A 144,179-nucleotide genomic window follows, 5' to 3' on the forward strand; every position below is an offset into this window, starting at 1 on the left:
GGTTCTTACTTTACTCCTGCATGCTTGGTATGACATGTATGGATCGAGTGTGCGCATTGAAATTCCGGTAAGTCCGTTAATACTAACATATGTCTTTTATTTCATGATGAAATAATGTAATAAACTTTCAAAAAACATAATTGATATTTCACTCGAGGGCGGAAGTACTTTCTCATGCCGAACTACTTTCAGTGTGCTGACAATGACATGATTGTTTTCAGAGTAAGATCGTGAAGATCAGTGACTCTGTTTCAATCATTAAGAATATCAATATTGGATATCAGGTGAGTAAGTGAGAAAGTATAGTTTTACGCCGCTTTAAGCAATATTCCACCAATATCACGTTAGGGAACGCCAGGAATGGGCTTCACACGGTGTACTTCAGTGGGAAATCGAACCAGGGTCTTCGGCGTGACGAAAGAACGCTTTAACCACTAGGCAACCCCACTGCCTAATTTTGATTTGTCACTCAATGAAATAGACATGTTATTTGAGAAGGATTGCAACTAGCATATAATTTTGTCAGATATAACCATATACAGTGAAAATCCGTTAGTCTGAAAGCCTTCTTGTCAGACGATTACTGTTAGGAACGTCTTCATGTATATAAAAAAGGTTACTCAGTTACATTTAACAACAGTGTTTCAGTGCATCTAAATAGAAGACGTCAAGGCCAGGGAATAACCCTTGATTATTCGCCGAAACAGATTCCATTTGGCGGACGGCAAAATAGCGGTGAAAATTACATGAATGGATCAGTGCATGTAAGGACGTACTTTTAAATGATTGGTTTCGAACTGTGTTAACTACAGTAAATATATAACGTCAATGCTACAGAATAATCAGTCTGGGTTATCTGCCGAAACAGATTCCATTGGGCATAAAAGACAAAACAAATGGCACAAATTATTTAACATGTTTAAAGGCTCACTTAAAGTCCCTGATGACACCTGGTGTCCGCCAAAAAGATAAGCCCTCCTGCTCAAACGGTATGTCCTAATTTAGGCATTCTAATACATTTTGGTATCATTGCCAAACATCGGGTTACGTGTGTGTCAGTATGGGCTCTTATCAACACGGGATTACCGTTAAATGAGTCTCATAATGGCACTTCTGGTCGACATATGCTTAGTGACGTAACATAACGCTGCATGATGTAACGTTAATCCTGTCTGTAAACATGGGGACAATATAGGTTTTATACCACGTCCATATGCATTGACTCGTGCACACGTTGAGGTGTCATCAATGTAATGAAGACTGTATTGTAAGCAAGTCGGCTGTGTGCAGTGTTGACTTTATAGCTAGGGCAAACGTATTCAATGGCGGCCATTTTGCCGTTGGGTATTTTCATCATACCCCACAAAGAAGAAATCCATACGTATACCACTGAATTAGAATAGGGATGAAAAATGAGTACCGGTAACCAAAATGATCCTAAAAGATAATCGGAGTTTGAAAAATAATTAAACCACACAGAATCTTTGCATTCAGTTTTCAACTTTACTTTTGAATACATGCATAGTTGAACGCATATATTCTAATACTATCGTTTAGTTTTAATCAACTACTGTTGAACAGTATGAAAGTAAGTTTTTTATGTAATCTAGGTAATGTAATGCGAAAAATACTTTCAGATCAAAGTGCAATTGTTTTTACTCTTTAAAATGAGATCTAATCAACAGAGAATTTAACTTGAAATTTCCAGAATTGTTCCTGGTTATAAAACGCTTCATCTAGTTTAATTCCGAAAATAAAATATGGTCTAGCATAACAAGAGTCCACTTCCAATGGTATTTGCGAGGAAGTGTAAATGTCAACGAAATATGAAGACAATCCATTGTGATTAAAGTTTCTCACTCATAACAATAACTGGCTAATAAAAGATAACAGGCGATTAGTGGTACCTAAACTTTTGGTCATTTGTTTTGATTAGATTGGCGATTGGCGCGCGATTGAAAATCGATGGCGATATTGCTGTCTTTTTACTGTCTGCTATATAAAAAATACAAAAATGAAATAAGATAAATTAAATATAGTATTTATACTATAGGAAATTTCAAATATGATTAAGACTATGTATAATCAAAGCTAACTTCAAGAAAATATGTTTGGTAGATGAAAGATTCGATTATAATGTTTTAACTTCTTGTGGTAATTACAACTGCTCAATGGTTGTAGTTTGCCTGTCATCGTACACCGACGGCCTGGATTGCTGTTCATAATATCAATCACTGGACTAAACTCGATTATTTACAGGCCGCAGTCATATGGCTAGAATATTGCTGAATGTGTTGTTAAAAAAGAAACACAGAAAAATATAGTTATATTTAATAATTATCATGAAGTTTAAGGTCGGTTATGGCCTGACGACGTACAATACAGCTGGAAAATAATTTTATAATTTTTATGATTTTGATATAATTTCAACTATTTTATTCGTGGATAATGGGTGGATAAATCTACCAAGGGCACCCGTATTTACGTAAAACCGTCGACGACAGAGAATAGCTGTCGATTATCCGTCGAAACAAATTCCAATTGGCGAAAAGGCAAACTAGCGGTAAAAATGATATGAATGGATCACTGAAAATCAGTGATGACACCAGGTGTTCGCAGAATGTAATCCAGAATCCGCCCTGATTAAAATCCCTTATTTGTCAGCACCAGCTCATGAGTTTCACCAAAGTGGTAAATATCCAAGACATGTATCACGTTGGTCTTTCCTCCCACATGACGCCGACCAACCCATACTTGCCGTGAAAGGCGACTAACGGGATCGGGTGGTCAGGCTTGTTGACTTGGTTAATGCATGTCATCGATCCCAATTGCGTGGATCGATGCTCAAGATATCAATCACTGGACTGTCTGGTCAAAACTCGATTATTTACAGACCGCCGTCATATAGCTGGAATATTGCTGAGTGCGGCGTAAAACAACCAACCAACCAACCAAACAAAATCAAGCTGACCATCTGTGATATAACTGAAATACTATAGCTCAACTAACTTAATCATTCACTACTTAACCAGACACACTCGAAACCAAGCGTTTTATGATTAAAAGACAGTGGATAGGTTATTATTGCACTAACAGTACCTTTTTACTTATAACTATCCGTCCAAAGATTTAGATCTTAATGTTCAAACCATTATATTTATTGCCACTATAACTATTGTTTCCACAAGCAGTTTAGTAATTATTAATGTCAGCAATTGATTGTGATTATTGGTAAACCTTTGTGTATGGTTATTTCATATTTAGTTTGACAAAAAACGTGATTGATTTAAATCACCAATTAACCTTAAAAATTCGAGTGAAATTTATCAACATTCGAAAACTCATGAATGTTAGATAACTTTGCTTGTAAAAAGACGGTTTTGTGTATGCGACAAGTTGGTTACCGTGTGGGGATTCCGGGTTAAAATTGGTCGCCAGGAAGCTAAGAGGCAGTTCAGTGAATGGGATGGTCAGCGACTAGGCATATGACGTGTCATCGTAGCCAGACGGAGTGGGAGGATGCTCATAATATCAATCACTGTATTGGCTTATCAAGATTCGCTTATTCATAGGCCGTCGTCATAAAGCTCGAGTATTGCTGAGCGCAGCGTTGAACAACAAACAATTCTTCGTGTAACGATGCCTGTATCCTCCCTGTAAAATTGTCGGAAGTAAACAATTTCGGTTTAACGGTTATTTATCCGTTCCCAAAGTTGGGTGGGTTTCTGGACCAACGATATTTCAGTACATAGTGGTCACCAATACTATTGAGTACCCAGTTGTCTGAGGCGGTAAAGGGGGCACGGGTAGCCCAGTCGTCTAAGGCGCCGCGATTCACTGTGCAGAGTTGCGTCCCTTGGGCATGCCAGAAACCTATGACTGTGGGTTCGAATCCTGGTCCGACCCGATTATGTTTCTAGGTTTATCAGCACCATACCCGTGCTTGTGGGTTTCACCGAAGAGGTACACGTCTGAGATCTGCATCACTTCGGGCTTTCCTCCCACATTAAGCTGACACGCCTTGATATAACTGGAATACGGATAAAAGCGGCGTTAAACCCAACTCACTCACTAAGGCGGTACAATTAGCTGTGCAGAGTTGTGTTATTTGGGGCGTGCCAGAGATCTAAGATCTTAGATTTAAATCTAGGTTCGCCATGAATATGTTTCTAGCTTTGTTAGCTCCATAACCGGGCTTGTGAGTTTCACCAAAATGTTAACGTCCAATGCATGCATTACTTCGGGCTTTGGCCCCACACCAACCACACCAAGCTGACACTACGTGATAAATATAACAATTTCCAAAGCGGCGTTATTCCCAACTCCGTCGCTCCTATTGGGGAGGTCGGGTAGTCTTCACTACCTCCTCTTGCACGACGCTGACTAATTCAAATCTGTCCATCGCATAACACTGCCACTCCCTAATCACTGACAATCAATCCTTATTCATTAAGCCGACTTACCTGCAATTGACACTAGTCCGTATGCTACCAACAGTGCCAGCAACTGACGTATCTATGCAATTGACAACCTGACCTTGTACATATTAGTAGAACAGGTAGGTATTACAAGAGGGTATTACGATATACAGTGAGGTCATATGTTCATGGTATCGTTTATAGGTAGAAATGAGGTAATTATTAATATCGAAACAGAGTAATGACTAATATATTACTCCGGCTTTAGTAATGTTGCAGCAATAAGACTTAATATAAGGATCCAAAATGTGTCCACATATAGACCTGGATTAATAAACATATTAGAGAAACGTTCATTGTTGTGTATGGGTAACACGTGTTACACACTGATGTTAAATAAAGTAAAATACATTTATCAACTTTAAAGCTTTACTCATGTGAGGGTCACAATTAACGCCCAGTATACCTCATGTCTGGCATAAATGCCAAATTGGCATCGGGTGGTCTGGTAACTTGCCTGGCTGTGCGTTATTGTGTCCCGATCGCGTTCATCTTTGCTCATGTCATCAGTCTCAGATGTGTCTTGTCAAGACTCGATTATTTACAGGCAGACCTGATGTTGCTGGACTATTGTGAATATATATATTTTGTTTGTTTGTTTATTTGTTTCCGCACTCAATTATATTTCAGCTATATGACGGCGGTCTGTAAAAATCGATTCTTGACCAGACACTCCAGAATAGGTTTCTGGCGTGCCCAAGGGACGCAACTCTGCACAGCGAATCGCGGCGCCTTAGACGATTGGGCCACCCGTGCCACCCGATACGAAGGAACAAAATGGATTGTATGGTCAGGCTCGGTAACGCTCTTTAATGCTTATAATCGTAATATATATACTATCAGTCATTGATTTGTCTGGTCAAAACTCGATTACTTACAGGCCGCAGTCATTTGGTTCGAATGTTGCTATCTGCAAAGTTAAACAACAAACATACATCAGTGTGGCCATGACCGAAGCATTCCTCGTTTCTTGTCCATGCTGTAATTAACTGCCGGGTTAAAGATGGTATATACCCATGTTTGATGTGTCTAAAAATGAAACAAACAAGAAAAGTTTATTCGATAGTGATGTATTTGATACGGGTATCATAGTATTGTTTCAGTGTTTCGGCGACTGTTTTCAGCCTAGTAACGTTTTGAGAACGTTTTTGGTCATATCCAATTTTCAAGTTTATACTTTCTTTTGTCCTGCAGTTTAGTATACATGCATCGAGATGGGGTATGAGTTTTACATACTTCTACCCAACTAAGAATGAAGAATCGAACTGGTATTGTAAGCGAACTCTTTAAGAAGAAGGCTAACTTCTTAGAAGGCGGCATGGGCTGCCCAGTCGACTGAGGCGCCGCATTATGTTGTGCAGAGTTGCGTCCCTTAGGCGTGCCAGAAACCTATTATAGTGGGTGTGAAGTTACGATTCAGCCTGATTATGTTTGCCAGTTTGTCAGCAGCATACTCAATGATTGTTGGTTTCCCCAACGTGGTAAACGTCTAACTCTGCATCCTTCCAAATACAGTTGGGGCGGTGGGGTAGCCTTGTGGTTAAAGTGTTCGCTCGTCACGCCGAAAACCCGGGTTCGATGCCCCACATGGGTACAATGTGTGAAGCCCATTTCTGGTGTCCCCCTGCATGATATTGGTGGAATATTGCTAAGAGCGGCGTATAACAATACTCACTCATCCAATACCAAGTTGAAGGGTCATGATGCAACTGAAATACTGTAACCCTACAAGCTCAATATTTTACATGAATATTATTTTTTTGTTTGTGGAACAAGTTATCTCAATTTGGTACTTGAACTTAGATGTGAATTTATGAATCTTTCGTAAATCCATCTGTTCCTGCAATTACAAAATGTGTTTCGTAAGTCCGTACAAAGACAATAGTACAGATCCGAGTGAGTGAGTGAGTGAGATTGGTTTAACGCCGCTTTGAACAGTATTTCAGCTATGTCACAGGGTTTTGGCTGTATGTGGGATCAAACTTTGAAGTGATACAAGTCTTGGCACATGGGAATGATCACAGAAAAAACAAAGAACAGAACCTGAGCGAATGTTGGATTCGAACCCACCATCATAGGCTTCTGCCATGCCTAAGGGATGCAACTCTACACGGAAAATTAATTACTGCTCCTTAGACGAGCGTGTCACCCGTGCTCCATATGGATCTTAAGCGGTACGTTTAATGCAGAAAAATGGTAAATATTGCATATATCTTTCACAGTGCATGGGATTTAGTTAGTTCTAACACATCTCGTATATAGCTTGAATATTGAGTGGGGCGCTAAACAACAAAAAACAAAGAAACTTCACGGCTTCTTCCTTCGTAGAAGTGAGTCCTTTTCGCAATATTTGTTATGAATTGAGAGAAATAACAAACTGTATTCATTGGACACTTTAATATAGTTTTGCAAGTTATATTATATTTCAGACCACAAATGGGCTTGATCATTTTTTTAAACAGTCCCAACCCCTACCCCACCTGAAAATTAATGGTTGCGCTCTGAACAAATTAAAAAACAATAAATTACCATCGAAATTTGTTTTATATCTTTCATCAGGATATACACGGAATCAAACGGCGTGGATACGATTTCCTATCTGAACAAACAAACGTTTGGGATATTATGAATTGATCAGAAATGCATTTTGTGTTATGACAAAAAGCGCTTATCATCATTTCATCAAGTTTGTCTCACTATCACTTCAAACGCGATCACCAGAGATCACCAGAATAGGACAAGCACATGTCAATGAAAATCTTCAAAGCTAATTGGCTTATGCCAACGTGTGTAAACTTTCTGGCATAAAGACTCTGATAATATAAGCGGTGTAATTTGGGCTGATAAAGCCTTGAATTTGCGGAAACTTGTCAGAAAAGTTAGGATTTGTACCCACACGCCATGTTGTGATGACAAGATAGACCGAGAGAACTCGTCCGATAAACGCAGGTTACAACGTGGATAATGGTGTGCTGCACGTGCATCACGAGAGACATAGGGTGCGATTTGGGCGTCAAAGCCGACGTTGCTGTGCTGCCACGTGCGCTCCGCGTGACACTGCGAGAATCGCTCTGAAATCACGCGAGATGTAAATCGTGCTTGGGAATTAAAAGCAGGAGGCTTGCAAGCATTCAATTTCCAAGTCAGCTGGATTGGCACAGTATTAGCTCAAATTTTAAGAAGTTAATTTCAGCAGTAGATTGGCTCTTGATGACGAAGTTTACCGCCGATGGACGCTGAGCCTTGTTCGCCATTATTGTGGCGTTAAGTATATGAGGATAACGACGCCTTGATTTTCAACATGGCTGACTACGTGTGCACGTCTGTGCCCTCTTCTTTCTAGTCAAGGTGCGTGTTCCTTTGTGGATCTTCCTCAACTTCTCCAACTTTCATTAACCAGGATCAGTTTGTGGCTGACTCACGCTCAAAAAGTTGACCTACGACCCGTTTGGTGCGAGTGAGAGAGCAATGCGCCACCAGCGCCCTTAGCCAACTCTTAATCCCGACCAGTTTCGTCTTAAGGAGGCGAAATCATTTCTTCCGCGCGGATGAATACTTTGTTTGCGTTGGACGGCCATTCCGCGACAGATCTTCCGTAAACGCGCTTATGTGAAACGGATTTTGTCCTTTCACCGTTTCTTAGCAGGAAGTTTGAATTAAAATGGCGATGTTTTTCAGCAAAATGGGTAAGATTTGGAGGCAAGTCATTAGTTACGCTTGGACTATTCTTAAATCAGGTCTTCCGTCCAAAATGATGGACGGCGGTTTCAATAAACAGAACCTAAACCTGATTGTTTCATGTAACACTATCTGCTTGTTTCATTTCATTAAACACCATCATCAGGATGAAATAGTCCACATATTTACACGGTAACATAATATTTTCCCGAACTATCAACACGGTATATTTGGAATTACTGCTAGATTATACATGTGGCTTCATTGTGCATATATAAATAGTTAGTAATTCCTGAGTACTTGAAATATCCGAGAGACAATTTAAACAGTAGTAGATGTTTTTCTGTGTTGCCCCTGACCGTGACTGATGGGTGTTACACACATGGAGCACATTCCAATCTGCTTGGCCCCATCATTATAATTTTACAGTGGTTCGTGAGTGAATACTTTCATCGTGATGTTTGTTTGTTATTGCAAAAGCCCTAAGGCTATGACGTCATTACAGTTTGCCAAAATCATACGTTTACTTTTATAAAGAAATATTTAATTAACATTACTTACTCCATATTAAGTTAACGGATTAAATGAAAGAAAATATTAGTTCTGGAGAATATAGGACATTATAGGAACATTTGAATTATTTAGTCATTATTACTGAGTATTCAATAATATGGTTTATTATTTAAAATACAGATGATACCAATTTGATGAGGATAATTGTCGATAATCAACAATATCATATCACACCAATACGGGTCTCTAAATGATTAATAAATTGTACCTCATTGTTTGTTATAAAAAAGATATATGACAACGAAAGCACATCCGCTTTAATGAAACACAAAAATGTCATGTTTATGAACACGTACTTTGCAGCGGGGTAGAATTTGCCGAATAACATTTGATTATCACATCCATCTTGCGGTACAAGTACTGTAACAGAAACACTTCATGCTTGCGATAATCTTGAAACAGGTGGCCGACAAGGAGATCCGTTTTAATTAGGCGACAAAAGCAGAAAGAAAAATTACAAAAATAAATAATCTTTGGGCCTGTTTCCTGTTGGTGGCGATCCTAAACAACAACATGGCCACGTGGCTAACCGGCACACGTGTGGCGGGTAAAATAGCGATTTATACGGGGTATTGACATAGTGTACTCTGTTTGCAGAGGGATGGTATCAGTGTAAAGAGTAGTCACTTAACAGAAGGGTTGTAAGCCTCCCGCAAACTTGTTTTAGGGATTACATGAGCAATTTCCTATCTGAACATGCTTGTTAAGGGGAACTACGATCAACTGGTCTTTGTGTTTTTCTTGGGGATTGAGATCATATACTATTGATTTGTCCTTTGCTTTTGAGGTTCTCGAGTACAGTTATATACTCATATACACTCTTCAGCTCTCGCATATGGCAACGCTTTGTCGTGTTGGTGTTTTTGCATTTCGTTGTTGCAAATCGTAACATCAAAGATGAGTCACGAGAACACAAAAGCGATTGGGGCTAACTGTGGCTGTAGGTGTTCAAATCTTGTAAATGCAAAATGGACATTACGAAATCTGGAAACTTAAATTAAGTCTCGTAGACAGCTCGTTGTAATTGAATCCTCCTCTTCGATTGTATTTATTTTCTTTGAAATCGAGAATTTTAATGAAGGAACTTCAAGCTTTGAATTGTTTCCCCGAAAAGTTCACAGGGGTGAAAATATTCATCATCACTATGCCCTGAAGCCACACCGTTGCGGAAATATCGTTGAGTGCGAGATATTTGAAAATGATAAGGCAAAACTATGCAGGGCATTCACGTAAAGAGAAACATTTGTTTATTGTGAACAGTGAGCATTGTCTCAGGCCCATTTCCACGAACAATGTAAACCAACTGGGGTTTTAACCTCATGAACAAACAACAGTAGTCAGGCTTCAAAACAACACACAATTTTCCCCAATTTGGCAGAACAATCATAAAACGAAACCGGTTTATTTGAAAATTAAGTCTTGTAGCCTTTCGTAAACCGTGTCGCTTACAATGTCATTATCCGTAGGTTTTAACATAGGTGAAGTAATAAAATTCATACGAAATACATTGCAATAATGAGACACCACGCATAAACGTAATGCAGATATAATTACCAACGATAAATGTTATGACGTTATACCATGCGATGAAGATCTAGCATTGTTGACGTCCTGATCAAAGCGCATACTTCGCAACAATATATATATGTAGAGTGAGTAAGACCATACGCTGCTTTCACCAACATTAAAGCAATATCATCGGGTGCGTGCGTGCGTGCGTGCGTGTGTGTGGAAACAGAAACGTGCTTCGCACATTGTGCCCATGTAGGGAGTCGGACTCGTGCCTTCTGCGTAAACCGCTTTATTCACTTGGCTACTCCACCCTCACAACTTAAAAACATAAGTTACGTCTTCCTTACAACAAATAATCCTAGAATGTGAACGTGGTTGTATACCTTTTTACGTCTGATTTAGCAAGTGTCAAGGCGGGGGACACAAAATGGGTTTCCCAAATTGTACCCATAAGTGGAATCAAAAATGGGACCTCGGCGTGACTATCGAATGCCTAAAACAGCATGCTACACACCCAACTAATAAAACACACACAATCGTATAATCCTTATTTTAAGTGTCCTACACATAAAGGATAGATAGTTTCTTACAAATACATGCAGCACTATAGGATATGCAGGATAGAAAGTCCTCCAAAACCATATGTTCAAGGCGATTTTGCTGTGCTTCAACCTTATATCCAACCATGAAATAGGAAACCATTTGACATTAAATGCCTCAATAATAAATATTCTAAATCAATAATCTGTTTTCTCGTTTTAAGGATAAACATGAAAAGCAAATCGCAAATTGAACCTGAAAGAATCCAGGCTGTTTACGACTTGATCTCATATTATCTCAGACAATCAAGATATATAATCGGAACGAATCAGGTATATTTTACCCATGCGACTGAAAATGTGATCGTTGTTAGATGAGAAGGTTGTTAGTAATCAGAAGAGGGCTAGAAGACAGAACTGGAAAAAAATAAGAAATGATCAAATAACGAATACTTTCAAAATAGAGAATGATGATATCTGCTGCTTTAATTATTTAGCATCGTTATTCGTAACAATGGTGTTCGATATATAGTTTACAGTATAGATAACAGAATCCAATGCAATTTCTAATATTGTAATTCAAAATCATAACGTTACCCCTCTTAAAGCTGTTGTGTACACTCATGATGATATATGTTGTATTTCAAGTTAAGGCCGCAGTCCCGTAGGACATGGTATTACATAAATGCATTGTTCATGGAAAACAAGAAGTGGCCTAAGCAGTTTCATTAACTGAAATATATTTTTAGAGAGCTGAAAAGTTCTGAAATTGCAAAGTATAAGATTTCTAAAGGATTTGATGCTGACAATGTATTTGTTTGGGAATGTTTTGCAAGCAAGGAGGAAACTGGAAGTATATAACACGTTCAATATAATTTAATACAGTAACCACACAAGCGACTTTCACAATTTACGTTTAATAAGTATGTATTCCGGTCTGCTCACCCTATGTCAAATAAACTCCCATTCCACTAAAATAAACTCGCAAAGGAGACGGACCTACGACAGATTTCGCCAGTAATACAAAATATCCGGCTATAAATATTAGTTTTCACAAAAGAGTTGGGATCAATTCTCAAACACTAATTATCTTCTGGTCGCTGCATTAATTGTTGATCAAAGGTACAAAACGCGGAGTCCAATATGATTTATCAGTTTCAGCCGCAACCCTGAGGGAGATCTACTGAACTAAGTTCAGTTTGCATATAGGCCGACCATCATGCAAGCCGGAGGCTGAACCAATACGATCACAACCCTACATCAAAGCAAACGATGTCATGAGCGTCCCAACTTGAAATGAATCATCCAGAAAGAAGCGAGCGGGTCTTTGAGTTCCTCAGAGTGCGCGAAACTCTTGGCACTATGAAACGCATCTCTGGTTTGGTAAGACCTAAACCCTGTTGTTTATTACCCACAATGCCACACACATGCTAAACAAAGAGGGATGTGGTAACTAGGTCGTTAATAAAACGTATATAATCTAATTATTCCCATAATGAACGTCTTCGCAAGATTTCCATTTTTTCCATTGACAGAAAAACCTCATCTTGTCTCCATACCTCCAGGCTTCCAGCTTCATCCAAATCTCAGCCATTTCTCGACCTATACTAACCTTATTCCACCGGCAAATAATTTCTTCTGCGGTTATCCGATTTCATCAGATTTGGCAAATTAAATTTGGTAAATTATCAATTAGAAGCAGATATTTCAATATGTTATCCTAATATTGAGTTTCAATGAAGGAAGCTCCGGAAGTCCTCCCCAATTGGATATACGTAACTTTTTGGCACTGGGGGTTTGCTGTCATCCACGGGAGTTTCCTCACAAGATAGAACGTTATTTGACATACATGCCACATCTTCAATTCCATGAGTGTATTTGAATCAAGTTGCAAATCATGGCAAGTTGGGGATCATTACTAAAAAGGACACTTTTGAGAAAATATGATTCGTTTCGTCGTGGCATTGCCATGCAAGCTCATCTTGCGTAATTTTACAGATTTTAAGGGGATCCATTCGGCTGTATAACTGATGAAATTCTATTCACATGCATTTAATGTCATTCTGTGTAACTACAAACAATTATAATGATTAGACACATTATGTGATTGAATGTTGTTTCCGCCGTAGTTAGTAATTTTGTAGCTATTGCACAGAGGTGAACATTAACCGTCTTGTTTTGAGTAAGTTTAACAGTTAGGGACCTGACCATCGTCTAGTGAGCGATGCTTATTGCGATGCAAGATGAGTATTTATGTATTTGTATCTACGATAACCTCTGATGTCTGGCAAGTGTTTGATAAAAGATACCAAATATGCTAAAAGCTGTTTATTTTAGGTATTTTTTGTATGTGAGGAGGCACAATACAACCAGAAATGCTACACCAGAAAAAACAAAGTAGGACTTATATTAATTTTCGGCATATCAGGGATTCAATTTAAATGCGTCTTTCTGTGAAAAAAGGGAACATATACACAAGGTTTTACGAAGGTTTTTTTGCAATACTGCAACAGTATCATCAATTGGTTTGACACAGTGTACGTACAAACCGGGTCTTTATAGTTACTAGCAATTTTGTTTTGGGATTCTTTGTATAATGCCGCACTCACCAATAGTCCAGTCATATGACGAGGGTCTGGAATAGATAATCCAGTAACAGGGGTAATGAGCATCATCCACGCAAATGGGGTACGGTGACATGCAATCATCCACGTCAGCAGGAGCCTGTCCACCCGATCCATCTGATCACCTCTTACGACAAAAAGAGGTTGCTCAGGACCTGTGTTCATACCAGGAACCCTCACGGTCTGACGAGAAAACACTTTAACCATTGGGTTGCACCACCGACATTGATGTCGCAACTTAACACTTTCACGCCAACGATTATTTATATAACCTGGTATATGTTAGCAACTATTTTACATTGAATACACCACATGTAAAATTGAACTGGGACCTCGGAGTGACCATCGAACCACCAATCTACCCCAAGGCTTCATTGGGAGAGAGGTTCCCACGACAGAATTCAACTATCCCATGAATTGATTAAGGCTTGAACTAAACTGTAGACTGAATGGCAGTATTCAAGGAAGAGGACACACGTTTCGCTTTTAACATGAACCGGAATAAGACAAAGAGGAATCAGAAATATTGTGAACATTAACTGGACCTTGGCGACACAGAGCAGGAGAACCTTCTTGCCTATTGTACAGCTACATATGTTACCTTCATACCTACCATTAAGCATTTCAAGCTTGTTTATTCATTTGGAATACAAAAGACTAAATGACTGAATTTAGGTCAGATCAAAATGATACAATATTACATATTTTAGGATTACGAAAAATGGCCGCATATAAATCCTATCTCTTGCATTGATTAATATATTGGAGAAAAAAATATCAAAGACGTTAATGCATTTAATCAAGGATCGCGTTCATATTTCCAAAACTTAAAGTGGAATTTCAGAATTACCATTTTAAAAAGAAAAAAAATCAACCAGTTTATTGCAATGCAATATAGACGTGACCGCAAGGCTTATTTGAAAATAATCGAAGCTTATTAAAATCAAAGTAAAAAGTGACTTTGGATAAGATGTAAAATAATATTCTTGTGAGATTAGATAAGATGTAAAATAATATTCTTGTAAGAAGCTACACTAAACATTTAACAGACATACACATATTTCTTACGTACTTTGTATTTGCAAAGCCTGTTAATGGCAAAATATGTGTGGTTTTGTTTGTTAAAACATTTCCACATTTTACGCCAAGAGATTGTGTTAATCAAATAAAGCGACAAAACCCTTTCCATATTAAATATAATCTCTGCATCAAGCATAGTCGATTGTACGAAATAAATAAATGTCTTAGCCGTAATTGGACTTACAGAAATGTGTATCGTAATTGTTAAACAAAATTGCTTAATGCTCGCTGTCAATCAAAAGAAAAACCAGGTTCTTCTCAGCGCACTTTACTCAAATAGGTTTTAATTTTATCATAATATATCCTTTCAATTATTATCGGCACATACTTGTCGAGAGAATGTTATTTTATGTCACAGTCGATAATCCAACTACACAACGACTACCTGTAGATATTCGAGTCTTGAAGCGGCCAAAGAAGTAGTTGCTAGCATGAACGAGGATCTAACCACCAGTTATAATCTGAACCTTATGCAAGTTGGCTCTGGTGACAAGAACGGCGACTGGAGACATACCATACCCCGAAATCCACACGAGAAACTCACTACACTTTGAGTAAACGATGGACCAGTATCACGGAGCTATTGAGAGAATGGGTTGTTATGTTTTTTGTTTAACGTCGCATTCGGCAATATTCCAGCTATATGACGGCGGTCTGTAAATAATCGAGTCTAGACCAGACAGTCCAGTGATTGACATCATAAACATCGATCTACGCAATTGGGATACAATGACATGCTTCAATCAAGTAAGTGAGCCTGACCACCTGATCCCGTTAGTCGTCTCTTACGACAAGCATAGTCACCTCTTACGACAAGCATGGGTTCTTGAAGACCAATTCTAACGCGGATCTTCACAGGTCTCGAGGGAATTGGAGATGTTGTACTTCTTCGTTATAAGCCTTTCCACAATCATACAAAAACTCCGCTGAGATTGTGCTGTACGTCTCTTCTTGTATCATGAGCTTGTGTCTATGAATTACTACCAATTAGTGATGATACCATGGGTTCGATTGGCGTATCCTGTCCTAGCGGTGGCATCCGTCATAAACACATGCAAAGGTAAGTCAAGTGTTCACCTGAACAAACGAATTAAATCGGACATCATTTAGGGTCCTCGGACATCGATATGTATTGGTTAGATAAAGTTTAAAGTAGAAGTGTTGGTGTTATTGTAACGTATACTTATGTATACAGTATAAAAACAATAATTATGTTCTCAAGGGTCCATTCCATCATATTATTATTTTTCAATGACACATATAGACACTGCCTATATTCATACTGACCGAACAATTTCCTTATCAACGAGTAATTGAAGATGCAAGTTAACACATGACCATAAAAGAATTGGAAATATTGTTGAATGAATTTAGTTTCATAAAACAGTTTTTTTACCCAAAAATATATTGCATGTAGCTGAAGCGCAGAAGTCCAATTTAAACTCATTACAATAAATGAATCAGTATGCGTATTACGGTCGTATTTACCCAAAGGCCATATATTTGATGTTTCTTAGAACCATTGAAGCATTAAAAATCACTGGCCAGAAGCATATCATGATACGGCTCTTAAGGAGTCGTGATATTTTAGAGTACATATTCAAAAATACTTTGATTCGTCATAGAAAAATTATGTATATACAAAATCGTATAAAATATACTAGTATGTAAAACGTCAATGCCAGAGAATACTCAGTCTCGATTATCTACCGAAAAAGATTCCAATTGGCGTAAAAGGTAGTGATCATTCTCAATTTCTACTTTAATGAACAAGATATTACGTGTTAATAATTTACCTAAAATTACATATATCCTAAACATGTTTGTCACAATGGCAAATCAGAAATCCTTGAGGGAATTATTTTGAAGCGGATATAAACGTGCAAGGTAGAAAAGAGAACGAATGAAATACAAAGAAGATTAACACAAAATATCTATTGATTCATGTCACAACTGTACGTGTTGTGTAGTAAAACAATAAAACAGAAAAAAATACAAGTTTCAGATAACAAGCAAGCATTGCCATTACATATATGTTGTGAGTAATATCATTGCACAGTTTTTAAGTTGACCCTCTGCGTTTGTCACAACATATGCACCAGAGAATAGTTTTGAGAAATAATGTTATGTTATATGCATTTTATAACTGTCAGAAGAATACTTCAACTGGGTAACTAAAATGTATTCTTTTTATCAAAAGGGTTTCCTTGATTCAGATATAAATTCCCAAAGCAAAGATTCCACACGCCAGTTTATTCAGATAATACGAATCTGATTTAAATGTTGTGTGTTTTGACATTCTAGCCATGTTTTTAAATTTTTTTTAGTGAATTGTAACATTATCATAAAGGTATTCCTTTAAAAGTTTTAATTCAAGATTTTTAAATGACATGAACAAATTCCAATAAAAGCATGATATTGTCTCATGCTCATTCTCATGATATTGTCGGAATCGTACAGTCGACATGGAAAGGGTTTTGTCGCTTTTATTCATTGCAACGAGTGAGTGAGTTACTTGTGTCTAACGCAGCTTTAAATATTATTTCAGTAAAGTGTCAGCGTTCCACTGTAGTGTAGCTACTTGTAGTGTTAGACAGATTGTGAAAAACAACATATCACAGAATAATATCAATATTAATTTTAACAATTCACACACAGAAATTGAGAACCCTGGCCAGCGAATCAATCTATTACTGTTCTGATAATAATTATAATATTTAATATAGCGACAAAAACATTTCTATAATCATACTAAATCTCTACTAAATGCTATCTACTAAAGTCCATTGTTTGATTCCTACTGTGTCATAATCATGTGTTTAAGAAGTACTGTCAAATAGTGATGACACCAGGTGTTCGCGAAAAGGTGATATAAAAGCAAAATGCCATGCAACATAACTGATCACATTTCTTACTTGTTCAGAAAACAAATATCATGAAAAGGTTATATGTTTATAAAATGTCTTGTATAGGATTCAAAGACCATCTCTACCCCAGATAGCTCCCTGGTGAATGTCAGTTGGTGTTTGTTAAAACCACAAGGTCTACCTTGCCAAAAGCCAATCTCCTCCCCAGAGCTATAAATTTTAATTAAGGTCCTATATAAGCCCTTGCAAAGTTGTGCAAATTTGTCAAGTATTATTCCACAAACGTCATAGCACCACTTGGATGCGACAAGCAGTAATTCGGCACATAATGCCATACTAATAGTCTTTCATCGTGCACCAGGATAAATTGATTTTCCCTCACGCCTGTTCTCATCAGAGGTATTTTTATTATTGCTGCAGGGGGGCACAATAATTACGTGCATACAAAGACGAACATAATCTGACAGTGGAAATATTAATTTGATGTTGCTGTTCATCTCTAGACCAAATTCAAATTTTGAGTATGACTATTTGATCTAGATACAGGATCTCCACAAATGTTGTCTTCGACACAATATTGTTATATATTATCATTTACTTTATCAAATATACATCAAACATTCATAGGAATGTTAAGATGCATGCTTGCTTGAACGAAAACACTGCCATGGTTAAGCTTCTCGGAGAATCTCCACATGCGAACGAAAAAGGAAGTTTGACCAAATCGTCAGACGCGTAATATAGATTAGCTAAAAGGTTCATCTGAGCAAATAAGGTAAAATCTTATGCATAAATACAGTACATCATTGGTTGTCGCAAACTGGTTATATGCAAGTAACATCAGACATGTGTTGTTCCAAGCACAGATGTTACTGGAAACTGTCCATTGCGTATATACATTCATTGACAATATCAAAACGAATTTTTTGGAACACGACAGTCATATACACCATGTCGTGTCGCTAAAATATCTTAAGGCATATTATGCATTTTCTTTTAGTAGTGTTTAATACACAGTTCTAAACATTTTGCTTTTCTAACCAGTTGATATCGCATCATCATGCTTTAAAAAAGGAAATGCATTCTTGTGACACATTTTTACGGCTAATCATTGCAAGACAATTGTAAAAAGTTGTTTTTCACGAAAAATTAGAAGTATCAATATTTACTTCTAATGGGAATAATTTAACGACAATCAACTGTTCTTTCATGGAACACGTTTGGACAAAAAGAACAAAGGATTACAATTTGGGTAAATTTTAAAGACACAAAGAATTAATTTCCTCAAGTGATTGATGATCCGCCATGGTCAATAAGAAGATACGAAGGAGATGGTTACATGACATCTCTTTACTGTGAAACAATATCGACGTAATGTTCACTGCCTCAGTGGGGTATTGGTGTAATTTTGTTAGTGCAACCAAATGAATATAAATGTACACTTTGTATGCTAAAATGATGCCTGTTGACTACCATTAATTACTTGAAATGGAAGCAGGTGTCATATTTGCTATTTAAATTTGTTAGATTATGAAGAATAGGCAAAAGAATTGGTTTCATATTTTGTGCCAAAAGCTGGTCTGCATGTGCTGTCATTTTTGCCGTATTTCATAATCCACTCGACAACAACAACAAATAACAGGGTTAGTTAATACGTTAACAAAATATTTGATATGACAAAATAACAGACATATCTAGTATATGGATTTAGGGCATTGTAATCAAACTAATAACTATTTATTAATGTCATTGTTTAGATGCAACGAGAAGCAGGGACTGTTCATTTGAGAGTATGAATCAACTTGCTAGCTTTAATAAATGCCGTATGAATAGTTTTACAATATATGTATCCCAGGAATAACGCAAATGTGAGTCGAAATGAAGAATGGATATCAATAAAATATATTATTTATAAAATAATATAAAATCATAACATTTTGACTGTATCTTAATATATTAATTCTGTATATTGCATAACGAAATATGACTTTCTTAATTCAGGAGGATAACAAAAGAAAAGGAATAGCAAAAGAAGCGATACATAAAGATTAACATTGAGGACCGCTTTTTTGGTAATCACTGCGTACAGGGAGAAACAATTTAAGAAGATTGATTTGTTCAGTGATTGTAGAGTGAGTTATAATAATGATAAACTAGTAAAATATGAGTGTTGTGAAGGCAATAAACATTGACAGATTTTAAAGTTTACTGTTACACATGAAAACTAATGGTTCCATTTTAAGACTAACAAGCGGCTCCTGCGCGTGGAACTAGCGGGTATGCTAGCATTTTCTTTGTTTGAAATAAGACACTGGCATTCTTGTTTTGCCTACGGCGGAAGGTTTTGATATGCTAGCGCTTTTTATTTTCATTAACAAGACCAGAAAACAGCGTAGCCATCGTCTTCTTCCCTAGACAGACTATCAAATTTAGGATTTGTTTCAAATTAAAATATATCTCTTAAATGACTTTTCATGAAACAAGACCCCAAGCAAATTATTGCTCGCAAGATTCTTGTTCTAATGAATAGATGGCTTGGGCCCCGGGCTTCAGTGCTTAAAACCTTTAGACAGGAATCGATTTGTAACAAATATTGATTGTAATTCATACACGTTATATTGACAAGATTATTGAGGTTATGAAATCATAGTTTAGACAGTCTACAGACTGAAAATACGAAAGTTGAAACTTTTCCACACAATGCCAGCTCTTTTGTGACAAAGACTACAGTGCCGAAGTGCATAACCTAAGGTAACAGATGAATATATTATAGACCTTGTATAACATTGTTTGTTTTGATTACATATTGGTCTAACCATTGTGATATTAATAAAATATATAACTAAGATCTGTTTGAATTAATATTTGAACTTGAATTAATTCTTTTAAGATTATAACCGAACAGTAACTTAACAAACAAATAGATATAAATTAAGATGACACGTGAAATTGAAAATATAACTTGAAACAATGCTAGGAATATTGAGATATCGTGTAATCGTATTAAAAAAAAAAGTGCCTCCCTTGCATCATGGATATGAACAAGTGGCAGAAATACAAGCTGTCCATTCCATGACAATACCAGGAACCGTTGAATCGGTCGGTAGATTATTAATTGATTTAAAAGTTAAAAAGCAATGCAATATACATACTTTCTGTTCCCCGAAGATGAAAATCACAATTGGCAACCGTGTTTACGTAAGGATCTCTCTTGACCCGTGTATAACATAGACTTAAAGCACCACTATCATGTCCAATGTCCACACACTCCATTACATCCAGGAACCATCCACTGTGTTCTAAATACAGCATGCATTTACGTCGTGAGAACATGTAATACAAACCCTCTTCCTTCTGACTTAACTCTGAGGGATTTTCTACCTAAATTTTAAAGTCACAAAATACAAAAATCAGAAATAGGACTTTCTATACGCTACTAAAGCTGAGGGCAATGTTTTTTTTGTCGGCTTTAACATTGAGGTACTCATTTCAGATAGTTTCTGTCCTCTAGCGCAGATTGTAGAACTCTTCATGGGAGATATTAAAGGGTATAGCCAGAAGCTCCCGGTTTTGTAATTAGTTGCCCAATTATTTTGAATTATAGAATTACTATATTGGAAATGGCGAAATGAAAAATATTGAATTCATCCCTTCCAGCCATCAGAAGATGGACACTGTCGATATCATAACTGGTCGGCATATTCTCACACAATTCTGGGCCTTCTGTAGAACTTGTTGAATAATAGATGTTTTCACAAAATTCAGTGATTGAACATGGTGTTTGGACATGGGTTCAGCGCAGAGTGGTTTATTGGAGTTCTTTCATGTTTGCATGTGCCATAAGAATGAATGCCATTTTTGATGAAAGGGTAGAAACATCGTTCAAATGCTTGGATTGGATGCACTTTGGGGATTATATCATTTAAAACATTATTTAAGATTATACTACAATTCATAAAGGCACATGGCTGTCTGTGTCGATTGGTATTGACTATGACCACAAATTTGGTGTATCCATTTTACATCAATGAATTATATATTAAATCTATCTGCATACACCTATCAAAAAGGATAATATTGTTATATTTTCTGTATCATTATCCTCATCGGAATATATTGTTACTAGAAATATTGACTAAATATTCATGTATAATACCTTATGGTACTTATCATTTAGTAAACTGTAAACTAATATTTCGTTTTTGATTTGAGAATAATTGTTCCAGAATCTTCACTGCTTACAAAATCCATTTTTTGCAATGGAAATATACTATCGCGATTGAACATTTGTTCAAATTACAATTATTATAACAATTATTGCATAACATTAACCATGAAATATACGTATTTATTTTGTATAACAAAATTTGGAAAATGGCTTCTTACACTGATAAAAATATAACAGAATGTAGAAACAAAAGATATATTCAACTTCTTCGTTAATCACGTTTCGATTCTATTCCTTGACACTTCCTTGATCTACAAATAGTTTGTGTCTTTATGAATCACCATATTCTAACTGCCTATCAAAGACCAGATTTTTATGCGTTCATGCATATGTTAGACCACGGACCTAATTATTTAGGTCCGTGGTTAGAGATAGGTCTACATATAGGAATTTAGCCCATTCGAAAAATGTAATGGTTTCCCAAGTGACTTCGAGAATCTTTGTCTCTCGACAGCCCTTGTTATTTGTGTATCTTGCGAGGCACCCCATTTGGATGTTTAGCTTTGACATCCAATCATTTTGACCGGGGAGAAAGGTCAAGTCACTTCGAAAACTCTAGAGATGAATTTGTGAGAAGGGTTTCCTTTCCCTCCTACATTTCCGCTACTAAGACAATACCTGTCTAGGAAGGTCTCCGATGTCCTTAAAACATCATGAACATCCCTATGATGATCATATCAACGTGCACAGTGTTTACGCAGACACCTGTCGTAATGCAAAGTCTCAATCTTCACCGGAAGATGAACATGCGCATGTCTTTGATGTGTTCCTACCTTCCTAACAGGATAATTCTATGCACTTACCGGATTCACAGCTCGGGGGGAAAATAAGGCAAAGTTAGAGTTCAGTCTTGTTTAAACTTTGGAATTGTCAGATAAACTTTCTGTGCAAGTTTTGATAAATTCCTGACAAGCTGTCTACCCAGTGCTGTGAGGAACCACGCGTGTTTACACTACCGCGTTTACGTTGCTCTCACGGTCAAACTAAACGTAATATTACGAAACCGGCTTTTAATTTCTTCTCCGATTTCCCATACTAATTGACCGTGCAGCCATCTATAGTTCACCATCTCGAGTATATCACTCTCATCTGTGCCCCGAGCTATTGGAATCTGTTATATACGGTACCTGGTGTAAACCCTATCTGTATAATTAAGCACAACATTAGATACTGAATGTCCCCTCCTTTTCCGTTGCCTCTGGACTCGTGTGGCCTTTTTTGTTTCATATTTCGGATTAGTATTCATGCCTATCAGTCTGCGTACCATAGCATACCAATAAAATGAAATGTACCTTGGAACTGTTTGAAATCTTTTGATGTGTCATTGTGATCAAAGAGTATTTCTTTGTGTGTGTCACGCTGTAATATTGACATAAACAAGGTAATTTACATCCCGAATCATTCCTGAATAATGAATAAACATGAGTGCTGAAATAGCCTCTACATGGGTAGCACATCCGCCATTCCTTGTCCATGCCTCTTGTTGCTTAACATTGTTAACAATTTAGCATTACGCTGACATATCATCGCCATCTTTTTGAAGAAAATGCTCAAACGAAATGATGAGTTACAGGCTTTGCATTGCCTCAGTAACATATTTTTCATGACAACAAAGCCATGTAATGATGGTACAACTTTCCAACTTCCTAATGTCTCAATTAAAACAGTACACAGCGACCCATCTTTTGAAGATCGTTCAGTTATGTTTATCTCAGGCCTGACTTAATAACCCCAAACTCTTCTTGTCGCCATTCTATCCGGCAATCCTGGTATACCAACTTCCTGTTCCCGCTACGAAACGGCGGCTAGAGGCTGGCTTTGCCAACAGTGCCCTCTGGCGGTATCCGAAGTTACGTATCTCGTTACCAAATATGCTTTTATGTCGGTTGCGAACCCGAGCTCACACTTATACTCGCGTAGACGATAGAGTTTCCAAGGACGACCACCCATTCCGGGACGACTGAACGTCGCGACGCCGCTAGAATCTCTTCCGAACGTACACAATCCCCACCCTTTGGAGGACAGCATTGGCGGCCCCCAGGGCATCGTGGTCAAACTATTACCCCTCTCCAAAAACTGGTCGAGTTGCGGAGTTTCACAGGCACCAGCTCCTATGATACAAACCAGTTGTTTTCTGAGTAAATTGTCCGCTGTGCAGTTGGTTTTCTTGGCTACATTAAAGTCTAATATGACCGTTATATGGCGTCGACCGGCAGAAGACGTGCTCCCTTCAAAGACATTTTTTCAGACTGGCTCCTCTCCAGCCAGACTACACTAATATCCATAGGGCGGTAAACATTTCGAATTGGAATTAATAATTACCTACCCGAAGGACAATACAGAAGGAAATTTGAGAAAAGAACTGAACGTGGCTGGTAATAGTTGAATGGTCTCTGGGCTATTTAAGAGATGGAAGTATAGGGTAATGATTGCAAGAGTCACCTGCCTCGGGTTGTGTCTTTATCACAACATGTTTGTTTTTGGCCAATCTTCTGGTTTACTTAACCTCAGTGATAAGAATGGATGATCGTTGTAAACATCCAATTGCTACTTTATTTAGAAGGAAGTAAAGAATGTACACAACGCATATAACCCCATAAGGGGTATGGTTAGACATTGACTAAATGTGTAAGTTTGGTGTAATGGACATTTATAATTTGTATGTTGATAGAAAATGTCAATAGGAACATGTACAGAAGGTTAGCTGTTCTTTGAAGCTTGATATGGTGTTTTTTCGCAGAACATTTCTTCTATGTCTATGAAATAATGCTGTTATGTTGGCTGAAGGTTCAGCCTTAATATTACCAAAAATACGAATAAGTTGTTTGTTATCGGTAGGTTTAACACTGACCCATGAACCTCCACTGTTAGGGTTTCAGAAACAGCGAAGCTGAATTCAATAAATAAATGTCATATCAATCATCAACTGTTTTTGGATAGCAAAAGGCAAAATAATTTCCTTATCGAAGGATCAATATATATTTAGATCTTTAAAACCTAGTAGTAGCTTATTACACTATAGATACCCACACGGGGTGACACGGGGTGTCAGGAAAAATGGCACTCTCTGTTCCCAGTATTGGCGTAAACTTACTGAAGATATTATTCTCCTTCAAATGGATAAAGAAATGAAGAATTGGGATTGCAAATTGTTCCAGCTACTTTATCAACGATTCATTCAACTGGTTTGGCATCTTGAAAGACATATTTGCTTAAATAGTTTAGGTCTAGGTATATTAAAAATTGAATACTAATTAATCATTCCACTTCTTCACTTTTGTACACCTCCTCCTCACTCACATAATGGCACCCCTATTTAAATCAATTCGGTCATTTGTATAATTGTTATATATATCATTCACTTCATAGTGATTCGAGAAATTCTGCCACTCAAAAGATGAACAAAACGCAAATGTCCATAACATTTATTACTATTTTCAACAGATATATTATACAATACGTGCTGAATGTTCATGTAAGTTGAACAGATGCAGTATGTAATACTCATACGTTACCAGGTGCACAATCTGCATTTTCAGTGCCTTGCCAGGTACTTAGAGCCATCCGTGTATAAACAGTTGTGCAATATCAACTGTCCCTGCGTAGCCATGTGCACAATCTGTAAAGATCATGCATTCCCGGGTAAAAATCTGAGATAGCCACGCCTTCCAAGGTGTACAATCCGAAATAGTCATGCCTTCACAGGTACTTAGAGTCATTCGTGTATAAACAATTTACTATATCACTGCGTGGCTAGGAGCACAATGGGGAACACTGATGCGTTTTCGGGTGCATATTCTGACATATCCATGTGTTACCAGATGGATAACCTGACATATTCAAACGTTACTATGTGCTTAGTCTGCGTTACCAAGTGCAAAATCTCACATATACAAGCGTTCCAAGTGCATAGTCTGACATATCAATGCGTTACCAAGTGCAAAATCTCACATATACAAGCGTTCCAAGTGCATACCCTGCCATATCCATGCATTACGAAGTGCAAAATCTCACATATACATGCGTTCCAAGTGCATACTCTGCCATATCCATGCGTTACCAAGTGCAAAATCTCACATATACAAGCGTTCCAAGTGCATAGTCTGACATATCAATGCGGGCGTTACCGGGGACATAGTTTGACATATCCATGCGTTAGCGGGTCATAGTCTTCAATATTCATTCGGTACCGGATAAACAGTCTGACATATTCATGCGCTACCTGGCGTTCAGATTAAAATAACCTTACGTTACCGGGTGCTTACTATAGTCTGAAGATTCATTGTCTGGGAGGTACATAGTTTGAAGCAAATCTAGCGTCATCACGTGCATAGTCTGAAATAGTCAATCGTTAAGCCGTGCGTATGTCCACGTGTATCATTAAGTCAAACGTAGTTACACGAGTAATTGAAGTAACAAAGGCAACAAATATAAAAGTCAACACCAGAGAATAATCAGTCTCCATTATCTGCCGAAACAGATTCCAGTGGGCTTTCACCAGCGGTGAACTGTATATGAACGGATCACTGAATATCCATATGTCATTTGGTCTTAAAGGTCTTTTCAAATTTCGAGGCACTCCATTATGTGAGGGTATTTTGAATTTCTGAAAATGCATTCAGTCATCATATCATTCTGTACACGAAATTATAAATAAAATCAACTCCTTAATCGTTTGCAGATCGTACTCAGGCTGTTGAGATCCGTGAGTAATGTTCTATAATTATGTGCTTCTTTAAAGAACTAAAAACGCCAACTATACAATGATATACATAATTTAATTTGAAATGCGAAAGCCCAGTATCTATTGGCAAACATATTAGATTTTCTCTAATGCCTTGCAAAATAAATACAACCTTGATGCGGTGAATTAAATTTTCTTCAAATGGAATATTGAGATGCATTTGAATTCCCATCGCATAAGACCCAAATTGAAAATATTGTAATACGGAAATTGAATGTTAAAAGCACTCCTTATTAAATTGTTGCCAAATGAAACAATCATCGAATGTAAAATGTGTTTAATTTCCTTAATACGTGCAACCAATTACGTTTTTATCTGTTCCTGACGCGCTGGCAAACCCTTATTGAATACGACAAACTGTGGTAAGGCATATCTTTTCTTACTGCGTGACAGCACAAGCGTCGATGACAGTCTCCCTGGGCAGTTGCAACATGATGATCATGTCAATGACGTACTAATCAGCTGATTTGTGTCAAACATGCTGAGGGGGACAGACAAGCGGATACTGACACCAACTCGTGGGCTTGAATCTGCAGGTGCCACCCAGCCAACCATTTAGTTATTAGTTGATTAGCGAGATAGTCAGGGATCCCACCCTGAAGCCATGGAGTGCTGGGTGTTTGGGTGTCAGAAGGGGAGGGGCGGGGCTTAACCCTCGTGACCCCTACCCCTAACAACCTAGTGTCAGGGTGTCAAGCATGGTATTAGCGGTCGGGGGATAATCGTTATTAGAGATGACCCACACCGTCTCGTTAGTTGAGTGTCAACTGTGAACATGCTGGGATAACCTACGGGTTATGCGATGAAGAAGTAACGGCCAAGCTTTGATAGAAGAATGTACAGAGGATGTATCGTGCAAGGCATGCATCATATCGATCCTGGAGCATGTGAAGATACACGTGGACGATGTGATAATCAAGCTGTTGAACAGAATAGTCCATGTGTTCCTTGTTGTGTGGACATACGTCCTCATGTGGGCGGTACATGGGTTATGGGTCAGGAAAATACGTGAACACACACAAACGTACAATAATGTATAATCAAGTGTTCATTATACGTCCATTGTATAATTAGTTCACTACCGAAAAAATCAACCGGCGAAAAAAATGAGGAGGACATCAAAATAATGAATAAATACCGACACAACCCTGATGCGAAATCTCTGCTCAAAGACAGCGTCCATTGTATGATTAGGACTAGCATATTCAAATCTACCAGAAATCTCCGACCAACTTCTCCTGTCTGTACCCAAATACAGACTTAAGTCCTTCGGTGCTCGATCCTTCTCTCATGCTGGTGCCTCTCTATGGAACTCCCTTCCTTTCAGTCTCAAAAGTGCACCTAATATCACTGTGTTTCAGTCTGAACTCAAAACATACCTTTTCGAACGATACAACTGAATGTGCATATTCTTTTACTACCTTTCTTATTATTTATGAATCACTATCAAATCGTGACGACGCGAAAAGATGAGCTATCCTGCTCCACCGGTGGCTCCCGTCACAACCACACGCAAAAACATGTCAAGTTTTCATCTGAACAAACATGAAGCATAATCACGTACAGATTATGTTTTCCAAAACATATTATCCGAAACATCAAATGGTCACAGAGCCATAGCATCTTATTATTTTAATGATAGGTAAACACAAATATTGTAAAATACGTTCACGTACAGAAGCGAAAAATACTGATATTACTGCCTGACATGTGCGACTCAAATGATATGACACGTATTGGCAAATGTTTAAGCTTGACAAGAGTTCATCCGGATAGATATCAGCATGCTTCTGGCGACATCCTGACCGATCACCCTGATGGTTTTACCTGTATCAGGTACAGCCCTGCAACGCCTCGCCGATGTCGATGTGTGTCCAGGCGTTAACGCGTACCATGCCTCACGTCCCACGTACAGATAACAGAGATTAATCAGTGAAATGGTTTAACTGACTGATAGGGAGTAATTGCTTATTTCCCCACCTTACACCTTGAACAGAACAAATATAATTGGATTTTAGAAAGTGCATTATGTCAATGTCATGATTGACGCTAGGAGTTGGGTCATGACGTATCGTTTTATGCAATTACAGAAAAAAACAGACACTAAAACGTTTTAGGAGAACGGAAATTTCTGATCATCATAAGGCTTGAACTATTTGTGAGTGAGTATGATTTTAGGCTGCCTTTTGTAATGTTCCAACAATGTCACGACGGGGCACGCCGATAATGGGCGTCCCCCATTGAACACGTGGAGAATCGAATCTGGGTCCATGGCATGAGTAGCGAACGATTTAACCGTTTTACTTAAATTATTGTAACTTATGAAATATTACGAACACTTTTTAAGGTGGCAACCACTTAGGGGATCTTACAGTCGTAGAAAGGCACTGGGACCTATCAACGCGAAAAACAGGATTGTAGCGCCGCACAATAATGACATATGGGTATGCCTGAAGTGGAAAATTCAATGAATTAAACATCAAACACACTTTGAAGTTACGTTACGCATCACGACAATTTTATATGCCATTTTGTAATAAAGTACACAACGATAGTGACAATAATATGTATAAATAGAAATATCGAGTTTATGTTTACATTGCTGCTAACATATTCTTTGATAACTAAATTACAAACATAATTGAATTCTGTAGCCTAAAACAATACGCCTAATAGGACAAAATGCAGTGATGAGAATCAAGATGTACAACTCTAATCTGACGGCACAGAGACGTACAGGAATAAATGATATTTGAAATTCAGAGCTTAAGTAGTTGTCATTCGTGTATACATTAAAGTGTATTCCCCATAAGCTTTAAATATGTCACTATAGATAATATACATGTAATGTCAAAATATCTTATAAAAACAATATTTTATTCACGAGAACGGAGCACATATGTTTTTTTTTCTTTGGTGGTTTTGAAAGCAATTTATATTAATTTACACAAAGCGTGTCAGTTCTGCAATAAAAACGCAATTCTCCGGTATCTCATTCAGTAATCTATCAAAGCATTTTTCATAACATTTTATAGCTTTAAGGTCGACCTTTAAGCTTCGCTTTTATCCAGGAGATGTTTAACAACTGTGGCTGCATGCCTAGACAACTCTGAACAAAGAGAATTGGCCAAAGGTGACAGCCTTGTCGCATCCCAGTCTGCTGTTAAATTGGTTTTATTGGATTCAGGTTTATCATGCAGCTCAATGTACCACCAAGGGATAGTAGGCAATGCCGAACATATACAAATTTGTCGCCAGACAGAATAATAACTTAGAACTGAAAGAATATTAGTTATTATTTGTCAGTAATGGCATATTTCCTTTGATTCGTTCACAGAATATTAAAGTCAAGAATGCGGATTTTGCTCAATGAATCCATGATAGATACAAGGATAAACAGAACATTTAAATACTTTCAAGATCTTATTAAAATGAAATATAATGGTTTCGTTGTTAAATATTTCCAGATCCAGTTCCCGCCTTTACCTGTTCAATGACTGAACTGATCCGCCTGATAATCATTGCATTATCATAGTTTTGAAGCATCAAACGTCTGCATTCATAAACTGAATCTGTATTCTAGATGAAAAATACCTTTCTTTGCATAGCAAAATGTGTACACTGTGTAGTAAAATCACTTCGGGGAATTGAATAATACCGTTCGTGAGATCATTTGTGCTAAAGTACTTATGACAGACATTCCACGTACTGATTCAACACATTTTAGTGACACCGGGGGATGTAGTATCGAAACATTTGTCAATTAAATATTAAAAAGTATTAAATTTGTTTTTACAGTTTTGCACAGGAAATTGCGGCGCCTTCGACGACTGGGCCACCCAAGTGTTGTTAAGAGTAATAGTGGCAGTAGTTGTTGCAGATGCAGGGCGCAGTACTAAGGACATAATATAAAAGTTATTATTTGCTTTTTAATTTGAAGTGACAAAATAAAATTGTTTTCGAGGGATGAAAGATAAGGTTATATTTCTCTTGGGAGAGGTTAATTTGTGTTTAATCTGGTTGAATATCAATGATTCAATGTTGTTGACTGATGTTAGGCTTTCTAACAATAGAACGGATTGAATTTTGTGAGACACACTTTGCCAATAATAATCATACCCTTCGAAAAGGTGAGCGTATCCTGCCTCACCGGTGGCACCGATATAAACACATGCAAAGGTAAGGCAATGGTTTACCTGAATAAAGACAGAAACATATGGTCAAAATAGGGAATAGCATCGGACATCCGTTTTGTTACTAATGCATCAAATTTGGAAATGTCCTCCACATGTCTACCAGAAAACCTTTTGAAAGATTTACTGATTTCATTATTTTGTAAATAGGTATGTAAGTAATCCTCTATTTTGTTCAACTGAATGTGGATGGGGGTATTTGGTGGTCAGAAAATTATTAAATAAATTATAATCCTATATAAAGTAGTAAAGTGTCAAACTTTAAAGTAGGCACTATAGTTTTACATGTATTGTTATTCTGATTGTTTTATTGACATGGTGTCAAATTGGTTCTGTTTTTGGTAGTTTTAAGTGCACCGTATCACCTGTATAGCATCGGACATCCTTTTTGTTACTAATGCATCAAATTTGGAAATGTCCTCCACATGTCTACCAGAAAACCTTTTGAAAGATTTACTTGAATGTTGTTACTCCAATCAAACGACTGTTGGGCATGCTTCGTATGACGCTCTTTTTATTTGTAGTAGAAAATGCATGCTCGATTGTGCCTCAAACGTTGTTAAAAGTTGGAACGTAGACACCAATGTCTGGAGCTGCTAGAATATTGCTCGACATAAAGGGAAAGTTGGCAATTGGAAAGTTGAAATCATCTCTTTTGTCATACAGTCACGTGGAGACGTTTTTGTCACTGTTAATCTTTATGCATAGGCCTGAATATAAAACAGACGAGGTTATTTTACTGATCTCGTTTAGTTCTAGTTCAGGTTGGTAAATCAGTGGAAGTGAATTGGCTATTTGACCGTTATTGAACGATATGAGATCATCGATATACCTGAAGAATACGACGATCTTCTTGGCCAAATTCCCTTGTTTTGATTTTGCCAATCCGAGCAGAAATTCCTACTCATCTGCATAAAGTAACAGATCAGCTGGGAGTGGAGCACAGTTGGTGACCTTTGGGATGCGTGCTTCTTGCCTAAATGTCTTATCCCCAAACTTTACGAGATGTTACCGATGAGAAAGACCAGCATTTCACATACTGTTTTCATTTTTGACAAATAGTCCTGAATCTCTGAAGACAGATATGTATGGTCACCACGCTTAGTAACAAATACCCAATGGATCAAGGAATGAAGGGTTTTTCTAAAGTTTGTCGTTTTGGATAGCGGTGTACCAGATTGAAAACTCAAATGTTTTGACAGATTGGTTACAGATGGAATTGACGGAATGTTGATATACTCTGCAAAAGAAGAAACGCAAAATTAGTAAAATCGTAAATCTCCAACAGACTGTTGCCGTCAATTCATACAAAATTAATACCAAAAATGAATTGGTCATTTCTGTATGGAATAGGATAGATTTGACTGAGATGTCTGAGGTACTGCAGACATTTGGTGAAAAGATAGGACAATCGCAAGAAAAAACACAACGCGAGAGCCTGGCGCCGAAACACACCAATATAACATGCACGTGCAACATCACATGTTGGGCTAATAAAACGTTAGGTTTTCATTTGTATGCCATAACAATCATCAAAGTAAATGAAAAGCGAAAACATGCCACGACTGACGGAATCCCAACGCAACAACCCCATCGGCCGACTGCAAACAGGAGAAGCATCTTCAGCTGTAGCCAGGTTTTTCGACGTAGCACCAAGCGCCATGACAAGACTGTGGAACCGTTATAAGATACACGGGACAACGCGGGACCTGCCCAGATCCGATAGACCACTTATCACTACTAGAGCAAGTGGACAGATTCATACGGCTACGTCACTTATGAGACAACCAGTGCGAGGTGCCATTTCTTATAGTGACAATGTCAGAGAGCATGACCACAACTGCGATTGAGACAAGGCGAGGCACGTTTTATGCTTCGCCATGGAGATGGTAGACATCGCGTGTACAGGCGCGGTGGGGAACGTTATGCATGAAACTGCATACAGAAAGTGGACAGATTTGGTGGTGGTAGTGTGAAGATGTCAACAGCCATCTCTTATACTGGTAGAACAGACTTGATGCAAGTTCGGGGGAATATAACGCCACAACGTTACACGGATGGGATTCTTCGGCCACATGTCCTTCCCTTTATGCAACAAGAGAACGTCATTTTCCAACAAGACAACGCCCGACCTCACGCAACAAGACTGACAACATCCTTTTACAGGAATAAAAATATCTAGGTCCTGCCATGGCCCTCCAAGTCTCCAGATTAAAGCCCTATCGAACATTTATGGGATGCACTGGATCAGCAACTGCTAGCACGTCAGCAACAACCACAGAACCTCCCACAGTTGGCACAAGCACTGCAGGCAGAGTGGGTGAACATTCCCAAGGCCTCAATTCGGGATTTGATTGCTTCCATGGGACGATGATATCAGTCAGTTTTGGACTCTAACATTGGCCAAACAAGATATTGTGAACAGATAGCCTCACCTTCTAAATCTACTTTTCCATGTGTGCCATATGAAACCTGGGTCAATGACAATGATGTGTACAAATTTTGAACAATCGATTACCATCTGTTGATTATTTATATGATATTTAAACTATACATCTAAAATCACTTTTGAGTTTCTTTTTTGCATAGTACATTATAATAACTATTATTTGGTGTATAAGTAACGGTGAGTGAGGATTTATTTGGATACTGATTAATAATAATAATAATAATTATAATACTTGTATTAACAGTAAGCAATATCGTCAGCAGGGCATGCCAATAGTATGAGGATAGTAATAGTCCCTGTTAACCAGTTGTAGTTATAATTGTTATGAAATTATTTGAAAAAGTGGAAACACTATTAATACCCGCTTAATCAGACGTGATTAGTAGAAGCGTACAGTGATAATTGAATGTCTTCTGTCATTTCACACTACACATGTACATGTCTGAAGCATCAGTCTGGAGTCGCCTCCCTTGGCACGTGCTGTCGCCGTGGGGAAGGGATGCATCATCGGAGGAGAAGTGTGAATGAGAAAGGAGAGATGTCCACACATTCATTCACACTTTTGTAGTAGCCCCCGGGTAGAAACAGTGCGAAACATATATCTTCTTGAGAAAAATCACAGGGATTATCCATCTGCTTGAGTAATTATTCTTCATTATGTAGCAGAGAACACCACGTCAAGCACACCTTACGTTCAAGCGTTACAATGGCGGTATTTACAATGCCCTTTCTACCTCAATGTATCGTACACATAAGATCGCCCTTCTGAATTCATCAACGTGAGCGTTCGTATAGGCAAGAGTAAGGCAAAGTCATGCAAGGTTAGCATACAGTGCTTTATGGAAAAGGTTTTGTCGTTTCTGTTATTAATAACGTAATTTTCCTGCTTCTTTGGTGACGTTATTTACTGATTTCATTATTTTGTAAATAGGTATGTAAGTAATCCTCTACTTTGTTCAACTGAATGTGGATTGGGGTATTTGGTGGTCAGAAAATTATTAAATAAATTATAATCCTATATAAAGTAGTAAAGTGTCAAACTTTAAAGTAGGCACTATAGTTTTACATGTATTGTTATTCTGATTGTTTTATTGACATGGTGTCAAATTGGTTCTGTTTTTGGTAGTTTTAAGTGCACCGTATCACCTGTGATATTTGTTTGGTTATATGAGAAACTCGGTGACATGTAGTCATGTGTGTTGTTGAATGATGACATAATACAATACAAACATATGTATCACATTAAAACACAGTGCACTTTGTTATGTTATCTATACACATGAATTGGATATATCTATGCAAAACAGACTGTAATACCCACAATGACTAGTTATTTGCACACACACACACACAGACTAGTTATTTACACACACACACACACACACACACACACACACACACACACACACACACACACACACACACACACACACACACACACACACACACACAGCTACACAAGAAAATATATATTTGATCGCCATGTTTGCCAAGACGATTTGTCTGGAAAGGTTTTCACTCGACCGACACTAAATGTAACATGTTTTGATATTACCACACTGTTCATCTAATATCCAGCTAAATACGCACTGCCACACATCAGTTCATTCTTAAGAAAATATTTCAATATTATATTGAAGTACTCAAATGGAGACAGTCTCCCAATGGTATTAAATATGACCAATTAAGACCTATTTATAGTCTTCCGTTTCAGGACTGGTCCAACAGATGACGGATCCACGTCGTTGCGACAGGGAGCTTTGTTTATCACTGGTAAAAACTACAGGTGGAACAAAGGAAAACAACATCAAACAGTGACTGTCGTCCCTTTAAAATCTACCCGGAGGCGTTAGACTTTTTGCATACCTGGGGTCAACAGGTGCATTTATATGTTTTCAAATTGCTTTCATTTCATATGATCTTGAGATAATATCTTTCTTTGATATGAAACAGAAATCATATTAAACCTGGCCAAGTATTAGATGAATATGAATTATGCCAAATGTAAACTAAGGGATGAATGGTAAAACGACCCCTTAATGGAATATATATATATATATGATGGAATACGTCACTGCTGGTGTATATTACTATGATAAGTATGTGCTTGAGAACAAATTTGCTTGACAGAAGGAGATTGTTTATTCATGTGTCCCACGGTGTATATTTTCAAGATCATATCGTTCTATGGACGCTTTCTATGACATCAGTTCGTATATATATAGAAAGGATCCATAGAACGATATGATCTTGAAAATATACACCGTTGGACACATGAATAAACTATCTTCTTCTGTCAAGCAACACACACACACACACACACACACACACACACACACACACAGAGGTGCATTAACTAAACACTGTTATAATCAGTAGGATGTTAGAAGTATATTTAAAATATGGTTATTAAAAGATATTTACGTAACACGCATGTTTCTTGAGACAAGGTTGATACTTATGAACTTGTCATATTGTGACAATGGTCAGCATCAGAAGCAAAATTCCCCTGTCGTGACCTGATACATGAATAATTGATGCAACTGATACGGAAAGGAAATCATCATCTGCATTTTGAACATTACAACACTTCATACACCAAATATGGGTGTGCACAAGAGGACATTTAAAATGCCATTTGAGATGCTCCCTAAGGACGTCAGCTTTATGGGATATGCCAGGTGATGTATGCAACTCTGGTGAGAGTTTTTTGTGTGGTTTAGCTGACGTGGAGAGTATGTCACTTTGACAAAGCGTGTGAAAATGTGTGGGGGAAAATCTGTTTGATGCGTCATAAATGTTTGAGCCACTTGGAGTGAAAGGTCTCACGTTAGATCTGAAATGTGTGAACGTGGTAAGTTTCCGCATAGTTCGGGTGTGTTTTCCGTGATTGACATCACTTCGTGGTACGACATTCATATGCTTTGCTGACCATGGCGATGTTCTTGATTTCTCAAACAAATGGAGCCTTTGTTAGTGAGGGTGTTATTTTAATAGCTTAAGAGAAACGTACTAACACTGAATATGATTACCATAGATAATGAGCATTGGCTTAAAATATAAAAACTCATAACTCGCATGCATTATATTTGACAATATTTATATTTTTTAAATGACGTCAGTTTTTTCACGTATACATATATTCTAATATTGAGGTATTAAATAAAAAAAGTACTCTATAATAATATTATTATAAATGTAAAACAATCTTTTTTGTGATAAGCATTATTTCAGTTCATAAATACTATGAAATGTCCGTGAATATTTCTTTGTGGTGCAAAGCTTCCTTGGAGAGAGATCCCAGAGACTCCCCACCACAGTTATGCTAAATAGCTCTATAGAGGCGGTGCACAGGAAATGTCCCCAAAAGGAACTATTAGCTCGTAAAACTACCATCTGTCGGCTCGTATTGATCACCTTGAAGCTATAACCGACGTCATACGGAGATCGATGTAAGACCGGCTTTGATTGGCTGGTAACTCCGCCTACGTGCTTTTAAGGTTAAATCGGCAATTCCCGGAAGACCGGAGTTAACCGAAGGAAGGCGGAAGCCTTTTCGTCAATATTAATTTCATTAAAGGGGCGGAGATATCCCTCTTGGGCGACTTTTAATGAAATTAATGCTTCATGCTTAGGGCTTAGGCTTGGAAGCTTGACAGTGTGTAATAATGGAAAACAAAATAGATGAATTACACTTACCTGGGGGTGCAATAAAGAAAACACAATTTTATCCTGCAGACCTAGAATTACACATCCGATCTGTTAAAGCAACTGTATTCGTTGTCATCCTCGATTAGGTGGCTCTAGGTTCTGAGACCCATTTATACTAATCGTTTGTGATCAGCGTGGCTTACGGGCGATACTTGACTAATTTATGCACTTTGTTACGTTTTCACATTTTTCGTTACATTGTTGATTCTTGAGACAGTGTTTGCGGAAGGACATTTAATGGGTTAAGCATATGTACATATGCACGGTGTGAAAAAATAGTCTCTCTTTATGTTTATATCATGTTTTGGCACTTATAAAATCTAAGTATGATATAGGTGAATAAATGTTACATACCATTGGTAAGGGAATTATGATTGCGATTTATAGTTTACCTGGCTTATGTTTGCTTAAAAATTCATGTATGTATCCTATTTTTATGTGTTTTTAAATTGTACATGAGAGCGTTAGCTGTGTATCAAATAATATGGAATATGACTGTTTGAGTGTCATTCTAGAAGTTGGTGAGTGAGAAAGAAAACGTACTACTTGATGGATAACAACTTCTGTTTTATTGCATAAAGAGATGATTCTAACACCGTCATCAAGCTGGCCCAAGCTGGCTTGATGACAGCCAAGTGATGAGAAGTAAATATGCATGATATGTTGTGATAAGCAGCAGATCAACGGAGATCAAGGCTATTGCATCTCGTATGCCTATGAAGATTTAATCAAACAATAGACTATTTTAATTAGGATCCAATCAGCTTGTCACAACTGTTTAATCCTTTTAATCCTTATCCTTACTGTACATCTGGCTTCATTACCTGTGTGCCATTTGTTATTCTTACCCTACATTTGGCTTCATCCAATTAGCTGTATGCTACTTGTTATTCTTACTGTACATTTGGCTTCATCCAATTAGATGTATGCTACTTGTTATTCTTACTGTACATTTGGCTTCATCCAATTAGATGTATGCTACTTGTTATTCTTACTGTACATTTGGCTTCATCCAATTAGATGTATGCTACTTGTTATTCTTACTGTACATTTGGCTTCATCCAATTAGATGTATGCTACTTGTTATTCTTACTGTACATTTGGCTTCATCCAATTAGATGTATGCTACTTGTTATTCTTACTGTACATTTGGCTTCATCCAATTAGATGTATGCTACTTGTTATTCTTACTGTACATTTGGCTTCATCCAATTAGATGTATGCTACTTGTTATTCTTACTGTACATTTGGCTTCATCCAATTAGATGTATGCTACTTGTTATTCTTACTGTACATTTTACGCTTCATCCAATTAGATGTATGCTACTTGTTATCTATTACCTGTTGTGTCAATGTTAATCTGCTACTTATCACAGCATATCATGCATATATACCTCTCATCACTTGGCTGTTGTCACCCCAGCTTGATAACGGCGTAAGAATCTACATCGAAACGTCCTGAAGGCAACAAACCAGATATGGAATATGGTTACAATGATGTGGGGCCAAAAACATGACACATTTAGTTATCCATGTCCTAATGAAGCATAAAACGAACGAAATCATTTGTTGTCTTGAATACACTGAAACCAACTCTGGTTAGCTCTCCGTCGTTGATGATTGTTCAACAAAGACGCGTGCACTAGAGGGAAAGAAAAAAACACTTTGTTGTCTGACACCTTCTTTAGTGCAAGTCAGTTCAACCTACACAGGCACATGCCCTGTCATGCATAAATGCCTTGTGGATGCGAGATGTGGGTGGATGCTGTGGTTGGTTGTGTGTGTGTGTGTGTGTGTGTGTGTGTGTGTGTGTGTGTGTGTGTGTGTGTGTGTGTGTGTGTGTGTGTGTGTGTGTGTGTGTGTGTGTGTTTTATGAATGCATGTGTTCTCCCTGGATGAGAGTACCAACCTAGTTTACCCTCAACAACGTACGTATTAGGTAAATGACTGCAAAGTTGCCAAGTCACCCCACCCCCCTACACTCTTCCATATCAAACACAGGTCGGTTCCCTTCCCCAAATCCCTAGATGTTAGTAATGTTAAACTGTCGGGCAAAAGGAAGTATACACTCATGTGTCACATATTCGATGGTGATGTATCTGATGAGGGTATCATAGATGTGTTTTGGACCTTAGGTTTGCAGTGTTTTGCCACTGCTTACAACCTGGTAACGTTTTGTTAACGTTTTTGGTCAAATCCAATATTAGTGTATTCTTTCTTTTGCCCGGCAGTTCATGATATGCCATTGTGTACATATACTGTACATGCTTTATACAGGAACCTGTCGCCCTTGTACCTACACAACGTATCCATGTACGAATATCAAGTTTACATAGCACACATATTCTGTCGGGGATGATTCATGGGTGTAACATGTATATGTACCTGTTTGACAGCTGATAAAGACTTTATCGCCTTTGTTTTAGTATTCAAGGCAGATGTGATATGTACATCGATCCGTCAATCTTGACAATGTTATACACTTTGATGACAGTAACACCTGCAGGAAGATAGCCCGGTCTCATAGATCCATCATTTATCTCATTTCAATATGAACAATTCATTTGATGATAGTTATAGAAAAATATATGAAATTTGATAACTAATTATCTGCAGTAGAAATAATGCGTTAATCCGGAAACCTACCTTAACAGATAACAGTCAGGAGTGTCTACATACGTACAAATGACATTACTCAGTAAAACTGATTCGTTGATCCGGAAATTTGTTGTATATCTCAGTCATCAAGAAACCATCCAGATTAAAGACTTTCACATTTATGGAGCAATAAACATAGCTACTTTTTCAATATCACCAGGGCCCCGTTCCTCAAAACGATCTTAGCGCTAAGATGATCGTAACTCCCATACTTTAACATAGGCTTGCGACAATCATAGCACTAAGATCGCTTTGTGGAACAGGCCCCAGAGCTATTAATTTATACAGCACGTAACAGGTAGAACATAAGTGTTTAAAAGAGATAGTAAAATGCTTCATTAACAACTTCCTATTATTTTGATAATACACGTACATATTTGTATTTAATTAATCTGGAACAGTGAACAATCCAAGAAGGCTTATGTAATTACATCTCCGGTACAAGTTATATTCAAGAAAGCATACAAAAATAATACCTGATGATAAACTAAATACTTTTAACAAAAGCAAGTGTCCATGAACAACAGTTTGGTGTTATGAGTAGTAGAAGATTAATTTACATAGGCGGGATTTATGGTCTTACATCAATATAAATAGGACAGAAAAAGAAATAGAGTGATAGATTTCATGTATATGTCCACAAGAACAAAGTGCATTACCAGAAATGTGTCTTTCATATCATGAGGCGAGCATTTACAATCTGACAAAATCTACTTCCAAAATTTTAGTCATATTGAAGCCTACCTAGCTAATATACACAGTGCACCTTGAGTATATGTTTTAATTATTTATGGTTAATATTATACCCTAATTTCTCATTTAGCGAACGAGGATGAACAACTCGTTCATCTTTTTAAGTTCGTTGCCCCCAGATAAAAACCTTGATGAAGTTAGGTTCACTTGGCTTATTAGAATCGTTGGATGTTTACTCGAGTTTATATTCAATATATTGTTATGAATGATATATAATATGATGGGTCACGTTTAATGTATCCATTTACAACTAGGAGAAATGTCTTAATGAAACAGCGCATTAGTTTACTGCAGTGATCAAATGTGATACATTTCAAATCCTCACAGAGAGCCTGTAGGCAATGGATTTAAAATCATAGTATTGTGCCAAGTGGTTTATTTCCTATTGCATTTTTTCAAAGTGAGGATAATTATTTCAATCTAAATTCAAATTATATTTAATTAGTTTTCTACTTCGTGGAGTTTGATGACTCTGTAGAGATATCCCATTTCCGATGTTTCCTTCTTTGAAGTAACTTCGGAAGAGAATGCGATTTTAATGGCAAATTTATTTCACAGGTTAAGTGGGTCTTTATTTAAAGCAACTTTTCTTAAACGACAGCGTGTTAACGATTTCATGCTCCATTCATTCAATTAGTGATTCTAAAAATTTTAATCCACAAATATTTGTCAAACTAACACCGTGTCTGTCTTTGAAATCAACAACAGGTGTGTTTAGCACAGGTGTTGACAGCATCTAAGAAAACTAACAAAATCGCTGCTTGTGATCGTGTTTTCATTGTTTAAATCAGACACCGCACTCCAAGATTTAATGGTTAGAGAATTTCTCAAACGTTTTCTCAGCTCAATTTTCCTATAACGAACAATATCAATTAGCATGGCCGGTTGGTTTCTTTGGGTCGGATTTGAGAAAGGAAGGGAACATTTGAAAGCGTTTTAGACACCATTTCAAAAGTAAAATGTTTTTCTTCTGCTTGAAGGATTTCACAGTGAATGAATTCGCAGTTGAACAAAATTGACATTGTCCGAGGTTTCCGTATGAATGGGCAAGGCAAACGAACGCTCGGCCGTCTCGCGTTCCAAGACCGTGGTCCCTGCTTGGGTCTCTCCGGATTTTATGGTCAACTAAACTCGGAGTGTTCAACCGGGTTATTGGATTATGCTCGGGCTCAAAACCATTGTTAAAGTCCGTTCGTGCATTTTATTTAGAGGGATTCATTAAGGCCGTGAAATGGAGCAATATTATCGTCCTTGGACCAAACACTTGAGGGAAGCCCGGGTACGTCCCGAGTTTAGAGAGACGATATTGTTAGCAACGACAGGAAAGGGATGTGTTTGAAATCTGACTCAAACTACGGGTATCAGTTTCATGTTGAACAACATACGGGACTGATGTCACATTGGGCATGCACGGGGCGGGCAAGTCAGGGAGGGGGTAGGTTCTGAGAGTTAGGGATGGACTGGCTTGGTTGGAGGGGTGGGAAATGGACAAAGTAACACTGATAGACCAAAGCCATGTGCCGCGTGAAACAAAGCATTGAGTTACAAGAAAACTCATGGATTAATTATGAAAATTAAGAAAGAAGTGTTGAAACCAGAAACCACGTTGTCAATGCCAATTGTAAAAAAATGTCTGTATATCCAATGTCTACTCCAATTATATAGTATGAGGTTAATAAAGAGGGGTTATATTAAATTCATATTTCGGGGCTTAACTCTTTCTGTATAATTACTCAACACAAACAATGTAACCAACTTGGTGTCAAAACATGTGCCTTCTTTAACGAAAACAAAAGAAAAAGTGTCAATAAATTATAGGAGAAATATCAGTAAGTGATGTTTTGTTGGTTGTTTAAACTTGAAATATCAATATTACCTAAATAAACGCTGATATTTTTTGAACATTTTGCTTTGATTTGTTTGGAATGGACAGTGTTACTTGTGCAATAATACACATGCTACTCTTCATATTATTGAGGAACTACTGACACATACTTTGTGAGTTTCCAGCCATTGTTTGGTACAAACATGTGGTTGCACGTGATTAATTCTTTGCAGATGAAGCATATATTTTACATATATACATTTAGTTAAAATTAATTAGAATAATTAATCAGAGTAACACCGACACAAATAAATACGACCATGCATTGGAGACTCAGTCGTATTGTTTATCTGAGTGAGTGAGTTGTTTGCTGTTTAACGCCGCCTTCAGCAATCTTCCAGCTATATGACGGCGGTCTGTAAATAATCGAGACCAGACAATCCAGTGATTGACATCACGTTAATCGCCTCTTACGACAAGCATAGTCGCCATATACGACAAGCATGGGTTGCTGAAGACCTATTCTAACCCGGATCTTCACGGGTCGAGTGACTGAGTGGTTAAGTGGGTGGCTGGGTGTTTTAGTGGATTGATGGGTGTGTGAGCGAGTGAGCATTACAGTAACTGTTACATACCGCTTAAAGTTAGGGTGATTCTAGTCAGGGACCTTTACCACTAACCCACGAATCGGATCCTGGCACGACTAAAAGATGTAACTCTGCGTGGCAAATTGTGGCGGCTTAGACCACTGCGTTCCCCTTGCCCACTTTCAGAAATATCAAACTATCAACGCTAGATAATAACTAGTCTCCATAATCCGCCGACAGAATAACCATTGGACGTGTAAGGCAAAATACCGTCGTGTTGTATTACTCACGCCTTCGTTAGCGTACTACGTGTGTATATGAGCTTACACTTTTCGAAATAATTATTATAATAATCCAGAACTATTCCAAAAGGCAATCTGATTGACATCGTTTTGATTGATATAAGTTATGAATTATATTTGTTTAAGTGCCTGCTGCAGTGAACAAAGGTGAATTAACAAGACGGTATTTGAGACGCCAAGTAGAGTAATCAATCCCATAAGTCCATAATTAATCATGGAATATGATTTCGGTTCCCCATTTTTCATAATGATTAGTGGCGTCATTATTGTTATGATTCTTCTGAGTATGATACATTCCGTTTCGCCAGTAGGGTCAACTGTCGCATGGTTTAAATGAACACTATATTAAAGTGACAGTGCCCTTCTATACATAAACAAGCTGGGGTTTTTTTGTTATGAAATTGCTCAGGGTTTCTCCATATCATTATCCCAGATTAGATCTTCAAATAAGTAGAGGGCTTCAGCATCGTGGCTTGTACATGGTTGAGTCTGGGCCAGGAATGCCAGTGGTTGACAGCATGAGCATCGATCGACGAGTTTGGGTCCGTTGATAAACAAACAACAACATCACATATTGTTACCAGGCCCGTGAAGATCCGGGGTGCAATAGGCCTTCAGCAATCCATGCTTGCCGTAAAAGGCGACTGTGCTTGCCGTAAGAGGCGACTAACGGGATCGGGTGGTCAGGCTCGCGGACTGTGTTGAGGCATGTCATCGTATCTCACTTGCGTTGATCGATGCTCATGATGTCAAACACTGGATTGTCTGGTCCAGATTCGATTATTTACAGACCGCCGTCTTACAGCTTGAATATTCTTGAGTGCGGCGTTAAACAACAAACAAATAAACAAACAAACATATTGTTACCACCCGAAACTTGCGTGTCCCATATGCCTCGGTGGTCAAGTGGTGAAGCGGAGAAGTGTGGCTCACGTAAACCCAAAATGGTTGGTTCGATCGGTAAAATCATTGTCATTTAACACGCTTCAACTGAAATGTATTAATGACCATAGAAATGGATTACTATTGATAGAAAAAGGAGATAGCTTACATTTTTTAATCTTTAGCTTCAAAGTATTTTATGAACACCTACCTGGACAACCCGTGAAGTGTCATCGTATCCCAATTACGGAGATCGATGCTCATTATGTCAATCACTAGATTATCTGGCTAGACTATTCAGAGACCGCCGTCATATAGCTGTAATAGTGCTGAGTGCGAAGTAAAACAAAGAAAGAAAGAAACATGGATAGGTGAAAGAGTTCGATTCGGGAATAATAAGCATGAATCACAATCTGATATCATTTCTAGCCTCGATGGCCAAGTGGTGAGGCGTTGCTCTCGTAGACCAAGATACCTGGTTCAATCTCTAGTCAGAGAGCTCTCGTGGTGTACGAGGAGTGGCTGAAACGTTTGGAGTCTAACTGTTATGGGCTGCGTTGATAGAGTGCCTGGATCCCACTGGTGGAGGTTTCTTCCTGGTGGCGTAAAAAGCAGAAATGAGTCGACCATGGCAACAACAGACATGTGCACAGGTGCATTGTCCTGGTGGAACAACACACCTTCAGTAATTTTCAACCACGTTTAGCCTTAGTTAAAATGCCCATGCAGATAAGCATACTTATGGCATTTAAAGGCTGACCTTTCGGGAGGTAGGCCACCAGTTGGATTCCTTTGGAATCTCAGAAATACAAAGCCATCACTTTGTCAGCTTCGGGGAGAAGACGTTAGACGTTTCCACTACTTTGACTGTTTTTTGTGTGATGATTTTATTTCTTTTTGGAGTACACAAATAATAAGTTTACAGAATATAGTTCACATGCAATCTTCAATACATACAAGTTACAAAGTATATCTATAGATAATAACAAACAAAAACTATTCCAGTGTCATATTGTTGGATTGTGCAAGTTCGTGGGTTTAATCGAATTGGTGGTGACAGAGAGACCAAAATATCATGAACTGTGTGTATTTTCATTGTTAATATAATATATTTCTGTCGATGTAATATGAATCGGTTATTTCTTGTTTGATGTGTGGGAAATGGTACGGAGTCGGAAAAGTTCGATTTGAATATGTTTTGCTTTGTTACGGTTATAATATGATTTAATACATCATTTCGTTTTTGTTGATATCCTAATAAAATTTTCAATTTGACTGTGTTTCAGTCTCTGGCTGATAGTGGTGAACCCAAGACTTATCCATGACCATGATAGTTACAAATTGCTCAACCTGGGTCTGTTTCGAAAGGACGATGGTGTACCTGGAGCGTTAAACATTGGAACCCAGCGTGTTAAAACCTTTGTCATGTCAGAAGGTTCTCAAAACTCTCACGAGACATACCTACTATATTGGCTTTGTAACACGTGGTGAGTCGTCCATCATCCATAATCATATAGTGTATTTTATCAACAGTTTCCGTTGAAGGCCGTTTTGGCCGTTGAGGGTCTTCCTGATCTTGGATCCTCTCCAAGGCTCCCTCTTCCCCTCTGTTAACAGTGGCAAAGGAAGGGGCACCATCCCCTAACGTTGACGCCATGTCCGCACGGATGGCTGTTTCAGTTGGAGGTTTGATGACAGCGCGGTCCATTTTCATCAACAGAGAATACCTAATCACTTTGAAGCCTGCATAAACATGCTGCCTGGTTGCGCATTTAGTTCAAATGCAGCCTTTATCATGGAAAGTATTGTCCTTATAACATCCAAGCCCCCCTGGACCCCTCCTTTGGATTCGCCAATATAACAAATACTAATATCAACGATTCAAAACAGTGTAATCTAATTGCCACCTACGCTGAAAGCGTTTAATGGTTCATTTACCCACACGATATTCATATACACAAATCACGTGGCTTGCACTCAACACTCAGTTCGATTCGCATGCGGCTATAAACATGCATGTCTAACAAACTTACCCAGTTTTATTCTATCCGCCTCAGTGGCCAAGTGGTCTCGTAAACTGAAGATCCTGCCTTCAATCCCCAGTGGGGGATCATTTTAGTGAAACAGGTATGTTATGCATTGAGCTGAATGCACTGGTGTTGTTGTTCATATGTTATATAAGTAACATTATAAAATTTGTTTGTGTAATTAATACGGAAGTATGGGTTTCTTAATAAGCTGTTGCTACCACCATACTGTATGAATAGAATATATTTGAATTAAACATCGAGTAAACATTTTCCTTCATATACCGTATTCGACGTAATAAGCGCACAGGGCACTCTCTACATTAGAAATAGGGGGCTTTTATTAGAATATTATTTGGGTGAAACAAACAGAGTTAAAGGATAAAATTCGTGGTTTATATGAAATGTTTATATACGACATATATATGTTTCCGGAACTTAATTGCCTATAATTAAGGGTGCATTTAACACACGAGTGCGTATTATACGCGAATAAATAAGTATTGTGTACATTGATCAATCGGAAGGGGTGCTAAATGGGATTGTTCACTAGTCAATATATTAGCAAATATCGCCATGGGCGCTTATTACGTCGAATACGGTATATATTAACTCGTATCAATATTTTAACAAATATTAAAAATAGTGATTCGAAAAAAGGTGGTGTCTGTTTCCTAAGTTTTACTGAAGGCGGTTCACAGTACATCTGCCTCCCGACATTCAATGATCATAAATAACGTGACTTGCGCTCCACTTCCAGTGACATATGTCGGAGTTCCATTCACATTCTGCAGTGCGCATGCCTCACAAACTGACCAGATATAACTGTCTGCCTCGATGGCCGAATGGAAAGGCGTCGTGCATATTCGAATCACGTGACCTACAGGTCACTGTTAACTTATCTGTGGTTTAAATATAGCGTCGACCAAATGATTGTGATGTTGTTCAAGCTTTGTCAGCCTCGGTGGCCAAGTGGTAAGGCGTCGGTCTCGTAAACCGAAGATCCTGGGTTCAATCTCCAGTCGGGGCTCATTTTGTTAAAACACGGATTTGTGATGATGGGGAAATTCTGAAATTGAGGCTTCCAGACAATCATTCAAAGGTTCTGGGCACATTCAACGTCACCGTGTGAAGTTTAAGCTAAATGCATCATATGTAACAACAGACAAGTTTACCTCGTGCAGATAATCGATAAATTTCTACATATGACGCTACACAAATATAACGACAGACAATTGTACTATATATTTCAGTTCAGAAATGAAGTTTGCTCTACCCCCATGTGTAGCGTAATAAAGTATAGTTTTGCCTGAACTATTATAGTTAAAGCAGGAGGATCTGTGCCCGTAGGTTTCACCAAAGAGGTAAACGTCCGGCCTTTCCTACCACACTATGCCGAACCCTTGATATAACTTGAATATTGTTCAAAGCGGCGTTACACTCATCTCACACATTAATCCAGAACTGCCATACAGGCCCTGAAACAAATATATCCAATACAGCCAATGCAAGTCTATCATATTTGGCAAGTCTAGATAACTGCAGTATCTGGAAAATGAAGAAAGTATCTGGGCTCCTTTTTAATTATATTTTATAACTGTTACTTTACCATTGTCTTTTCTGTAAAATAGTTCATATGAGAGACAAGATGTTAGTCTATCATTAATCAACAACCATGTGTGAACTATCGTTCGTCAAACAGATGCAGTGAATCCCCGTTACGCCGCAGGTACCTAAGTGAAAACGTCCGGAAAGTTATAACTTTTCGGTGTGAACAAATCAGGTGTTATTCCCCCTTGATTCAATATAAACGTCCTAAATAGTAATCTTCCCGATTGCGAGATATCCAGATAAACGGCGTCTGGACTAACGAGGTTTAAATGTAATACATATACATACTTAGATTCATACACTCAAGTCTGGACAAGTCTTCAGCAACCCCTGCTTGCCGTAAGAGGCGACCGCCGTCATATAGCTGGAATATTGCTGAGTGCGGCGTTACACAAACAAACAAACCAACGTAAGAGGCGACTGTGCTTGTTGTTCGAGGCGACTAACGGGATCGGGTGGTAAGGTTCGCTGACTTGGTTGATGCATGTCATCGTATCCCAACTGCGTAGATCAATGCTCATGATATCATACAATGGATTGTCAGATCCAGACTCGATTATTTTCAGACCGCTGTCATATACCTGGGATATTACAAAGCAAGGCGTTACACAAACAAACAAATAGATAAATGTTCCCATTCCCTTAGAACAAGCCTGTCATGAATGTGTCTACCGCGTATAAAAGAAACCACACTCAGCAAACAATGATACGGGCAGTGAAATACAACCTCATTTACACTTGAAATGTTTTATTAGAGCTTTAAGTGCCTTTACAGGTAAAAGAAGTGTAGACCCTATCCCCCGACGCTCAATCTGTGCCACGCTGCATTCATCGTTACACATATACGTTGACTTGTATACATAATGGATTTCTCGTCGCGGCTCAGCGCTCGTCGATGTTACCTGTATCTGGTGACCTACATTGAACCAGGTGTCACTCATCGGGCTAGATATGCCAGTACATAGCGACTAAACGACCGTATGAGGTGTGTCAGCCTCGGTGGCCAAGTGGTAAGGCGTCGGTCTCGTAAACCGAAGATCCTGGGTTCAATCCCCAGTCGGGGCTCATTTTGTTACAAATGAAACCTGTCGCCAGAGTGCCGTGAACCAACGAACAGTGTTAATACATAACAAATAAACGCGTCTGCTAATGTAACCCTCTGCGGATAATTTACACAAAATGTGACATTGTTGTATATTTGCTCACTCAACATTCCTCTTCATCCATGGAGTTGCTGGCGCAAACGTGTAAAAAAAGTGAATGTCGTAGCGCTATGATCATTTCGTGAAACTGGTCAAGAATTTGTGTGGTAGGAAAACCATTGAGAGGTACGATAATGACATAATACACTGAAAAATGTATGCCGTAAGTATTTTATCGGGTGTATTTATAAAAGCTCATTTTAAGAGCAAGTTTAATTAAGTTTGACATAAAAATATACATCATATATTCGACTTGTTTGTCATGCAAGTTCAAAGCTCTTCGTGCATATCCGAATCACGTGACCTACGTTTGACAGGTGTCACTTGTTTTGGTTTAATATAACGTCCACCAATTGACTGAGCGGCTGTTGAATGTGTGTCAGCCTCGGTGGCCAAGTGGTAAGGCGTCGGTCTCGTAAACCGAAGATCCTGGGTTCAAATCCCAGTCGGGGCTCATTTTGTAGAAATATATATATATTTGTTGATGTTTTATATGAAGACGGTTGAAAAGGTAAATCCCGATATCAGTTGCAGTCCAGGTTTATTTTTCTTCACATAATTGATTGCAATAAATAACTCACATTCATTGTAACAAAATATGAATGATAGTTGTTGAAAACAGTGAAGCCAAATTGCTAATTTATGCTAAAGGCGACTCATACTTTCAGTACAGTTACCCACTCAATATACATCAACGTATATCACGTGGTTTTCGCTGCACTTCAAGTGAAAAAAGGCGAACTTCGATGTCACATTCGTAAGGAACATGTATCATGTGCAGTCAAACAAACTTTAACTAAACTGATGTGTCAGCCTCGATGGCCAAGTGGTAAGGCGTCGGTCTCGTAAACCGAAGATACTGGGTTCAATCCCCAGTCGGGGCTCATTTTGTTACAAATGAAACCTGTCGCCAGAGTGCCGTGAACCAACGAACAGTGTTATACATAACAAATAAACGCGTCTGCTCATGTAACCCTCTGCGTATAACCGAAAATGTAAGGCATAAAGGTAATATGCAAAACACAGCAACGATATCATTACAGGTGGAACAAATAAATACATGTTTACATATATATGAATGATAGTTGTTGAAAACAGTGAAGCCTAATTCCTAATTTATGCTAAAGGCTACTTATACTTTCAGTACACTTGTCCACTCCATATTCATTAGCGTATATCACGTGGTTTTCGCTGCACTTCAAGTGAGAAATGACATTCGTAAGGAACATGTTTGTCTATCAGACTTACACAAAACTCGTAAAGCGAAGATCCTGGGTTCAATCCCCAGTCGGGGCTTACTTTTGCAAATAGATATATAATAAGTTCATTAATAATGCGCCAAATTCAACTCATAGCGAATGTTCACGGCATATCATTATGATAATCCCGGCCATCGGATCAGTGTTTACTCTATTGTCATTCTCATCTCCCTGGGGAGAATACAACCCAAGCTTCTCGCGAGGCGCTAGAAGGTTAATAGTCACATTGCCATTTCATCTTACTCGTGCTTTGCGTTTTTGAGGCACGTGTCAAAGAAAGTGAATGTCGTAGCGCTGATATTGTTTGGAGAAGCGGTTGAAGAAGTTGAGTTTCGGGAAAGCCAATAAAAGTTGGGAAATAGAGACATCAAATTGAAAAGATGTATGCTGAAAGTATTTCCTGAGGTGCACATTTGGTGCGTGGGCCCTATCTCTAAGAAGTCAATTTATATAAGTGCAAGCTTTATTAAGTTTGACATAGAATATGCGTAATATATTCGGTGTATTTGTTACGCAGGTTCCAAGGTTTTCGTGCTCTCCGAATCAATTAACTCGTGGGTGACAGGGGTCACTTGTTTTGGTTTAAATATAGCGTCCAACAATTGACTGAGCGGGTGAGGAATGTGTGTCAGCCTCGGTGACCAAGTGGTAAGGCGTCGGTCTCGTAAACCGAATATCCTGGGTTCAAATCCCAGTCGGGGCTCATTTTGTAGAAATATATATATTTGTTGATGTTTTATATGAAGGCGGTTGAAACGAAAAATCCCGATATCAGTTGCAGTCCAGGTTTATTTTACTTCCACATAGGGGATTGCAATAGATAACTCACATTCATTGTAACAAAATATGAATGATAGTGGTTGAAAACAGTGATGCCTAATTGCTAATTTATGCTAAAGGCGACTCATACTTTCAGTACAGTTGCCCACTCAATATACATCAACATATATCACGTGGTTTTCGCTGCACTTCAAGTGAAAAAAGGCGAACTTCGATGTCACATGCGTAGATACATGTATCAGTTGCCGTCAAACAAACTGGCGTCCTGGGTTCAATCCCCAGTCGGGGCTCATTTTGTTACAAATGTAACCTGTCGCCAGAGTGCCGTGAACCAACGAACAGTGTTAATACATAACAAATAAACGCGTCTGCTCATGTAACCCTCTGCGTATAACCGAAAATGTAAGGCATAAACGCAATGTGCAAAACACAGTAATGATATCATTACAGGTGGAACAAATAAATACATGTTTACATATACTAGTATATGAATGATAGTTGTTGAAAACAGTGAAGCCTAATTCCTAATTTATGCTAAAGGCTACTTATACTTTCAGTACACTTGTCCACTCCATATTCATTAGCGTATATCACGTGGTTTTCGCTGCACTTCAAGTGAGAAATGACATTCGTAAGGAACATGTATGTCTATCAGACTTAAACAAAACTCGTAAAGCGAAGATCCTGGGTTCAATCCCCAGTCGGGGCTTACTTTTGCAAATAGATATATAATAAGTTCATTAATAATGCGCCAAATTCAACTCATAGCGAATGTTCACGGCATATCATTATGATAATCCCGGCCATCGGATCAGTGTTTACTCTATTGTCATTCTCATCTCTCTGGGGAGAATACAACCCAAGCTTCTCGCGAGGCGCTAGAAGGTTAATAGTCACATTGCCATTTCATCTTACTCGTGCTTTGCGTTTTTGAGGCACGTGTCAAAGAAAGTGAATGTCGTAGCGCTGATATTGTTTGGAGAAGCGGTTGAAGAATTTGTGTTTTGGGAAAGCCAATAAGAGTTGCGAAAAAGAGACATCAAATTGAAAAAATGTTACGCAGGTTCCAAGGTTTTCGTGCTCTCCGAATCAATTAACTCGTGGGTGACAGGGGTCACTTGTTTTGGTTTAAATATAGCGTCCAACAATTGACTGAGCGGGTGAGAAATGTGTGTCAGCCTCGGTGGCCAAGTGGTAAGGCGTCGGTCTCGTAAACCGAAGATCCTGGGTTCAAATCCCAGTCGGGGCTCATTTTGTAGAAATATATATATATTTGTTGATGTTTTATATGAAGACGGTTGAAAAGGTAAATCCCGATATCAGTTGCAGTCCAGGTTTATTTTTCTTCACATAATTGATTGCAATAAATAACTCACATTCATTGTAACAAAATATGAATGATAGTTGTTGAAAACAGTGAAGCCTAATTGCTAATTTATGCTAAAGGCGACTCATACTTTCAGTACAGTTGCCCACTTAATATACATCAACGTATATCACGTGGTTTTCGCTGCACTTCAAGTGAAAAAAGGCGAACTTCGATGTCACATTCGTAAGGAACATGTATCAGTTGCAGTCAAACAAACTTTAACTAAACTGATGTGTCAGCCTCGATGGCCAAGTGGTAAGGCGTCGGTCTCGTAAACCGAAGATCCTGGGTTCAATCCCCAGTCGGGGCTCATTTTGTTATGATATCATTACAGGTGTAACAAATAAATACATGTTTACATATACTAGTATATGAATGATAGTTGTTGAAAACAGTGAAGCCTAATTCCTAATTTATGGTAAAGGCTACTTATACTTTCAGTGCACTTGTCCACTCCATATTCATTAGCGTATATCACGTGGTTTTTGCTGCACTTCAAGTGAGAAATGACATTCGTAAGGAACATGTATGTCTATCAGACTTAAACAAAACTCGTAAAGCGAAGATCCTGGGTTCAATCCCCAGTCGGGGCTTACTTTTGCAAATAGATATATAATAAGTTCATTAATAATGCGCCAAATTCAACTCATAGCGAATGTTCACGGCATATCATTATGATAATCCCGGCCATCGGATCAGTGTTTACTCTATTGTCATTCTCATCTCCCTGGGGAGAATACAACCCAAGCTTCTCGCGAGGCGCTAGAAGGTTAATAGTCACATTGCCATTTCATCTTACTCGTGCTTTGCGTTTCTGAGGCACGTGTCAAAGAAAGTGAATGTCGTAGCGCTGATATTGTTTGGAGAAGCGGTTGAAGAATTTGTGTTTTGGGAAAGCCAATAAGAGTTGCGAAAAAGAGACATCAAATTGAAAAAATGTATGCTGAAAGTATTTCCTGAGGTGCACATTTGGTGCGTGGGCCCTATCTCTAAGAAGTCAATTTATATAAGTGCAAGCTTTATTAAGTTTGACATAGAATATGCGTAATATATTCGGTGTATTTGTTACGCAGGTTCCAAGGTTTTCGTGCTCTCCGAATCAACTAACCCGTGGGTGACAGGTGTCACTTGTTTTGGTTTAAATATAGCGTCCACCAATTGACTGAGCGGCTGTTGAATATGTGTCAGCCTCGGTGGCCAAGTGGTAAGGCGTCGGTCTCGTAAACCGAAGATCCTGGATTCAAATCCCAGTCGGGGCTCATTTTGTAGAAATATATATATATTTGTTGATGTTTTATATGAAGACGGTTGAAAAGGTAAATCCCGATATCAGTTGCAGTCCAGGTTTATTTTTCTTCACATAATTGATTGCAATAAATAACTCACATTCATTGTAACAAAATATGAATGATAGTTGTTGAAAACAGTGAAGCCTAATTGCTAATTTATGCTAAAGGCGACTCATACTTTCAGTACAGTTGCCCACTCAATATACATCAACGTATATCACGTGGTTTTCGCTGCACTTCAAGTGAAAAAAGGCGAATTTCGATGTCACATTCGTAAGGAACATGTATCAGTTGCAGTCAAACAAACTTTAACTAAACTGATGTGTCAGCCTCGATGGCCAAGTGGTAAGGCGTCGGTCTCGTAAACCGAAGATCCTGGGTTCAATCCCCAGTCGGGGCTCATTTTGTTACAAATGAAACCTGTCGCCAGAGTGCCGTGAACCAACGAATAGTGTTAATACATAACAAATAAACGCGTCTGCTCATGTAACCCTCTGCGTATAACCGAAAATGTAAGGCAAAAACGCACCAACGATATCATTTCAGGTGGAACAAATAAATACATGTTTACATATATATGAATGATAGTTGTTGAAAACAGTGAAGCCTAATTCCTAATTTATGCTAAAGGTTACTTATACTTTCAGTACACTTGTCCACTCCATATTCATTAGCGTATATCACGTGGTTTTCGCTGCACTTCAAGTGAGAAATGACATTCGTAAGGAACATGTATGTCTATCAGACTTAAACAAAACTCGTAAAGCGAAGATCCTGGGTTCAATCCCCAGTCGGGGCTTACTTTTGCAAATAGATATATAATAAGTTCATTAATAATGCGCCAAATTCAACTCATAGCGAATGTTCACGGCATATCATTATGATAATCCCGGCCATCGGATCAGTGTTTACTCTATTGTCATTCTCATCTCCCTGGGGAGAATACATCCCAAGCTTCTCGCGAGGCGCTAGAAGGTTAACAGTCACATTGCCATTTCATCTTACTCGTGCTTTGCGTTTTTGAGGCACGTGTCAAAGAAAGTGAATGTCGTAGCGCTGATATTGTTTGGAGAAGCGGTTGAAGAATTTGTGTTTTGGGAAAGCCAATAAGAGTTGCGAAAAAGAGACATCAAATTGAAAAAATGTATGCTGAAAGTATTTCCTGAGGTGCACATTTGGTGCGTGGGCCCTATCTCTAAGAAGTCAATTTATATAAGTGCAAGCTTTATTAAGTTTGACATAGAATATGCGTAATATATTCGGCGTATTTGTTACGCAGGTTCCAAGGTTTTCGTGCTCTCCGAATCAACTTACCCGTGGGTGACAGGGGTCACTTGTTTTGGTTTAAATATAGCGTCCACCAATTGACTGAGCGGCTGTTGAATATGTGTCAGCCTCGGTGGCCAAGTGGTAAGGCGTCGGTCTCGTAAACCGAAGATCCTGGATTCAAATCCCAGTCGGGGCTCATTTTGTAGAAATATATATATATTTGTTGATGTTTTATATGAAGACGGTTGAAAAGGTAAATCCCGATATCAGTTGCAGTCCAGGTTTATTTTTCTTCACATAATTGATTGCAATAAATAACTCACATTCATTGTAACAAAATATGAATGATAGTTGTTGAAAACAGTGAAGCCAAATTGCTAATTTATGCTAAAGGCGACTCATACTTTCAGTACAGTTACCCACTCAATATACATCAACGTATATCACGTGGTTTTCGCTGCACTTCAAGTGAAAAAAGGCGAACTTCGATGTCACATTCGTAAGGAACATGTATCATGTGCAGTCAAACAAACTTTAACTAAACTGATGTGTCAGCCTCGATGGCCAAGTGGTAAGGCGTCGGTCTCGTAAACCGAAGATACTGGGTTCAATCCCCAGTCGGGGCTCATTTTGTTACAAATGAAACCTGTCGCCAGAGTGCCGTGAACCAACGAACAGTGTTATACATAACAAATAAACGCGTCTGCTCATGTAACCCTCTGCGTATAACCGAAAATGTAAGGCATAAAGGTAATATGCAAAACACAGCAACGATATCATTACAGGTGGAACAAATAAATACATGTTTACATATATATGAATGATAGTTGTTGAAAACAGTGAAGCCTAATTCCTAATTTATGCTAAAGGCTACTTATACTTTCAGTACACTTGTCCACTCCATATTCATTAGCGTATATCACGTGGTTTTCGCTGCACTTCAAGTGAGAAATGACATTCGTAAGGAACATGTTTGTCTATCAGACTTACACAAAACTCGTAAAGCGAAGATCCTGGGTTCAATCCCCAGTCGGGGCTTACTTTTGCAAATAGATATATAATAAGTTCATTAATAATGCGCCAAATTCAACTCATAGCGAATGTTCACGGCATATCATTATGATAATCCCGGCCATCGGATCAGTGTTTACTCTATTGTCATTCTCATCTCCCTGGGGAGAATACAACCCAAGCTTCTCGCGAGGCGCTAGAAGGTTAATAGTCACATTGCCATTTCATCTTACTCGTGCTTTGCGTTTTTGAGGCACGTGTCAAAGAAAGTGAATGTCGTAGCGCTGATATTGTTTGGAGAAGCGGTTGAAGAAGTTGAGTTTCGGGAAAGCCAATAAAAGTTGGGAAATAGAGACATCAAATTGAAAAGATGTATGCTGAAAGTATTTCCTGAGGTGCACATTTGGTGCGTGGGCCCTATCTCTAAGAAGTCAATTTATATAAGTGCAAGCTTTATTAAGTTTGACATAGAATATGCGTAATATATTCGGTGTATTTGTTACGCAGGTTCCAAGGTTTTCGTGCTCTCCGAATCAATTAACTCGTGGGTGACAGGGGTCACTTGTTTTGGTTTAAATATAGCGTCCAACAATTGACTGAGCGGGTGAGGAATGTGTGTCAGCCTCGGTGACCAAGTGGTAAGGCGTCGGTCTCGTAAACCGAATATCCTGGGTTCAAATCCCAGTCGGGGCTCATTTTGTAGAAATATATATATTTGTTGATGTTTTATATGAAGGCGGTTGAAACGAAAAATCCCGATATCAGTTGCAGTCCAGGTTTATTTTACTTCCACATAGGGGATTGCAATAGATAACTCACATTCATTGTAACAAAATATGAATGATAGTGGTTGAAAACAGTGATGCCTAATTGCTAATTTATGCTAAAGGCGACTCATACTTTCAGTACAGTTGCCCACTCAATATACATCAACATATATCACGTGGTTTTCGCTGCACTTCAAGTGAAAAAAGGCGAACTTCGATGTCACATGCGTAGATACATGTATCAGTTGCCGTCAAACAAACTGGCGTCCTGGGTTCAATCCCCAGTCGGGGCTCATTTTGTTACAAATGTAACCTGTCGCCAGAGTGCCGTGAACCAACGAACAGTGTTAATACATAACAAATAAACGCGTCTGCTCATGTAACCCTCTGCGTATAACCGAAAATGTAAGGCATAAACGCAATGTGCAAAACACAGTAATGATATCATTACAGGTGGAACAAATAAATACATGTTTACATATACTAGTATATGAATGATAGTTGTTGAAAACAGTGAAGCCTAATTCCTAATTTATGCTAAAGGCTACTTATACTTTCAGTACACTTGTCCACTCCATATTCATTAGCGTATATCACGTGGTTTTCGCTGCACTTCAAGTGAGAAATGACATTCGTAAGGAACATGTATGTCTATCAGACTTAAACAAAACTCGTAAAGCGAAGATCCTGGGTTCAATCCCCAGTCGGGGCTTACTTTTGCAAATAGATATATAATAAGTTCATTAATAATGCGCCAAATTCAACTCATAGCGAATGTTCACGGCATATCATTATGATAATCCCGGCCATCGGATCAGTGTTTACTCTATTGTCATTCTCATCTCTCTGGGGAGAATACAACCCAAGCTTCTCGCGAGGCGCTAGAAGGTTAATAGTCACATTGCCATTTCATCTTACTCGTGCTTTGCGTTTTTGAGGCACGTGTCAAAGAAAGTGAATGTCGTAGCGCTGATATTGTTTGGAGAAGCGGTTGAAGAATTTGTGTTTTGGGAAAGCCAATAAGAGTTGCGAAAAAGAGACATCAAATTGAAAAAATGTTACGCAGGTTCCAAGGTTTTCGTGCTCTCCGAATCAATTAACTCGTGGGTGACAGGGGTCACTTGTTTTGGTTTAAATATAGCGTCCAACAATTGACTGAGCGGGTGAGAAATGTGTGTCAGCCTCGGTGGCCAAGTGGTAAGGCGTCGGTCTCGTAAACCGAAGATCCTGGGTTCAAATCCCAGTCGGGGCTCATTTTGTAGAAATATATATATATTTGTTGATGTTTTATATGAAGACGGTTGAAAAGGTAAATCCCGATATCAGTTGCAGTCCAGGTTTATTTTTCTTCACATAATTGATTGCAATAAATAACTCACATTCATTGTAACAAAATATGAATGATAGTTGTTGAAAACAGTGAAGCCTAATTGCTAATTTATGCTAAAGGCGACTCATACTTTCAGTACAGTTGCCCACTTAATATACATCAACGTATATCACGTGGTTTTCGCTGCACTTCAAGTGAAAAAAGGCGAACTTCGATGTCACATTCGTAAGGAACATGTATCAGTTGCAGTCAAACAAACTTTAACTAAACTGATGTGTCAGCCTCGATGGCCAAGTGGTAAGGCGTCGGTCTCGTAAACCGAAGATCCTGGGTTCAATCCCCAGTCGGGGCTCATTTTGTTATGATATCATTACAGGTGTAACAAATAAATACATGTTTACATATACTAGTATATGAATGATAGTTGTTGAAAACAGTGAAGCCTAATTCCTAATTTATGGTAAAGGCTACTTATACTTTCAGTGCACTTGTCCACTCCATATTCATTAGCGTATATCACGTGGTTTTTGCTGCACTTCAAGTGAGAAATGACATTCGTAAGGAACATGTATGTCTATCAGACTTAAACAAAACTCGTAAAGCGAAGATCCTGGGTTCAATCCCCAGTCGGGGCTTACTTTTGCAAATAGATATATAATAAGTTCATTAATAATGCGCCAAATTCAACTCATAGCGAATGTTCACGGCATATCATTATGATAATCCCGGCCATCGGATCAGTGTTTACTCTATTGTCATTCTCATCTCCCTGGGGAGAATACAACCCAAGCTTCTAGCGAGGCGCTAGAAGGTTAATAGTCACATTGCCATTTCATCTTACTCGTGCTTTGCGTTTCTGAGGCACGTGTCAAAGAAAGTGAATGTCGTAGCGCTGATATTGTTTGGAGAAGCGGTTGAAGAATTTGTGTTTTGGGAAAGCCAATAAGAGTTGCGAAAAAGAGACATCAAATTGAAAAAATGTATGCTGAAAGTATTTCCTGAGGTGCACATTTGGTGCGTGGGCCCTATCTCTAAGAAGTCAATTTATATAAGTGCAAGCTTTATTAAGTTTGACATAGAATATGCGTAATATATTCGGTGTATTTGTTACGCAGGTTCCAAGGTTTTCGTGCTCTCCGAATCAACTAACCCGTGGGTGACAGGTGTCACTTGTTTTGGTTTAAATATAGCGTCCACCAATTGACTGAGCGGCTGTTGAATATGTGTCAGCCTCGGTGGCCAAGTGGTAAGGCGTCGGTCTCGTAAACCGAAGATCCTGGATTCAAATCCCAGTCGGGGCTCATTTTGTAGAAATATATATATATTTGTTGATGTTTTATATGAAGACGGTTGAAAAGGTAAATCCCGATATCAGTTGCAGTCCAGGTTTATTTTTCTTCACATAATTGATTGCAATAAATAACTCACATTCATTGTAACAAATATGAATGATAGTTGTTGAAAACAGTGAAGCCTAATTGCTAATTTATGCTAAAGGCGACTCATACTTTCAGTACAGTTGCCCACTCAATATACATCAACGTATATCACGTGGTTTTCGCTGCACTTCAAGTGAAAAAAGGCGAATTTCGATGTCACATTCGTAAGGAACATGTATCAGTTGCAGTCAAACAAACTTTAACTAAACTGATGTGTCAGCCTCGATGGCCAAGTGGTAAGGCGTCGGTCTCGTAAACCGAAGATCCTGGGTTCAATCCCCAGTCGGGGCTCATTTTGTTACAAATGAAACCTGTCGCCAGAGTGCCGTGAACCAACGAATAGTGTTAATACATAACAAATAAACGCGTCTGCTCATGTAACCCTCTGCGTATAACCGAAAATGTAAGGCAAAAACGCACCAACGATATCATTTCAGGTGGAACAAATAAATACATGTTTACATATATATGAATGATAGTTGTTGAAAACAGTGAAGCCTAATTCCTAATTTATGCTAAAGGTTACTTATACTTTCAGTACACTTGTCCACTCCATATTCATTAGCGTATATCACGTGGTTTTCGCTGCACTTCAAGTGAGAAATGACATTCGTAAGGAACATGTATGTCTATCAGACTTAAACAAAACTCGTAAAGCGAAGATCCTGGGTTCAATCCCCAGTCGGGGCTTACTTTTGCAAATAGATATATAATAAGTTCATTAATAATGCGCCAAATTCAACTCATAGCGAATGTTCACGGCATATCATTATGATAATCCCGGCCATCGGATCAGTGTTTACTCTATTGTCATTCTCATCTCCCTGGGGAGAATACATCCCAAGCTTCTCGCGAGGCGCTAGAAGGTTAACAGTCACATTGCCATTTCATCTTACTCGTGCTTTGCGTTTTTGAGGCACGTGTCAAAGAAAGTGAATGTCGTAGCGCTGATATTGTTTGGAGAAGCGGTTGAAGAATTTGTGTTTTGGGAAAGCCAATAAGAGTTGCGAAAAAGAGACATCAAATTGAAAAAATGTATGCTGAAAGTATTTCCTGAGGTGCACATTTGGTGCGTGGGCCCTATCTCTAAGAAGTCAATTTATATAAGTGCAAGCTTTATTAAGTTTGACATAGAATATGCGTAATATATTCGGCGTATTTGTTACGCAGGTTCCAAGGTTTTCGTGCTCTCCGAATCAACTTACCCGTGGGTGACAGGGGTCACTTGTTTTGGTTTAAATATAGCGTCCACCAATTGACTGAGCGGCTGTTGAATATGTGTCAGCCTCGGTGGCCAAGTGGTAAGGCGTCGGTCTCGTAAACCGAAGATCCTGGATTCAAATCCCAGTCGGGGCTCATTTTGTAGAAATATATATATATTTGTTGATGTTTTATATGAAGACGGTTGAAAAGGTAAATCCCGATATCAGTTGCAGTCCAGGTTTATTTTTCTTCACATAATTGATTGCAATAAATAACTCACATTCATTGTAACAAAATATGAATGATAGTTGTTGAAAACAGTGAAGCCTAATTGCTAATTTATGCTAAAGGCGACTCATACTTTCAGTACAGTTGCCCACTCAATATACATCAACGTATATCACGTGGTTTTCGCTGCACTTCAAGTGAAAAAAGGCGAACTTCGATGTCACATTCGTAAGGAACATGTATCAGTTGCAGTCAAACAAACTTTAACTAAACTGATGTGTCAGCCTCGATGGCCAAGTGGTAAGGCGTCGGTCTCGTAAACCGAAGATCCTGGGTTCAATCCCCAGTCGGGGCTCATTTTGTTACAAATGAAACCTGTCGCCAGAGTGCCGTGAACCAACGAATAGTGTTAATACATAACAAATAAACGCGTCTGCTCATGTAACCCTCTGCGTATAACCGAAAATGTAAGGCAAAAACGCACCAACGATATCATTTCAGGTGGAACAAATAAATACATGTTTACATATATATGAATGATAGTTGTTGAAAACAGTGAAGCCTAATTCCTAATTTATGCTAAAGGTTACTTATACTTTCAGTACACTTGTCCACTCCATATTCATTAGCGTATATCACGTGGTTTTCGCTGCACTTCAAGTGAGAAATGACATTCGTAAGGAACATGTATGTCTATCAGACTTAAACAAAACTCGTAAAGCGAAGATCCTGGGTTCAATCCCCAGTCGGGGCTTACTTTTGCAAATAGATATATAATAAGTTCATTAATAATGCGCCAAATTCAACTCATAGCGAATGTTCACGGCATATCATTATGATAATCCCGGCCATCGGATCAGTGTTTACTCTATTGTCATTCTCATCTCCCTGGGGAGAATACAACCCAAGCTTCTCGCGAGGCGCTAGAAGGTTAACAGTCACATTGCCATTTCATCTTACTCGTGCTTTGCGTTTTTGAGGCACGTGTCAAAGAAAGTGAATGTCGTAGCGCTGATATTGTTTGGAGAAGCGGTTGAAGAATTTGTGTTTTGGGAAAGCCAATAAGAGTTGCGAAAAAGAGACATCAAATTGAAAAAATGTATGCTGAAAGTATTTCCTGAGGTGCACATTTGGTGCGTGGGCCCTATCTCTAAGAAGTCAATTTATATAAGTGCAAGCTTTATTAAGTTTGACATAGAATATGCGTAATATATTCGGCGTATTTGTTACGCAGGTTCCAAGGTTTTCGTGCTCTCCGAATCAACTTACCCGTGGGTGACAGGGGTCACTTGTTTTGGTTTAAATATAGCGTCCACCAATTGACTGAGCGGCTGTTGAATATGTGTCAGCCTCGGTGGCCAAGTGGTAAGGCGTCGGTCTCGTAAACAGAAGATCCTGGGTTCAAATCCCAGTCGGGGCTCATTTTGTAGAAATATATATATATTTGTTGATGTTTTATATGAAGACGGTTGAAAAGGTAAATCCCGATATCAGTTGCAGTCCAGGTTTATTTTTCTTCACATAATTGATTGCAATAAATAACTCACATTCATTGTAACACAATATGAATGATAGTTGTTGAAAACAGTGAAGCCTAATTGCTAATTTATGCTAAAGGCGACTCATACTTTCAGTACAGTTGCCCACTCAATATACATCAACGTATATCACGTGGTTTTCGCTGCACTTCAAGTGAAAAAAGGCGAACTTCGATGTCACATAGGTAAGGAACATGTATCATGTGCAGTCAAACAAACTTTAACTAAACTGATGTGTCAGCCTCGATGGCCAAGTGGTAAGGCGTCGGTCTCGTAAACCGAAGATCCTGGGTTCAATCCCCAGTCGGGGCTCATTTTGTTACAAATGTAACCTGTCGCCAGAGTGCCGTGAACCAACGAATAGTGTTAAAACATAACAAATAAACGCGTCTGCTCATGTAACCTTCTGCGTATAACCGAAAATGTAAGGCATAAACGCAATGTGCAAAACACAGTAATGATATCATTACAGGTGGAACAAATAAATACATGTTTACATATACTAGTATATGAATGATAGTTGTTGAAAACAGTGAAGCCTAATTCCTAATTTATGCTAAAGGCTACTTATACTTTCAGTGCACTTGTCCACTCCATATTCATTAGCGTATATCACGTGGTTTTTGCTGCACTTCAAGTGAGAAATGACATTCGTAAGGAACATGTATGTCTATCAGACTTAAACAAAACTCGTAAAGCGAAGATCCTGGGTTCAATCCCCAGTCGGGGCTTACTTTTGCAAATAGATATATAATAAGTTCATTAATAATGCGCCAAATTCAACTCATAGCGAATGTTCACGGCATATCATTATGATAATCCCGGCCATCGGATCAGTGTTTACTCTATTGTCATTCTCATCTCCCTGGGGAGAATACAACCCAAGCTTCTCGCGAGGCGCTAGAAGGTTAACAGTCACATTGCCATTTCATCTTACTCGTGCTTTGCGTTTTTGAGGCACGTGTCAAAGAAAGTGAATGTCGTAGCGCTGATATTGTTTGGAGAAGCGGTTGAAGAATTTGTGTTTTGGGAAAGCCAATAAGAGTTGCGAAAAAGAGACATCAAATTGAAAAAATGTATGCTGAAAGTATTTCCTGAGGTGCACATTTGGTGCGTGGGCCCTATCTCTAAGAAGTCAATTTATATAAGTGCAAGCTTTATTAAGTTTGACATAGAATATGCGTAATATATTCGGTGTATTTGTTACTCAGGTTCCAAGGTTTTCGTGCTCTCCGAATCAACTAACCCGTGGGTGACAGGTGTCACTTGTTTTGGTTTAAATATAGCGTCCACCAATTGACTGAGCGGCTGTTGAATATGTGTCAGCCTCGGTGGCCAAGTGGTAAGGCGTCGGTCTCGTAAACCGAAGATCCTGGGTTCAAATCCCAGTCGGGGCTCATTTTGTAGAAATATATATATTTGTTGATGTTTTATATGAAGACGGTTGAAAAGGTAAATCCCGATATCAGTTGCAGTCCAGGTTTATTTTTCTTCACATAATTGATTGCAATAAATAACTCACATTCATTGTAACAAAATATGAATGATAGTTGTTGAAAACAGTGAAGCCTAATTGCTAATTTATGCTAAAGGCGACTCATACTTTCAGTACAGTTGCCCACTCAATATACATCAACGTATATCACGTGGTTTTCGCTGCACTTCAAGTGAAAAAAGGCGAACTTCGATGTCACATTCGTAAGGAACATGTATCATGTGCAGTCAAACAAACTTTAACTAAACTGATGTGTCAGCCTCGATGGCCAAGTGGTAAGGCGTCGGTCTCGTAAACCGAAGATCCTGGGTTCAATCCCCAGTCGGGGCTCATTTTGTTACAAATGTAACCTGTCGCCAGAGTGCCGTGAACCAACGAACAGTGTTAATACATAACAAATAAACGCGTCTGCTCATGTAACCCTCTGCGTATAACCGAAAATGTAAGGCATAAACGCAATGTGCAAAACACAGTAATGATATCATTACAGGTGGAACAAATAAATACATGTTTACATATACTAGTATATGAATGATAGTTGTTGAAAACAGTGAAGCCTAATTCCTAATTTATGCTAAAGGCTACTTATACTTTCAGTACACTTGTCCACTCCATATTCATTAGCGTATATCACGTGGTTTTCGCTGCACTTCAAGTGAGAAATGACATTCGTAAGGAACATGTATGTCTATCAGACTTAAACAAAACTCGTAAAGCGAAGATCCTGGTTTAATCCCCAGTCGGGGCTTACTTTTGCAAATAGATATATAATAAGTTCATTAATAATGCGCCAAATTCAACTCATAGCGAATGTTCACGGCATATCATTATGATAATCCCGGCCATCGGATCAGTGTTTACTCTATTGTCATTCTCATCTCCCTGGGGAGAATACAACCCAAGCTTCTCGCGAGGCGCTAGAAGGTTAATAGTCACATTGCCATTTCATCTTACTCGTGCTTTGCGTTTTTGAGGCACGTGTCAAAGAAAGTGAATGTCGTAGCGCTGATATTGTTTGGAGAAGCGGTTGAAGAAGTTGAGTTTCGGGAAAGCTAATAAAAGTTGGGAAATAGAGACATCAAATTGAAAAAATGTATGCTGAAAGTATTTCCTGAGGTGCACATTTGGTGCGTGGGCCCTATCTCTAAGAAGTCAATTTATATAAGTGCAAGCTTTATTAAGTTTGACATAGAATATGCGTAATATATTCGGCGTATTTGTTACGCAGGTTCCAAGGTTTTCGTGCTCTCCGAATCAATTAACTCGTGGGTGACAGGTGTCACTTGTTTTGGTTTAAATATAGCGTCCAACAATTGACTGAGCGGGTGAGGAATGTGTGTCAGCCTCGGTGACCAAGTGGTAAGGCGTCGGTCTCGTAAACCGAATATCCTGGGTTCAAATCCCAGTCGGGGCTCATTTTGTAGAAATATATATATTTGTTGATGTTTTATATGAAGGCGGTTGAAACGAAAAATCCCGATATCAGTTGCAGTCCAGGTTTATTTTACTTCCACATAGGGGATTGCAATAGATAACTCACATTCATTGTAACAAAATATGAATGATAGTGGTTGAAAACAGTGATGCCTAATTGCTAATTTATGCTAAAGGCGACTCATACTTTCAGTACAGTTGCCCACTCAATATACATCAACATATATCACGTGGTTTTCGCTGCACTTCAAGTGAAAAAAGGCGAACTTCGATGTCACATTCGTAAGGAACATGTATCAGTTGCCGTCAAACAAACTGGCGTCCTGGGTTCAATCCCCAGTCGGGGCTCATTTTGTTACAAATGTAACCTGTCGCCAGAGTGCCGTGAACCAACGAACAGTGTTAATACATAACAAATAAACGCGTCTGCTCATGTAACCCTCTGCGTATAACCGAAAATGTAAGGCATAAACGCAATGTGCAAAACACAGTAATGATATCATTACAGGTGGAACAAATAAATACATGTTTACATATACTAGTATATGAATGATAGTTGTTGAAAACAGTGAAGCCTAATTCCTAATTTATGCTAAAGGCTACTTATACTTTCAGTACACTTGTCCACTCCATATTCATTAGCGTATATCACGTGGTTTTCGCTGCACTTCAAGTGAGAAATGACATTCGTAAGGAACATGTATGTCTATCAGACTTAAACAAAACTCGTAAAGCGAAGATCCTGGGTTCAATCCCCAGTCGGGGCTTACTTTTGCAAATAGATATATAATAAGTTCATTAATAATGCGCCAAATTCAACTCATAGCGAATGTTCACGGCATATCATTATGATAATCCCGGCCATCGGATCAGTGTTTACTCTATTGTCGTTCTCATCTCTCTGGGGAGAATACAACCCAAGCTTCTCGCGAGGCGCTAGAAGGTTAATAGTCACATTGCCATTTCATCTTACTCGTGCTTTGCGTTTTTGAGGCACGTGTCAAAGAAAGTGAATGTCGTAGCGCTGATATTGTTTGGAGAAGCGGTTGAAGAATTTGTGTTTTGGGAAAGCCAATAAGAGTTGCGAAAAAGAGACATCAAATTGAAAAAATGTTACGCAGGTTCCAAGGTTTTCGTGCTCTCCGAATCAATTAACTCGTGGGTGACAGGGGTCACTTGTTTTGGTTTAAATATAGCGTCCAACAATTGACTGAGCGGGTGAGAAATGTGTGTCAGCCTCGGTGGCCAAGTGGTAAGGCGTCGGTCTCGTAAACCGAAGATCCTGGGTTCAAATCCCAGTCGGGGCTCATTTTGTAGAAATATATATATATTTGTTGATGTTTTATATGAAGACGGTTGAAAAGGTAAATCCCGATATCAGTTGCAGTCCAGGTTTATTTTTCTTCACATAATTGATTGCAATAAATAACTCACATTCATTGTAACAAAATATGAATGATAGTTGTTGAAAACAGTGAAGCCTAATTGCTAATTTATGCTAAAGGCGACTCATACTTTCAGTACAGTTGCCCACTTAATATACATCAACGTATATCACGTGGTTTTCGCTGCACTTCAAGTGAAAAAAGGCGAACTTCGATGTCACATTCGTAAGGAACATGTATCAGTTGCAGTCAAACAAACTTTAACTAAACTGATGTGTCAGCCTCGATGGCCAAGTGGTAAGGCGTCGGTCTCGTAAACCGAAGATCCTGGGTTCAATCCCCAGTCGGGGCTCATTTTGTTATGATATCATTACAGGTGTAACAAATAAATACATGTTTACATATACTAGTATATGAATGATAGTTGTTGAAAACAGTGAAGCCTAATTCCTAATTTATGGTAAAGGTTACTTATACTTTCAGTGCACTTGTCCACTCCATATTCATTAGCGTATATCACGTGGTTTTTGCTGCACTTCAAGTGAGAAATGACATTCGTAAGGAACATGTATGTCTATCAGACTTAAACAAAACTCGTAAAGCGAAGATCCTGGGTTCAATCCCCAGTCGGGGCTTACTTTTGCAAATAGATATATAATAAGTTCATTAATAATGCGCCAAATTCAACTCATAGCGAATGTTCACGGCATATCATTATGATAATCCCGGCCATCGGATCAGTGTTTACTCTATTGTCATTCTCATCTCCCTGGGGAGAATACAACCCAAGCTTCTAGCGAGGCGCTAGAAGGTTAATAGTCCCATTGCCATTTCATCTTACTCGTGCTTTGCGTTTCTGAGGCACGTGTCAAAGAAAGTGAATGTCGTAGCGCTGATATTGTTTGGAGAAGCGGTTGAAGAATTTGTGTTTTGGGAAAGCCAATAAGAGTTGCGAAAAAGAGACATCAAATTGAAAAAATGTATGCTGAAAGTATTTCCTGAGGTGCACATTTGGTGCGTGGGCCCTATCTCTAAGAAGTCAATTTATATAAGTGCAAGCTTTATTAAGTTTGACATAGAATATGCGTAATATATTCGGCGTATTTGTTACGCAGGTTCCAAGGTTTTCGTGCTCTCCGAATCAACTTACCCGTGGGTGACAGGTGTCACTTGTTTTGGTTTAAATATAGCGTCCACCAATTGACCGAGCGGCTGTTGAATATGTGTCAGCCTCGGTGGCCAAGTGGTAAGGCGTCGGTCTCGTAAACCGAAGATCCTGGGTTCAAATCCCAGTCGGGGCTCATTTTGTAGAAATATATATATATTTGTTGATGTTTTATATGAAGACGGTTGAAAAGGTAAATCCCGATATCAGTTGCAGTCCAGGTTTATTTTTCTTCACATAATTGATTGCAATAAATAACTCACATTCATTGTAACAAAATATGAATGATAGTTGTTGAAAACAGTGAAGCCTAATTGCTAATTTATGCTAAAGGCGACTCATACTTTCAGTACAGTTGCCCACTCAATATACATCAACGTATATCACGTGGTTTTCGCTGCACTTCAAGTGAAAAAAGGCGAACTTCGATGTCACATTCGTAAGGAACATGTATCAGTTGCAGTCAAACAAACTTTAACTAAACTGATGTGTCAGCCTCGATGGCCAAGTGGTAAGGCGTCGGTCTCGTAAACCGAAGATCCTGGGTTCAATCCCCAGTCGGGGCTCATTTTGTTACAAATGAAACCTGTCGCCAGAGTGCCGTGAACCAACGAATAGTGTTAATACATAACAAATAAACGCGTCTGCTCATGTAACCCTCTGCGTATAACCGAAAATGTAAGGCAAAAACGCACCAACGATATCATTACAGGTGGAACAAATAAATACATGTTTACATATATATGAATGATAGTTGTTGAAAACAGTGAAGCCTAATTCCTAATTTATGCTAAAGGCTACTTATACTTTCAGTACACTTGTCCACTCCATATTCATTAGCGTATATCACGTGGTTTTCGCTGCACTTCAAGTGAGAAATGACATTCGTAAGGAACATGTATGTCTATCAGACTTAAACAAAACTCGTAAGGCGAAGATCCTGGGTTCAATCCCCAGTCGGGGCTTACTTTTGCAAATAGATATATAATAAGTTCATTAATAATGCGCCAAATTCAACTCATAGCGAATGTTCACGGCATATCATTATGATAATCCCGGCCATCGGATCAGTGTTTACTCTATTGTCATTCTCATCTCCCTGGGGAGAATACAACCCAAGCTTCTCGCGAGGCGCTAGAAGGTTAACAGTCACATTGCCATTTCATCTTACTCGTGCTTTGCGTTTTTGAGGCACGTGTCAAAGAAAGTGAATGTCGTAGCGCTGATATTGTTTGGAGAAGCGGTTGAAGAATTTGTGTTTTGGGAAAGCCAATAAGAGTTGCGAAAAAGAGACATCAAATTGAAAAAATGTATGCTGAAAGTATTTCCTGAGGTGCACATTTGGTGCGTGGGCCCTATCTCTAAGAAGTCAATTTATATAAGTGCAAGCTTTATTAAGTTTGACATAGAATATGCGTAATATATTCGGCGTATTTGTTACGCAGGTTCCAAGGTTTTCGTGCTCTCCGAATCAACTAACCCGTGGGTGACAGGGGTCACTTGTTTTGGTTTAAATATAGCGTCCACCAATTGACTGAGCGGCTGTTGAATATGTGTCAGCCTCGGTGGCCAAGTGGTAAGGCGTCGGTCTCGTAAACCGAAGATCCTGGGTTCAAATCCCAGTCGGGGCTCATTTTGTAGAAATATATATATTTGTTGATGTTTTATATGAAGACGGTTGAAAAGGTAAATCCCGATATCAGTTGCAGTCCAGGTTTATTTTTCTTCACATAATTGATTGCAATAAATAACTCACATTCATTGTAACAAAATATGAATGATAGTTGTTGAAAACAGTGAAGCCTAATTGCTAATTTATGCTAAAGGCGACTCATACTTTCAGTACAGTTGCCCACTCAATATACATCAACGTATATCACGTGGTTTTCGCTGCACTTCAAGTGAAAAAAGGCGAACTTCGATGTCACATTCGTAAGGAACATGTATCAGTTGCAGTCAAACAAACTTTAACTAAACTGATGTGTCAGCCTCGATGGCCAAGTGGTAAGGCGTCGGTCTCGTAAACCGAAGATCCTGGGTTCAATCCCCAGTCGGGGCTCATTTTGTTACAAATGAAACCTGTCGCCAGAGTGCCGTGAACCAACGAATAGTGTTAATACATAACAAATAAACGCGTCTGCTCATGTAACCCTCTGCGTATAACCGAAAATGTAAGGCAAAAACGCACCAACGATATCATTACAGGTGGAACAAATAAATACATGTTTACATATATATGAATGATAGTTGTTGAAAACAGTGAAGCCTAATTCCTAATTTATGCTAAAGGCTACTTATACTTTCAGTACACTTGTCCACTCCATATTCATTAGCGTATATCACGTGGTTTTCGCTGCACTTCAAGTGAGAAATGACATTCGTAAGGAACATGTATGTCTATCAGACTTAAACAAAACTCGTAAGGCGAAGATCCTGGGTTCAATCCCCAGTCGGGGCTTACTTTTGCAAATAGATATATAATAAGTTCATTAATAATGCGCCAAATTCAACTCATAGCGAATGTTCACGGCATATCATTATGATAATCCCGGCCATCGGATCAGTGTTTACTCTATTGTCATTCTCATCTCCCTGGGGAGAATACAACCCAAGCTTCTCGCGAGGCGCTAGAAGGTTAACAGTCACATTGCCATTTCATCTTACTCGTGCTTTGCGTTTTTGAGGCACGTGTCAAAGAAAGTGAATGTCGTAGCGCTGATATTGTTTGGAGAAGCGGTTGAAGAATTTGTGTTTTGGGAAAGCCAATAAGAGTTGCGAAAAAGAGACATCAAATTGAAAAAATGTATGCTGAAAGTATTTCCTGAGGTGCACATTTGGTGCGTGGGCCCTATCTCTAAGAAGTCAATTTATATAAGTGCAAGCTTTATTAAGTTTGACATAGAATATGCGTAATATATTCGGCGTATTTGTTACGCAGGTTCCAAGGTTTTCGTGCTCTCCGAATCAACTAACCCGTGGGTGACAGGGGTCACTTGTTTTGGTTTAAATATAGCGTCCACCAATTGACTGAGCGGCTGTTGAATATGTGTCAGCCTCGGTGGCCAAGTGGTAAGGCGTCGGTCTCGTAAACCGAAGATCCTGGGTTCAAATCCCAGTCGGGGCTCATTTTGTAGAAATATATATATTTGTTGATGTTTTATATGAAGACGGTTGAAAAGGTAAATCCCGATATCAGTTGCAGTCCAGGTTTATTTTTCTTCACATAATTGATTGCAATAAATAACTCACATTCATTGTAACAAAATATGAATGATAGTTGTTGAAAACAGTGAAGCCTAATTGCTAATTTATGCTAAAGGCGACTCATACTTTCAGTACAGTTGCCCACTCAATATACATCAACGTATATCACGTGGTTTTCGCTGCACTTCAAGTGAAAAAAGGCGAACTTCGATGTCACATTCGTAAGGAACATGTATCAGTTGCAGTCAAACAAACTTTAACTAAACTGATGTGTCAGCCTCGATGGCCAAGTGGTAAGGCGTCGGTCTCGTAAACCGAAGATCCTGGGTTCAATCCCCAGTCGGGGCTCATTTTGTTACAAATGAAACCTGTCGCCAGAGTGCCGTGAACCAACGAATAGTGTTAATACATAACAAATAAACGCGTCTGCTCATGTAACCCTCTGCGTATAACCGAAAATGTAAGGCAAAAACGCACCAACGATATCATTACAGGTGGAACAAATAAATACATGTTTACATATATATGAATGATAGTTGTTGAAAACAGTGAAGCCTAATTCCTAATTTATGCTAAAGGCTACTTATACTTTCAGTACACTTGTCCACTCCATATTCATTAGCGTATATCACGTGGTTTTCGCTGCACTTCAAGTGAGAAATGACATTCGTAAGGAACATGTATGTCTATCAGACTTAAACAAAACTCGTAAGGCGAAGATCCTGGGTTCAATCCCCAGTCGGGGCTTACTTTTGCAAATAGATATATAATAAGTTCATTAATAATGCGCCAAATTCAACTCATAGCGAATGTTCACGGCATATCATTATGATAATCCCGGCCATCGGATCAGTGTTTACTCTATTGTCATTCTCATCTCCCTGGGGAGAATACAACCCAAGCTTCTCGCGAGGCGCTAGAAGGTTAACAGTCACATTGCCATTTCATCTTACTCGTGCTTTGCGTTTTTGAGGCACGTGTCAAAGAAAGTGAATGTCGTAGCGCTGATATTGTTTGGAGAAGCGGTTGAAGAATTTGTGTTTTGGGAAAGCCAATAAGAGTTGCGAAAAAGAGACATCAAATTGAAAAAATGTATGCTGAAAGTATTTCCTGAGGTGCACATTTGGTGCGTGGGCCCTATCTCTAAGAAGTCAATTTATATAAGTGCAAGCTTTATTAAGTTTGACATAGAATATGCGTAATATATTCGGCGTATTTGTTACGCAGGTTCCAAGGTTTTCGTGCTCTCCGAATCAACTAACCCGTGGGTGACAGGGGTCACTTGTTTTGGTTTAAATATAGCGTCCACCAATTGACTGAGCGGCTGTTGAATATGTGTCAGCCTCGGTGGCCAAGTGGTAAGGCGTCGGTCTCGTAAACCGAAGATCCTGGGTTCAAATCCCAGTCGGGGCTCATTTTGTAGAAATATATATATTTGTTGATGTTTTATATGAAGACGGTTGAAAAGGTAAATCCCGATATCAGTTGCAGTCCAGGTTTATTTTTCTTCACATAATTGATTGCAATAAATAACTCACATTCATTGTAACAAAATATGAATGATAGTTGTTGAAAACAGTGAAGCCTAATTGCTAATTTATGCTAAAGGCGACTCATACTTTCAGTACAATTACCCACTCAATATACATCAACGTATATCACGTGGTTTTCGCTGCACTTCAAGTGAAAAAAGGCGAACTTCGATGTCACATTCGTAAGGAACATGTATCATGTGCAGTCAAACAAACTTTAACTAAACTGATGTGTCAGCCTCGATGGCCAAGTGGTAAGGCGTCGGTCTCGTAAACAGAAGATCCTGGGTTCAATCCCCAGTCGGGGCTCATTTTGTTACAAATGTAACCTGTCGCCAGAGTGCCGTGAACCAACGAACAGTGTTAATACATAACAAATAAACGCGTCTGCTCATGTAACCTTCTGCGTATAACCGAAAATGTAAGGCATAAACGCAATGTGCAAAACACAGTAATGATATCATTACAGGTGGAACAAATAAATACATGTTTACATATACTAGTATATGAATGATAGTTGTTGAAAACAGTGAAGCCTAATTCCTAATTTATGCTAAAGGCGACTTATACTTTCAGTGCACTTGTCCACTCCATATTCATTAGCGTATATCACGTGGTTTTTGCTGCACTTCAAGTGAGAAATGACATTCGTAAGGAACATGTATGTCTATCAGACTTAAACAAAACTCGTAAAGCGAAGATCCTGGGTTCAATCCCCAGTCGGGGCTTACTTTTGCAAATAGATATATAATAAGTTCATTAATAATGCGCCAAATTCAACTCATAGCGAATGTTCACGGCATATCATTATGATAATCCCGGCCATCGGATCAGTGTTTACTCTATTGTCATTCTCATCTCCCTGGGGAGAATACAACCCAAGCTTCTAGCGAGGCGCTAGAAGGTTAACAGTCACATTGCCATTTCATCTTACTCGTGCTTTGCGTTTTTGAGGCACGTGTCAAAGAAAGTGAATGTCGTAGCGCTGATATTGTTTGGAGAAGCGGTTGAAGAATTTGTGTTTTGGGAAAGCCAATAAGAGTTGCGAAAAAGAGACATCAAATTGAAAAAATGTATGCTGAAAGTATTTCCTGAGGTGCACATTTGGTGCGTGGGCCCTATCTCTAAGAAGTCAATTTATATAAGTGCAAGCTTTATTAAGTTTGACATAGAATATGCGTAATATATTCGGTGTATTTGTTACGCAGGTTCCAAGGTTTTCGTGCTCTCCGAATCAACTAACCCGTGGGTGACAGGTGTCACTTGTTTTGGTTTAAATATAGCGTCCACCAATTGACTGAGCGGCTGTTGAATATGTGTCAGCCTCGGTGGCCAAGTGGTAAGGCGTCGGTCTCGTAAACCGAAGATCCTGGGTTCAAATCCCAGTCGGGGCTCATTTTGTAGAAATATATATATTTGTTGATGTTTTATATGAAGACGGTTGAAAAGGTAAATCCCGATATCAGTTGCAGTCCAGGTTTATTTTTCTGCACATAATTGATTGCAATAAATAACTCACATTCATTGTAACAAAATATGAATGATAGTTGTTGAAAACAGTGAAGCCTAATTGCTAATTTATGCTAAAGGCGACTCATACTTTCAGTACAATTACCCACTCAATATACATCAACGTATATCACGTGGTTTTCGCTGCACTTCAAGTGAAAAAAGGCGAACTTCGATGTCACATTCGTAAGGAACATGTATCATGTGCAGTCAAACAAACTTTAACTAAACTGATGTGTCAGCCTCGATGGCCAAGTGGTAAGGCGTCGGTCTCGTAAACAGAAGATCCTGGGTTCAATCCCCAGTCGGGGCTCATTTTGTTACAAATGTAACCTGTCGCCAGAGTGCCGTGAACCAACGAACAGTGTTAATACATAACAAATAAACGCGTCTGCTCATGTAACCTTCTGCGTATAACCGAAAATGTAAGGCATAAACGCAATGTGCAAAACACAGTAATGATATCATTACAGGTGGAACAAATAAATACATGTTTACATATACTAGTATATGAATGATAGTTGTTGAAAACAGTGAAGCCTAATTCCTAATTTATGCTAAAGGCTACTTATACTTTCAGTACACTTGTCCACTCCATATTCATTAGCGTATATCACGTGGTTTTCGCTGCACTTCAAGTGAGAAATGACATTCGTAAGGAACATGTATGTCTATCAGACTTAAACAAAACTCGTAAAGCGAAGATCCTGGGTTCAATCCCCAGTCGGGGCTTACTTTTGCAAATAGATATATAATAAGTTCATTAATAATGCGCCAAATTCAACTCATAGCGAATGTTCACGGCATATCATTATGATAATCCCGGCCATCGGATCAGTGTTTACTCTATTGTCGTTCTCATCTCTCTGGGGAGAATACAACCCAAGCTTCTCGCGAGGCGCTAGAAGGTTAATAGTCACATTGCCATTTCATCTTACTCGTGCTTTGCGTTTTTGAGGCACGTGTCAAAGAAAGTGAATGTCGTAGCGCTGATATTGTTTGGAGAAGCGGTTGAAGAATTTGTGTTTTGGGAAAGCCAATAAGAGTTGCGAAAAAGAGACATCAAATTGAAAAAAATGTTACGCAGGTTCCAAGGTTTTCGTGCTCTCCGAATCAATTAACTCGTGGGTGACAGGGGTCACTTGTTTTGGTTTAAATATAGCGTCCAACAATTGACTGAGCGGGTGACATAGTGTGTCAGCCTCGGTGGCCAAGTGGTAAGGCGTCGGTCTCGTAAACCGAAGATCCTGGGTTCAAATCCCAGTCGGGGCTCATTTTGTAGAAATATATATATATTTGTTGATGTTTTATATGAAGACGGTTGAAAAGGTAAATCCCGATATCAGTTGCAGTCCAGGTTTATTTTTCTTCACATAATTGATTGCAATAAATAACTCACATTCATTGTAACAAAATATGAATGATAGTTGTTGAAAACAGTGAAGCCTAATTGCTAATTTATGCTAAAGGCGACTCATACTTTCAGTACAGTTGCCCACTTAATATACATCAACGTATATCACGTGGTTTTCGCTGCACTTCAAGTGAAAAAAGGCGAACTTCGATGTCACATTCGTAAGGAACATGTATCAGTTGCAGTCAAACAAACTTTAACTAAACTGATGTGTCAGCCTCGATGGCCAAGTGGTAAGGCGTCGGTCTCGTAAACCGAAGATCCTGGGTTCAATCCCCAGTCGGGGCTCATTTTGTTATGATATCATTACAGGTGTAACAAATAAATACATGTTTACATATATATGAATGATAGTTGTTGAAAACAGTGAAGCCTAATTCCTAATTTATGGTAAAGGCTACTTATACTTTCAGTACACTTGTCCACTCCATATTCATTAGCGTATATCACGTGGTTTTCGCTGCACTTCAAGTGAGAAATGACATTCGTAAGGAACATGTATGTCTATCAGACTTAAACAAAACTCGTAAAGCGAAGATCCTGGGTTCAATCCCCAGTCGGGGCTTACTTTTGCAAATAGATATATAATAAGTTCATTAATAATGCGCCAAATTCAACTCATAGCGAATGTTCACGGCATATCATTATGATAATCCCGGCCATCGGATCAGTGTTTACTCTATTGTCATTCTCATCTCCCTGGGGAGAATACAACCCAAGCTTCTAGCGAGGCGCTAGAAGGTTAACAGTCACATTGCCATTTCATCTTACTCGTGCTTTGCGTTTCTGAGGCACGTGTCAAAGAAAGTGAATGTCGTAGCGCTGATATTGTTTGGAGAAGCGGTTGAAGAATTTGTGTTTTGGGAAAGCCAATAAGAGTTGCGAAAAAGAGACATCAAATTGAAAAAATGTATGCTGAAAGTATTTCCTGAGGTGCACATTTGGTGCGTGGGCCCTATCTCTAAGAAGTCAATTTATATAAGTGCAAGCTTTATTAAGTTTGACATAGAATATGCGTAATATATTCGGTGTATTTGTTACGCAGGTTCCAAGGTTTTCGTGCTCTCCGAATCAACTAACCCGTGGGTGACAGGTGTCACTTGTTTTGGTTTAAATATAGCGTCCACCAATTGACTGAGCGGCTGTTGAATATGTGTCAGCCTCGGTGGCCAAGTGGTAAGGCGTCGGTCTCGTAAACCGAAGATCCTGGGTTCAAATCCCAGTCGGGGCTCATTTTGTAGAAATATATATATTTGTTGATGTTTTATATGAAGACGGTTGAAAAGGTAAATCCCGATATCAGTTGCAGTCCAGGTTTATTTTTCTTCACATAATTGATTGCAATAAATAACTCACATTCATTGTAACAAAATATGAATGATAGTTGTTGAAAACAGTGAAGCCTAATTGCTAATTTATGCTAAAGGCGACTCATACTTTCAGTACAATTACCCACTCAATATACATCAACGTATATCACGTGGTTTTCGCTGCACTTCAAGTGAAAAAAGGCGAACTTCGATGTCACATTCGTAAGGAACATGTATCATGTGCAGTCAAACAAACTTTAACTAAACTGATGTGTCAGCCTCGATGGCCAAGTGGTAAGGCGTCGGTCTCGTAAACCGAAGATCCTGGGTTCAATCCCCAGTCGGGGCTCATTTTGTTACAAATGTAACCTGTCGCCAGAGTGCCGTGAACCAACGAACAGTGTTAATACATAACAAATAAACGCGTCTGCTCATGTAACCTTCTGCGTATAACCGAAAATGTAAGGCATAAACGCAATGTGCAAAACACAGTAATGATATCATTACAGGTGGAACAAATAAATACATGTTTACATATACTAGTATATGAATGATAGTTGTTGAAAACAGTGAAGCCTAATTCCTAATTTATGCTAAAGGCTACTTATACTTTCAGTACACTTGTCCACTCCATATTCATTAGCGTATATCACGTGGTTTTCGCTGCACTTCAAGTGAGAAATGACATTCGTAAGGAACATGTATGTCTATCAGACTTAAACAAAACTCGTAAAGCGAAGATCCTGGGTTCAATCCCCAGTCGGGGCTTACTTTTGCAAATAGATATATAATAAGTTCATTAATAATGCGCCAAATTCAACTCATAGCGAATGTTCACGGCATATCATTATGATAATCCCGGCCATCGGATCAGTGTTTACTCTATTGTCGTTCTCATCTCTCTGGGGAGAATACAACCCAAGCTTCTCGCGAGGCGCTAGAAGGTTAATAGTCACATTGCCATTTCATCTTACTCGTGCTTTGCGTTTTTGAGGCACGTGTCAAAGAAAGTGAATGTCGTAGCGCTGATATTGTTTGGAGAAGCGGTTGAAGAATTTGTGTTTTGGGAAAGCCAATAAGAGTTGCGAAAAAGAGACATCAAATTGAAAAAAATGTTACGCAGGTTCCAAGGTTTTCGTGCTCTCCGAATCAATTAACTCGTGGGTGACAGGGGTCACTTGTTTTGGTTTAAATATAGCGTCCAACAATTGACTGAGCGGGTGACATAGTGTGTCAGCCTCGGTGGCCAAGTGGTAAGGCGTCGGTCTCGTAAACCGAAGATCCTGGGTTCAAATCCCAGTCGGGGCTCATTTTGTAGAAATATATATATATTTGTTGATGTTTTATATGAAGACGGTTGAAAAGGTAAATCCCGATATCAGTTGCAGTCCAGGTTTATTTTTCTTCACATAATTGATTGCAATAAATAACTCACATTCATTGTAACAAAATATGAATGATAGTTGTTGAAAACAGTGAAGCCTAATTGCTAATTTATGCTAAAGGCGACTCATACTTTCAGTACAGTTGCCCACTTAATATACATCAACGTATATCACGTGGTTTTCGCTGCACTTCAAGTGAAAAAAGGCGAACTTCGATGTCACATTCGTAAGGAACATGTATCAGTTGCAGTCAAACAAACTTTAACTAAACTGATGTGTCAGCCTCGATGGCCAAGTGGTAAGGCGTCGGTCTCGTAAACCGAAGATCCTGGGTTCAATCCCCAGTCGGGGCTCATTTTGTTATGATATCATTACAGGTGTAACAAATAAATACATGTTTACATATATATGAATGATAGTTGTTGAAAACAGTGAAGCCTAATTCCTAATTTATGGTAAAGGCTACTTATACTTTCAGTACACTTGTCCACTCCATATTCATTAGCGTATATCACGTGGTTTTCGCTGCACTTCAAGTGAGAAATGACATTCGTAAGGAACATGTATGTCTATCAGACTTAAACAAAACTCGTAAAGCGAAGATCCTGGGTTCAATCCCCAGTCGGGGCTTACTTTTGCAAATAGATATATAATAAGTTCATTAATAATGCGCCAAATTCAACTCATAGCGAATGTTCACGGCATATCATTATGATAATCCCGGCCATCGGATCAGTGTTTACTCTATTGTCATTCTCATCTCCCTGGGGAGAATACAACCCAAGCTTCTAGCGAGGCGCTAGAAGGTTAATAGTCACATTGCCATTTCATCTTACTCGTGCTTTGCGTTTCTGAGGCACGTGTCAAAGAAAGTGAATGTCGTAGCGCTGATATTGTTTGGAGAAGCGGTTGAAGAATTTGTGTTTTGGGAAAGCCAATAAGAGTTGCGAAAAAGAGACATCAAATTGAAAAAATGTATGCTGAAAGTATTTCCTGAGGTGCACATTTGGTGCGTGGGCCCTATCTCTAAGAAGTCAATTTATATAAGTGCAAGCTTTATTAAGTTTGACATAGAATATGCGTAATATATTCGGTGTATTTGTTACGCAGGTTCCAAGGGTTTCGTGCTCTCCGAATCAACTAACCCGTGGGTGACAGGTGTCACTTGTTTTGGTTTAAATATAGCGTCCACCAATTGACTGAGCGGCTGTTGAATATGTGTCAGCCTCGGTGGCCAAGTGGTAAGGCGTCGGTCTCGTAAACCGAAGATCCTGGATTCAAATCCCAGTCGGGGCTCATTTTGTAGAAATATATATATATTTGTTGATGTTTTATATGAAGACGGTTGAAAAGGTAAATCCCGATATCAGTTGCAGTCCAGGTTTATTTTTCTTCACATAATTGATTGCAATAAATAACTCACATTCATTGTAACAAAATATGAATGATAGTTGTTGAAAACAGTGAAGCCTAATTGCTAATTTATGCTAAAGGCGACTCATACTTTCAGTACAGTTGCCCACTCAATATACATCAACGTATATCACGTGGTTTTCGCTGCACTTCAAGTGAAAAAAGGCGAACTTCGATGTCACATTCGTAAGGAACATGTATCAGTTGCAGTCAAACAAACTTTAACTAAACTGATGTGTCAGCCTCGATGGCCAAGTGGTAAGGCGTCGGTCTCGTAAACCGAAGATCCTGGGTTCAATCCCCAGTCGGGGCTCATTTTGTTACAAATGAAACCTGTCGCCAGAGTGCCGTGAACCAACGAATAGTGTTAATACATAACAAATAAACGCGTCTGCTCATGTAACCCTCTGCGTATAACCGAAAATGTAAGGCAATAACGCACCAACGATATCATTACAGGTGGAACAAATAAATACATGTTTACATATATATGAATGATAGTTGTTGAAAACAGTGAAGCCTAATTCCTAATTTATGCTAAAGGTTACTTATACTTTCAGTACACTTGTCCACTCCATATTCATTAGCGTATATCACGTGGTTTTCGCTGCACTTCAAGTGAGAAATGACATTCGTAAGGAACATGTATGTCTATCAGACTTAAACAAAACTCGTAAAGCGAAGATCCTGGGTTCAATCCCCAGTCGGGGCTTACTTTTGCAAATAGATATATAATAAGTTCATTAATAATGCGCCAAATTCAACTCATAGCGAATGTTCACGGCATATCATTATGATAATCCCGGCCATCGGATCAGTGTTTACTCTATTGTCATTCTCATCTCCCTGGGGAGAATACAACCCAAGCTTCTCGCGAGGCGCTAGAAGGTTAACAGTCACATTGCCATTTCATCTTACTCGTGCTTTGCGTTTTTGAGGCACGTGTCAAAGAAAGTGAATGTCGTAGCGCTGATATTGTTTGGAGAAGCGGTTGAAGAATTTGTGTTTTGGGAAAGCCAATAAGAGTTGCGAAAAAGAGACATCAAATTGAAAAAATGTATGCTGAAAGTATTTCCTGAGGTGCACATTTGGTGCGTGGGCCCTATCTCTAAGAAGTCATTTTATATAAGTGCAAGCTTTATTAAGTTTGACATAGAATATGCGTAATATATTCGGCGTATTTGTTACGCAGGTTCCAAGGTTTTCGTGCTCTCCGAATCAACTAACCCGTGGGTGACAGGTGTCACTTGTTTTGGTTTAAATATAGCGTCCACCAATTGACTGAGCGGCTGTTGAATATGTGTCAGCCTCGGTGGCCAAGTGGTAAGGCGTCGGTCTCGTAAACCGAAGATCCTGGGTTCAAATCCCAGTCGGGGCTCATTTTGTAGAAATATATATATATTTGTTGATGTTTTATATGAAGACGGTTGAAAAGGTAAATCCCGATATCAGTTGCAGTCCAGGTTTATTTTTCTTCACATAATTGATTGCAATAAATAACTCACATTCATTGTAACAAAATATGAATGATAGTTGTTGAAAACAGTGAAGCCTAATTGCTAATTTATGCTAAAGGCGACTCATACTTTCAGTACAGTTGCCCACTCAATATACATCAACGTATATCACGTGGTTTTCGCTGCACTTCAAGTGAAAAAAGGCGAACTTCGATGTCACATTCGTAAGGAACATGTATCAGTTGCAGTCAAACAAACTTTAACTAAACTGATGTGTCAGCCTCGATGGCCAAGTGGTAAGGCGTCGGTCTCGTAAACCGAAGATCCTGGGTTCAATCCCCAGTCGGGGCTCATTTTGTTACAAATGAAACCTGTCGCCAGAGTGCCGTGAACCAACGAATAGTGTTAATACATAACAAATAAACGCGTCTGCTCATGTAACCCTCTGCGTATAACCGAAAATGTAAGGCAAAAACGCACCAACGATATCATTACAGGTGGAACAAATAAATACATGTTTACATATATATGAATGATAGTTGTTGAAAACAGTGAAGCCTAATTCCTAATTTATGCTAAAGGCTACTTATACTTTCAGTACACTTGTCCACTCCATATTCATTAGCGTATATCACGTGGTTTTCGCTGCACTTCAAGTGAGAAATGACATTCGTAAGGAACATGTATGTCTATCAGACTTAAACAAAACTTGTAAAGCGAAGATCCTGGGTTCAATCCCCAGTCGGGGCTTACTTTTGCAAATAGATATATAATAAGTTCATTAATAATGCGCCAAATTCAACTCATAGCGAATGTTCACGGCATATCATTATGATAATCCCGGCCATCGGATCAGTGTTTACTCTATTGTCATTCTCATCTCCCTGGGGAGAATACAACCCAAGCTTCTCGCGAGGCGCTAGAAGGTTAACAGTCACATTGCCATTTCATCTTACTCGTGCTTTGCGTTTTTGAGGCACGTGTCAAAGAAAGTGAATGTCGTAGCGCTGATATTGTTTGGAGAAGCGGTTGAAGAATTTGTGTTTTGGGAAAGCCAATAAGAGTTGCGAAAAAGAGACATCAAATTGAAAAAATGTATGCTGAAAGTATTTCCTGAGGTGCACATTTGGTGCGTGGGCCCTATCTCTAAGAAGTCAATTTATATAAGTGCAAGCTTTATTAAGTTTGACATAGAATATGCGTAATATATTCGGCGTATTTGTTACGCAGGTTCCAAGGTTTTCGTGCTCTCCGAATCAACTAACCCGTGGGTGACAGGTGTCACTTGTTTTGGTTTAAATATAGCGTCCACCAATTGACTGAGCGGCTGTTGAATATGTGTCAGCCTCGGTGGCCAAGTGGTAAGGCGTCGGTCTCGTAAACCGAAGATCCTGGGTTCAAATCCCAGTCGGGGCTCATTTTGTAGAAATATATATATATTTGTTGATGTTTTATATGAAGACGGTTGAAAAGGTAAATCCCGATATCAGTTGCAGTCCAGGTTTATTTTTCTTCACATAATTGATTGCAATAAATAACTCACATTCATTGTAACAAAATATGAATGATAGTTGTTGAAAACAGTGAAGCCTAATTGCTAATTTATGCTAAAGGCGACTCATACTTTCAGTACAGTTGCCCACTCAATATACATCAACGTATATCACGTGGTTTTCGCTGCACTTCAAGTGAAAAAAGGCGAACTTCGATGTCACATTCGTAAGGAACATGTATCAGTTGCAGTCAAACAAACTTTAACTAAACTGATGTGTCAGCCTCGATGGCCAAGTGGTAAGGCGTCGGTCTCGTAAACCGAAGATCCTGGATTCAAATCCCAGTCGGGGCTCATTTTGTAGAAATATATATATATTTGTTGATGTTTTATATGAAGACGGTTGAAAAGGTAAATCCCGATATCAGTTGCAGTCCAGGTTTATTTTTCTTCACATAATTGATTGCAATAAATAACTCACATTCATTGTAACAAAATATGAATGATAGTTGTTGAAAACAGTGAAGCCTAATTGCTAATTTATGCTAAAGGCGACTCATACTTTCAGTACAGTTGCCCACTCAATATACATCAACGTATATCACGTGGTTTTCGCTGCACTTCAAGTGAAAAAAGGCGAATTTCGATGTCACATTCGTAAGGAACATGTATCAGTTGCAGTCAAACAAACTTTAACTAAACTGATGTGTCAGCCTCGATGGCCAAGTGGTAAGGCGTCGGTCTCGTAAACCGAAGATCCTGGGTTCAATCCCCAGTCGGGGCTCATTTTGTTACAAATGAAACCTGTCGCCAGAGTGCCGTGAACCAACGAATAGTGTTAATACATAACAAATAAACGCGTCTGCTCATGTAACCCTCTGCGTATAACCGAAAATGTAAGGCAAAAACGCACCAACGATATCATTACAGGTGGAACAAATAAATACATGTTTACATATATATGAATGATAGTTGTTGAAAACAGTGAAGCCTAATTCCTAATTTATGCTAAAGGTTACTTATACTTTCAGTACACTTGTCCACTCCATATTCATTAGCGTATATCACGTGGTTTTCGCTGCACTTCAAGTGAGAAATGACATTCGTAAGGAACATGTATGTCTATCAGACTTAAACAAAACTTGTAAAGCGAAGATCCTGGGTTCAATCCCCAGTCGGGGCTTACTTTTGCAAATAGATATATAATAAGTTCATTAATAATGCGCCAAATTCAACTCATAGCGAATGTTCACGGCATATCATTATGATAATCCCGGCCATCGGATCAGTGTTTACTCTATTGTCATTCTCATCTCCCTGGGGAGAATACAACCCAAGCTTCTCGCGAGGCGCTAGAAGGTTAACAGTCACATTGCCATTTCATCTTACTCGTGCTTTGCGTTTTTGAGGCACGTGTCAAAGAAAGTGAATGTCGTAGCGCTGATATTGTTTGGAGAAGCGGTTGAAGAATTTGTGTTTTGGGAAAGCCAATAAGAGTTGCGAAAAAGAGACATCAAATTGAAAAAATGTATGCTGAAAGTATTTCCTGAGGTGCACATTTGGTGCGTGGGCCCTATCTCTAAGAAGTCAATTTATATAAGTGCAAGCTTTATTAAGTTTGACATAGAATATGCGTAATATATTCGGCGTATTTGTTACGCAGGTTCCAAGGTTTTCGTGCTCTCCGAATCAACTAACCCGTGGGTGACAGGTGTCACTTGTTTTGGTTTAAATATAGCGTCCACCAATTGACTGAGCGGCTGTTGAATATGTGTCAGCCTCGGTGGCCAAGTGGTAAGGCGTCGGTCTCGTAAACCGAAGATCCTGGGTTCAAATCCCAGTCGGGGCTCATTTTGTAGAAATATATATATTTGTTGATAAGGTGTTTGAAATGAACACAGTTGAAAAGGTTAATTCCGATATCAGTTGCAGTCCAGGTTTAAATTACTTCCACATAATTGATTGCAATAAATAACTCACATTCATTGTAACAAAATATGAATATAGCATCCGCCAAGTGACAGTGCGGCTGTTGAATGTGTGTCAGCCTCGGTGGCCAAGTGGTAAGGTGTCGGCGCTTATTTGGTAGAAATATATGTGGGATATTTTAATACGATAGGTTCAGGTTATCAATTACAGTCAAGGTTCATTTGTAAAGATGAAAATTTATTCTCTCCGTTTCGAATTTTCACATTTCACTAAAAACCACAACGACGGAAAACATTGCAATCTTTCTCCAGAGTTGTACTAAGAAGAATGCCATTTATTTAAGCTGCTTATTTAAATGAAGTTAAACACCTACACATGTCACGTGGTTTGCGGTAACTTCCTGTGACACACCCTTGAAGATCCAGGGTAGAATAGGTCTTCAGCAAACCATGCTTGCCGTTAGAGGTGACTAACGGGATCAGGTGTTCAGGCGATTTATTATTTACACGCATCATAATGTCAATATTCTAGCAACGAACCAAAGTGGAGCGTGACGAGCCAACTCTTTAACCATTAGGCTACCCGACTGCCTCTTATCTAGGGCTTCGGTCCTGCCCCACACTGAAGCACATGTACCACATGTGGTGTCTCCTTAGGCAAGTGACTTTGTTCGAAATGTGCCTCTGTTCACCCAGCAGTGAGTGGGTACCCGGTAGGATGAGATGGTAATGTGGCTGTTAACCTTCTAGCGCCTTACAGGCAGTTTTGGGTTGTATACTCCCCAAGGAGCTGAGAATGAAAATCGAGTACTCACTGATCCATATGCATTGACCAGGGTAATAATGTAGCGCTTTGAGCATGAACTGATACATGGAGGCTAGCGCATTATAAGTGCACATTGTTGTTATTATTATAAGATAAGCGTTTGAGGAAGATTCCGTATACTTATATGTCAATTAAAGAGAAGAGTACGAATGCTGTACCAAATTATAAGCAGTAAGGCGTAAGGCTTTCAAAGATTGTATAGAAAGTAAGCATACTGTCAAGCGAGCACAAATCTTATTGTGACCGAATATTGTCTGGTGTAACTTGAAAAACTTGAAATGAAGTTCGGCTGAAAATAGATTGAAACCCTTGATTGAGTATCTACGTCTAAATATGGTAATAACTGAACGTTGTGATTCACAGGCCCTTAAATTGTGTTCTCTTGCATGTTTTGTTGACACACAGCTACCACTGAAATACTGAAATACAGAATTTACCCACTTCAAATACAAAATTGTTGTTGGTATCTTTCTGGTTGAAATAACAGTAGTCTCGTTCACATAACGCAGTGGTGTTCTATAATTTTGCACCCTAGATCTTCGGTTTTCTAGACCGACGCCATATTACTTGGCCACCGGGGCTGTTCAATGATATAGGAGTCTTATAAAACCTGCCATCTGTCAATGTAAGTGCTGCGTAGTTTATGCGATAGCTGCGTGTTAATTTACTGGGGCAAACTTTTTGAGCCCTGTTCATGAATACAAATTGAGGCCCGACTGGGATTTGAATCCAGGTCCGTAGGTACGACACCGACGCCTAATTGCAAATTGATTAACCCTGTTTATTCATCACGGGATGCGAATCAAAATGGGCCATCTGCTATACTAAATTGTAGTGCAGATCAGTGGATTTGGACGAATAGGAAAGAGGACACATTTGGTAACAGTGTTCCAGTTTAATCATGGCGTGTCAGTCTAAAATATTGGCAGAAAGACACCCCCACCCTCGCATGTGGACCTCATTCCACAAAGCGATCTTAATATCTACATTGGATAAAGTCTACACAAATAAATTGGAACATAGCATGGTTGAACGGGGTTAGATTCAAACGCACGATCAACAGATCCTGGCACAGCTGAGGGTTGAAACTCTGCTTGTCGTATTCCGGCGCCGTAAAAGACTGGGCAACATGTGTCATCTTTATTTCATTTGATGGAATCACATGATGAATTGTAACCAAGTTTTATTAACATAATCTCGCCCTGTTATCTGGTACCCTGGAACTGTTTCACAAAGCGATTTAAGCATTAAGAATACTGTAAGTCTCTGTGTTTCGGCATTCGTAACCCAACGATCGATCGCTTTGTTCTTGGCCCCGCTGCTCAAAGCGATCTTAGCGTTTATACGATCATAACACTAATACTTCAACATACTTCAAAATGCAATCTGTATAAAAAAAAATAAAATGTTGTCCGTTTACGACATGGGTGTTTCACGACTTAGTTGACGAGGTGAACTGGTATCTCCATATGTTTGCGTGGACGCATGACTTGCGTCTTTTTCACATGATGCTCCACATCATGTGATTTCTACAAAATGACCCACGACTGGCGATTGAACCGAGGATCTTCGGTTTCCGAGACCGACGTCTTACTTCTTGGCCACAAGGGCTGAAACAAATCTGAACAAGCCAACACGGATCCATTGGCCTGGATTATAATAATGTATCGCCATGAACATTCACTGTGAGCGGAATTCGGCGCATTATCTTATCAATATTGTCAAAAGTGAGCCCCGATTGGGGATTGAACCCAAGATCTTCGGTTTACGAGACCTACGCCGTACGACTTGGCCATCGATGTTGATAGAACTCTAATGTTTACGTTTATCAGACATGCATGTTATTTGTTGTCTGTGAATCAAGCGATACATGAAGATGAATATTGAATGGGCAAATGTATGAATCGCCCTTAAAGTTAGGAATGAGATGGGGCTGGCTTCAATCAGTACCATTCATATTGGTTTTTTTCAAAAATGAATAGGATTTACTGGTATACTTTGCAAAAAATATGAAAGTAAAATGTTTAAGCTTTAGATATGCTAATTTAAGCCGCACTTCATCGGTGTCTCTTTTAAATAATGGTGGCATCTGTTGTCGAAATTCAAATTCGACATTGTTTCCTGGTGGACGTTAATTCACGTTACACCGGCTACCCTAGGCAAACATTTAGTTCCAGAAATTATTTAAAATTATGTTATGTTATTTAAAAATATTTATCTGCAAAATAATATGAAGAAAAAATCCAAATGGGGCTCAGAACAATCCTTAATTTCCTAGGGCGGAGGCTATCTAGAGTTGGCAAATCATTCTAGACTTGAGTGGGGGTCTTTTTAAATGTTTTTTTCTCTAGGGTCTTGGAGACAGACTACGGTTACCCGCATGTCATGTGATTCGGATATGCACGCCTGTATCAATAATACATCAATATATACCACTCCACTCCATATGGATATGTTATTCTTTCCATGACACACATAGAGGACATTATCTGAGTATCCTTATCAAGCATTGAGAGGTGTATATCGCGTATATTGCAGTGAATTAAACTTTTGTGGCCCCTGTAAAATACTGTTTAGTGTTCTTTGTATGTAAAAGTATATTGTGTAAGAACCAGTCTGCAAATACCTTTCATTTATGGAAGCAACTACGTGCAGAATCAACTTTAATCAGAACTAAATGGATCAACGTCACTGAAAATATTTAAAGAACATAAGCCAGATACAAAACACTGTGCCTTATTTTTACCCCATAGGAAAGCAAATATTTTACATACACGACTCAGGCATTCATGCAGTAATCGTGAAGCCAGTTTAGAGGCCGACCATTTCATAGTATGGGGGCTGGGATTGTTTCGAAAAATATAATTTGTCCCAAATAAATCTTGAAAAATTCAGACTTCAGACTGTTGAAAAAAGAAAATATATTGCCACAAATATTACATTGTTGCAAGGTGTTTATCTTAAATAAAATTCATTTTCATCGTTTTAAATAAAAAAATTAATCTGGTTTTGTAGCTGTAGATGAAAAATGTCTGATCTCGATAAATTTGGCATAAATTTGACATTGATAATATTTTGTGGACCAAACTCAGATGGCAGTTTCAATGATTTACGTCACATCATTATAGTCTGTCGACTAAAAGATCTATCTAATTCTTGGTTTTGGATCCAATTATGTATGTTGTAAATAATACTGTTGATTGCATGTGTTGAAAAAATTGATCATTCTGTACTTTTAAAAAGGAAGGGATGCAGTAAGCTCCTCGAGTATTTTCCAAATCCTATTTATCGTCAATAAAATTTGTTTGTGTACAAATTGTATCTTCGTGCACACTCATATTAGTTTCTCCTGACCCTTTCATGAAACAATGTCCGCACTTACGTTCCCATTCTGTGAAACACGAGAATAAATACAAACACGCATTGAACAAAATAGCCCCGACTGGGATTTGAACCCAGGATCTTCGGTTTACGAGACCGACGCCTTACCACTTGGCCACCGAGGCTATTAAAATTTCCACTACCACACAGTCATTTGGTGGACGCTGTATTTAAACCAAAGACAAGCAACACGTGTCACGTGATTCGGATATGCGCGAAATGCCTTAAACATCCACGTATATTCTGATGTCCAACGGAATTAATCTTGGTCTTAAATTGAACTCTTAGAGATAGGACCTACGCACCATTTCCAGACCTGAGAAAATAATGTTATCATTATCGTAAGTTTTATTGGTTTTCCGTCCACACAAAGTCTTGGCCCATTTCACGAAACAATCACAGCGCTACGACATTCACTCTCTTTGACACATGTGAATTTCCTCAAATACGTGAGGCACGTGCAGGATGAGATGATAATGTGATTGTTAATCGTCTGGCTTCTCAAGGTCCGCTTGGGTTGTTGATCCCCAGGGAGCTGAGAATGGAAATCGAGTGCAAACTGACCCATTAACCGGGGTAACAATAACGTAGCGCCGTAAGCATTCACTGGTATTTGAATGTAGCGCATTATTAAAGGACATATTATTATTATTCCAAAAATGAGCCCCATGTACATGTATGAGTCGCCTTTAGCATAAATTAGGAATTAGGCTTCACTGTTTTCAACCATTATCATTCATATTTTGTTACAATAAATGTGAGTTATTTATTGCAATAGTTTTTGTGGAAGCAAAATAAACCTGGACTGCAACTGATATCGGGATTTACCTTATCAACCGTCTTCATATAAAACACCTTATCGAGAAATATATATGTTTCTACAAAATGAGCCCCGACTGGGATTTGAACCCAGGATCTTCGGTTTACGAGACCGACGCCTTACCACTTGGCCACCGAGGCTGACTGTAGGGTAGTGTTCACGTTTATTTGACATGCGTGTCCATCGCTGACTGTAAATCGAACTCTGCCACCTGTCGCTGGAAGTGTAACACAAGCCACGCGATATATGCACATGCATATTGAGTTGGAAAATGTGTGAACCGCCCTCGGTCAAGTAAGGAACGACTGGCCTCAATCAGCATCATTTATATTTTCCTAAAATGAATAGACTTTTCTGGTTTATTTAGTAATAAATATAAAAGTAAATTTAGAAACTTTAAAAGTGCTTATTTAAGAATAAATCCTAGGTCCTAGTTACTGATACCCCGCACTTCATCTGTGTCTCTTTAAACTAATGATGGCATGGGGGCATCTCTGGTATCGAATTGAGAAATTTCCAAATATTGACTGTACAAATATATCGATATATATTTCTATAAAATGAGCCCCGACTGGGGATTGAACCCAGGATCTTCGGTTTACGAGACCGACGCCTTACCACTTGGCCACCGAGGCTGGTAACAAAGAAAGAGTGTTACTTTTATTTGACATACATGTTATTTGCTGATTGCGAATCGGTGTTCGCCATGTGTCACCGGAGGTGAAGCGCCAGCCTCGTTATATGTAAATGAACTCTGAGTGGGAAAACGTACTGCATATATGACTCGCTCTTTATATAAGTTAGAAATGGAGACTACACTGGTTTCATCCATGATCATTCATATTTTGATGAATTCAATAGAAGTTATATTATACTTTGCAATAGATATGAAAATGAAATGTTGAAGCTGTCAGATATGCGAATTTATATATGAATCCTAGTTTCTAAGAATTGGGTATGTTTATTGAACGTGCTTACTGATTGCGAATCTGACTCTGCCATATCTGAAGTGTTGCGGGAAGCAGGTGACATGGGAATGCAATAATTGGTGTCCTCACCTTGATATTGACGGAATATTGCAGAAATAAGTACTGGCGAAATCAAACAGAATAAATAAAAATATACATTACTTTCAAATTCGTAACTGTTGTGTGAAAAGTATAAAATTTGCAAAACAATATAAACTATATACCGACTCCGTTATTACTGCCAATAATATAATTTTTTTTACAATTTAATACCTTTCCTTCACTTAATAGCACTGAATAACTTTCTATTTGGAAATAATATTTCATTGTTAGTGTTTGCGTCAGGTTGAGCAAAACAAATGTTAAAACTATTTCTCTTGGCTATATGTGTGATTGGCATTCTGGAAGCTGGTGAGTAAATAAGAAAACATAAAACTTAAATAACTTCTGCATTATTGCATATAGCGACGTTTCGATGTAGATTCTTACACTGGTATCAAACTGGAGGGACAACAACCAAGTGATGAGAGGTAGATAATATTGATATGTTGTGATAAGCCGCTAATTAGCATAAAACAACAACAGGTAATGGGTAACAAGTAGCACACAGAGAATAAAGCAAGATTGAAAGTGTGTACATTTTTTATTAGTATCTAACTATCTTGTTTGTAATAAACCAGAAGCTGTTATCCATAAAGTTGTATGTCTTCGTATCTTGGCTATATTTTAAGAGTTGAATTTTGACAATAAAATGCGACTACAGAGCATTATAGTTAACTATTACAATATGACAAACGTAATGAAGACTTCAAAGGAAGTATCAGTATTCAATGTTGCCTAAAAACCAGATCAATTAAGGATTGTGAATACCAAATGGCCCATGGGTATTAGACATGTTGAACATAAACATATATTTACGCTTTGTTCATTACTTAGTTCAGATTGTATTTCAAAAACATCCCTCGACTACAGATTATTTTTAGTCTCGAATAGAGCGATATTTAAGCAAAATAAACGGTGGAAAGTGCGGGTTGGTGCAATATTACATTACAACTTTCAACCTATACAAGATAACGCAGGCTGAAATAGTTTAACTCTTAACTTTTTGTTTCCATGGTAACCAAATGTGGGTAATCAAGAAAGTCTCGTTGTTTTGATACGAGTGAAAGTGTGATATAGAAGGGTTATTTGAGTGAGTGAGTGAGTGAGTGAGTATGGTTTTACGCCGCTTTTAGCAATATTCCAGAGATATCACGGCGGGGTACACCAGAAATGGGCTTCACACATTGTACTCATGTCGGGAATCGAACCCGGGTCTTCAGCATGACGAGCGAACGCTTTAACCACTAGGCTACCCGACCGCCCCTTATTTAAGGCTTAATACACAGTTGTATGTACATGAGACAAGTACTCACACATACTGAAACAGAAAATTAAAAACGGGAATAGACGAGTACAGATACAGAGACATGCAAAGACAGATAGACAGGAAGCGAAAAACAGACAGACAGACAGACAGACAGAGAAACACACGGATACAGACAGACAGAGGGATACAGATATACACATGCATCATAAGAATCCGAACGAAAACAAAATCAAAACATACAAAATGAATTAAAAACTTGAAAAATAACACATAAATTACAGACAAAAATATTTCAATCGAATCACATGCAACACACAGACTTTAATACATGGTGCATCTGCTGCCATACCACACATGAACACTATTTCAATCTCGTTTTTCTCGAAAGGGTTCCAAGCAGGCGTGCTGGGCGTGAAATACGTGATTTACACCGTCGGTGGTGATAAGTGGGAGTGGGCCATTTTCCACGGGCGGCAAATCCGGGTCACACCGATAAGCTATTTGACATGCGTGTTCTGACGCACAGGTGACGCAGACCTCATCCGCAATATATTTACAGGACACGACTGTCTTTCTAACATTACTTCTGTAAATGACCTTGTGAAATACAAAACTATTTACGAGATATTATTAAATATGCGGAGTAGTGTGTGATGATACACCAACAATAGCTAGTGTATTGTTTTTGAATGTTGTAAACAATAGAAGGTGTTGACTGTTTAGTGAAGTTAATATTGTTTAATGCCGCAGTCAGAAATATTCGAACTATATCAGGGGGACTGTAATTTATAGAGTCTAGACCAGAAAACCAGTGGTTGAAAGCATGAGCAACAATTCACGTCGTCTGGGTGTGATGAGTGAGTGAGTGAGTGAGTTGTGTTTAACGCCGCTTTTAACAGTATTACAGTCATATCACGGCGTGTCAGCTTAATGTGGGAGGAAAGCCCGAAGTGATGCATGTCTCAGACGTTTACCACTTCGGTGAAACCCACGAGCACGGGTATGGTGCTGACAAACCTAGAAACATAATTGGGGCGAAACGGGATTCGAACCCACAATCATAGGTTTCTGGCGTGCCGAAGGGACGCAACTCTGCACAGCGAATTGCGGCGCCTGAGACGACTGGGCCACCCGTGCCCCCCCCCCCCCCCCCCCCCCAGGGTGTGATGAAATATGCAGTGGTCTTAGTCGCACATTGTAACCATCAGATCCTGATCCAGAGGGATGATGGGGGCCATTTCTGGCAAGGATTTTGCACATTAAGAAATGAATTTTTGACTGCAGCCATGAGTGTATTACTTCAAGTCAAGTCATGTTTGCGTCGATGTAATCCCGGGGACCAAGACCAAATAGAAATTGGTCCTCGTGAATGGGTAATCGAATTCCAATCGGAAGCAAGAGGCGATGAAATCGATTGTTTCTTAACAAGAATGTTGATTTTGATTTTAACAGGTGTTATTAGCTTAAATCGAAATGACGAATACATAGGAAACCAGCTGGATGATATAGAGAAAGTGTCATGCAGACGTGTCTGGATAACGTTGATTTAAACCATTTTTATTCATTTAAAAAGAAACGTGCGGCAATACGTTCCACCAGACAAATATGCCCATTCCTGAGAGAACAAATACAATCAACACATCAGTGAAGTCGAAATGGTTATTTCAATTTCCTCAAACCTTGGCCTTTATAAGTGAGCCCAAAGTTTCGATTCCGGTAAAAATAGTCAATTTATTGTGTTCATGTGGATTTCAAGTACCGGTTAATTTGCTGAGCAATGAATACTTCTTTCTCTGACTATAATAATTATTTTGAATTTATGAATGTGGTAAGGTTCTCTTTATTTCTATTTACAATTATTTATGTTGCACTCCCGCGTCGTAAACTGCCGGGCAAAGACAAGTATATACTTGAAAATTGGATTTGACCAAACAATTACAAATGTTATCAAAACGTTACTAGGCTGAGTCGACGAAACGCTGCAGACTTCAGGTCCAAAACACAACCCGTTGTGATATACTCATTGATATGATGCATGTAATATCGCATATGATACCCGTATGAAATATACATTACCATCAAACATGCACACTTTCTATTGCCCGGGAGTTTATATTCAATGATTCTTTCATCCGTTCACGCATTCTCATATCTTGGCCGAAATACTGTTGACATTTAGTAATTAGTCACTATCAAACCTAAAACATCTCGTTATTTTAAGTAAAAAATGTTGAATCTTTGCGATAAACTACTTCCGAATGTTACGCCCTTTTGGATAATTAAAATATCGACAATGTTTGGAGAGGTTTTCAAACAATTGACAATGGTGTTTTTGGTCAACATATCTATATAGAAAGGGTGAAAATAAATCAAGGCAATATCATTTTTAAACAACAATCAACAAAAATATATGTTCACTGTCGACAATTTCGTTCCAGGTGATAGTTGAAGCCCATTAAAACATAACATATGTATATTTAAAAGTGTGCTTATATATACTTTGTCAACAAAAGGATTTGATTAAATGTTATATTTACTAGAAATTATACTCGTTGACAAATATTCCTCCGAGATGACTCTATTGTTAATTATGTTTGCTATATTATTTCAACGGAAACAGTGCACTGGTCATGTATTGCGCGGGCGAGATACTGGTCTCAGGACTGTATCATCCAGCAATATTTTGGCGACCCCTCTCTGTTGCTGTGTCATTTTTTCACCCCATCCAGACCACCCCCCCCCCTATAATAGATGACCGGTCCCTAATATTTTTAAAACAACAATTTCCATGTTCAAATGTGAACGTCGATAGTGGAACATGGGAGGTAACTCTGTAGGAGTACAGGAATATTGTAATTTCGTCTTCAGCATGTCGGATTCGGTTCGAGCTACGCCTTTGCATTTACGTTTTATAGTATTTGTTGGTGTGTTGGAAATATAGCAGATAGCGATATTTCCATTTACTATGGATTTTATTTGAAAAGGGCGAATTTCAAAATATTAATCATTTCATTTGGGGTAAATATCGAGGTAATTGTGTACTATATTTGTCAAAAAAAAGAAAATTGAGATAATATTTCAACAAGTTATTACTGTGATTGAGGGAAGTGCTTCTGATTACTGCATGGGTGTATGGATCCCCGCATTTCTGTTCAAACAAAGTGTATTTCGGATCAATACGAATGGTAAAAAATAATTAACAGCATTCTTTTTACATTTTACAACGTCAATTGATACTATCGATTGTACATGTGTGTGCGACAGCGGTAACTATTGATATTTCAACTTAATTGCCATCAGTGTACTGGCACCGGAACAAGGACAATTGCGACACATCGATAGTTTGATTGATCGTACACTGCTTTTATTTTAATGCAGTTCAGTTGGTACAATTATAATCATACAGATAGTATGTTCACATTATATATCTACAGCATCAATCTCTAACATTAGTCGAATGTGATAACAATGACATAGTAACATGAGGGGCCCGATTTGTTGTAGTGGATTTCTTAAGTATGAACATATAGGTATAAGAGGTTATGTAAAAGGATTTAATGCATCAGGCAAATTTACCCGTTTCACGTTGAAACGATGTATTTGATTGTTTCATCTGGCAATAAATTATCGACGTGATTAATATCTTCCATAACTTTTATCAATCGTTCACTCCTGTTACTCATTACACGTAACACAGTGACAGAGTAATATCACTTTCGGTTTATGGGAATGATAAACACGGTTAGACTTTTATAATACTCCCGCTTACCTGAAATATGACATTGTTACATGAATTATCACATCCTTACATCCTTGATTTATTACAAATATGATTTCAATATATTACTAGAATAATCAAGTTAATTATAACATTACCACTTGAATACTTCAGCCTATGTGTCTTGTCTATTGACAGCATATGCTCAATAGTTATACATTTCGATCCTGATCGTTCATGCAATAACTGTAACACATATAAACACATGTAAACGAAAACATTTGGTGGTGTTATCAACAATTTTAAAATATCACGGCGATACAACACACCACCTTTATTGTGATTTTGAGATGACAACACCCCCACCCCACCAACACAAATACAATAACCCACCCACCCACAAAGATGTGCACGTTTTTGCGAAATACCTCGTTCATCCAGCATCATCCATGTATGTGTCAACGAACTTTTGCGACATGTGCCATTATCCGCCTAAACATTAAGACGCAAGTATTCAATAGTGTAAATTATCTTATTACCCCAAATATGACAGTAACATAACTTCATGATCAAACATTGCTTTACGTATATCAAATAGATCTCATCATTGTTACGACATGCCGCTTACCGGCGCCGACAAGCATGGCGTCCATCGAAAAAGCATTGAACTTGATAAAACAGTTGCCGAGAGTCAGCCTTGGCAACATTCGTGATCTTCCAGGATCCCGGAAACCGGTACTGACTAATGGCTAATCTCAGTGCCCATTCTTGCTATATAACTTATCCAACATTGTCTATCCCGAGATTCGTATGACACAATGCCCTTGGGTTGAGACTGAGAGGCAAGGGGCACAATACTTCATTTTGATTTCGATCAATAACTACCCGGGCTGTCTACTGAAGGGTCTTCTCACTGTTTACGTCAGTTTCGTCCATTAATTTTGGACAGTGTTAAAACCAATTCAGGAGACATGTACTAGAACCGTGCACAATTCATATGCAGTGAAAGAAACTAACAGTTTCAGTCCACTAGTCCTTATAATGATAACATAGCAAAACCCATAAACATGGCAAATTTCTACTAGTCCTTAAGATACCTAACTATTGTGAAGTTTGACAAGGACTACAGGACAAGTGCGAATTTCTAACACTGCATGTGCATCCCTGTTATAAGAAATAGATATAACCCTGCAGTACATGAAAATAGGAACGGATAGAGTCTTTGACGTTAACCATTAGTCTGAAGCTTGAGTTTAAAAATTTCTGTTCTGCTAATAATTGTCCATATGATTATGCAAAATTCATCTGATAATGATGCTTAGAGTCATGTTTTGGCTACTGGACTAAAAAAGTTTGGTACATACTTTGAATAAATTGCATTCAAGAAGAATGTTTCAAATGTAAATGGTAGTAGAATAACAGGCAGAATGCTTTAGTATTGTTGGCTCATTGAGTTTTAGCCTTATACATGAACATTATACTGTTTTGAGATATCTTGATTCGACATCACAAGTGATGGTGATCTAGAACACAGAACAGGAAACAACTACATTCTACACATGATTCTATAATGTACATGTACATAATCCTCTATCGTCTATATTGTGTTACATCTCCATTCTACTATGATAAATACACAGGACTCATACGCCACCAAAGATTTATATTGCTTCTTTTTGTAATAAAGATTTATTAATATTTACAGTCTTCTGATTTGATTACATAGAGCTGGGGGCGGTCGGGTAGCCTAGTGGTTAAAGCGTTCGCTCGTCACGCCGAAGACCCGGGTTCGAATCCCGACATGGGTACAATGTGTGAAGCCCATTTCTGGTGTCCCCTGCCGTGATATTGCTGGAATATTGCTAAAAGCGGCGTAAAACCAAACTCACTCACTACATAGAGCTGCAATTATGAATGTAGATCTGTGCTGAACTAATGTCATCGTGGTCATTGTTGATTTCATGCTCATGCATGAGGGAAAGCCTGTGCTAGGTATGGAGAGAGGGTGAGGTCACTTTTTAAACACAAGCTTTGACTGAAAATTGGAGAGGCAGACATGTCTTGTTAAACATAACTTCTAAAAGGTCAAGGGGACCTATCTTATTCAGAAAGAAATGAATAGCAGTTTATGTTATACACTCATTTTCAATATCAAAATATCATGTTATTTTCCAAGTTTTTTATTCTTCATTTTCCTTATGTTTGCAACAAATTGGTTAATAAGATGAGTAATAATAAAATATTTCTGTTATATTTTGCTCAGAAAAAGAAACAGCGGAGTGGGACCACAAGGCGGAAACATGGAAGAGGAAACAAAGGTCAAGGTCAAAGGAACACTCTCCCAAGGCTTGGTTTTGAAGGAGGCAACACACCATTTTACTTGATCATACCAAAAGAGCCATATTATAAAGGCCATGCGTAAGTGCAGAACTGCCTGTTTGTTCAATTATTAAAATCTATTACAGTTCATTCCTAGTATGATACTGGCTGTCATTCTACAAAGAGATCTTATGACTCTACTTTGTACATAGATATTATATTGTTTTGTGAAAAAATCCTTGCACCAATGGGATTATTGAAAAATCCATTATTAAATATAGTTTTTTTTTATGTCAGCCCCCGTGAGATTCTTGGTTAATAAATGTCCCCAGGAACCAATGCTTGTCCTAAGAGGCACTAAATGGATCGGGCGGTCAGTCTGTTGGTTGTAATCGTACCTGACATCTTTGGACATTACCCATCACATCAATCTGGTCCAGTCTTAATTATTTATCTTATAGCTGGATTATTGCTGAGTGTGACATCAAACAAATACAAATAAACGATTTATTTCGGTATGTTTGTGATGGGTGGAGGGAGGGAGGGAGGGGCATCTGTTATGTCTTTGTCAACATGCTGTTCACAGAATAGCAAAACAATCAAGGTTTGCTTACTACAGTCCGTTTGACTCTAAATGAGAACGATGAATTGCAAAATAACTCGAAATCCAGAAAAGTGTATGAAACATCAATACGGTAATTGACCATGAATACCCTGTACCCAACAAAATCTGAATTTTGTTTAATTTAAGACCCATGACGGATGAAGTTCTTTAAGAAACTATCATGTAATTTTGTATAGAAATGTGTACATGACACGTAGGGGGACAAACCATGGAAGGAACAGCGCAAGCACGGTCTGCACGTGCTACACAGTGACCGTGTTCATTCAATGACAAGATGCGCTACTCAGCAGATGTAAAATAGTTGATGTTGAATGTGTATGATTTCTTTAGAAGCGAAGCAGAAAGAGCAAAGCCTATTTATGCAATTAATAAATTCTTGAAACAAGCTTCAAAAGCTCTTGGTATGTCCCCTCAGAAACTTAAAAATGTTGTTAGTCGACGAGATACAAATAGTCAGGCCAAGGAGGTAGGGAACATGTCAAAACCACGTAAGGTTGATAAATTAGACAGTTTTCAGAGGGATCAAGTTAGACGTGCAATTGTAAAACTGCACTCAGAAAATAAGTACCTGTCCCTAAGAATTTTGAAGAAACACCTTGAAACTGACCATGATTTACCTGTTACAAAGTACAAACCATGGCAGCTGTTGCATACATTTGGTTACAAATACTAAAAGATAACTGGAGAAAATAGGGCTGTGTTGTGTGAACGGTCTGACATTGTTGTCTCCGAAATCATTACCTTCGTATCATCAAGCAGAAATGTGAAGAAGGATATGAGCCCGTCTTCTTAGATGAGACATGGGTAAATGCGTCACACACAGCCAGCAGTCAGTGGGTACCCAGTGGTGGCTGTAAGGAGTCTGGAAGAAAGTTACCAATGGGAAAGGGTGAAAGACTCATAGTTCTCCATGCTGGTTCTGCTAGTCAGGGTTTTCTCCCAGACTGTGACCTCGTCTTTAGAGCCAAGGCCAAAGACAACAGGGACTACTACACAGAAATGAACGGCAATGTATTTCTGGAGTGGGTGAAAGAAAAATTAGTCCGTGCTTTGCCTACCAAGTCTCTCATTGTCATGGACAATGCACCGTAGTGTGCGGGATCCAGAAAGCAAGACTCCAACCTCTAATAACCGTAAAGGAGACATGGTTACTTGGTTACAAAGGAGGAACATTACCTTTCCTTCTCGAGCGACGAAACCACAGCTCTATGAAATCATCAAAACTATGAAACCTGACCCCGTGTATAAAGTTGACAGTTACATCAAGGGTCAGGGTCACGCTGTCTTACGACTGCCACCTTATCACTGCGACCTGAATCCAATCGAGTTGGTATGGGGCATTGTCAAGGGTGACGTTGGACGATCGAACACAACGTTCAAATTACGAGACGTTGAACAACTCGTAAAGGAATCCCTTGGTCGGGTAACAGTAGAAACATGGAGACGTTGTGTGGCCACAGTCGTTGACGAGATAGAGCCACGTTATTGGTCACGAGATGGACTACGGCTAGCAACAGTCCAACCTATAATAGTGGCAGTCGGTTCAGGCACCAGCAGTTCCGACGACGAGATCTATGGCATGAGCGAGTCAGATTGCGAAATTAACATGAGACGGCCCCTCTAACGCTCTGTCATTTCCCCTACCACAGAACGTGCAGTGCTTGCGCTGTGCCTTCCACGGTTTGTCCCCCCTAAGTGTCATGTACACATTTCTATACAAAATTACATGATAGTTTCTTAAAGAACTTCATCCGTCATGGGTCTTAAATTAAACAAAATTCAGATTTTGTTGGGTACCGGGTATTTATGGTCAAGTACCGTATTGATGTTTCATACACTTTTCTGGATTTCGAGTTATTTTGCAATTCATCGTTTTCATTTGGAGTCAAACGGACTGTAGTGATACTGGGGTTCACACAATGAGTGACGAGTGCACTATTATTTAGAACATATTTTAGAAAAGGACCATGACACATCCGTCTTGATGTCGGTACATGACAGTAATCGGAGACATTTTGCCACAGATGGATCATACATACTATGTGGAGGGAAGCATTCTTCCATCATATTTTCATAGTGTTACATACCGTCAGCACATGGCACACTCTTAGCTGCCGGAATCCTCTGTTTGTGGTTTCCAATCCCTGATTCATGCTGATTATGATCCTTGATCATGTTGATGTGTCAGCACTCACCTGTGCTTGTTGGTTTCACCAAAGACACATAGGTGAATCGTGAGTTTTCATCCGACGATACAAAACAAGATATGTTTTTTCTGCATTGATACAAGATGTTACACTTGCCAAAATAAATTACTTACGACTGCCCCCATCCCCTTGGTTTTTGTTAGTCAGATATTGCAAAATATATTGTAATATATGTTTCAATTTCAGTTCTATAAATAGCTGCTACGAACATGTAGCTAGGCTTGCCTTTTGATCATGCTCTGAAATATTTATAGTCAAGATGTTGCCACGCATTTTCCCGGGGCAAGAGAGTTAACTGACTTCAAAAGACCAGTTTCCACCCTTGCCGAACTAGGCTGGAATTCCTGGGCTCGATCGTAGTGCCACCAGTTGTTATTACGAGTTATGTCCCTTCTAAGCCTCTCCTATGGACCAATCAGATTCCACCTCTCGTATCACTTGCATTTGTTTCAAACAAAAAGGTGGCGCCGAGTCAGGACAATCTGATCAATAATCAAGATCTATATTGTGATAAAACGGATCTTACATCGCGAAGTGCTTCAAATCACGTGAGCACCTTGATTAAAAATATGAAAAGATTTGGAAAATATCTTTTGGAAAATATCTGTTGGCAACGAGTTGGTGGTGCACATGCTTTGCAAATCTTGCAATCGACCGAAATCTGCACGAAAATTTATGAACCGGATTTCCATTTTGTTGTACGATTTTGATTGGACTATGCATAGACTTTTTAGTTCAGCCAAAATGTAACTCTATTATACCAGCCTAGTTCGGAAAGGGTGGAAACTGGACTTTTATAGTCAGTTAACTCTCTTGCCTCGGGAAGATGGTTGCCACACAATTTGACGTGCATATGAGTGTCGTGATACGTATTGTATTGTGACCTATGTATCATGATACATATGGTATTGTGAATTGCTTTACGTTTCACCCCTAAAAGGTATAATATATGAATAAGTGATTGAGTGAGCATTGTGTTACATCACTTTTAACAATATTCCAGCAATATCATGGTGTGGATATGGGATACACCAGATAAGGGATACACACATTGTACCCATGTGGGGAATCAAACTCAGGTTTTTGGCTTGATGAACGAATGCTTAACCACTGGGCTACCCCACCACTCTCATATATGTATCACCTGTGTCGTGTTTGTTTGTTTGCACTCAGCAATATTCCAGCTATATGACAGCGGCCTGGACCAGACAATTTGTGATTGACATCATGAGCATTGATCTACGCAATTGGGATACGATGACATGCATCAACCAAGTCAGCAAACCTGACCACCTGATCCCATTAGTTGCCTGTTGCGACAAGCATCAGTTGCCGAGACCAATTTATGTTGCAACAAGAATACTGTTCCAAGTTTCATTTTACCTGACTTTTCATTTTATTTTTCACTTGTGTGTTTCAGGGAGAGGAGACAGTATCCTCCTCTGTCCATGCTTCAGCTTCAGAGGATGATTGATCTGGGTCGAGTTGACCCGGAGCAACCTGTTGATCTTGCCACTGTATGCAACACCAGGCTGTATCATATTGATCCAGCCAAGAAACACTTTGGGATCAACCTGACAGAGGAGGTGAGGGAAGGGGGAAGGAAGATCCCCCAAATCAGTATATATATTACTCTCTTCCCTTTGTCTACTGGGCCATGGTTGTGAAATCTTTGCCTTCTGATTCTAAATTGATTCCCCAGTGTTCTGACAGGCTTGGTAGGTGTTGAATTTTGATGTCTGTCTTGATCATGATAATGTGCCTTGAAATTTCCTTATCCCCTCCCAAGTAAATCACCTCAAAGAAATATATCTTTCATAGTTAAAATCTTAAATGAAAACAATTTATGTATGATTTATTTAACAAATAAGAAGTCATTAATAGGAGAGTTATCTCCCTTCCATTAAATGACAGCTTCCCTCAGCCAGGTTAGAGTCGAATATCCATGTATTGTAACAAATTGAACGGACAAACCTGAAGTATATGTTTTTATATGCAAATGTCTGGAAAGGTAATAAAATGTTCAATTTGCATGGCCTTAAATTTTAGGGAGCGAGTCATGAACATATTGAACATGTTGGAAATGCCTTGAATTGTGTGACTGACCCTGTAAGGCATAGGGAGTAAGCATGGTTTTACGTAGCTTTTAGCAATAATCCAGCAATATCATGTCAGGGGACACCAGAAATAGGCTTCACACATTGTACCAATGTTGTGAATCAAACTCTGGTCTTCGGCGTGACGAGTGAATGGTTTAACAACTAAGCTACACAACCGCTCCCCAGTAAGGCATAAGAAAAAGAGAAAAGAATTGGTTCGCAGGCAATGACTTTCTAAAATATAGAGGGGGTGGGCAGTGTTTTTGTTGTTATTTTGTATTTCGCTTGTTCAAACTAGTATGTAACCAAATAATCACTTGGAAAGGGCCTCCCTACATAAACAAGCACGCAAACTCCTATTGCCACCATGACCATAACATGAGATGTGCAGTAAAGCAGTACGCATGTAAAGGGAAGTAACTGCATGCTATATTGGATTGCATTGTTTTTAAGTTTTAGAATCTTTATATGTTTTTGAAAATTGAAATAAAAATGAATCGTGGGGCAGACTTTATGCTTTTAACTAGAATGCGTCAACAAGTTTGAACTTAACCTTAGGTCAAAATAAACATTGCATTATCTCATGCACTTGTTTAGAAGATGTCTTTTAAAACATGTTTTACAATATGTTGATTAACCTTGATATTTTGTTAAAAATGAATAAACAACATATAAGGTATAACTGTTGTACCGTTAAGTTGATAAAATTCTGACAGCTCTAGGAATTTGTTTGTAATCGAGAAATTGGGAATCAGGATGCTGGTCTAAGGGAAGCAACTCTAACACTTATTGCATCAACCCAAAATAAGTATTGATTATTTCCCTTTGCCTTTTGAGTTGTTGCCTGCATACTTTCCTGTATTATGCTACTGATGAACTTAAGCCTTGATGGAATCATTGTTTCTAGGTTTACTATGAGCAAAGGGTTATTACAATTTACCAATAACGGTTATTCATTCTTTTTTGAAATCTGAATGTATCATTAAAGTCCCAAATAAGGAATTTTCAACCTTTTACATGTACCAGTATTCATAATATTTCTGTTTGCTAGCAAGGGTTTCCAGAGCTGAATAGGTTCACTTGCATTAGGATATTCGTTCTGATTGGTTTCTGAATGGGCAAGTTTTTTTTCATGTATTCATCTGACACTGACAGTTCAAATTTCATATAGCCTGCTGGGAAATACCGATACTTCTTACCAATGCGACTACAATGATCCCCCAGTGTCACTGGGGTGAAGCTAAGATTAAAATATAAGATAGTGTAGGCAACAAGTTTATCCCAAAGCGCTCAAGTTTGCTAGTGATTTTTAGGAGAATGCTTTTATGAACAGCAGGATATGCAATTTATTGCTATTTATTGTCACATGTAGTAATGTAGTAACTAATATATCCAAATGAACAAGCTGTAAAATTCATTTTTCATTGTATGCTTATTGTAGTTGTCAAAAAGTTTACTTGTGTTTTATTATAGGTAAGTTTCGGGCCAAATTTGGCTAAATAGAAAATATGATGGGAAAGAGGGAAAGAAGAGTTTCCTGCTTGGGAAAATCATGTCTTGACGAGGTATCAATGGAGACTGAGATGAATATCACTACATGCTATGACAATACTTCATTGTCTATCTTGATCTCAAATGAAGTTGAGCCATCTATTTTTCAAACCAGCAAACTCTTTCAAGGACAACGAATGCCTCTGTGCACATATAGGGATGATAACTAGTTCAATGACATCCAGCCACACAAATGTATTTTTGAAAAAATAGGTAGATATATTGTTTTGTTTTTAGAAAATGTAAGTGTAGGCATGTGCCTATTATGCCTTCAATCAGCTATGCCCCTTCAAATGCAGTTTAGTGAACTTAAACTTAGATATGTGATTGAAATGCAAGGGTGATAACTCTGGATGTGTTTTCATCATCTGCTGGCTGTTGAGATGTATGGGAAATGCTTTGCCAGCCCGACTGATGAAGACATTTTAAATAAATAGGCAAAAATTATGCCTGTAGGATATATTCTTTGTAAACCGGTCCCTCGGGATATGGTGTGATATACTCTGTGTATAATAATAATATTATACACAATGCCTGTTCAAAAGACAGCTAGAATGATGAGCTGGTTCTTTCATTGTATAACCTGGATGATTACATGTCACCCTACACCGATAGTGTAGTTTGTTTCTCATGTTATTAGCAATTGCTTTTATTTCCTGACTCAGTTATTCACTGGGAGCTATGATCTGGCTAGAACATTGCAGTGTGCAACATTTCAGTCATTCACTTTATGATTAACTCTTTCTAAACAGGGTGCAGATATCTTCACTGCAAGGATCAACATTGAAGTGCAGTGGGCATCAGAGTTGGTGATTGCATCCATAGAGAGGAACGGAGGTGCCATCACAACCCGTTACTTCGACCCGCAGTGTCTCCATGCTCTGGCCAACCCTTTGAAATTCTTCCAAAAAAGTGTTCCAATACCTCGATGCAAACTACCTCCAGAAGATGCACTGGAGTACTACACAAGTGCCAAATCAAGGGGATATCTTGCAGATCCTGAACAAGTTAAGCAGGCTAGACTTGAGCTGGCTCAGAAATATGGCTATGAGCTCCCTGACTTGAGCTCAGATCCTTTGTTCGATATGCTGAGTCTGAGGAAGGACACACGGCAGATCTTTCATGGCCTTGAACCTGGCTGGGTGGTGAACCTGAAACATAGACAGATTCTGAAACCTAAGGATGAGGAGTATCAAGCGTTCTATAGGTCATAGCTGGACTAGTTGTTGACTAGCATTCTCTGTATGGAGGGAGTAAGATAAAATGAATAAACAAGTTGATGTGATTGATGTGGACTTTGTTCATTAGCTCAATTGGATTCAGAAATGAGGCTGCATCTACTGTCTTTCCCTCTGTCATGTTTTGGTTTTCAATCATTTGAAACTATCTATATTTCTATCACTAACAATTTAAGTCAATATTATGTTGCGCAAAGCTCACTTGACAAGTTTGGATATGTCCTGGGAATTCTTTATAGGCATGCCATTAATCATAGTCTAATAGTTCTTCATATCTCACAGGCAAATGTGTCGCAACAAAATGTCAGTCAGGTTCAAGCATTAATTACACAGATATTCCAAATGCAGTCAGTGTGTAGCTGTGCAGAGTTGCGTGCCAGAACGTATGGTAGTGTGTTCGAGTCTCAGTTCGTACTGATTACGTTTCTAGGGTGAGCACCGTACCCGTCCGTGCTCGTGGGTTTCACCAAAGTAGTAAACATCTAAGATCACGATGGGCTTTGCTAACACACCTTGAAATAACTGGAATACTGATGAAAGCGGCGTTAAACAAAATTCACGTGCTATGAAAATGGATTCGGATTGTTTGTGAGCTATTTTTTAAGTCGCTCACTCGCTGAGAGTCTTAGATAGGTTGACGCTTTCAAATTTTGTGAACTAGTTTCATTCTTCTGTTTAAAGTTTATTTGTCAATTTGTGTCAGTATGAATGTGGGCTTAGCTTCACAAAGCGACCTTAGTACCACGACTGTAAAACTCCCATACTTTAAAACTGACTTACAATAGTAGAAGGGCTGTTAGCGACAAACGTGTTTTATTGTATCGATCTTACATTGCCATACATTTAGTAGTGAAATACGTTATCATCAGAATTCCAGAGAGATGCGAATCAAATGTTTATAGATAATGAAGAAATAAGAGCAATTATGAAGATCATGCTCCTGAGAATGAAATGCTTGAATTCAAATTTCCCTCCGGGTAATAAAGTGCTATCTTAAGTTAATATCTTATTAATACTTGGCGATCAACAGGCATTTGAGGGGTCAGGTTCAAGTAATTTGGGTCACTGTCATTTGGGAATATTAAGTAGGATTTATCAATAAGATTTGTTCAAAATGTATCTGGGGATAAAACCTATTTGGATACAGCTACAATTACAATATTTGGAGGCCACTATCTCGATCAGATCGTTACATCATTTCTAAATATTTCTTCCTGGAAAACATGGATCAAAGAGTCTTCTCGTTGAAGCAGGTCATTCAGAGTTATCCTTCTTCTTGACCTCGACCTTTATACTGACTCAGCACATTGGCGTTCAGCCATATTTGAGAACGTGGGATTATATTTGCGCTGTGTCTGGATATTCTCATTCATCGACCGAGTGAGTAAAATGTTTTCATTATCTTTCGTATATTCCCAAGGGAACACAATTCGGAAGGGTTTGCATAAGGAGTCCTTGAAAAGAGCTGTCGAAATATAAATATAAATCTAACGCAAAATTAGCCTACCTGCTGCTTATCCCTTTTCCAGTGAAATTTCGGGAGTTAATTAGGCTAGTAAAAATAAAATGTTACAAGTGTTTGAACCTAAATGAATTTCAGAGTCGTAAAAAGCTTATGTGTATTGAGTTCCTGAGTTCAAATAGGCTATTGAGAAGGTAATTTCCAACAGCCTACATAACTTTGTTGATACATAAGGCCTAATTTAGGGCAGCTAGGCTATCACTGTTTTCTAAATTAGATCTAGCTAAATAGCCTAGTTATCTTTGCTGTGGTAAAATAGCAGTAGAATAGAACACTGACATGCAAATACGATATCGTTTCGAAGGGGAACTGTCCCATATCTGGGATATGTATTTTCAAATGGTGCAACCCCATTCTGTTTAATGTCAGTGGGCAAATGGGGCATACGACTTTTTTCATAGAATCAATCCTTAAGAAAGAAACAGGAATTGTTAAGGAATGAGGTTTAGGTTCAATATGATACATCAGAAGCGTCGGAATATATTTCCAGTTCAGGTTTTCCATCTGACCAAAAAGTCACGTGGTTCCATAAAATGGTTACATGGCAACAGTGATCTGAATCAGCCATCTTTGTTTATTGTGAACAGACAGCTCTGATATATCACACCTTGTTTGCGTTGCAAAGTACTGCGGATTTACCGATTTCAAGCACCTTTGTTGCTCCTCTCTTGCTTTCCCGCTTTACCTATGTTCTCGTCTGTCTCAGGTATTTCCTTGTTTTCTTACCTCTTTTTTGCCAATGTTTTTGTGCTCTTATTTTTTACCCGAGACCTTTCTAATTATGACTAGGCCCATGCCTAGGCCTAATATGAGTCTCAGCACAGGACTTATTAGCGAACTTTATGCATATTCATGTGCCAAACTACCCTTCGACTTGTTTTGGCCATATGAATATGCATGAATTTCGCTGAAAAATTCTGTGGTCGGTCCTTGGGACTCTCAGTAATTATGTCTGTATATGCTTTGGGGGGTCACGCCCTAGGCGTCCAAGGGTGACAACAGTACCAACAACATCAAATAAAAAATAATGTATGGTTTGTGACGCCTCGCCGTATCTATGGATTGGATTTTCTGAGTGACTGAGTGAAGGCAATCATGGACAATAACACATGAGTCATTTCTCAGATTTTCTACATGGCAAAAATGACGAAACTTTGTGTTGAAATAGTTTTTTATTTTGTCATTAATACATGACGTTTTGAGAATACCAAAAACATGGAATTTACATTTTAATCATTGTTCCTGCTTTACTTATTGGCCTGGTCACAACCAGGGGTCACATTTTTATTGCACTTTTGTTGAAAAATCAAGCGCAATGAAAGTGCTAAGTGGTGTAAAATGAAAGGATTATATTAGCAGTTGTAGCTGAAAAGGGTTTTTCTATTTTTTCATCCGGTTTTGTCTCAAACTTATTATAAACGTCCCATGGGCTACGGACACTACAAAATGCTATATACAGAAATATAAAAAGTCAATTAAATAGTTAATTCAACAAAACTGAGGGCAGGTATGTGTTCTATTTGACTGGACACAATAGGGCCTATTGCAAAGTAAATAGCCCCTTTTCCTGTCTGAAAAAGCAGACGAAACATGATTGAACATGACGTGAAAAAAATGAAAGTAGCAGTTTCTCTCCTGAAAATACCTGGTAATCAATATCTAGTAAGTGTTATCAAATCCTTTCAAAACTTCCAGATGGTAGTTTTTGACAAATTTGTAAACCAATAAGTGCAAAGATAAATATCTAGGTAACTGACTCACTTGCCCTGTATTTAGGGCTACGGACTCTGCATTGCATAGTGTCTAATGAGTGAACACAGCGTTAGAAATTGGCACTAGTCCTATAGTCATTGCCAAACTGCTCAATGGTAAAGGTATCATAAGGACTAGTAGAAATTTGCCATTTTTAAGGTTTTGCCATATGTTATCATTATAAGGACTAGTGGACGGAAACTGTTAGTTTCTAACCCTGGAACAGACAAATTGTAATAAGACAAAAACTAATGTTAAATGTCAAATAGACAAAAATTTTCTTTGGAAACGACTCAATAAAAAGCAAAATCTAAACATATTATAAATTGGGTCTGCGGACACTACATAAAATGTCCCAAGTTCTCAAAACCAAATGAATAGAGTAAAGAAAAAAGTCAGATTAGTGTAGGTTAACATATCACTTGAAATATCTCTTTTGGTTAAGTTACTAACTGAACTGATCAGTCAAAGTACCAGGTATTAAAATAGGGACACTACATGTCTACGGACATTTGTTTTCCTATGCCAAGTAGCTTGGGATAACCTGTAAAATCCTGTCACACCTGCTTACATAAACATGATCAAAGCTGATAATCATACCATTTTTAACAAAGTTGGTATTCCGAATGTTGAAAAACAACAACAAAACCACGATACTTAGCACAGTTTGTTGACACGTGAGTAGTACAATTGTGTATGTAAAATTTAAGAAAATATAGCAAGCATACCGTTTTTTTGAGGAAGTGTCAACTTGCCAAATTGTCAGATACAACATTGAGATATACTTTGAACTGAAGAGAGATTGCTGCTCCTTTATGGAGATGTAGTAACATAGAAGGCATTTTTGAATCCTCACAATCAAGCTTCATAAAAATAAGTAATGTAGTGATGTAATGCCAAATGAGTGAGTGAGTGAGTGAGTGAGTTTGATTTTACGCCGCTTTTAGCAATATTCCAGCAATATCACGGCGGGGGATACCAGAAATGGGCTTCACACATTGTACCCATGTCGGGAATCGAACCCGGGTCTTCGGCGTGACGAGCGAACGCTTTAACCACTAGGCTACCCGACCGCCCCGTAATGCCAAATGAAAAGCTGAGAGTAAATATTGTCACGTCAAGACAGTACAACTGCAAAATGAAAAAGTACATACGGTATATCCTTTTGAATATTCATCCTGTAAGTAATCATATATAGGTCCTTATAACAAGCTTGTCTCAAGAAATATGAACCCTGATTGTGACCAGGCCGTTATGCAAATTGGCAAAAGGTACTCATTATACATACTGTCGAGTGTCCCTTCTGTTACCGTAGATAAAAATAATGTATGAGAAAAAGTAGACGTAACAAAAAAGAGTTTACTAAAATGGAAACGTTTATCTATCCTGTGATTTATAACATAATTAACATCATCAAAATAAATGTTCAGTTTATAGTACAGGCCACCTTCAGTATTTAAGTATCATTTATCATCCACCCTTAACCAGGTGTAAGATATTTAGATTTTATTAGACCTTGTTGGTACTATGGCATAAGTTCACAAATACAACACACAATGTTGAATAATTAAATTAAGTTTTAACTTTTGAACTAGATACCAATAGGGAAAATACCCCTAGAAATGGAAAAGCAATCAATACAAGTATTCATTTTGTGTTAATGAGGATACTCATAGTCTACATTTGAAATAAATTCAACTTTGTTATGAATTATACGTCTATCTCAAGTGTAATTCGTTCAGGTGACACATTTCTGTACTTTTATGGAGATAACTTTGTATTATTGTGGTAACACAGCGTTCGAAACTGACACTAGTCCTGTTGTCCTTGCCAAACTGCCCAATAGTTGAGGTATCATAAGCACAAGTAGAAATTTGCCCATTTTTAGAGTTTTGCTATATGTTATCATTATAAGGACTAGTGGACTAAAAGTGTTAGTTTCTACCGTTGTAATATGAGGTAAGTGGTACATCTTTTCAGATCTTGATCACGTTTCTGTCTTGTATAGCGTCTCTGCTTCTCAGCAGCTGAGAGAGCCAAAACAATCTGGAAAACAAGAACAAAACACTTTAATTCCACGCAAGTCCACGCAATGTCTTTCATATAAACCCTCTAATTCATACATAATGGTTTAAATCCATATTCAAATTGCCCTTGCTGTTACTTTATTAAAGTAAAATATGCTCAGGTGACATGTTCAGAGTATTTGAAATGTTTGACTCAAATCTACAATCATACATTCACTTCACGAAAAGCTTAACAAATTGCAATAATTGAACAGTATGTGATACTATTACATTTAACACTTTTCCCCTTCTTAAAATATATAACGTCTATCCTGTTACTATGTGGAATTGAAGAACATGACATGACGTTATGGCAAGTTACCATGCATGCCAACAAGTTGACAAACATGTCAAAGTGGATGGTAACATTAGGGACAAACATAGAGGGCACTCATGATATGTGAACTTGAACTTGAAATGAGTGCTCCACTTCAGCCCACCATTGGCAGGACAGAAAGTAAAAATGAGATTCCAGTCCAAAATCGAATTGTGAGATACAATCATGGGAGTTCCATTACTTCAAAATATAAATTTTATAGCACAGCAATAAAAGTTGGCTCTAGTCCTATGGTGTGTGTGGCGGGGAAGGGCTGGGATTTTGTATCGAGATTTGATGTTTGTTTAGGCTTTCCGCTACAGTCACAAAAGAAGATACTTCTTTTAAAAAGAAAAATACATTGCATCAAAGGAAATTTTTGTGGCAGGGTTTTGCTATATACAATCATAATAAGGACTAGTGCCTCAGCATTGCTTCACCCGTTTGACACAGACCATAAAAGATATGTACATCCCAAAATGGCATGGTTCCTCCTCCAGTTCTAGACACATTTAAGACTACTGTTATAAAAGAACCTTATCTAATAAGTGTAAATTTACAAACATTTAGAACAGCTGTTTCTCGTTGTGGCACACATGATCTATTTATTGAAAAAACCCACAGATATAAAGGTATTGCAAAAGAACATAGACTTTGTAGGATTTGTAAAAGTGACTGTATTGAAGATGAATATCACTTTTTATGTGTATGTCCAGTGTATTTGATTTAAGAGCAAAATATCTAAATAACTTTTTCTTCCACAACCCAAACGCTAACAAATTTTGAAAATTAATGACATGTGATTGTACAGAAACTATGAAACATTTACCAATATTCATTTATCATGCTATGAAAATAAGAAAATGTATGAATTTGTCCCACTGAACAAAGAAACTTCGTAATATTCGTGAACACATCGAAGTACCCCTGTGAATATACCCGGTTAGAAATGGTCCCGAGCACACTCCGATGGTGTGAGATGTTGCTTGTCTTATCAATCACTGGTTTCTCTGATCCGAACTCGTTTATTTATATTGCGGTGTTCAACAACAAGAAATAACCAATCAAACTTACAAGTAAAATCACAATTTCCTAACATGGCCTCACATCTATACAAATATCCAAATATGGGTAAGGGACCGACCATTTTTATGAACACTTGGTATTTTTTCAGTCTCAGCTGCAAAACCAAACAAAACTATGAATCTAAATATAGATATTGTTTTGCCAAATCATCTTGCAACAATGTAATTTTTGTGGCAGACATTTGTTTTGTTCAACAGTCGGGAACATAGACTCTGGATCTACCGTAATTATATTATAACTATCAATAATTTCCTTGGACAATTTCTTTTTTCGATAAAATCCCAACCCCCCAGAATATCAAGCTCCCTTAGACATGCTAAGGCCAAGTTCTCAGTTTACAACTAAAACTACGTGTATTTGAAATGTTCATCGTAACTGTTCCAAATGATTCAAGTGCAGGGGAAATGTGATTACCTGTTAGCGTCGGAAGAGATTTCCAGTTCATCTTTTCCATCTAACCAAATCTCGCGTGATATGCTCTGGGAAGTGGTTACATGGCAACGGTTGTCTCAATCAGCCATCTTTGTTCATTGTGAACAGACAACTCTGATAACACATCCCGTTTGCTTTGGAAGTACTGCGAATTTCTTGTTTTCAAGCACCTCTGTTGCTGCTCAACTCTTGCTTTCCCTATGTTTTCGTCTGTCTCAGGTATTTTCGTGCTTTCTTTCCTTCTTTTGCCTATCATAAAGACATGCTTTTTAAAACATACCATGCATATTCATGCTTGATGTTGTGGGCCCCTTTGCCTCGTGTACTTTGGACAATTTTATTGGAATAAAGGTTCTACAAATATTTACAGGTTACAGAACGTGCAGCATCTATTATATCTATTATATCTATATGTCAATCAATTGTGTTTTCAGTAACTTTTGTCCGATACGATAGTCAAGTTGCACCAGAAATACAAAATTGCCTGAACAATAAAATGAGACAAACCAACTACAATAACCAGAAAAATCGACAAAATAGCACCCATGAAGTGTACTCGTAGTCACATGTTATAGATGTTATTGTAGTTACGTTATTTCATAAAAACGCTCATGTACTGGACATCATGATCAGTTACTGATGAAAACGTGAGGGTGACATTATGCGAGGATTCTTGATAGTTGCTCACAGATTGGATTCGTGCCAATGCTATCCTATATATATAGTTATTTTCCTTTCATAAAAAAACCGTAAAACCCATTTAATAACCGTAAAATTATATAATTTAGTCATTACCTTCCCAAACCGTCCTTGAACAAAGTCCGTCGAACCACACCACTTTTTAGCGAAATTCGCACTTATTCATGGACCAAACAAAACTTTCGAAGGGTGGTTTGGTTAGCGAAATTCATGCATATTCGTGGACCAAACCATGAGTCCACAAGTGTTCAATACTAATTATTCTTAACTAGTTTAAATGAAAATGAAAGTCTGTGATATATGGTTTTAATATATACTGATATAAATGTGTTATATATTATTCTAGTCACAACATGAATGGTTTTACAGCTTATATCCGACATTGAAATTTAAGTTAAACATAAATCTGAATCTTCAAAAAGAAATCACTTTTTATAGCTTCTTGATAAGGCAGGAGCGACACTTGTATCGCGACAAAATACTGAGTTTGATAATCAGCTACTAAATTACTTCCCTGGGAACGAAAATTAAGGTAACAATTTTCTAAAATAATTAATCAAACTCAATGAACTATTGCTATATTTTTCAGAGATTTCCAAAAGTCCACACTTTCAGTCTTAGTAAGTGTTGGAAAGAACATTCAACATTTCCAAACTGTAGGCAATATGAACAACACGAATATTCTTCATGGTGACCCCTCGAGATTTACTTTAGTCACATAGTGCCAGATAAGAATACCAATTCACATAACTTAACTACTAGATCTACATGCAACTACTACGATTATACCATGTTCACTATTTTCTTCCCCCAAGAGAAGCCAGCTTATTCTTCTCTTGTGACAAAATATCTGCCAAGAAATATTTACTGAAACATGTACTGGTTCAAGCGTACGTAAAATTGTCACACAGACCAATCATGAAGTGAGAGTTATCCATCTTCTCTGTGGCCTTGACTTAAAAATAAGGTCGTGCGACACAATAACAAAACAATAACAAAACAATTTTAACCTCTGGAATGTCTTTAATGGTTTTGCGTATTATTTTGTGCCTTTCAAGATGAACGATTGGTATTTTTATTATTATTCTATTTGACACACGGGTGCCTAATTCGGACTGCAGGTACGATCAGTAGGATATCACGGATCAGGAAGGTGAATTGTCTAGGACAGTATTATCCAAAATGCCAAACATTTTTGGAATCAATTGAATTTGGATGTATCGTTATAGAAAGTTATCTAGAAGCTCAGATTTCTTACTGGACTGGTCCCCATGTACTTATTGGTTAGAAAGAAAACTCCCAGCCATGTTTCAATTGTCCTGTGTTCGTTAGTATGCATGTATATTGTGAAATCTATTTGACTGACTATACATTGCCTAAGCATGACCATGACAAGGTATTTCTTGCCCTACTGCAGGCATCCAGTCGAGCTATTGAACCAAACGTGGATTAAAATATTCACACATAAACTACCAACGAGGCAGGGGTTGAATAATCTTTTTGCATTCAGTAACTTAAAGTCATTGACTCATATAAACGTTTGACAATAAGTCAGGGAAAGTGTAAGTATCTGCAGTTCTTTGGCAAGTCATGAATCTTGCGAGTTTATACAAATTAGCCTGATAACTGATTAGGACACAACCTGAAAAAAACAATTTTGATTTGATAGGACATTTTGGGATAGAATTAAGTTATGTGCTAGAATATGAAAGAATGTGAAACCCAGCAGGTCATTATATTTTCAAAATATATTGAACATGTTGGTGTGTTATGTATGACTTCAAGATCAGTATATGCTCGCATAGCGTTTATGGAAACAACTGATCACACATTTTAGATGTATGCATAGTGACACCTAATATGGTATTTGAAACTGTCAAGCCAATGGACACAAATTTGTTCAGTGAGTCATTGTTATTTTGCTTTTGATGAGTCAATGACTTATGCCTCATGTATTTTTCAAATATTTTCATTATAAGTAGATAACCAATTTCATACTGTGCATAAACGATTCTTATATCGCTGCATGGAGTTTTGCATTATTGTTGATCCCTGATTGGAAAACGAGTGTTCGTTTTCACAATATAAACACCTTGGTTGCGCACGAAAATCTTATTCCGTTTAAAAAAGATCCATCAATGGATATATACCTACAACTATTTCTCCATGATAGTATACATATTTCAGATCACAGACAATCGATTATATTCGCCTAGCATTTAGTTAAAACGGCACTGGTGAAAGAGTTTTCACGAACGTACCCTGAAGCAAGAATGGCCACCGGGCGTGAATTACAAATCTGGAACTTGGAATATGCTACGATACCTTCGCTTCCAGATTTGTATTTATTTAAAAATGTGACTAAATCATTCAAATGTAACTCATAACCATCGTGAATGTCAACAGTCTTTTCATCTTACGGTTACTCGAAAAAATTTTCTGGCTGCTGCACATGGCAAATACGCCGCCTTCTGTGGGAAATGAATAACTTAACTGTTGCTAATTTAAAAATAGAGTGAAGCTGGAGCATGATGAACTGTTGCTTCTATTTAACTGAAAATTTCAACAATATTTTCTACGAGATTGTATACACACTACAGACGTAAAAAGACACCGAAATTGAGGAAACCACCGTGTATCATCTCATTCTGGAATGTAATGCTTCTGGAAAATTACATCAGTCGCCATTTCATGTCTTATCACTTTGAATATATTCAGTTACGATCTAAACACACATTGTCGAAGACCTAGTAATGTGATAACCGCAGATCGATGTCTCCTGCATGCAAACTAAATGAACAGCTGGTCGTGTAATTGCACTCGCGAAAATCCCTCCAGAAATACATAATTATTAATGTAATTTCTCCTAAAGGAGACACTGAACAGTATTTTTTCAAATACTAATGAAATATTCATAAATACTCGCAGTGGAATAATTAGGAGATCCAAAGATATGTCTTTATATCATAGTAACATTAATTGCAACATAATTCGAGTCACAAATACTGACATTCAAATACAAAATTTCATTGCTTTGGAGCAGGGGAGATTTGCTCTCACAGGTAAACAAATTTTGTAAAAATTGTGCGTTTGACGATTTTTAAAATAGGTTTGTGGCCTAAGTGCTTGGTTCAGGTTTGATTATTTCAGAATACAATGCCAGACATACTTGCAACGTAGCAGTAGAATAAGTTGGCACCATTGTCTTTTCTGGTACTAAGTTATTCACGCACATGCTATCAAGTTCCTGTAAAACAAGTTTAATGAATTGCGATTAACGAAATTCTACATTTTCCTGTTAGCAATTTGAAATTATAAGGTGACAGTGGATATTTTCGAGTGAATATTACCAGTTTCTCAATAAAGTAAATGCAGAAGTAAACCATTATTCCAGGTGGGGAAGATAAGTAACCATTTTTTATAAAGTGTCTGTAGCAGCTTTGATATAACATGCTACATTGTAGTGTTGATTTCGTGCAGCTCCCCTTCCTATGACTCTTTCTACATCTTTTGCTGGAATACTGCATTATATGAAAAACATATTAAACCGGAAGCTTCGGATTAGGTTTCCCATTCACATTTTCAATCCAACCAAATATCGCGTGATTACCTTGGCGGGCGGTTACTTAGCAACGTTCGTCTCAATCAGCCATCTTTGTTCATTGTGAACGGACAACTCTGATTACAAACTTCGTTTGCGTTGAAAAAGCCTTCAGTTTTACTGATTTCAAGCACTTCTGTTGCTGTTCCTCTCTTGCTTTCGCTATGTTCTCGTCTGTGTCAGGTATTTCATTCCTTTCTTTACTTGATTTCTCTGCCTATTACGTCTTGACGGCCCTCTAGCCTACCTTTAATGTTTGCCTGAATTTGTGATCTCCGTTCTTTCTTTCGCTGATTTTTGTGAATTTACCTCTGTCAACACGATTGTTTTCATAATACTTTTACTCCTTTCAGAATGCAAATACAAATCCTAATTTTCTGATGTTCATTATCCGATTCAACACTGAGATATTTGAAATAAATAAACATGCGTTTAAGTGACAAAAGCTTTCTAGCATGCTCATTATTCTGTCATACCATAACAATTCAATACATATGTAATGACTACTTAGTCCTGAACAAAAATGACACTATTCAATCTTGCAATGTTTGCACACCGATGCAAGGATCCAAAACCCTCCGCCTCCAGCCAAAGTCATGTCCTCTCGGACAACAAAGGGGCTAACGACCATTTAGGGCAACTTGAAGAGCTCTTATTTGGCTTTCGTTATATAAGAGTACGAAAATAGCATTTGGATTGTGTTTCATTGGTATGTGCACATTATTTGATATGTTAAAAATGTGCATTGTTTGTGAACCCTTGTAGATAACACAAAACGAGTTGTATTGTATTTGGTTAAGTAAAACCCAAATTCACTTCACTTTCACATTGCAAACAATCATCATACTCTTGGCCAAGGTGAATAGCTACCTATAGTTATCAAATTATTGGTGTAATATCTCAATTATGGAGAAATCATCACAATAATTACTGATAAGTTAATGTATTCACGAAGAAGAACTGGCCTCAGTTAACCGTGAGAACAGTGTTGTTACTAAAATGGCATTGGGGCATTATCGTGTGACTTGAATAATTTTATCAATATTGACAGTAAATTTGAAAAATAATTTGTAGGACATTTTGTATGACAATCAGTTAATACCATAGAAAATTAACCGTAATGAAATCCTGGAGAGAAAAAAAATATGTCTTTACAGAAATAAAGACCTACCAGTTACCAAATATAACTTCCATGAGTGTAAATCTTACCTAAAGAAAGAACATACGTATTTAATTAATGCCCTTTTTGAACTGGAATATATTGTTGAGAAATGTAGTTCAAAATAGAACCTGTAAACAGTTTTAAAATTTTTATTTTTTTCTGAATTCAAGAGCTATACATGTATACACCTTTCTTTGTTTCAATATTTTTCTTCCTTTGTATCCACGTGATGGTCATGAGTTTACAATGGTCTGTACACATGAACAGAAGGCTCTGGGACCAAGGTTGATGAATAATCGTCTTGATTTTACAATCGACCTGGTCACAATCAGGGGACACAACTTTTTTTCACTTTTGTTGAAAAATCAAGTGCTATTAAAGTGCTAAGTGGTGTAAGAAAATAGAAGGTCTATATTTGCACTTTTATGCCTGAAAAGAGTGTTTCTTATTTTCATCCAGTTTTCTCTCAAACTAATCATAAACATCCAATGGGCTACGGACTTTACAAAATGCTATATGACAGTGAAGAAATATAAAAAGTCTCTTGAAATATGAATACACGACACTTTTTATGGATTGCAACTTCTTTTATTCTTTGTACGACGTTTCAGAACTACTTCCTGCTTCGTCATCATTTGGTCATTCACATGATGAAGGAGTAAGAAGTAGCTCCGAAACGTCGTACAAAGAATAAAAGAAGTTGTTATCCATTAAAAGTGTCATTTTTCCATGTTCTCCCAACTTCTAAATGCCTATCAAAGAAGGTATCTCTTGAAATAGAAAATTTATTCAACAAAACGATGAGGACAGGTGTGTGTTCTATTGACTGGACACAATGGGGCTTATTACAAAGCAAATAGCCCCTTTTCCTGTCTGAAAAAGCAGGCGAAATATAATTGAAAATAACAAAACTAAACAGAAAGTAGCAATTTCTCTTCTGAAAATTCCTGGTAATCCATATATAGTAAGTTTTATCCAATCCTTTCAAAACTTCTGGATAGTTGTATATGACAAACTTGTAAACCAATAAGTGCAAAGACAAATATCAAGGCAACTGAGTCACTGGCCCTGTATTTAGGGCTACGGACACAACATATTGCGAAGTGTCTACCAAGTGAACAGACAAACTATAATAAAATAAAAACTAATGTTTAGTGTCAAATAGACAACTTTTTCTTTGGAAACTACTCAATAAAAGGCAAAATGGAAACATCTAAAAATCTGGGGCTCAGGACGCTACAGATTGTAAAATGTCCCAAATATTCAAAACCAATTGAATAGAGTAAAGGAAAAAGTCAGATTAATGAATGTTTACATATTACATGAAATGTCTCCTTTGTACAAGGGCTACCGACACTACATGGCTACGGACATTTGTTTTCCTCTGCCACATTTACTTCAAACACCTTCACCAGAGATGAGTAGCTTGGGATAACCTGTAAAATATATTAAGTACTTAAATAGCTATAGGTTTACAAGACTCCAAGTATATGCAGAAAATAGCAATGTTTGACACACACCTGCTTACATAACCAAGATCATACCTGATAATCATGCCATGTTCACAAAGTTGGTATTCCGAATGTTGGAAAAAAACCAAGCAATATTTAAACACAATTTGTTGACATATGAGTGGAACAAAATTGTATTAAAATTCAAGAAAATATAGCAAGCTTACCTGGTTTTTTTTGCGAAGAAGTGTCAACTTGCCAACTTTTCAGATACAACATTGAGATTTACTTTTATGCTAATGTAGTAACACATAATGTATTTTTGAATACTATCAGTTAAGCTTTATCAAGGTTTAGGCTGTGAAATATAACGAAGAAAATTCACATGTTTTGGGTCATTGCCATTGCTAAAAATGTAATGCCAAGTGGAAAGCTGAAAGTAAATAATGTCACCTCAAGACAGGACAACTGCAAAATGAAAAGGTACACGTGACCTTTTCATCCTATAAGTAACCAGAAAGGTCCTTATAACAAGCTTGTAAAAACATATGACACCTGATTGTGACCAGGCCGAATGATCTCTACACATGGCCAGATGCACTGGTCCCTGGTTGTATGAATGATGGTCATGACCTTACAGAGGTCTGTGTACATGACCAGAAAGCAATGGGCAGGATTTTACAATGGTCTATGCACATAACCAGAAGGCACTAGGCCTGGTTGTATGAATGGTGGTCATGATGTTACAATGATCTATACACATGACCAGAAGGCACTAGGCCTAGTTGTATGAATGGTGGTCATGATGTTACAATGATCTATACACATGACCAGAAGTCACTAGGCTTGGTTGTATGAATTGTGGTAATGATGTTACAATGATCTATACACATGACCAGAAGGCACTAGGCCTGGTTGTATGAATGGTTGTCATGATGCCACAATGATCTATACACATGACCAGAAGGCACAAGGCCTGGTTGTATGAATTGTGGTAATGATGTTACAATGATCTATACACATGACCAGAAGGCACTAGGCCTGGTTGTATGAATGGTTGTCATGATGCCACAATGATCTATACACATGACCAGAAGGCACTAGGCCTGGTTGTATGAATTGTGGTCATGATGTTACAATGATCTATACACATGACCAGAAGTCACTAGGCCTGGTTGTATGAATTGTGGTAATGATGTTACAATGATCTATACACGTGACCAGAAGTCACTAGGTCTGGTTGTATGAACGGTGGTCATGATGTTACAATGATCTATACACATGACCAGAAGGCACTAGGCCTGGTTTTATGAATTGTGGTCATGATGTTACAATGATCTATACACATGACCAGAAGGCACTAGGCCTGGTTGTATGAATTGTGGTAATGATGTTACAATGATCTATACACGTGACCAGAAGGCACTAGGTCTGGTTGTATGAATGGTGGTCATGATGTTACAATGATCTATACACATGACCAGAAGGCACTAGGCCTGGTAGTATGAATGGTGGTCATGATGTTACAATGATCTACACACATGCCCAGAAGGCACTAGGCCTGGTAGTATGAATGGTGGTCATGATGTTACAATGATCTATACACATGACCAGAAGTCACTAGGCCTGGTTGTATGAATGGTGGTCATGATGCCACATTGATCTATACACATGACCAGAAGGCACAAGGCCTGGTAGTATGAATGGTGGTCATGATGTTACAATGATCTATACACATGCCCAGAAGGCACTAGGCCTGGTAGTATGAATGGTGGTCATGATGTTACAATGATCTATACACATGACCAGAAGTCACTAGGCCTGGTTGTATGAATTGTGGTAATGATGTTACAATGATCTATACACGTGACCAGAAGTCACTAGGTCTGGTTGTATGAACGGTGGTCATGATGTTACAATGATCTATACACATGACCAGAAGGCACTAGGCCTGGTTGTATGAATTGTGGTAATGATGTTACAATGATCTATACACATGACCAGAAGGCACTAGGCCTGGTTGTATGAATGGTTGTCATGATGCCACAATGATCTATACACATGACCAGAAGGCACTAGGCCTGGTTGTATCAATTGTGGTCATGATGTTACAATGATCTATACACATGACCAGAAGTCACTAGGCCTGGTTGTATGAATTGTGGTAATGATGTTACAATGATCTATACACGTGACCAGAAGTCACTAGGTCTGGTTGTATGAACGGTGGTCATGATGTTACAATGATCTATACACATGACCAGAAGGCACTAGGCCTGGTTTTATGAATTGTGGTCATGATGTTACAATGATCTATACACATGACCAGAAGGCACTAGGCCTGGTTGTATGAATTGTGGTAATGATGTTACAATGATCTATACACGTGACCAGAAGGCACTAGGTCTGGTTGTATGAATGGTGGTCATGATGTTACAATGATCTATACACATGACCAGAAGGCACTAGGCCTGGTAGTATGAATGGTGGTCATGATGTTACAATGATCTACACACATGCCCAGAAGGCACTAGGCCTGGTAGTATGAATGGTGGTCATGATGTTACAATGATCTATACACATGACCAGAAGTCACTAGGCCTGGTTGTATGAATGGTGGTCATGATGCCACATTGATCTATACACATGACCAGAAGGCACAAGGCCTGGTAGTATGAATGGTGGTCATGATGTTACAATGATCTATACACATGCCCAGAAGGCACTAGGCCTGGTAGTATGAATGGTGGTCATGATGTTACAATGATCTATACACATGACCAGAAGTCACTAGGCCTGGTTGTATGAATGGTGGTCATGATGCCACATTGATCTATACACATGACCAGAAGGCACTAGGCCTGGTTGTATGAATGGACGTCATGATGCTACAATGATCTATACAAATGACAAGAAGGCACTAGGCCTGGTCGTATGAACGGTGGTAATGATGTTACAATGATCTATACAGACTTTTTATACACATGGCCAGATGTACTGGTCCCTGGTTGTATGAATGATGGACATGACCTTACAGAGGTCTGTGTACATGACCAGAAAGCAATGGGCTCTGGTTGCAAGAATGATACATTGGTAGTCAGGATTTTAAAATGGTCTATGTACATTACCAGAAGGCACTAGGCCTGGTTGTATGAATGGTGGTCATGATGTTACAATGATCTATACACATGACGAGAGAAGACACTAGGCCTGGTTGTATGAATTGTGGTCATGATGCTACAATGATCTATACACATGACCAGAAGGCACTAGGCCTGGTTGTATGAATTGTGGTCATGATGCCACAATGATCTATACACATGACCAGAAGGCACTAGGCCTGGTTGTATGAATTGTGGTCATGATGCCACAATGATCTATACACATGACCAGAAGGCACTAGGCCTGGTTGTATGAATTGTGGTCATGATGCCACAATGATCTATACACATGACCAGAAGGCACTAGGTCTGGTTGTATGAATTGTGGTCATGATGCCACAATGATCTATACACATGACCAGAAGGCACTAGGCCTGGTTGTATGAATGGTGGTCATGATGCCACAATGATCTATACACATGACCAGAAGGCACTAGGTCTGGTTGTATGAATGGTGGTCATGATGCCACAATGATCTATACACATGACCAGAAGGCACAAGGCCTGGTTGTATGAATGGTGGTCATGATGTTACAATGATCTATATCTATGATGAATGATGGACTGATGGTCGTGGTCTTACAATTGGCTGAACAAAGGACTAAAATAACGACACAGTATAAGGGTGTGTATAAGGATTTTAATCTACTTGTCCGTATAATGGTAACATATGGCAAATATCTACTAGTACTAGTCCCTATGATGCCTTAACTATTGGTCAGTTTGGCTAACACTATATGACTGGTGCCAATTTCTGTCGCTGTTATTAATTATAAATAATTAATAACATTACAGAGTAGATATATAGTAGGGAATATATGACCAGATTTAATAGCTATATATTATGTGTTATTTAAGCGCAAAGGCGGGCTATTTAGGGTGCCCAGGGTGGTGATGAGTTCATTGCAAAATAATCAATTAAATATTAGGGAACTGTTAAAAGCCAGGAACATTATTTGACATTTTTTTGTGATATGCGGTTCACCACCTAGTGGATACGGGTAGATTGAGTCTAATCTAGATTTACGGTGTTGATATGTGGTTTACGGCTTCCAAAAAATTAGAACCTAACATGCAATAATGTTGGTAATGCCTTTTTGAAATCAACTGATCCCATAATACATTCTATATGTAACTCCTCAGATGGGATTTAAATCTGAAAGAATTTTGGCACAAGGTTATCAGATGTTAAAAAATCCAAATGATTTCTTAGTTTGTCCTTTATGCACTAGGAACTTATTTTAACCGTTACACAACAATTTTACCGTGCCTTCAGCTACGAAAATAGAGAACAGTGAGGTGGTATGGATTTTTAACCTGAGCCAACTACGTCCCTCATTCACGTGATTGATATAGCCATGAGTGTCTTTGTCTTGTTAAAAAAAACACACTTTAAGAGCAACACATTACTGTACGACCGTGATTCATTGGTTGTACGTTTTCAACAAAAGAAAGCAAACCGATTATCAATACATTTTTGCAAATTGTTTCAGAGATTATTAGCATTGTTTTGTCATTTGTGTGTTTAACTTGTGATCATAATCTGCACACACTTCTTTTACAAAAAGCTGTTTCTGCGCTTAGACAGTTGAGAGTCAATGGGATAAAAAACAGCAAACAAATATATGAACGAGATATTACTTACAATTCATTTATAACTATTCAATAAAAGACCCGTGAAGATTCGGGGTAGAATATATCTTCAGCAACCCATGCTCTCCGTGAAAGGCAACCATGCTTGTCGTAAGAGGCGACTAACGGGATCGGGTGGTCAGGCTCGCTGACTTGGTTGATGCATGTCATCTATTCCAATTGTGTGAGTCGATGCTCATGATGTCAATCACTGGATTGTCTGGTCCAGACTGGATTATTTACAGACCGCCGTCATATAGCTGTAATATTGCTGAGTGCGGCGTTAAACAACAAATAAACAAACTATTCAATAAAACCATGCCAACTGAAGAAAGTATGAATAAAAATCAGACAGACAGACAGACATTTTATTCATATTTTTTTTGCCATGGGGCCAATAGTACAGTGGCAGTTATATAGTACAGTACAAAAATTATGAGACTATTTGCAAGGATAGATTTGATAGCAGTGTGAGTGAATGAATGAGTTGGGTTTTACACCGCTTTTTGCAATGTACCAGCAATATCACGGCAGGGGACACCATTAACATGATTAATGAGCTTCACACATAGTTACAATGTGGGGAATCGAACCCGGGCCTTCGGTGTGACCATCGAATGCTTTAACCACAAGGCAACCTCACCTCCCCGATTTGATAGGAAAGAAAACCCTTGATAAGATTAATAATATTAGAAAAACAACAACCTTAACACAGAATCTTCACACGGATTTTAAGAACGGGAAAACGGTCCCTGTTGATATATTAATTTTGTGAACTGCTTGATAAGTAATACATTGTCTCCATTAAAAACACAGTGTTGCTGAACTTGCTGTACGTCATTACTTCGACACCCTGATATCTTTCGTGTGAACCCTTTCTGTTTTTGTGCATTTTAGACATTGATAAAAGTAGTGAAAGTTACTTTCAATGGTACAATTGAAATACGTTTTAGGATTAATTTAGACATTCGTGACATACATGAATGACCGACCCTAGGTCCATATTTGTTTGCAATAATATATTCCTGTAACAGGGTACTTCTTCAAACATACCATTTGTTTAGGGGGAGGTGTAATTTCTTGAGTCTGTTCTAAAAAATAGAAAAATATTTTTGTTGTTAGGTTGTTTGAGGAAATGGGAGGCTTTATACGTAAGGTATGATTCTGAACTCGTAGCCGCCCAGAACAATTGTGACAAGCGCAGCATTCTACGTTCGACGTTCAGACTGACACTTTTCTAGGTTAACTAGAAACGTTTATATAATTGCAGCAAACCTACATTTTAGATTCACAGTATTTTCTTACAGCATTATATTTTTGATTCATACAGGTCTTTTTCTTTTCATGCAAGACATGTAAATATATCAAGAGAAAGCTATTTACTTTAGATCACATTGTTCCGCATAGATCTATATGCAATCTATATATTGACTAAGTATACATGCATACAAATTAATCTTCGTGTTTTGGTCATTTCCAAAATGTATTTTTATATTTTGAATATATTTTAAGTGTCTTTCCGTGACAAATATGTAGTTAGTCCTACCGGAAGCATCGGAATATATTTCCCGTTCACATTTTATATCCAACCAAATATCGCGTGATAACCTTTGAAGGTGGTTACTGGGCAACGGTGATTTCAATCAGCCATCTTTGTTCACTGTGAACGGACAACTCTGATAATACTCCTCTTTTGTGGTGAAAAGTACTGCGATTTCCTTGATTTCAAGCTCTTCTGTTGCTGCATTCTTCTTGCTTTCCCCATGTTTTCGTCTGTCTTAGGTATTTCTTTGCCGTGTTTCCTTTATTTCTCTTCTTTTATGTTTCAAAGTGTGTGCCTCTTTGCCTATTTTGTCTTGGGGTCTTTGTTTTGTCTTAAAAAAACATATTGATTCGAGACGTCTTTATCTTTAACTCTTTCAATCTATTTGCAAGGAAAGCGCTGTTATTTCAAGTTATTTCACATATGGTAGTATGGTAGGCCTACATTGTACCTAACTAGTTGAAGGCGAAAATTATCATTTTTAACTAAGATGGCAAATTACTGATATTTACACACCCAAGGACAACAAATTAGCATAATTTAGTGCCAGTCGCCCCTTGATAGAAAGTTTGTACATTAGATCGGTTCGATTCTTACGCACATTCGTACTGCATATTCATAAAATGCCAATCTATTTTCATCTTGTGTCTTTGAGTAACGCGCCTTCGAATAGGGAGAAACATTCAAAAGTATGTAACTTCCATTAGGCCTAATCCTAAGGACAACTTTGGTTTTAACTATTATATATTTAGCGGCAGTTTATGAAAATGACCTAGGTGTTATTAGTAAATTAGTAAAATACCTGACAAGCCACAATTTGCCATCGGTCTCTTCATTCAATCTGTTCAGCTGTTTAATTTAATATCAGCACACATTTCTATCTCTAATTAAAGTTCTTTGTGTTGTCTTCTGTTCACCTTCTCTGGTGTCTGGTTTATGTTTTCAAGAAAAAATAAATATTTTGTCCTATACTTGCACTGCTTATGTCTTCATTACCAATGTACAATTGTGTACCGCTTTATGTTGTATGGTATGATATTGATACCACGTTTATTCTATATTTTTATAGTACTGTACGTTAGTTACAGCTAAGCACCTAATTGTGCTTGAGTTCATTATTATATGAAGGCACACCAGTGTCCCATTTAACACTGTCCGTAGAACTTAAATCATTTAAGTAGAGATACAAATTTCATGCATCTAAAGATGCAGAGTGGAATATTTACGTGGCTGAAGTATATACTCCATTGTGACTAAATTGTGTGTGTAGTACTGTTACATTTACAAGAAACAAAGAAGAATAATACCAGTAAGTCTCCAATGTTGGGACAAAGTTGTAATTTTGATTGTGGGTTAAGAATGATTTAATGTCCTTTCATTGCCATACACTTCCAATGTAAACAAACGTACTGTTATGCGTTTAAAGGTACCACACTCTCTGCAGGATCAATCAACACCTAACAAAATTATTTATGTATGTTACTTGTCTGAACATATGCTATTAATTATTAACAACAAAAGAAAAAGAGGGAACCAGTAAAAAAAGTGATGTTAGTTTTCTATTTAAAATTGAAATATAAATATTACAGAAAGAAACTTTTTAAGCATTTAACCAACATAATGAATAATATTTAGAAACTGGTTTCGTAAATCGCTTTTGTTTCAAGAAATAAATCTTGAAGGAAGGAAGGTCCATAACTTCAGATGAGCATACATGTATGTTTTACGTACTGGAACCCTAAAGTTAAAATCAATAACCATTTCTGCGATAGTAACATGAACACAAATAAATACGACTTTACACCCGAGGGGGCGGTCGGGGAGCCTAGTGGTTAAAGCGTTCGCTCGTCACGCCGAAGACCCGGGTTCGATTCCCGACATGGGTACAATGCGTGAAGCCCATTTCTGGTGTCCCCCGCCGTGATATTGCTGGAATATTGCTAAAAGCGGCGTAAAACCATACTCACTCACTCACTCACTCACTTTACACCCGATACCTAGCTGTATGGTAATTTTGAAGAGGAAGCCCAAATATTGTTACATCACATAATTCCAATTTAGCCCTTGAATTCAGAAAATAAAATACCCCCAAACCGATGAAACTGGTACTCAGACTGCTATTTTTATGCTGCATACAGATAAACTAGTACAGTATAATACAACCTCCGAGTTTATACTGTAGGAGGCATGATTTCGAGGAACAATTTTTCAGAATTTAGGGGCATATTGTAAATAACACCTCTCAGAAAATAAATGTTCGGATACATAATGTAGCTTATTGTAAGCAAATAATATTAGGATAAGCTCAAAAAAAGTGAATTAACCTAGTGTAAAAACCTGTTAAATGCTATTCAGTGAGTTGAAGTTAAACTTGCTACCTGACTTTAGCTGTAAATATACATTTTATTGTCATTAATTTATCAACTAACTTAGTGCATAATGAATTATGTTTTGAGTGACATTTAACGTTTTACACTATTGGACACCCATAGACTATGAGCTATCGCTCAATGGAAAGGACAATGTCAGTCAGGAATAGTATGGGTGAGGGAGCGACAGTGTTTCAAAGAGAACCAGCACTCTCTGGCCGGGTTGTGTTCTGAACGAACGGGCAATTATGTGGTTCAGAATGCCAAAGTAATGTTTAAGACTGAAACAAGTTTTTACAGCATCCTTACAACGTAGGTGTCGATATTACTGCATCACGGATTCACCAAGAATATGAATAATTTGTAATCCGGGCCATGCTATGTGAAAGAAGTCAGCTTGTGTTAAGTTGTTTAGTATGGATTCAAATAATAGAATCTAATATTAAATAATATTGGTATTGCTACATTCAACTGGACGGGTGAACAAATGAAGTTTCACCAGTAATTGGATCAATCGATTAGTATATGAAATCAGAAATATTCCAATAAGCCAGCCATAAACATTGTCAATACGGCGGTATCACTGTTTGTAAACAAAGTGAAAACCAGTGCAAACAAATATAAAGTAAATAATAATCAACTGGGAAACCAGGTTTACATAAAACAGGGGAGGGGACTGGCATGACCGTGAGGAAGATGCACGCGCTGATGTACATGGCTCCGTGCGTGTCATGCATCCATAACAGTAAGATAGACCGACAGCAATATACATCAGCCTGGACAAATCACATTACCGAAATATATTTGTTAATAATTGGGTGTTGTGCCTGAAGAAAAAATGACAGCAAACCATTTTGGTCAGGTGTAGCCATGCTCTCTGACGACAAATCACAAATCAAAGAACAAGTCAAGTCAACTTGAAAAGAGAATATCTATCTAATGTGTCCGTATACAAGAGTAGTCATTGAGCTTTCAGTATCAAAACAATACCATGGATTTAGGATTGGGAACTTTGTATTTCTATGTCAGTTACACAACAATATGAACAGAGTCAAACGTTTTAACGTGGGAACGGAATTAGAGAAAGGCGCCAGTTGACATCCTGGTCTGTTCATATGCAAAGTTTCATGAAAAATACCCATTCGAGGTATGGTCCAGACAAACGCACCACTATGAACAGTGTCAAAGTCAAACTTGTTGCCGTGGAAACTGAAAACATAAAAATTGTAAACATCTCTAAATAGCCAAAGGCACCAGTTAACAACCTGGGCACACTTGCACAAAGCGATCTTAGCGCTAAGATTATCGTAACTCCCATACTTTAACATAGGCTTACAATAGTCGTAGCACTAAGATCGCTTTGTGAAACTGGTCTTTGTGTGTGGTCTTTTAAGTGAGTTTAGTTTCATTTACATATTATTTTCTAACACTTGCCTAAAGGTAAGAAATTTGGTATAAGACACATATTTTGCCAGTTTCTTTTAAATAAGGTTAAAAATCCAGGAAAACATCAAAGGTTCACACATATATTGTGGCCTAGATCTACGTATGATATTATACTGAACTTTAATAAATATCCATAGAGCAATTCATTGCGTGAAATGTAAAAGATACGCACAATCTACAGCGAAAGCACCTGGATAATACTTATGATTGTATGCGCGTTTATTCACCTCGAATAAATTACGAAAACATGTACAACAATGTTTACCTATCACATCACAACCGGTGACTTTTACAAAATGGCGTGTTCACTGACAGCTGTACGCAGGACTTTCAGAGGAGGACTTTCGTTGATTCAGGGATCGTATATGTACATAAATGTGTCGTGTATTGTTATATGTTTTTATGTTTTATTATCCCCAAGACATATGACGGGGGGATATAGCCATCAGTATGTCCGTCTGTCCGTCCGTCTGTAATCAGTGTTTGTCCGGAGCATATTTCCTAAACCGTACAACCTAGCTTCACAAAACTTGGTACACTTACCAATCAGGCTCAGTAGTAGTGCCTTTTGCTAATTAGAGATTTTTAGATTATTTTTTTTGTCGTTTCCATGGAAATATGATGAAATTAGGAAATTTGAGGGTAGTGCTCTTGTCCGGAGCATATTTCCTAAACCGTACAACCTAGCTTCCCAAAACTTGGTACACTTACCAATCAGGCTCAGTAGAAGTGCCTTTAGCTATTTAGAGATTTTTAGAATTTTTTATTTTTGTCGTTTCCATGGAAATATGATGAACTTAGGAAATTTGAGGGTAGTGCTCTTGTCCGGAGCATATTTCCTTAACGGTACAACCTAGCTTCACAAAACGTGGTACACTTAACAATCAGGCTCAGTAGTAGTGCCTTTTGCTATTTGGAGATTTTTAGAAATATATATTTTTGTCGTTTCCATGGAAATATAATGAACTTACGAAATTTGAGGGTAGTGCTCTTGTCCGGAGCATATTTCCTAAACCGTCCAACCTAGCTTCCCAAAACTTGGTACACTTACCAATCAGGCTCAGTAGAAGTGCCTTTTGCTATTTAGAGATTTTTAGAATTTTATATTTTTGTCGTTTTCATGGAAATATGATGAAATTAGGAAATTTGAGGGCACTGCTCTTGTCCGGACCATATCTTTACACCTATCAAGCAGGTTATGTAGTGGTGCCTTTGCTATTAGTATTAACCGATTTTTTCTTTTTTTTTCTTTTTTCAATTTAAGTTGAAAATTGATGAACTTAGGGTAATGTCCTCGTCTGGAGCATATCTTCTAAACCATGCGACAGAGATTCACCAAACTTATGCACATATCAATCATGTTCACTAGTAATCTTTTTAATTTGTAGCCCCTGACATTTGAGATCATCAGAAAGTGAGCTACATGAACAAATATTTAATAACCTTCATTATATTTCTGGTTTTGGCATCAAGGAAAAAGATTTCCTTGCCAATCTAAATACATTTGAAGGTACACACAGTTTACCGACATGCCACGTCGGGGGGATATGTCATCTTCGGATGACTCTTGTTGTAACCAAGAGAATTAGTCAGTAGATCTAGTAGAAGTACCATTGTCGTTGTGCGTTTGCGTTAGTCGTGGCGGTGTCACGCAGGGCGGAAACTTGGACAATTTCTGACTGTTGAATGGACCAAATCATTGTCTTGTATGTTTTCCCTAATTCTTGCTATGATACTCTTCCCATGCATTGACCCAAAGTATGCAACGGGCAGACGAATAGACCTCTCAAAATAAGAGAAAATGCTACACACGCTAAAATCTGAATTTTGCTTTGTTTACATTTCAAACAAGTAGATCTACAGTTTTCCAAGCACAGCGTTCGTTTCTTATGATCTATTTCGCTTGGTTTCACCTGGACCATTTGTATCAGTGACAAAGACAATTAAATATTGTGTCACTTGATGTTAAATGTATGGGTAATTCCCCAGGGATGTAGATCTATGTATCGCAGGTGAGTGTGAAATAAATGTGACGTAGATTATAATGGGCGTCTGATAACCCGCAAACGCGAAACCTGATTTTGTTAATCAGACCGACCGGAAGCGTCGGGATATATTTCCCGTTTACATTTTCAATCCAACCAAATATCGCGTGATAACCTCGGTGGGAGGTTGCTAAGCAACGGTCGTTTCAATCAGCCATCTTTGTTCACTGTGAACGGAAAACTCTGATAACACGCCTCGTTTGTGCTGAAAAGTACTGCGAATTTCTTGATTTCAAACACTTCTGTTGCTGCTCCTCTCTTGCTTGCCCTATGTTCTCTTTTGTCTCAGGTATCTCTTTGCTTTCTTTCCTTTATTTGTCTTCTTCTACGTCTCGATGTGTGTGCCTTTTTATTGTCTTGTTGATAATTTTTGGTTTGAGCTTTATCTTTAACTCTTTCAAAATATTAACCCCGAAGTGTAGACCTAAGTAATTACCAATCGTGCCTAGTCATCAGTCAGTATGGTACAATAAAGCTAGCTAAAGTCGAAAATGTTACCTCAACTAAGATGGCGAATTACTGATGCCATATAAAACCCCTCGAAGGATAACAATATGGAAAAGAGCATAGTTTAGTCCCTATCTCACCTTGATAGAAAGTAAGTCCATTGGAGCAGTTGATTCTTACGCATACTCGTGCTGCAGACACGTAAAATGACAACCTACCATTGTCTTTGTGTGCAATCCCGCTTCCGAATATGGAGAAACATTCAAGTATGTAATTTCCACTGGTCCTAGTCCAATGCGCAATTGTGGTTTTGACTATTATATATTTAGCGCCAGTTTATGAACAGGACCTAGGTGTTATTAGTAATATAGTAAATACCTGACAAGCCCCAATTTGCCATCGGTATCTTAACTAAGTATCTTCTTTTGTTTCATCACCAGCATAACTTCTATCTCTATTTCATCTTTGTGTTTTCTTGTGTTCACCCTCCGGTGTCTGTGGTTAACATTTTCAATGAAAAATAAATAATATTTTGTATACTTGCAATGCTGATGTTGCTCTTCATTCCCATGTACAATTCTGTACCGCTGAATGTTTGTATATACCTCAGTATGATACCATAATTATTCCATAATTTCTATTGTACTGTAAGTTACTGCTAAACACTCCATGTTGTTGGAGTTTATCATAATATGAAGGCACAAGAGTGTCCAATAAATCACTGTTTGTAGAACTTAACTCAAGTAGCGGTAGATTTCTACAAACTTCATGCATCTAAAGCTACAGCGTGTGGAAGAATTTTTCATGAGTGAAGTATATATTATTCCATTGTGATTATTATTTGGCTCCAATAATTTGAGTGAGTAATGTTGTTACATTTTACAAGCAACTAAGTGGAATAATGTTGGGACGGGTAGTGGGACATGGAACTGTAGTTCTGAGTGAAGGGATTTGTTTTGATATCACATTTGGGGAACGAAAGTAATAACTATTTCAGTGCGTTACACTTGCAATGTAAGATTAAAGCATACTGTTACAAGTTTTAAGGTACCAAACTTTCTGCAGGATCACTCAGCAGATATTAATTATGTAGATAACTTGGTATTTAAACATATGCCTTTAATAATTAACAAGAAAATAGAATTTATCAATAAATGCCTTATGGTCCCAGTAAAAGAGCAGTAAGCGATGTTTAATTTGCTATTTGAACTTGAAATGTATTTATTATAGCGAGAAAGCTAATGTTATTTTAGCATTTAAGTTACACATAACTTGATATGTTGCACTGAATATTATATTGATAAACTACACAGTTTCCCGAAATATATCCCGAAGGAAGGTTTGTACAGATCTCCAGATAAGCAAACCTGCTTGTTTTACCTATTGGAACCGTTACGAGAACCATTACTGGAACCATAACGTAATTCATATGGACGCCATAAAATATGACCCTACACTGGAGACCTATGTTTATAGTAATTTAGAAACGGAAGACAAAATATTGATACATTGCATACCGTTATTATTTTTTAGCCCCCGAATTCATATTATTAAATAAAAACGACACGTGGAAGCTACTGGTATACTGGGGCTGAGGCTGTTCGGTTTTCTTTGTAATGTCGTATACAGATTTCAGATATATAACTAGTATGAGAATAGGAGATGTGCTCAGAGGCCGATATTCTGTAAGGAGGAAATGTCAGTAACATTTTCAAATTGAGTTATGTATTTTATTTCATGACTCATTTTATCGCTTTGTTGGGGTGACTTGTATTTCTCTAACCAATAAAGGGAAGAGGTTTTAATTCCTAGTTTAAAATTGTTGCAGTGTTTGCAATATTTAAAGAAATCTGAACTGAAGAAAAAAAATAACTTTTCCACAATCTGAATTTTAAACAACATATTTATCCCAAATTTCTTGCCAAGTGTACTTCGTTTGTAACCATAGATCAATTCCCAAATTCCCGATGACCTAAAAAACTACTGTAAATTGTATTTTTTGGATTTACAGTGTTTTGGGAGGATATTGTGTCAGAATAGGCTCACAATGCAAAAGCACAATTATTTAACGAAAGATTTCAAATGATGATAAAAATTTTAAGCAGCTAGTTAAAGTTTTATAACATCTCCAACAAAAAATATAACACCTAAGTTAGTTTATTGTCATCAAATGATATTAGGAAGTTCTCCAAAAAGGGAATCTAACCTGATGTAGAAACGTGTTAAAATGTTGCAGTAAGTTGTAGTTGAATTTGTATTTCAGTAAAAACAAATGCGAATTGTCATTATCAATTTACTGAGTCTATCATGAATTATGTATCCATGAATTAATTAGTAATTACAAGGCTACTCAAACTAACATCACAAGCATGACCAACTTCCCGAGTTGTATTGGCAATACTGTACAATATGTAATCCTTAGACTGTAAGTTTTTCCGCTAATAGGAATGCTTGTTTTTTATGAAAAAAGGGTTGGTGCCGTTATTGCCTTATCGAAGAGCCTTTGTAGCTAAAAATGTGAAAACCATTACTTTTACTGACACAGATAGGACAGTGTAATTGTTTCTTTGACCATAGCCCTTGTCCTTTGTGTATTGTTGTTACCAGTGATTCAACTGGTGTCATCAATACAATTTCATGCATGTCATAACCAAATTTAATGAGGAATTATGAGATTTGTTGATGGGATTCATTTCATGTCCTAGAAAATCTGAAAACATGTTGTACTGATCACCTAAATAAAGTACTACGGATAGTCTGATATGGTCCAATATTAGAAGGCACGAAACATATATTCCACGATATTAACCACCTATCCCCAATCACAATTTTGGCAAGTAAATGCAACAAACCCAGTTGCATCCAAGCAGTATGATGAATAGTGTATTCTATTAGTTCACTATTTGGTCACATATGACAGTTGCGGTCATCAAAGCAGCAGCCCTGCTCTTTATAGGTGAACTCTTGGGACAAACTGGATGATTATTTACACACACACACACACACACACACACACACACACACACACACACACACACACACACACACACACCCATACATGTAAAAAAACATATAAAAAGAATACAAGAAACATTTAGTTTGTAAAATGTACATCGTTTTATAATTTATTTTCATTAAAATCTTTATTTTAAATACAGTACCATACATTATGCCATGATTTAGAGTCGACCAGACGTTTCTACTTCCCCAGCCGTTCAAAGTGGCGTAAAACGCAATTTACTCTCACTAGAACTACTGAACACTGCATGTATTTGGTATACCCTAGGTAGTTTATATATTTAGTGGAGCACATGTGGACAAGTTGCCTCAGTCACCGCAATTCACTGTCCAGAGTTGCGTCCCTTATGCGTGCTCGAAACCTGTGATCGTGGGTTCAAATGCCTGTATAATATTTCTAGGCTTGACAGTTTCATATGATTCATATCCGTCCAGTAGTAGAAACTAACAGTTTCAGTCCACTTGTCCTTATAATGATAACATAGCTAAACCCTTCAAAATGGCAAATTTCTACTAGCCCTTATGATACCTTAACTATTGGGCAGTTTGGCAAGGACTACAGGACTAGTGATAATTTCTAACGCTGCCGTCTAGTAAGTTTCAACAAACATCAGATTTCGCAAGCATCACTTTCCACCCAGATCAAGCTGGAATTAATATAAAGGAAATACTATTCAAATCGGCGTTAACCACAACTCACTTTTTCACTCACTTCATACTACAGTAAACTACGGTTATAACGAACTCAAAGGGACTACTAATTTTAGTTCGTTATAACCGTAGTTCGTTATATGAACATATACAGCATGACTACAGCAAGTAGTCGGGACCAAAAAGTAAGTTCGTTACATCAGTCAGTTCGTTATAAGCGTGTTCGTTATAACCGTAGTTTACTGTACATTAAGTTCATGTTCTTCTGATGCTAGTGAATAACAGTCCTGTCTCTCTGCTTTCAGGATGGACCTCCCCTGGTGTTGGACCCCCGGTCCTCGCCGACGGAGTCTCCTTCAGCCTCCCGGACAAGTCACTGCCTATGGATCTGAGCTTCCAGCTTGGCGTCTACCCCAGCAAACCACGCCATGTCTCAATCTACCGACACAAGCTGTGCGCCCTCAGTGACCGTGTGTCCCCCCGGGACCCTCGTCTGTTTCGACGCCCCATGAGTGATCGAGCGCCCCTGCTGTCCGAGTTCGGAGAAATGCCTAAGCCTGAACACGTTCAGGTACTGAATAAGCCGAATATAAAATAATGTAAGTTCAACTTGGATTGTTTATAGGGTGTTAAAAAAGAAACTTGGAATGCATTTTATACATATTTTTTATCATATGTTGCATTAACACATATCTGGCTAGTACAGGACGGACATGTTAACCATTGCCTCTTTTTTCTCTGCAGGTTTTCTCCGTCTCCATGAAGCAGGTTGCGGCTGCTCCTCTGCCGTCATCAGATGAGGAAGAAGAGGTTGTCTCCCCTAGAGCGATTGATGCCTTCAGCTCAGAGCAGGTTGTCCCCGCTTCACGTCAGACTGAGGTTGATCTAACTGATTCTCAGAACAAGGTAAAGTTACATGCTGACATTTTTGAAAACACCTTTGATGTCGGTCTATCATGATCGATGAGCTGTTAAGGAAACAACGTGCAACAGGACTGTTTAGAACAGGGGACAAAATGTTTTTATATGAATGAGATTAATCTTAAACGTACATATCACGTCACGTTTAATATAATTTGTTATAAGATACCCTTAAGTCTTTTAAAACCAGTTGTCATTACATATTCACCATGATGTACAGATAATGAAAGAAACCAAAGAATTTTCCTTTTATGTGACTCGAGCCAGGTATTTTTTTATAATTTGATTATAAGGGAAAATGCAGTTTGGTATCAGAGACATATGTGTATCGCATTTGTATATGAACCTCATGAATCATTCCTCTTGCATCTCGTTACAGACTGAAGTGAACCCTGCTACTGTGGCCCTGCCATTATCAGACTCGGGGAGCAGCTCAGACTCCAGCTCAGACTCAGACTGGGATGATGCCTCATCATCTTCAAGCAGCACGTGCAACAGCAGCCCATGTGCCAAATGTAACGGTTCCGACAGCTCATCCGACAGCGGCTCTGACAGCTCATCAAACAGCTCCTCTAGCTCATCCAACAGCTCATCCAGCAGCTCCTCTGAGGACGAGGATTCCAGCAGTGAGGAAGACGATGTCTCGGACCACCCCACTCCAGAAGTGGATCATTCCTGTATCTTGGACCACAAGGTTAGTTAGCTTGGACCACCAGCTTTGTCGTCTTGGACCACAAAATTCAGTATCGTTGGCCAAGATGGGGTACATTCTTAGGTACAAAATAAACAAGCCCAAAATGATTTTTAAAAAGGCACCTGAGATTCCTGGTTATGAAATACATTTAAAAAAAATCCGTAAATGTTAACCTGTGTAACATGTATCACATTATTGTAACCCCATTTCATTGTCCTCCACACAACCTGACAATGCTCACTGTGGCCACATATTGTATGTTTCAGTCTGGACCAAGTGCTGAGACATCTCCATGCTCCTCTGGATCCCCCACCACCTCTGCATATGGATCAAGCTCTGGATCAAGCTCTGGATCAGCTGCCAGCTCAGGTTGCAGCTCAGGATCATCCTCCAGTTCAGGATACGGCTCAGCTGCTCATGGATCGTCATCTTCCTGCCTCGAACAAACTCCCGGCACCTCCTCGGCTGTCACCTTTGACCCTGACCTTGAGAAGAGACTTACGATCACTAGATATGGTCCTCAGGTAGGTTGTGACCCTGCATTTGTCCTGTGTGATTCGATATTAGATAATTTGGTAGGGGTTTTATGGTGCTCTTGATTATGAAATATGATAGAAGATACTTTTTTTTAATGATGTACACACATAAATTGAGGATTATATTACCATGTTGTTGTGATATAACGGGATTGTAGATAGCTAACATATTAATATTAGAAGTTTGAACTAAGTATTGTCCAATTTACAATTAATTGATAATTTCTTTTTTTATGTCACGTATGACTAAATGGATATAAACTGTTAGTTACATGATAACTAAAGCTACAAGACCATACAGATTTTGGCATGTTTTGGACCAGAGCACTGGAATACGTGGAATTCATTTATGGACCAGGGGTCCGTTCCACAAAGCGATAGTAGCGCTAAGGTGATCGTAACTCCCATACTTAAACATAGACTTACGACAGTCGTAGCCCTACGATCGCTTTGTGGAACGGGCCCTAGTAAATGTTTGATAGTTACCATTATGCAATGTAATATGTATTGTGTGTTTTCGTCATTATTCATCAACTTCATCTCTTTTTTTTTATCATTTCAAGGCTCGAGGTCTCAGGGTTTGGTACAACGAAGATGAGGTAAATATTCCATCAGTGTAAATCTGGCCAATTTAAAATGTTCGTTTGTAAGTTCTGTAACATGTATTACTTTATCGACTTCTAATGTAATGGAGCGCGAGTGGTCCAATTGTCCCTTTGGCGTGCCAGAAAACTGTGATCTTGGGATCAACCTGATTATAGTCTAGGTTTGCCAGCACCAAACCCGTGCTCGTGTGTTTCACTAAAGTGTTTAAACAAACATCTTAGACCTGCATCACTTCGGGGTTTCACCATTTTGACACGTCGTGATATAAATGAAATAAAGTTCAAAGCGGAGCAAAACCAAACTTCCTCACTCACTTCTAATGTCACTAGTGGAATATTACAGTTACACCTACAATTAAAAAATTATATTACAACTAAACACGGATTTTGTTCCTTTAAAGGATAGACCTGATGAATGTGTCTTTATACCTCCATCTTTGTTCCAGAGTGATGATTCCAGCAGCGATTCAGACGACGAGGCCTTGCTTCCACCGCCTCCTGCCCCCGTACCCTACACTGGCAAGGGCAAGGGCAAGAGCACCAAGAGGAGAAAGGTTGATGACCTCGTCGAACCATTCAGCCGCCTCAGCATTGGCCCACCACGTCCACGTGCCTGCGCTCCCCGTCGCCTCATCAGGTGCTTCGGCAAGCTCAATATGACCGAGCCCCCCAAGATGGCGACCAAGAGGAAGGTAGGAGTTTATCACACAATTTTCTGTAATTTCAATCCGGGTCTTGTGGGTGAGGGAATTGAACGAAATTGGGAATCTTAATGTTCCAGCAACGTCGTAAATAACACCGATTATTGAGTCAATACTGTATGACTACATGGGTATACCGGGTTAGAATTGATCCCAAGCAAACGATGCTGGTCGTAAGAGGCCACAAAATAGATCGGGTGGTCAGATTCGGTGGTGACTGGGTTGATAGCGTGTCACCGTGCCCCTACGGCGTCAATCGTGGCTCACAATATCAATCACTAGATTGTTTGGTCCAGACTCGATTATTTACAGGCTGCCGTAATATAGCTGGAATGTTGTTGTGTGCGGCGTTTAGCAACACAAAGGGACTTGGTTTATGGATATATTTTTTTCAAAACAAACCCCTAAAGGCGATAAAAATAGAATTTAAAGATATTTTGTTTAATTGTTGTTGTAAGTGCATGGTCACCCCGTGGTAGAGTGCCAAGTAACCTTTGCTTGTTTGTAAGAGGTCACTATAAATACCGGGTGGTCAGACCAGATGACGGCAAGAAAGAAAACAAATGTTCAACAAATAACAAATAACAAACCACCGCCGCCATACTATTTATTTCATCGACATATTTTTTTTATCAACCACGTGTTTGTTCCCAGGCATGTTTCGACGAAGACTCGGAGGAGGAGCAGGAGTCGAGGAAGAGGAGGCGTGCTCTCCGCAAGGCGGAGCGACGTCGTTTTGCTGAGCTGGTCAGGGAGGTCTTCGGGGCCGACAGCGACGACGAGACTCCCCTCGATACTCCGCCGGAGACTCACAGGAAACGTCGGCGACCTCTCAAGAGACGCCAGGCAGCCTCTGATGTGTCTGAGTCAGCACCAGCACCGGCCGGGGAAAAGAAAGTCCGGGTCTAAAATAAAACCGATTATGAATATGATAGGAAATAAGGGCCATTTTGGAACATTTTTAACTATAATAAAAATCATTAAATAAGACGGTAACTAAGACGAATTCTAAATCTAAAGTCTCTTCTAAAGTTTAATTCCCTTAAAATAATTCTTTTCAAAAGTTAAATAGTTACATTGATGATAAAATCTGTAGCTATAATTAGAAAATACTCATAAAATCACTTTTTTCTAAGGTTAAATAGTTTCAGTGATGATGTTCAATCAGAAGACAAAACTAAATCAGAAAGTACCAATAAAATCGCTTTTTTCAAAGGCTAATAATTACAGTGATCGTGTTCAATATAAATCTAAATCAGAAAGTAGTCATAAAAATAATTCTCACGGCAAAATAATTACAATGGTCATGATCAATCTTCGTTCTCTACTGCACTGTTTTAATATCTTTGGGGAGTAAATAGACTGTAAATAAACTATGGGATGTTGAGAATGATTATATGTGTCTATCAAACAGAGTGATTGATGTACATTTCTGAATTGGATAAATCTTGTTATACTTTATAAATTTATAATCAAAAGCTTACAAAAATGATAATACAAAATTCTTTGAATTTTTAACCCTCGTACCAACATGGGAAAAGTCCTGTAATGTGGTTTGAACACAAAAAAGTGAAATAAATTAAGTTAAAATGAGATAATAAAAAGTTAGATGTTTTTAAATTAAAACAGATAGTGTCTTAAGTTCTTAAATCGTTTCCATTGTAACGCAGACACCATCAATATATGAAGAAATTATTTATGATGAATAATGAGTAGTTTTAGTTATAATTCTTTCAATCTTTAATCTGAAGTATAAATATATAAATTGCTATGTGAATGTACTGGTTAGGTTCTAGGTAAGTAAATATATCACGTATCTTGATACGGCGAAACATAATCTCAAATAATTTGAATAAATAAAAATGTAGCATGGTCAAAATATTTGAAATATCTAATAAAAAATATTATTATTGCAAATTGCCATCTAAAATATGTATTATGGTAAGCTTTTATTTAGAAAAGATTAAGGCCCTAGTCGTCATCAATGATTTATTACCTAAACAATATGAAATAATTCCAAATATGAATAATTAAGAAATAGTGCCAAATATGTATCCCTTGAAATGTAGCTAATTCTGTGATATTCGTGTTTTTGATATTTCAAAAAAGGATTTTAATCTTAAACTTATTGCTCCATATCTTTTTGGATGAATTAACCCTCCACTCATATCATATTTAAATAATATTTTATCGGTATTTCATATTCAGATTATATTTTCTGAATGACAAGCAATATATTTTTTACCATTTTACAATTGTTATATATATTCATTGTTTTGAGTAATACCTCAGGTGCAATAATGTAAAAAAAAAATTTTTATACAAATAATTTTGCATTAAAACCTTATTGTTTGTTATTAAATATATAGTGTTTAAACCGTTTGTCATAGTTGTGTTGTATATTATGTTTGGATTATCACGGATTAACGGTGCGATAGGGTGGTTCGTCATGAATGACAAGGGTTCGATTCCCCATGGGTTTATCTGGAAGCCTATTCTTCGTGCGCCTGCCCCAACGTGGATGTAATACTCCTGGAAAGACTCACCCATGTTCACCAATACCACCCCTCTGGAATTTCGAGTTAGAATTGGTCCCGTTGAACCACTGAGCGTACGAGAGGACGTAACAGATCGGATGGTCAGACACGGTGACTTGGTTGTTTGCGTGTTTTGATAACCCGTATTCGTGGATCGTTGCTCACGATATCAATCACTAGATTGTCTGGTCCAGATTATGTCCCAGACATCCTTCATGCGGCTGGAATATTGCTGATTTCGTGATGTAATAACAAAGAAACATCCATGAAGCGTCATAAAATCATATGAACTACAGGCAGGTGCGCATGCATGGCTTTGTGATGTCACACCTGTTGCAATAATAAATGGTTCACTCTGTGGATTCGAACCTAAGAATATCAGATTACCGCTACGTCGTGCTATTCTGAGTTCGTGCACTTTATACCACGTGCGGTGTAGGTAGGGTAAATTTGAGGATGTGGATGTGTTTATGTTGTGATGTGTGGTCTGGTGTGGGCGATGCGATGCGATGCGATGCGATGCGATGTGTGAGTGTGTCTTGTGGATGATGTTTGGTTAGGTGTGGTATGGTTTGGTGGTATGTAGTATGTGAGTGTTGTTGTGGTGTTTGGTGTTGAGTGGTGTGAAGTGGTGTTTTGTAGACGTTATGTGTGATGTGTGGTGTGGTATGGTGTATGATGTTGTTTGGTGTGATTTGCTGCGTTGCATGGTGTTGCGTTGTGTTAAGTGATATGTTGTGTCGTGTCGATTCGTGTGGTAGTGGATGGTAAGATGTTGGTTGGTTGGTAATGGTGATGTGTGGTGTAGTGTGGTGTGTCGTGATGTGTTTTCTTAATTGCATGATCGAGATGTGATGCAGTAGTGAGGTGTGTGGATCGGTTGGGTGTGGTGTGATCTCTTTTGTGGTGTGATGCGGTGTAGTATGGTATGATGTATGATGTAGTTTGGTGTGATGTGCTGCGTTTCATGCCGTGTTCCGTTGCGTTGTGTTTATTGATGTGTTGTGTCGTGAATTGCTGTGTGGTGTTGTGTGGTAGTGGATGGTGAGATGTGGTAGTGTTGTGTGGTATTGTTTTGTGGTGTGGTGTGTTTTGGTGTGTGTGTGGTGCGTTGTGGTGTGGTGTGGCATGGTGAGTGGTGCGGTGTGGTGTGTGCAGTGCAGTGTAGTGTCTGATGTGTGCGGTGTGGTGTGGTGTGTGTGGTGCGTGGTGGTGTGTGGTGCAGTGTGTGGTGCGGTATGGTGTGTAATGTGTGCGGAGTGTATGGTGTGTTGTGTGGTGTGGTAAGGTGGTGTGTGGTGCTGTATGGTGTGTGATGTGTGCGGTGCAGTGTGGTGTCTGGTGTGTGCGGTCCGGTGTGGTGTTGTGTGTGTGGTGCGTGGTAGTGTGTGTGGTGCGGTATGGTGTGTGATGTGTGCGGTGCAGTTCGTGGTGTGTGTGGTGTGTGGTGTGGTGTATGCGGTGCAGTGTGGTGTCTGGTGTGTGTGGTATGGTGTGTGTTTGGTGTGGTGTGTGTTTTGGTGTGTGTGTGTGTGGTGCGATGTGTCGTGTGGCATGGTTTGTGGTGCGGTGTGGCGCTGTGTGGAGTGTGCAGTGCAGTGTAGTGTCGGATGTGTGCAGTGCGGTGTGGTATGATGTGGTGTGTGTGGTGCGTTGTGGTGTGTGGTGTGTGGTGAAGTGTGTGTGGTGCGGTATGGTGTGTGGTGTGCGCAGTGTATGGGATGGTGTGGTGTGGTGTTTTGGTGTGGTGTGGTGTGTGTGGTGCAGTATGGTGTGTGATGTGTGCGGTGCGGTGCGGTGCGGTGCGGTGTTAGGTGTTACGTTGTGTGGCGTGTCGTGTCGTGGCGTGGCGTGGCGTGGCGTGGTGTGTGTGATGTCTTGTGATGTGTGTGGTGCGTTGTGATGTGTGCAGTGCAGTGTTGTGTTTGGTGTGTGAGGTGCGGTGTGGTGTTGTGTGTGTGTGCATGTGGTGCAGGGTAGTGCGTGTAGTGCGGTATGGTGTGTGATGTGTGCGGTGCAGCGTGTGGTGTTTTGTGGTGTGGTGTGTGGTGTGTGGTGTGGTGTTTGCCGTGCAGTGTTGTGTCTGGTGTGTTTGGTGTGGTGTGTGTTTTGGTGTGGTGTGTGTTTGGTGTGGTGTGGTGTGGTGTGGTGTGGCATGGTGTGCGGTGCGGTGTGGTGCACTGTGGTGTGTGTGGTGCAGTGTGGTGTCTAGTGTGTGCGGTGCGGTGTGTGTGTGTGGTGCGTGTAGTGCGGGGTGGTTTGTGGTGCGGTGTGGTATGTTTTGGTGTGGTGTGGTGTGTGGTGTGCGTGGTGCAGTGTGTGTGGTGCAATATGGTGTGTGATGTGTGCAGTGCGGTTTGTGGTGCGGTGTGTTGTGGTGTGGTGTGGTGTCTGGCGTGGCGTGGCGTGGCGTGGCGTGGCGTGGCGTGGTGTGGTGTGTGTGATGCATAGTGGGGTTTGTCGTTGCGGTGTGGTGTGTGCGTTGCAGTGTGGTGTCTGGTGTGTGCGACACATGTGGTGCAGGGTAGTGTGTATGG

General features: G+C 38.5%; 2 protein-coding genes and 52 non-coding genes across 54 annotated transcripts; 51 read left to right on the forward strand and 3 right to left on the reverse strand.

Moving 5' to 3' along the window:
- Positions 1-46,668: 46,668 nt before the first annotated feature.
- Positions 46,669-46,740, forward strand: Trnat-cgu. Its single transcript has one exon. It is a non-coding gene; the product is annotated as a tRNA-Thr (tRNA).
- Positions 46,741-48,314: 1,574 nt separating this feature from the next.
- On the forward strand, positions 48,315-48,386 carry Trnat-cgu. The gene has a single exon. It is a non-coding gene; the product is annotated as a tRNA-Thr (tRNA).
- A 519-nt stretch (positions 48,387-48,905) lies between these two features.
- Positions 48,906-48,977, forward strand: Trnat-cgu. The gene has a single exon. It is a non-coding gene; the product is annotated as a tRNA-Thr (tRNA).
- Positions 48,978-49,335: 358 nt separating this feature from the next.
- Trnat-cgu lies at positions 49,336-49,407 on the forward strand. Its single transcript has one exon. It is a non-coding gene; the product is annotated as a tRNA-Thr (tRNA).
- A 1,006-nt stretch (positions 49,408-50,413) lies between these two features.
- Trnat-cgu lies at positions 50,414-50,485 on the forward strand. The gene has a single exon. It is a non-coding gene; the product is annotated as a tRNA-Thr (tRNA).
- A 1,254-nt stretch (positions 50,486-51,739) lies between these two features.
- Trnat-cgu lies at positions 51,740-51,811 on the forward strand. The gene has a single exon. It is a non-coding gene; the product is annotated as a tRNA-Thr (tRNA).
- A 358-nt stretch (positions 51,812-52,169) lies between these two features.
- On the forward strand, positions 52,170-52,241 carry Trnat-cgu. The gene has a single exon. It is a non-coding gene; the product is annotated as a tRNA-Thr (tRNA).
- An 877-nt stretch (positions 52,242-53,118) lies between these two features.
- On the forward strand, positions 53,119-53,190 carry Trnat-cgu. Its single transcript has one exon. It is a non-coding gene; the product is annotated as a tRNA-Thr (tRNA).
- Positions 53,191-53,548: 358 nt separating this feature from the next.
- Positions 53,549-53,620, forward strand: Trnat-cgu. Its single transcript has one exon. It is a non-coding gene; the product is annotated as a tRNA-Thr (tRNA).
- A 993-nt stretch (positions 53,621-54,613) lies between these two features.
- On the forward strand, positions 54,614-54,685 carry Trnat-cgu. The gene has a single exon. It is a non-coding gene; the product is annotated as a tRNA-Thr (tRNA).
- Positions 54,686-55,043: 358 nt separating this feature from the next.
- Trnat-cgu lies at positions 55,044-55,115 on the forward strand. The gene has a single exon. It is a non-coding gene; the product is annotated as a tRNA-Thr (tRNA).
- Positions 55,116-56,121: 1,006 nt separating this feature from the next.
- On the forward strand, positions 56,122-56,193 carry Trnat-cgu. The gene has a single exon. It is a non-coding gene; the product is annotated as a tRNA-Thr (tRNA).
- Positions 56,194-57,447: 1,254 nt separating this feature from the next.
- Positions 57,448-57,519, forward strand: Trnat-cgu. The gene has a single exon. It is a non-coding gene; the product is annotated as a tRNA-Thr (tRNA).
- A 358-nt stretch (positions 57,520-57,877) lies between these two features.
- Trnat-cgu lies at positions 57,878-57,949 on the forward strand. The gene has a single exon. It is a non-coding gene; the product is annotated as a tRNA-Thr (tRNA).
- An 877-nt stretch (positions 57,950-58,826) lies between these two features.
- Positions 58,827-58,898, forward strand: Trnat-cgu. The gene has a single exon. It is a non-coding gene; the product is annotated as a tRNA-Thr (tRNA).
- A 357-nt stretch (positions 58,899-59,255) lies between these two features.
- Trnat-cgu lies at positions 59,256-59,327 on the forward strand. The gene has a single exon. It is a non-coding gene; the product is annotated as a tRNA-Thr (tRNA).
- Positions 59,328-60,320: 993 nt separating this feature from the next.
- Trnat-cgu lies at positions 60,321-60,392 on the forward strand. The gene has a single exon. It is a non-coding gene; the product is annotated as a tRNA-Thr (tRNA).
- Positions 60,393-60,750: 358 nt separating this feature from the next.
- On the forward strand, positions 60,751-60,822 carry Trnat-cgu. The gene has a single exon. It is a non-coding gene; the product is annotated as a tRNA-Thr (tRNA).
- Positions 60,823-61,815: 993 nt separating this feature from the next.
- On the forward strand, positions 61,816-61,887 carry Trnat-cgu. The gene has a single exon. It is a non-coding gene; the product is annotated as a tRNA-Thr (tRNA).
- Positions 61,888-62,245: 358 nt separating this feature from the next.
- Positions 62,246-62,317, forward strand: Trnat-cgu. The gene has a single exon. It is a non-coding gene; the product is annotated as a tRNA-Thr (tRNA).
- Positions 62,318-63,330: 1,013 nt separating this feature from the next.
- Trnat-cgu lies at positions 63,331-63,402 on the forward strand. Its single transcript has one exon. It is a non-coding gene; the product is annotated as a tRNA-Thr (tRNA).
- A 356-nt stretch (positions 63,403-63,758) lies between these two features.
- Trnat-cgu lies at positions 63,759-63,830 on the forward strand. Its single transcript has one exon. It is a non-coding gene; the product is annotated as a tRNA-Thr (tRNA).
- A 1,012-nt stretch (positions 63,831-64,842) lies between these two features.
- On the forward strand, positions 64,843-64,914 carry Trnat-cgu. The gene has a single exon. It is a non-coding gene; the product is annotated as a tRNA-Thr (tRNA).
- A 1,255-nt stretch (positions 64,915-66,169) lies between these two features.
- On the forward strand, positions 66,170-66,241 carry Trnat-cgu. The gene has a single exon. It is a non-coding gene; the product is annotated as a tRNA-Thr (tRNA).
- A 358-nt stretch (positions 66,242-66,599) lies between these two features.
- On the forward strand, positions 66,600-66,671 carry Trnat-cgu. Its single transcript has one exon. It is a non-coding gene; the product is annotated as a tRNA-Thr (tRNA).
- An 877-nt stretch (positions 66,672-67,548) lies between these two features.
- Positions 67,549-67,620, forward strand: Trnat-cgu. The gene has a single exon. It is a non-coding gene; the product is annotated as a tRNA-Thr (tRNA).
- Positions 67,621-67,978: 358 nt separating this feature from the next.
- Positions 67,979-68,050, forward strand: Trnat-cgu. Its single transcript has one exon. It is a non-coding gene; the product is annotated as a tRNA-Thr (tRNA).
- Positions 68,051-69,043: 993 nt separating this feature from the next.
- Positions 69,044-69,115, forward strand: Trnat-cgu. The gene has a single exon. It is a non-coding gene; the product is annotated as a tRNA-Thr (tRNA).
- A 356-nt stretch (positions 69,116-69,471) lies between these two features.
- Positions 69,472-69,543, forward strand: Trnat-cgu. Its single transcript has one exon. It is a non-coding gene; the product is annotated as a tRNA-Thr (tRNA).
- A 993-nt stretch (positions 69,544-70,536) lies between these two features.
- Positions 70,537-70,608, forward strand: Trnat-cgu. Its single transcript has one exon. It is a non-coding gene; the product is annotated as a tRNA-Thr (tRNA).
- Positions 70,609-70,964: 356 nt separating this feature from the next.
- Trnat-cgu lies at positions 70,965-71,036 on the forward strand. The gene has a single exon. It is a non-coding gene; the product is annotated as a tRNA-Thr (tRNA).
- A 993-nt stretch (positions 71,037-72,029) lies between these two features.
- Positions 72,030-72,101, forward strand: Trnat-ggu. The gene has a single exon. It is a non-coding gene; the product is annotated as a tRNA-Thr (tRNA).
- A 356-nt stretch (positions 72,102-72,457) lies between these two features.
- Trnat-cgu lies at positions 72,458-72,529 on the forward strand. The gene has a single exon. It is a non-coding gene; the product is annotated as a tRNA-Thr (tRNA).
- A 1,013-nt stretch (positions 72,530-73,542) lies between these two features.
- On the forward strand, positions 73,543-73,614 carry Trnat-cgu. The gene has a single exon. It is a non-coding gene; the product is annotated as a tRNA-Thr (tRNA).
- Positions 73,615-73,970: 356 nt separating this feature from the next.
- On the forward strand, positions 73,971-74,042 carry Trnat-cgu. The gene has a single exon. It is a non-coding gene; the product is annotated as a tRNA-Thr (tRNA).
- Positions 74,043-74,929: 887 nt separating this feature from the next.
- On the forward strand, positions 74,930-75,001 carry Trnat-cgu. The gene has a single exon. It is a non-coding gene; the product is annotated as a tRNA-Thr (tRNA).
- Positions 75,002-75,359: 358 nt separating this feature from the next.
- Positions 75,360-75,431, forward strand: Trnat-cgu. Its single transcript has one exon. It is a non-coding gene; the product is annotated as a tRNA-Thr (tRNA).
- An 871-nt stretch (positions 75,432-76,302) lies between these two features.
- On the forward strand, positions 76,303-76,374 carry Trnat-cgu. Its single transcript has one exon. It is a non-coding gene; the product is annotated as a tRNA-Thr (tRNA).
- A 356-nt stretch (positions 76,375-76,730) lies between these two features.
- Positions 76,731-76,802, forward strand: Trnat-cgu. The gene has a single exon. It is a non-coding gene; the product is annotated as a tRNA-Thr (tRNA).
- An 887-nt stretch (positions 76,803-77,689) lies between these two features.
- Positions 77,690-77,761, forward strand: Trnat-cgu. The gene has a single exon. It is a non-coding gene; the product is annotated as a tRNA-Thr (tRNA).
- A 358-nt stretch (positions 77,762-78,119) lies between these two features.
- Positions 78,120-78,191, forward strand: Trnat-cgu. Its single transcript has one exon. It is a non-coding gene; the product is annotated as a tRNA-Thr (tRNA).
- Positions 78,192-79,062: 871 nt separating this feature from the next.
- On the forward strand, positions 79,063-79,134 carry Trnat-ggu. The gene has a single exon. It is a non-coding gene; the product is annotated as a tRNA-Thr (tRNA).
- Positions 79,135-79,492: 358 nt separating this feature from the next.
- On the forward strand, positions 79,493-79,564 carry Trnat-cgu. The gene has a single exon. It is a non-coding gene; the product is annotated as a tRNA-Thr (tRNA).
- A 993-nt stretch (positions 79,565-80,557) lies between these two features.
- Trnat-cgu lies at positions 80,558-80,629 on the forward strand. Its single transcript has one exon. It is a non-coding gene; the product is annotated as a tRNA-Thr (tRNA).
- Positions 80,630-80,987: 358 nt separating this feature from the next.
- Positions 80,988-81,059, forward strand: Trnat-cgu. Its single transcript has one exon. It is a non-coding gene; the product is annotated as a tRNA-Thr (tRNA).
- A 993-nt stretch (positions 81,060-82,052) lies between these two features.
- On the forward strand, positions 82,053-82,124 carry Trnat-cgu. The gene has a single exon. It is a non-coding gene; the product is annotated as a tRNA-Thr (tRNA).
- A 358-nt stretch (positions 82,125-82,482) lies between these two features.
- Positions 82,483-82,554, forward strand: Trnat-cgu. The gene has a single exon. It is a non-coding gene; the product is annotated as a tRNA-Thr (tRNA).
- A 358-nt stretch (positions 82,555-82,912) lies between these two features.
- Trnat-cgu lies at positions 82,913-82,984 on the forward strand. Its single transcript has one exon. It is a non-coding gene; the product is annotated as a tRNA-Thr (tRNA).
- Positions 82,985-83,977: 993 nt separating this feature from the next.
- Trnat-cgu lies at positions 83,978-84,049 on the forward strand. Its single transcript has one exon. It is a non-coding gene; the product is annotated as a tRNA-Thr (tRNA).
- Positions 84,050-88,388: 4,339 nt separating this feature from the next.
- Positions 88,389-88,460, reverse strand: Trnat-cgu. The gene has a single exon. It is a non-coding gene; the product is annotated as a tRNA-Thr (tRNA).
- A 763-nt stretch (positions 88,461-89,223) lies between these two features.
- Trnat-cgu lies at positions 89,224-89,295 on the reverse strand. The gene has a single exon. It is a non-coding gene; the product is annotated as a tRNA-Thr (tRNA).
- A 423-nt stretch (positions 89,296-89,718) lies between these two features.
- On the reverse strand, positions 89,719-89,790 carry Trnat-cgu. Its single transcript has one exon. It is a non-coding gene; the product is annotated as a tRNA-Thr (tRNA).
- Positions 89,791-95,804: 6,014 nt separating this feature from the next.
- On the forward strand, positions 95,805-105,297 carry LOC124114197 (39S ribosomal protein L15, mitochondrial-like). The gene is made up of 4 exons (XM_046474792.2): positions 95,805-95,945; positions 97,474-97,628; positions 101,782-101,947; positions 104,764-105,297. The coding sequence occupies exons 1-4, from the start codon at positions 95,853-95,855 to the stop codon at positions 105,223-105,225; spliced, it is 876 nt and encodes a 291-aa protein (XP_046330748.1). The 5' UTR covers positions 95,805-95,852; the 3' UTR covers positions 105,226-105,297.
- A 26,932-nt stretch (positions 105,298-132,229) lies between these two features.
- Positions 132,230-138,419, forward strand: LOC124114185 (uncharacterized protein DDB_G0271670-like). Its single transcript, XM_046474762.2, has 6 exons — positions 132,230-132,245; positions 135,954-136,219; positions 136,393-136,554; positions 136,949-137,263; positions 137,530-137,787; positions 138,363-138,419. Exons 1-6 carry the CDS (start codon positions 132,230-132,232, stop codon positions 138,417-138,419), a joined length of 1,074 nt encoding a protein of 357 aa, XP_046330718.2.
- The last annotated feature ends 5,760 nt before the right edge of the window (positions 138,420-144,179 follow it).

Source organism: Haliotis rufescens, unplaced genomic scaffold, assembly GCF_023055435.1.
Source record: "Haliotis rufescens isolate VD_foot unplaced genomic scaffold, xgHalRufe1.0.p SCAF_2, whole genome shotgun sequence".
Taxonomy (NCBI): domain Eukaryota; kingdom Metazoa; phylum Mollusca; class Gastropoda; order Lepetellida; family Haliotidae; genus Haliotis; species Haliotis rufescens.

Bases quoted from the DNA above. Each gene is read 5' to 3' on its own strand.
- LOC124114197 (XM_046474792.2), top strand. From the start codon at position 95,853: ATGGCGTCCATCGAAAAAGCATTGAACTTGATAAAACAGTTGCCGAGA. The intron at 95,946-97,473 runs GTACTGACTAAT...TATTTTGCTCAG, and splicing joins TTCCAGGATCCCGGAAACCG to AAAAAGAAACAGCGGAGTGG. The intron at 101,948-104,763 runs GTGAGGGAAGGG...CTTTCTAAACAG, and splicing joins GGATCAACCTGACAGAGGAG to GGTGCAGATATCTTCACTGC.
- LOC124114185 (XM_046474762.2), top strand. The intron at 136,220-136,392 runs GTACTGAATAAG...TTTTCTCTGCAG, and splicing joins CTAAGCCTGAACACGTTCAG to GTTTTCTCCGTCTCCATGAA. The intron at 136,555-136,948 runs GTAAAGTTACAT...ATCTCGTTACAG, and splicing joins TAACTGATTCTCAGAACAAG to ACTGAAGTGAACCCTGCTAC.